At 46.1% G+C, this 128,552-nt stretch overlaps 2 protein-coding genes and 4 long non-coding RNA genes across 10 annotated transcripts; 3 read left to right on the plus strand and 3 right to left on the minus strand.

Annotated features, from left to right (window-relative positions):
- Positions 1 to 2: 2 nt before the first annotated feature.
- On the plus strand, positions 3 to 18,739 carry DIPK1C (divergent protein kinase domain 1C; the record flags this gene model as incomplete). The annotated part of the gene is made up of 4 exons (XM_040479519.1): positions 3 to 134; positions 9,278 to 9,964; positions 14,124 to 14,288; positions 17,336 to 18,739. Coding segments are annotated over 4 exons (1,203 nt in total), but the record flags the coding sequence as incomplete, so codon positions are not given.
- Positions 18,740 to 47,287: 28,548 nt separating this feature from the next.
- LOC121032795 (uncharacterized) lies at positions 47,288 to 56,586 on the minus strand. Of its 2 annotated transcripts, none has more exons than XR_005791482.1 (2): positions 54,207 to 56,586; positions 47,288 to 47,842 (listed from the first exon to the last, which is right to left on the minus strand). It is a non-coding gene; the product is annotated as an uncharacterized LOC121032795 (long non-coding RNA). The 2 variants fall into 2 exon arrangements; XR_005791481.1 differs by lacking the exon at positions 54,207 to 56,586 and adding an exon at positions 48,366 to 48,720.
- Positions 56,587 to 56,900: 314 nt separating this feature from the next.
- On the minus strand, positions 56,901 to 79,178 carry LOC121032794 (uncharacterized). Its single transcript, XR_005791480.1, has 7 exons — positions 78,729 to 79,178; positions 74,908 to 77,252; positions 69,541 to 69,644; positions 68,025 to 68,247; positions 66,497 to 67,337; positions 58,533 to 58,723; positions 56,901 to 57,822 (listed from the first exon to the last, which is right to left on the minus strand). It is a non-coding gene; the product is annotated as an uncharacterized LOC121032794 (long non-coding RNA).
- LOC121032796 (uncharacterized) lies at positions 58,743 to 99,491 on the plus strand. Its single transcript, XR_005791484.1, has 2 exons — positions 58,743 to 59,442; positions 99,371 to 99,491. It is a non-coding gene; the product is annotated as an uncharacterized LOC121032796 (long non-coding RNA).
- Positions 86,873 to 115,543, minus strand: CUNH18orf63 (chromosome unknown C18orf63 homolog). 4 transcript variants are annotated; one of them, XM_040478562.1, is made up of 12 exons: positions 115,436 to 115,543; positions 114,184 to 114,352; positions 112,085 to 112,163; positions 110,251 to 110,307; positions 108,036 to 108,147; positions 107,435 to 107,476; positions 105,547 to 105,623; positions 100,282 to 100,391; positions 99,368 to 99,464; positions 97,795 to 97,848; positions 87,665 to 88,690; positions 86,873 to 87,476 (listed from the first exon to the last, which is right to left on the minus strand). In XM_040478562.1, exons 2-12 carry the CDS (start codon positions 114,315 to 114,317, stop codon positions 87,420 to 87,422), a joined length of 1,845 nt encoding a protein of 614 aa, XP_040334496.1. In that variant the 5' UTR covers positions 114,318 to 114,352; positions 115,436 to 115,543; the 3' UTR covers positions 86,873 to 87,419. The 4 variants fall into 4 exon arrangements, with proteins under 4 accessions (XP_040334496.1, XP_040334499.1, XP_040334498.1 ...); XM_040478565.1 differs by lacking the exon at positions 115,436 to 115,543 and adding an exon at positions 99,152 to 99,255 and having other exon boundaries at positions 97,795 to 97,978; positions 114,184 to 114,849; XM_040478564.1 differs by lacking the exons at positions 86,873 to 87,476; positions 87,665 to 88,690 and having other exon boundaries at positions 97,157 to 97,848.
- A 155-nt stretch (positions 115,544 to 115,698) lies between these two features.
- On the plus strand, positions 115,699 to 117,826 carry LOC121032610 (uncharacterized). Its single transcript, XR_005791385.1, has 2 exons — positions 115,699 to 115,981; positions 117,285 to 117,826. It is a non-coding gene; the product is annotated as an uncharacterized LOC121032610 (long non-coding RNA).
- Positions 117,827 to 128,552: the final 10,726 nt, after the last annotated feature.

Consider the following 128,552-nt stretch of genomic DNA (forward strand, 5'->3'; position numbering starts at 1 on the left):
GGGGCGCGCTGCTGGCCTGCGCTGCGTGGACCGCGGGCTGGGTGCTGGCGGCCGCGCTGCTGCTCCGCGCGCACCCGGGCGTCCTCTCCGAGCGCTGCACCGACGAGAAGAGCCGGCGCATCCTGGCCGCGCTGGTAGGTCCCGCCACCGCACCGAGCCCGCGCCGCGCTCCCCGGGGGCACGGGGCGGGACACCCTCCGGGGGGCCACGGGAGCCGGGCGCGGCCGCGGCACCCACGGTGTGTGTGGGGGGGGGGGTGGAGGGAGTGCCCGATGCATGTGGACAACCCGGTCTCTCCGTTCCGGAGTCCTCTGCGGGCGCGCGGAGGTGTCTCTCCCTTGTCGCCAAAATTGGTCCTTTGTCCCGAGAGTCTTCCTGCCCAGCTGCTGCCCTGCCGCCCCCGAGCCCGCGCTCGGAAAGTTTGCGGGTCGGCTCTGAGTCTCCGGCCGCGCCTCGCCGCCCGCGTCCGCTGTGGTGCGGCCGGGCTCGGGGCGCTGGCGAGGGCGCGGGCCGGCGGCGGGGCTTGGCGGCGGGGACCACGCCTCTGCCTCTCGGGTCTGCTTGCCTCGCCCAGCGGCTGTTCTGGGATTCCAACCTGGGGGTCCCTCCCGAGCCCAGTGCAGGCGGCTGGTAGGGCCCCTGTCTCCCGGCGCCCCAAAGCCGCGGCTCTCCCCTGCGCGGCTTGTGGGACCCCCGGCGGAGCGCGCTCAGGCCAGGGGACCCCGGCAGACCGGGGTCCCGGGGGTCGAGACCGCAGTCTCCTCCAAGAGGGGTGGGCCTGAGGGGTCCTAGGCGGGCCGGGCGGTCAGAGACACAGCGTCGGCTTGCAGGCTGCCTGGCGCACTGGGTCCCAGATGCTCTTTTCGCTGAGTCCAAACGTTGGGTGCTGCTCAGTCTCGGTTTGGTGGGGAAGATGATGCGCATTGGGCGACTTGAGGAAAGGTAGGAATCCCCGCAAGGAAAGCCAAAAAGGCCAAGACACTGGCAACTACTTTTCCGTTGGTTTTTTAAGCGGTTGTCCGCTTCCTAAAACAGTGACCATAGAAGCATTTGCTGTGAAAAATTATTTTCTAAGAAATCCCGAAGGGGAAGAAAAAAAAAGAAACCGCATGGGAAGTTTACAGACCGATTGCTGACATATGAGTGGGTGTTTTGAGAGTGTAGGTTTTCAAAACTTCAGAGCCTAAAGGTTTAAAAAATTCTTAAGTGAGATTGGAAAAATTAAAGTGAGTGAAACATACAAATGAACAGAAATCGTATTCCCTAATGGAGTCTGACGTGTCATCATGAACTCATAATAATGCAAGTAAGACCCTCACCACGGGTTCCCTGCATCCTGTGTATCAATCATCCATCCATTACCAGGCATGTATGGACCCTGACACTGAAGTTCTATCAAGTTTTCTGTAACTTGGTAACAACTCATTGAGTTTCTCAGTGACCTATATAAAAACTCCTTTCACTTATAAAGGCTTCTCACCAACCCCCCCCCCCGGCCCCGCCGCTGTTTTTAGGGTGACTGACTACTTTTTTTTAATGAACAAAAATAGTGTAGCCACGATGGAATAGCTATTCACAAAAATAATACAGTAATCTTTTACGTTAAAATAAAAATGCTATTTTCAGGTAGTTGTCTTTGGTTAAGTGGGAAAGGGACTAATGGAAATTATATGGCCTAATATAATTGAGCTAATCATAACTTTCCCAGCATTCCCGCCCGTAAATTAAAACCGATTCTGGCTAGAGGCTCTACCGCTCTGTCTCCAATGGCAGCCATCTGGGCTCACTTTTAGTCAACACGAAGCTGGGGAGATAGATCCTGCTCCCGAAGCCTCTCAATCCTGCCTGTTGCCGAAGGAATGAATCGAAATGCCGCCTCTGTCTGTCTCCCTGAAGTTCGTCTGACCTTGTCTCAATGAACTGAGTTTTTGGGGAGCGTCCCCTGGCCGCCCTGCTCAAAGCCACTATTTCTTACACGCGCTCCGGGCTTGGCCTTCTCTGCCTCTCTCCCTGCCTCCTCGCCTTCTACCCTCTCCGTTCTGGGTGTGCTCATGTCAGCCCCCCTTGGCACGCTGGTTCCCAGCTCCCCAGGACACTCTGAACGAGAGCAGGGTTGGAACAGCACGGCGGGGCCCGCACCGCAGACTCGGCTGGGCCCTGGCTGCCGGGCAGAGGCCGGCACTGTGGCCTCCCAGGACTCCAGCTGAATCGGCCCTCTGTCTCCCGGCTCCCAGGCACTTTCAATGCATCCTGCCTGGCTTTTGTCCTTCATAAGAAAACTGGCTGTTATTTTTCTGACTGATCTCCAGGCCCTCATTAGCTTTCCCTCTGAATACCAAGCTCAGGGGGAGCCACAGGGAGCCCCCTCCCTCCCTGGCAGAGATGGTGAGTGCCTGCTGGTGTCCCAGGCCTCGGGCATGACAGGTGCCATTGCCGGCCTGCGGGGGAGTCTGGAGACAAAGGTGCAGAGCTCCAGTGGCTGGGAGTCGGGCCTGCTGGCACCCCCGAGAGGTACCCCGCCTGCTGAGGGAGCCCAGTGCGCTCCATGGCCCTGGACGAGGGGAGGGCTGGAAGAGCCCGCTGGCATTTCTCCAAGGAGTGGAGCCCTGCGTCTCCTAGCTTTGCATTTTTTGAGTCAGACTGCTGCGCTCCTCTGCGCCGTGGCTTTCCAGCACATCTCATAATCAAGACATCCGTAAGCCCCCTTCCACTTCTCCGTGAGGTTTCTAGAGCCCTTCTTTTCCGGCGAGCTGTGACAGGGGCCACCCCAGGCTGGCGAGCCTTATGCTGTGTCTGATTATTTACAACCCCGGCTCCCCCGTTCTGCTCGCAGAGCGCTTCACAAGGCCCAGAGAGATGTTGCAGGTGCCCGCTGGGCTGACTCCGGGAAGGCCCTGTGCAAAGTAGTTTTCCCTGTATTATTTCATTCTGTCCCCCTCCACAACCCCTGGGGGGTATGGGCTTTTACTGTCCTCATTTCAGAGATGGGAAACGGCGCCCCACAGAGGTAGAGTATCCTGATGGCGCACTGCGTCACAGAGCCCGTGTGTAACCCTGTGCGCTTTGGTAGTGGAAACTCCAGCCCAAGAGGTGGTTCCCCAGTGATGAATTTAGTTGCCTGCAGTAGAGGTTGCTTCTTCATAGGGCAGGCTTATCTTTCTTTGCTGCGGTAGAAACCCCATGACCCCAGTGGGACTACAGCATCCGGAAAGATTTTACAGGAGGGAAGGACTCTATTTTTCTGAGTGCTTTGGCCATGTTTGTGATATGTATCTTCTAAGGCATATCCAGGGGCCAAGAAGGGCTGGAGGGTGAACTGGCTCAGTGTTCTGAGATTTTGCAATGCACAGATAACTGCTCAGGTGAGGAATTCTATAGTGGGATATGTTGCTAACCACATCGAGACTTAATGCTCCTCGAAAACAAGAACGGATACACAAAAGAAAACCCAGCCCTTAGGCATGACCTCCGGGACCTGTCAGCAGTTTCCCAGACTAGAGTGGACAGGTTTTGTTTTTGCCTGAGAACCATGATACACGCTGGAGAGATCCTAACCGACAGCCTCTGAGACGCTTCCTACCAGACCTGAGTATTCTGGCAGTGTGCGTTTGTATGCACGCATGTAGGCTAGAAATGCCAACCCACTGTGAGCTCAGATAATCACAAAATGCCAGTCAACTACAAGGAGGGTTTATTAATTTTTTTTTTCAGTATGATACCTGTGGATTTTATACGTGCACTCATTTGGGCACAGGGTTGTACCTGTCTCCACGCTGGCAACACCCCTTCATATGCAGAGAAAAGTGATTTTAAAAATTAAGTTGAGGGGCGCCTGGGTGGCGCAGTCGGTTAAGCGTCCGACTTCAGCCAGGTCACGATCTCGCGGTCCGTGAGTTCGAGCCCCGCGTCGGGCTCTGGGCTGATGGCTCGGAGCCTGGAGCCTGTTTCCGATTCTGTGTCTCCCTCTCTCTCTGCCCCTCCCCCGTTCACGCTCTGTCTCTCTCTGTCCCAAAAAAATAAATAAACGTTGAAAAAAAAAAATTAAGTTGAAGTGAATAAACTGCTTTTTTGAGCTCAAAACTAGCTACTTCAATAAGACATGTGGCACATAAAGTAATTTCACTATTGTCTCTAACATGATGACAATTTTTAATTAGCTTATAAACTTGTAGTTTGTACTTAAGTTCATTGTTTTTGATTTTTTATTTTTTTAAGTGCTGGTTTATTTTTGAGAGAAAGAGAGAGAGAGAGCAGGGGAGGGGCAGAGAGAGACAGAGAGGAGAGGGAGAATCCCAAGCAGGCTCCACACTGTCAGCCAAGAGCCCGACATGGGGTTCAAACCCCTGAACCCTGATTTCATGACCTGAGCGTAAGCCAAGAGTTGGAAGCTCAACCGACTGAGCCCCCCAGGCGCCCAGCTAAATTCGTTGTTTTTCAAATAGGAGATTAGTTCTTTCTCTGTGTTTAGGAGCCTCAGACATGCAAAAAGATCCTGCAGACCACTCCATCACTGGAACCAGCACAGCCACAGTGGATGAATTTCACACTGTGTATAAGAGAGTGGGAACGGAAGTGGCAAACGTACATCCTCAGACAGGGTGGCCACAAAGAGTGGCTCTGACTAACCACGCTGTGTGTGCCCTGCTGTAAAGCAAATTCTCTCCTACGACGAGCTGGGTGACGGGGGCACCAGAAGTTAGGGCACAGATCTGAGGCCTCACCTACGGCAGCTGGCAGGCCCCCCTGGGATTCGGGGCACCCCGTTCCACTTCCCGGCCTTTGCGATGGCCGACACTGCCTCCCCGCAAGCTGCCAGCCACGCAGGGGGCACACTTACGCCCCAACGTGTTAAGCTTCAGAAAACAGCCCATAGTAATTAATGTTCCCCTCCAAAACAGATGGGCTCTACCCCCAATTCGATGATTATTCCGTTGTTCAAAATGTCTTCGACTCCTGTTTGGAATCGCCGTCCAGATTTGTAGGGGCAACGCCGTAGAGACTTTCATTTGAGTTGAACTCGATTTCATCTGTGCAGGGTAGTTTTGTAGACGACACTGTGCGGTGGGGAGCCGGTGGGGGAGAGGATATCGCAGGTGAGTGTGGTGGATGGAGAGCTGGGGGCAGAGGACAGAGGTGAGGACCCCTAGGGGCAGGGGGGCTGTCTCCCCGGGAAGGTTGATCTGGCACTTGGGGGCCAGAAGCAGTTTTGTCTGGCAGAGACACGGCATTTTTTCATAGGCCAGCCCCCTCGATCACACACAGCTGCTGGCACTAACTTTGCCTCCCACACTGCTGACCCGGATCTGGTTCTCTGAACATACCAGGCCACTTTGCAACTCCGGCTCTTTGCACAGGCTGTTCCCGGCAAAGGAGCTGCCCTCTGTCTCCTCGTCTGCTAGGCGCACCTGCCGTTTGGCTTTCAACACTGAACTCAGGAGCCTCTCTCCAAGAAGAAGCCTCCCCCACCTCTGGCCGTCTAATGACCAGGGCCGGAGAGGGGGGGTCATCACTGAGATGACCAGGTCCTCTGCACCTGTGACCTTGGCTGACCTTCACAGGTCTCCTGTGACACCGTATTAGCTCCCCATGCTACAGACCTGGAAACTAGCCACAGCTGCTGGGGGCGCCGAGCTGAGAGAGAGACAAACCCAGTCCGCCCGGAGCCAAGCCTGGCTGCGCACCTATCCTGCACAGGTCATACTCTGCTGTCGTTTATGAGTTTGGAAGGCAGCCACCGCTGTTCTGGGAACTCCTGAGCCTGGTACCTGTAGTGGATAGTGGCTCAGCTCACGGTCGGCTGCGTTAAGTTGGGAGAGAGAGTGGCATGGCTCATTTGGAGCTGGCTGGGGGTGGCTGAAGCAGCAAGCCCTTCCCGTGGCCGTTGACAGCCTCAGAGGATTGGAGGGGTCTTCTTGGCCCACAAGTGTCTCTCCTGGCCAGGAGTTCTGGATGAAAGTAAAGCCCCGGGCCATCGTAGCTGACGCCCTCCGCACTCCCCACTCACCGTCCAGTGGACTCTGTCCAACTCCTCCCTTCTATCAGCCCAGGACTCCCCTCCTCCCACCAGACAGTTGCCGTCACCTGCTCTTTATGTGTTCTGTACTTCATACAAAAGCACTTTTGATCAAGTTACAAATGTGACAACACTCTAAAAGCGTTCTGGAATTTAATCAAATAACTTTGGAAATCATACTTAAAGAGGAATTTGAGGGCTTTATAAGGAAATCAAAAAAAGTTTTTATTTTCTGATCAGGTTTACTGAAGAAATGTGAAACTCTGTAAATTCCAGAGAGAGTAGGAGAAAAACTACAAGTCAGATGAATGCCCCACGGTATTTCCATCCTTCATAACCTTTCTGCTCCTGGTCGGCTAGACCACTTAACCCTTTCATCCCCACCTCTCCTCCACGAGGCACCTGAAAGGTCCCGGGGGAGCCTGAGTCAGCTTTCTTACCAGGGGTGATATGGAAGCAATTCTAAGCAGACAGTGAGTGACTCAGAGGGTCCAGGTGCTTTCAACACTCAGTTCTTGACCCCAAGCCTTGGAATTAGAAGGATGGCATTTTGCCAACACTGTGTTAACGTTAAATACGTTAAAGGTGACTGCAGCATGGAGTGTGCTTGAAACAGTGGTGCGGGTGTTTGTTAACGCAGCTTCATTATAGGTGTCTGTTTTCCAAAGACAAAAAGGCTGCCCCAGCAACAGGAGGGCATCCCCAGGCTCCGGGGTCAGATTCACGACCGGCACAGGACTCCGTTGCTTGAATCCTAGCGTTTGGCAAGTGTGACACATCCACCGCCCAGCATGATACACGGAGATGGAAAGGCCACAAAGGCAGAAGGGGCTCCCAGGAGACTCCCAGGGTCAAGTCACATGGCGTGGCCTGGGTCTTCCAAGCTCTTGCCCTGGTACTTCCCGAAACGGTCCCGAAAATCCACTTACTTCTTTTAGGAACTGGGAATATTTCTTTTCTTTTCTTTTAATTTTTTTAATGTTTATTTTTGAGAGAGTGAGAGAGGCAGAGTGTGAGCAGGGGAGGGGCAGAGAGAGAGGGAGATACCGGATCTGAAGCAGGCTCCAGGCTCTGAGCTGTCAGCACAGAGCCCAATGCAGGGCTCAAACTCACAGGCCATGAGATCATGACCTGGGGCGAAGTCAGACGCTTAACAACTGAGCCACTAAGCATCTCAGAATGTTTCTTTTTTTTTTTTAATTTTTAAAAATGTTTTATTTACTTTTGAGAGTGAGAGAGAGAGAGAGAGAGAGAGCAAGCAGGGGAGGGGCACAGAGAGAGGAAGACACAGAATCCGAAGCAGGCTCCAGGCTCTGAGCTGTCAGCACAGAGCTCGACGTGGAGCTCGAACTCACTAACCGTGAGATCATGACCTGAGCCAAAGTTGGACATTTAGCCGACTTGAGCCACCCAGACACCCCGGAATATTTCTTTTTAATAACCATTTTGGTAATGCATGCTTTGAACAATTAAACTAGAGTATTTATGAAGGTCCCCAATCCTTTTTCTCACACTTTGGGGCCAGGCATATGTTTTCAAATTCACACTTTTGGGGGCATTGAAAGGATAATATGGGGCATATACCTTATATTTTGGGTATGAAGCAGAACCAGTAATCAAACAAATTAATAATTCTGCAGCACAATCTATGCAAATTCTCACCAAGTCAAAGACCTGAAGACTAACAGCCTCACAAACTATTTTCAGTTGGGTTTTGATTCCACATGAGGCTCAGAGAGTCATGAAAAGGTCGTCTTTTCAGGGTTTTTTGCATTTTGCAATTGTTCACACACCCAGGCATTGGAAGTACATTGACTTTGAGCCACTTACAGTACAAAGCCGAGAGCGTGGACGACCACAGCCTCTGAAGGGCCTGGAATTAGGTACCCGGCCACCGTTCAAGGGCATCTCGTGATGTCTTGCACTTGAATGAATGAATGGTTTCCACACACTTTTCTCACAGCCTGCCCGAAAACCGACCAAGGGGGGCAGACCGGTGAGATGCAGGGAGGGGAGACGAGGCTCAGGGCGGTGGGGCAGCCGCCAGGGATGCCGTGGCACAGCCGGGCGTGGCTGAGCTGCACCGTGCTGAGCTCCAGCTTGTCACTCTGGGCACCTGGTCGTGCAGGAGACAGAGTGAAGAAGATGACGTGGTGGTCCTGCCCTTGTCTCATCACCTGATGAGGACTGGGGGGCCCCCCTTGCTTAAGGTGCAGCAGCAGGTGAGGCCTGCGTGTGCCCACGTGGAGGGAGGATGCATCTGGAGGGGGTGGGGGAGAGCAGGTGGAGTTAGAACATAGGCTCAGCTCCTAATAAAGTGTCTAGGGCTGTAGGTTTCCTGAAAGACAAAACAAAGAAGGGAACCGAGAAACGGTCCCTTGTTTTCTTCTGTTCCGCACCAGCTCTGTCCTCCCCCTTCTACCTCGTCCCAGCGGGACCACCGGCCAGGGCCCACGGGACCGTCTTCTGAGGGACGTTTGTAAGGTGGTGGTGGGGTCACCGGGTCCCCTCGTGTGGAACCCATCCTAAGAGCTGCTCGAGTTTAGGAGAAACGCCCATCTGAGGGCTCCTGGACCTTCCTCACCACCGCCGGGAGCCAGACACACCCGACACTTCTAGAATGTATCCCAAGCAGCTCCTGTGTCCCCGGTGCCTGTCCTCTCCAGTTGTGCCGACACCATCATCCACGAGGCCCCTTCTGACTCCCGCTTCCTGTGGTGGGTTCTCCTCCGCACCCCTGTAATCCTTCCAGAGCTGCTGGCCCTGCAGGCCACCCTCCTTGGTGTCAGAAACAGCAGGCTGAGGGAACACGCCTGCGGGAGAGGTCCTTCCTGGGGCCGGCCCTGGGTACCAGGTGAGGCTTGCTGGGGACCCACCTTCTGGGCTCTGACTGCCGTTCTCTGATGGCAGAGGAGGTCAGAGTTCCCCGGGGCAGCCCAGATGTGCAGCCAGCGTCTGGCACAGTTCAGGGAAGCGAGAGCCAGCAGGCGAGAGGCTTTTCCCAGTGTCACGGGGCTGGATGGGGGAGGCCTGCTTCTGACGTCCGCTGTCCTGACCCTCGAGGCCTGGGCCTGGTTGAATCGCGTGACAAATGCGAGCGGCTCCTTTAACTCCCTCGCTTCCTTAACTCAGGGACCCAAATAGCCCGCGTGGTCCACACCTGACAGGTTTCTCTCAACAGCTGACTAGGAGCGCCCTGAGCGCAGGGCCGGACCTTGTTGCTCCCCCTGCCCGCCCCGTGACCGGCCGTCCCCTTCCTTCCAGTGCCAGGAGTACCGGGGCGGGGTGCTGGTGGGGGACCTCTGCGAGGACCTGTGCGTGGCGGGGACACTGAGCTACCAGCGCTGTCTGTACTACGAGAGAGGCAAGAAGGTGCTGCAGGCCGACTGGCGCGGCCGGCCCGTCGTCCTCAAGTCCAAGGAGGAGGCCTTCTCCAGCTTCCAGCCGCTCAGCCTGCCGGACGACGCGGCCGAGGACGGCGGCCAGGACTTCCCGGAGGAGGCCGAGCTGCTGCTGGTGGTGGCCGGTGAGGTCAGGAACGCCCTGGGCCTGGAGCTGCCCAACGGCAGCCTGGGGCCGCTGTGGCCCCGGAGGCACGGCCGTCGCTGGCTGGGCCAGCTGGCCACCCTGTGGTCCCTGGTCCAGCAGGAGGAGTTCGTCCTGTTCAGCCTGCTGCAGGACCTGAGCCGGCACGCCCCGCCCGTGCTGGGCTCCTGCGGCCACTTCTACGCGGTGGAGTACCTGGCCGCGGGCAGCCCCCGCCACAGGGCCCTCTTCCCCCTGGACGGGGCCGCAGGCGCCCCCCGGGGCGGCCGGGCCCAGGCCAAGGCCATCAGCGACATGGCGCTCAGCTTCCTGGACATGGTGAGCCATTTCGACGATGACTTCTCCCACCGCCTCCACCTCTGCGACATCAAGCCCGAAAACTTCGCCATCAGGAGTGACTTCACGGTGAGTGGCTCGGGGAGGGTGTGTGTGTCATGTGGAGGACCGACAGTCTAGGGGAGGTTTTGGAAGTCATGGGGGACCCCTGGAAGCTTCTGGAACCTTCTAGCCCGGACAACCCAGACCTGCCACGCCACCTCCTTTTGGGGTGTTAATGAGAGAATTTTAACAACGCGTGCGCCTTGCACCTCCGTCCTCGGGCAACGGGAACTAGAAGGGAAGGCGCCTGGTAGGGGGCCGAGGGCCCGGCAGGGGAAGGTGCGTCCTTCCGAATGGCTGTTCTGCTTCTCCAAAGCAGCTTCGCCACATTGTAGACTAATTTGAAAGCGAGCCCTCGCTGAGTCAGAAAACAGTCTTCGGGAGAGCAGGAGCCACCGAGGATGACAAGGAAAGGTGGCTTTTGGGAGCTTTGGTACAACAGCCAGTGGGGGCTGCTGCTTTCTGCCTGCCCATGCTCTGAGATGACGGGAGACGTTTTCTGGTCCTTTCTTCCTGGAGAGGTCCTAGCTAGTCTCCCTTCCATGGGCAGGGCTTCTAGAGGGACAAGTGGAGTTTTGGCAGCTCCTGTGAGGGAAAATCCTGCCGGGGGGGGGGGGGGGGGGGGGGGAGCATCTGGCTCTGTGCTGCTCTGTCGCAGCAGGTGAAGTCCGTTTCCCGCTCTGGGCAATGCAGGCGTTCATGGAATTAAAGGTGCTGGAGAAGCAGTGGCAGGAGGGACTCGGTGTTTCACGAGAAGATAATCCCCTCCCGCTTCCCCCCAACTAGGCTACACCCGCGTGTCGGGTTGATGCGTCCTTGCCCCGTGCCCGGGCAAGCGCTGGGACCACTTCCGAAGACGTAGGTGTGGTATGGGATGGGTGCTGGGGAGGGGCCGTGTCCCGGGCCCCCTCCTCCACAAGCTGTGGTCAGTTAGCTTGTCCGCTGCCAGTGCTGGTGAGCGAACGGCCAGGCCGACTTCGCGGGAGCTACACCAGAGAGCGGGCCGCTGAGCGTGCCGGCTCATGGCGGAACGGTGCTCTGCATCCTGGTGAAAAACAGAAAGGGAGGCAAAGAGGGTACTCTTACTGCCGGCCAAGGGCTTCCGTGGCAGGTGACATGGGAGTGCCTTCCTACGACAGCCTGAAACCTACGAAACTAATGCAGTCCCTCTGACTGCCCCAGAGGGACTGGTGAGCTGGGAGTGGCTCAAAGTGTGGAAGGGAAGGAGCTGAGAGGTTCCAGAAGGCTCTGGGAGGTTCCTGGAGGGTCCGTCTGCAATACGCTGGGCTCCATGAGACCTCTAGACGTGGTTGTGAGGGGGAGGGACAGCCCAGGACTCTGCCAGGGTATTTTTGGAGTTGAACTCCCAGCCAAGGCTTCCCCAGTTCGTGAGCAGAAGGTTTATGCACTAGACATGTAGGACCGCCGTTCTCTTTCCCAGAGAAATCCTGGGAACGCAGACACCCCAAGGCCCTGGGAAAGGAGGTGTGGGGTGTCCACTCACAACCCCTGGCTTCGGCAGTTATCTCATCTGACACCCGTTTATTCATCCAGTGAGTGTCATGGAGCGCCAGTGAGTGGAACTCAACAGGGGCGGTAACAGTTGAGGGAACTGAGAGGCTGTCTGGGCTAGGTTCCCAGAAAAGGCCGTAGGAAGGAGGCAGGGCTGACGGGTCTTCCCCGGGGGAAAGGGAAGCGTGGCATGTTGCTGGCTTGTGCGCTGCGTCAGAGTTGTGCCTTCCAGTATCTTGTGCACAGTAGGCAGGAGATATTTGTTCGATGAGATGACGGCGACACTTCAAGCCCAGGCGGTGCCCTGTGGACTGTGCTGGGGTGCACAGACCCTCACCTCTGCCTGAGTTCTTGCTCAGGGGAGAAGGAGAAAGGACAGAGGGTCCCGTTTGGCTAAATTATTCACCTCCTTACATGCTGAGTCTCAAGAAGTTAACTTTCCCTGTGATTTTACAACTTTAATGAAACCCAGCCGTATCAGCATCACCAGGGAACTTGCTAGAAATGCGAATTCTCTGCCTCCCCCGGCCAAGACCCGCTGGGTCTGACCCTCTGGGGGTGGGACGTGGCGACCAGCACATACAGTCACTCACTTTCTCTGGGTCCCCCACTTACAGATCCTGAGAATTTATCCACTGGTTGCCAAGGAACAACTGGGAAACACCATGGCTCTGTGCCCCCCGAACCACTGCCCGCAAATGCTCCTTTCGAACAGATCCGTTTCCTGCCCCAGAGCCACACTTTTCAGTGGAGAATGAAATAATCCCCAACCCTTTCTAGTCTGATGCCCGGAGAAAGTTTGATGAGACGCAAGTGAAGTAATTCCGTGAAGGAAGAATGTTATGATTCTCTCGATTCTGGTTGAGAAAACTTACTCAGGTTGCTCTGTTGGCTTGGTTGCTGTTCTTATTCTAGGTGCGTACAGTTATGCTCACAATAGCTATAATCCATTCTCCGTTATGCACTGAAAAGCAAACCTGGCTCTCCCTGGGAGGTGAGAAGGGAGCAATGAGTGATGGGAGAGAGAAGTTGTAAAGAGGTGAGATCGCAGGTAGGGGCCCAGGGGAAGCCAGGGAGAATGTCGGAAAGTATAGAAAGAAGAGAGACCATGTAGTCCCTATAATAAATTACCGAGACGACAGATGTGTGAGCACAGCCTACTATATATTTTCGTGTATTAACTAGGGTACACAGTGAAATAATGAGACAGGAAAAATTGAGTAAAATTATAATTTCTGCTTGCTGTGCCTGAATTAGTAATTAGGCCAAGCTCTTGAGTAGGGAAAAGTTCTGTATTTTTTATTTTCGTTGTTCTCCATATATTTTGAAAGGGCGTATTTTTCCTCTTCTGTTTTACCGAATCATCCCCGAGAAAGTTTACTGTCTCTTGGCATCACTCCAGAGTGAAAAACAAAAACCCAAACTGGGGAGCGTAGCTCCCAACACCACCAAGTTGAGGAGGACACGAACCCCAACCAATGAGTCTTTTGAGATGCTACCAAAGGCCGGAGGAAGGGCTGGTATTTGGAGGGTGACCTGTGAAGGCTTGTGAAATGTCGCAGACTCCATCAAACTCATCAAATCTTCCAAAAGCTCTTTGTTAACACCTTGAAGCTATGAACTGCATGATTTGGGCAGACTCCAGGTTTTATCAAGTTTGAGATCAGCCTTTTTTTTTTTTTTTTTTTTAATACATTCAGGTTGTGGAAGAAAATCCGCATCATGTAGATGTTATTTCTTTTTCTGGTTTTGAAGCCTATTTGGTTTGAAGCCAGGAAGATAAATCTGAAATTCCAGGAGCTCCACCCTGTTCTCGGGCTGACAGTGGCATTTTGTATTTGATGCTGTTGGATGAGGGTCCACGGGCATCAAACCTAATTCAGGAGCTTTCACACTGCCTTTCCCAGACACGTTTCGATCCAGCCAGTCAGGAGGAAACCAGTTGGCATAGGTCACACATACGCCGTAAATAGACAACCTACGTCCTGCCCTCCACATTCACCGGCACCCCCACGGACCTGCCCCTGGAAGGCAGTTTTCTTCTGTAGCTTCTATTCATGGGGATAAGTTATCTGTATTCATGGCTTTCATAATTCTGACCCTGGAAGGTCAGAGACCAAAGTGATAAAGCAATGGAGGGGGAATTCATTTGTTTTTAAGAAACTGCAGACATTCGACTTCTACAGCTGAAAACATGTTTCAAGTTGAAAAGCGATACTTGTAGTCAGAGTTCCGGATGCTAGGCTCTCACGAGTGATGGCAGATGTCCTTTTGGCAGGGAAAGCCTTGCGATGTGGTCCATGCCGGGCCCTTGTGTGAGTGAAGCCTGCGGCCCCCCGCCTGGCCAGGGCCCCTCTTTCTGGCACGCAGCGTTCTGCGATCCCGTAATCTGTAGGAGCCTGCACCTCAGAGAGCAGAGGCACACTGGCTCCCTCTGCGTTGGCCCCCCGGGGGGTCCTCGTGGTGGCCATGAGCTGGGCCCCGAGAGCGCTTGTGATGGCCATGTGCTGGGCCCCCGGCATCCTCGTGACAGCCCCAGGAGTCCTTTTGATGGCCATGCTCTGGGCCCCCAGAGTCCTTGTGACAACCACGTGCTGGGCCCCAAGAGTCCTCGTGATGGCCATGTGCTGGGCCCCGGGAGTCTTTGTGATGGCCATGTGCTGCTTGGTTACAGGTGGTGGCCATCGACGTGGACATGGCCTTTTTTGAACCCAAAATGAGGGAAATTCTCGAGCAGAATTGCACGGGGGATGAGGACTGCAATTTCTTTGACTGTTTTTCAAAGTGTGATCTGCGAGCCCACAAGTGTGGAGCAGAAAGAGTCAACAGCAACCTGCAGGTAAGCAGCCGCCACCGCGCGGGCTGGGGGACATTGTCCTCTCTGGCTGTTGCTGCCCACCGTGCCGTGGCACCCCATTCATATGGCCCAGGTCCCCTCTTCCACGCCACCTGGGCTTGATGTGCTCAGTGGGGACAGGGACGTCAGGAGTTGGGGTGGTCATTTGTCTTGTCTGTCCCATGGGGTTGTTGGCCGAATGACCCTTGGGGGTCTGATGGACAGGGCGGCCAGCGGAGCCCATTATTCAGCTCCCCATTTCCTCCTAACGTATTACTTTTCTAACTTGCGGTTTTGCTCAAAAAATTATCCTGCCCTGATGCACAGAGCAAAAGAATAGAATTTTTTAAAATTTCAGAGATAGACGTGATGACACATGGGCGTTTCATAAGTGGCAAAGGTCGCTCTCAGGCCGGCGGAAGGAAGGCTGGGTTATGCAGCGAATGGTGTCGGTTAGCTGGGTGATGGGGCGTAACAAAGGACCACATTAACTCCTACTTCACTCCTCACCAGACTCCATTCCAGAGGCTCATGTACTTACTCATACAAAATACAATCCTAAGTGTGCCAGAGTAAAACTGGGAGAATTTAAAATATTATGTGAGAGTGAAGAAGGTCTTTCTGAGCTCAGAAGGCCACAGGAAGGAGAAATTTAACTATCTTTAAAAAAATCCATATAGCAAACACGACATAAAACAAAATCCCCCAAGGGGCGCCTGGGTGGCGCAGTCGGTTGGGCGTCCGACTTCAGCCAGGTCACGATCTCGCGGTCGTGGGTTCGAGCCCCGCGTCAGGCTCTGGGCGGATGGCTCGGAGCCTGGAGCCTGTTTCCGATTCTGTGTCTCCCTCTCTCTCTGCCCCTCCCCCGTTCATGCTCTGTCTCTCTCTGTCCCAAAAATAAATAAACGTTGAAAAAAAAAAATTAAAAAAAAAATCCCCCAAAATACAGGCAGATATTTGCAATTGCTCGTACAGACCAGGAGCGTAGAGTACAGAGGGTTCCTTATCCGCCGGCTGCTGCCGAGCCCCAGGGAGCGCCCCCCGGGAACGCGCTTGCCCAGCAGGGTCTTTGCCATGGCCCCTCCACATGCCGGGGGTAGCATCCGGGGATCGGTCAGTGGGAGGGGGGCCGTACGCAAAACCCAGTCCCGGCCTCAGTAAGGAAGAGTTTTCCTCCTCCCTCAGGTCCTTGGACCGTGGTTCTCAGGAATGCGTCTCAGTAAATCCCTGCCTGCTGGTCTCCATCTCCCAGTCTGCTCTCTAGGAAGCCAACCAAAGCAAGGGGATGATGTCCTCAGTGTATAAAGAGTGTCTGCAAATTAACATGGAAAAGGTCAACAATGTGATGGAAGTGTGAGCAAAGGATATCAACTAGGCCATTCACTGGAAAGGAAGTACAATGTCACATCATCACCCTGACTGCGAGGAACAACGCAAATTACACCATTTTCACCCACCAGTTGGCAAAAATGAAAGACAACACACGTGTTGGGGGGGGGGAGCCCAGCGTTCTCATCACACATTGCCATGAGAGTGTATCTCAGCACAACTTTCCACAGGGTCAGTTTGGCAATATCTACCAAAACAAAAAACACACATATCTTTTGGCCCAGAAGTTCCATTTCTAGAAATTCAGTCATAGGTTCAAAATGAAAATGACATACAGGCAAGATATTTACTGCAACTTTGTTCTAATAGCAAAAATTAGTAAACAATCTCATTTCCATCAGTAGGAAACAAGTTAAATAATTTATGATCTATCCACACGTTTGAGGTGCAGTCATTAAAGTAAACAGGAAATCCTTAGAAGGCTCTGCCTGGTATTCTGTTAGATGGGAGTGGAAGGTGTGGAAGAGGGTGTGTAATATACTGCCATTCGTGCAAAGTAGAACAGAAAGGAAAAACATGTATCAGCTTGTGTGTGCATACTCTCTCTAGAAGGAAGGGGTCCCCTCGCGGAGCTGGGAACAGAACATTGGACAATCAGCAGGAGGCACAGCGGTCTGTCCTTGGGAACAGTTAACATTTTTGCACACGTATTCTCAATTTAAAACAGAAATAAGGTGATTTGCTTTTAAAAATATTCCTGGGGCACCTGGGTGGCTCAGTTGGTTAAGCGTCCAATTTAGACTCAGGTCATGATCTCACGGTTTATGGGTTCGAGCCCCATGTGGGGCTCTGTGCTGACAGCACAGAGCCTACTTGGGGTTCTCTCTCTTCCTCTCTCTCTGCCCCTTCCCTGCATGCTCTCTCAAGATAAATAAAATAAAGAAACAATAAAAAAAATTTAAAAAAAAGGTTCCTCAGAAGTTAAAGTTCCGTGTCTTCTATGAAGAGTAGAACTACAACACTGAGGCCTCTGCTCAATGAGTCCCAAACGGTGTGATACAGAAAGATAAAGCACATTAATCCCGCCCCTCTCGGTGGAGCCCTCCCAGCAGGAGGAGCCTGTGAAAGCTCTAGAAACAGGAGCATGTGTAAGTGGAAGGTTGGAGGAGATCTCCGGCATCAGTGAATTTCATACCCTAGGGAATGGTGGCTTGATTTTCATTTCTGCTTCTGAAGTAAAATGATTCAAAGTCCCTTCTAGTACAGCCTTCTCTCCGTGAGTGTATCATGTTTGCTGACTACTTCTCCCCACATGTCACTGGACCCTCGGGACAACCCTGGGTCGTCGCTTGTTACGGTGACCAAATATGCACGAGAAAGCCCAACCTCAGCGATGCGGCCACACAGCCGAGGGGATGCTCCTTACGCAGCACTGGCCGCCCAGGACTTTCTGCTCCCCTTTGTCTTCGGAAGTGTACTCGATGACAGGGACCCTTTCCCGTCTGCGGTCTGCGTTGAGGCTGGGAGGGGGACCTTGTTCCCGGTGCCGAGTGGTTCAAGTTCCAGAAGGGAAGGCACTTTTACTATCAGACCATCTGTGTGGGAAGACGCCTCCCTCGGCAGGTGGGGTTGTATGGGAGGAGCCACGGTCTGTTTGGGCCTGTGGAGCCTCCGTGGTTGGTTCGCAGCCTGCAGTAACCACTCTGTCCCCTGCCCCTCAGGTCGTCTGTGACAAGATATTCCGCCACTGGTTCTCCTCCAGTCTCAGGACCTCGGCCGTCTCCGTCCCGCTTCAGCTACAATTGCGGGACGCGGTCCAGGAATGCGCAGACCCTCGGGGCGCCTCCGGCAGCGCCCCGGGAGCCGCCCCTGATGTGTTCTGGAAGCTTCAGCGCCTCCTTCAAGCCACACAGAGGGAACTGCAGGAGGCAGAGAAGTAGCCACTCCCGTGGCCTTGGGTCCCTTCCCTCTATGTTGGTTCAAGGACGGGACGTTTCCTCTATGCAAACAAGGGCACGCGCAGGTGGCGCTGTGGTCCTTCTGAAATGTGAAATCGCTGATGCCCTTCCCACCGCACGCCAGCTGCCCTCACGTGCGTCCTTCTTTCCCATCCTGGCTTGATTCGCTCCTGATGGCGGCCACCGCGCTGGCCTCTGACCTGCCACCCTTTAAAAGTGACACGAGGGAGGCAGGTACAGCGGTTTCCTCTTGGAGGCCTCTTCGTCGGGAAACAGCACAAATCCCACTCTGAGGATCGTGCTTGTGCTCACCTGAGAGCCAGGGCTTCCAGCTGTCCTGCCTGCACACGTGCCCGCATTTAAAGAAGTGCACGTGCGTGCACACGAGCCCGTGTGCGTGTTCACACGGGAGTGCTCACGTGAGTGTGTGCACGCGTGCGTGAGGACGTGCCTGCCTGAGCGAGCGTGAGCAGGGAGCGCGGGAGGCTCCGGGGCAGGGGAAGGGGTGTCCCCTCTGGGACAAGAGGGCTGCCTTTGTTTTGGAATAAAATACAATCAAAACAGAAGTTGCATCTGTAACGCAAACGTAATCCGTCAGGAGAGGACGTGTCAGGACAGCGTATGGCCGTTTTCCTCCTGAGGGGCCCGTCGATTTTATGGAGCCTGTGTTAGGGAGCACGTTACCGCCCGCCGCGGTGCATCTGCCTTTGGCGCGGGAGATGCAGGCTGGTTGGACTGCGTCGTGTTGTCCCCGAGAACGTGGGGGACAGCGAGTGCCGCGGTCGGCGTCGGGCAGGGTCAGAGGCGGGCGCCTTGCTCTCAAGGGCACGAACGCCGAGGCCCGGGCACCATGCCGCACGCCGGCAGGTGCCTCCAGCAGAGTCCCGGGGAGGCTTTCTTGAGAGAAGAGGGCCGGAGGGAACCACACGTGGTCCCTCGCTGGGCAGGCAGGTGAACCCGTGGGGGGCCAGCCAGGCAGCCACCGGGAGGGAACTCCTTTCTACTGGACACCTGGGACACAGCAGGTGCTCCGCAAGTGACCAGCTGGTGTCCCTAAAGGTAAATCAAGAAAGACGCCGAGAGAGGAAAAGGAAATTCTATTGATGGCTTACAAATCAAAGAGGACGGATTAATCTGAAATTTAAAAAAAATGACAAACTGCACAAATTTCAAGCCCTTTCTCATTTCCTTGCCCGGTGCCTTCCTGGTCCAGACCAAGGCGAATTTCCTGCTTGTGTTCATTTGGATGCGTTTCTCCAGGCTGCACCCCGGGCTCATGGAACGGTGTGAGGGGCGGGGCAGAGACAGGGCAGGCCCCACCGGGTCTGGGTTCCCACCTCTGAGCACTTCTGTCTGGTCGCCATGGTCACCTGCAGTCCTGCCCCCAATCCGTCACCCCTGGCTCAGTTTCCTCAAGGGCCCTCTAATCGTGTGTGTGAACGACTCACTCTGCCTTTGTAGCCTTTGGCAGGAAGGAAAACCCCACGGCTGTCACTTCCGTGGCAGAAATACATTAAAGTTTGATGCGCGGGCCTTGAGCTAGCAGTTTCTAAAGGAAAAGAGAGTTTGTCTACGGAACAGAGGCTCCTGTCTCTCCAGGGCTGCGCTCTGTGCAGTGGCTTCCTGCAGCCGTGAGGGTCTCACTGAAGCGTGCCAACCGGAGGCTCAGGGTCTGTCTCTGAGCGAGGCTTCCGTGAAACTGGGTGTGAGATGAAGGGCGAGGGAGGGGCAGGGGGCTTGCAGGCCGTGCTCCTAAAACAGTTGGCTGCGCACTGTGACAGCAGAGGGGTCTCCCGCGGGTTGACCCTGGCATCACAGCCCTTCATTAGCGTTGGCTCCGAGCCCCCTGGCTGGGCAGCAGAGCTGGCTCGGGAAAGGGAAAATGTTCGTTTTCATTTAGACCAAAATGGAAGCACATGTTTTTGTTTATCATGGAGACTGCGCGACGTGTAATTTCCCAACGCAGTGGGGTTGTCATTGCTGAAAAGGAGCAGTTTCACCCCTTTCCCCTGTGTCTGACCACTGGGTGTCTCTCCCTTCCCCTCCCTCTCTCTCTCTCTCACACTTTGTTTTGGTTTTTGAAAAAAACCTCAAACCCTTGCAAAATAACACTTTTATAGAATACAATGAACAAACACTGTATTTGATATATATTTTTATATTGTAGAGAGAGCCCATGCGAGCGGGGGAGGGGCAGAGGGAGCCGGGGGGGTCGGGGGGGGGGGGAATCTCGAGCAGGCTCCAGGCTCGTGCAGAGCCCGACGCAGGGCTTCATCTCGCAACCCTGAGCCGAAATCACGACTTGAGCCGAAATCTAGAGTTGGCTGTTCAACCGACGGAGCCACCCAGGGCCCCCCAGGATTTGATGTTTTTAATGTGCCAAGTGAGACCGTGTTGCTTATCTGGTTGAGCAACCACCCCCCTTGCAGAGAAGGGGGCTCCGTATGTGGTTTCTGTGTTTGAATAACACTCGGGGGAGAGAAGACTCTGTGAGCTGTGTCCTCACGGAGGAGGACGTTCACCGGGTGTAGGCTGCTCCTTTTTAAGTTTTACCCGAATTAATGCACGTGGTGCACTGCATTCACCTCCGGTCCCTCGTCAGAGGTCAGTCTTCACCATGTATCTTGATAGATTAGGGTTATAATGACACAACTCCAGCTTTGAAGCCATGGTGGGTTACAGCTGCCGTGTCCTAACTGCCCGGAAATTGTGGGGGCTACTGACCTCGTGATACCCAGTGGTCAAGAAGGGGTTGGACGGGCCGCTGACGTCACCCGGCTGCAGACACTTCCAAAGCCACCCGTTCTCATCTCCTCACAGGGAGGGAAGAGCTGGCAGTTCCCAGAGGTGCCACCTCCGGGAAGTCCCCTGGGCCTGCCTCAGCACCACGCTCACCGCCGGCCTGTCCAGCCAGCCAGGAGTGCTCGGGATGGATGCCCAGCATGTTCAATTATTGGGAGGGCCGCTAGTTATTTTAGACTTTGATCTGGAGGCTGTTCTTTGAGCAGCTGGGGGGTGGGGCAGTTTGGCTGTGAGTTTCCGAAACCAAGGACCGCGTGAAAGAGCCATCACCTACACTGCACGGGCATCTGGCTGCGGGAAAACCAGAGCCACCCCGACGGGAACTCACGTAGCTTGCCCCACCTTCCAGATTCTGAAACCCATAGAAGTCTTCGAGCCCGGTGTTGGCCTTCCCTCCCCAACTCGTGTCTTCGCTGGAGCCTACTGCGTTCCACTGCTGAGCGCTGGCACTGGCCTGCAGGAGAGGTTCCCGCGGGCAGATGTGACCCCTGGAGCAGGTGCATTTGCTGGGCGCTCTTTGAGTGTCTTGGAGGGGCAACCGACCCGAGCAGGAGCTCTGGGAGCTTTGCTTCTTGGCTTTAGGAGACGGCTTCAGCTTCCGAACATGCCCAGCCTTCCCTCCGCTTCTTCTCCAGGGGCTCCGGGCCTGCCTGTACCTCTCTCCTCTTGTGCTCCCCTGCTCTAGCGGTCCCAGGCGGGAACTCTGAGATCAGACCATCCGAAGTTTCATCTCAGTAACACCATTTATCAGTGTCGTGACATTGGGCAAGGTATTTCACCTCTCTGTCTCACTTTCCCCATCTGTGAGTGCATTGATGGTTACAATCCCTTGGCTCAGGGCTGCTGTGAGAACCGTGCTGTGCAGGGGTGTGTGGGCACTCCTGGAGAGCACTGTGGTTATTTTCGGCCATTAGAAGCCGCGAGGCTGGCTTGGGGAGGGATATGACGTCTCGTGCTTCTCCTGCCCACCTCCTCCCTGTCTCCTTCTCTGCAGAGGCTCCCCCCCTCTTTGTCTAGCGATCTAACACCGAACTGGGAGGACAGTCCCCAGCCGGGCGCCTCCTGAGACCCGGTCACGGGTTAATCCTAACCTGGGTCTTCTCGGCCTCACCTCATGTCTAGGGGAACCCGAGCTCGGGGCGGCCCAGGTGTGGGTCCTTTCATGAAGTCCACAGCAGGTGCTGATACACACACATCACATGCCTGCAGGCTGGTAGAGAGCTTCTGTGCGCCACTGTTTGGGCCTCCCTGCCCCCCGCCCCTGCCGCCCCCCACACCAGAATTGTTGTGCTGAAACCCAATTCCGCTGGGGTGCCGCTGTTAGGAGGCAGGGCCTTTGGGAGACAGTTAGGTCATGAGGGTGTGGCTCAAGTCAGGGGATTAGTGGCCTTCTAAGAAGAGGCTGCTGAGGGCTAGGGCTCCCTGCCCTGCCCTCCCCTCCTTTCCACCCTCCCCTCTCCTCCTCTCCCCCCCTCCTTCCTGTCCCTCTCTGTCCCTCCCTCTCTCTGCCCTGTGAGGACACAGTGAGAAGGCAGCCATCTCCAAACCGCGAAGAAAGCTCCCTCCAGGAACGGAACTGGCCGGCCCCTTGATTTGGGACGTTTAGCCCCAGAACCGTGACAAGTAGATGTGTGTCGTCCGTGGCATGTCGCTACAGCAGCCCAGGCTGACCAGGGGGGCTCCCCAGCTCTCGGTGCTGCCCCAGCGCCGTGTTCCCAGCAGAGCCCCTGCCCCCACTTGGCCCTGGGCACCCAAGGTGCCTCCTGAGTGGGGGTGGGGGGCAGCAACTTGCTGTCAACGTCATCGGCCACGAGGGAAAGAGCCAGCTGCCCCCGGAAATCGGAGCATGGTGGGGGAGGGGGGCTGCCTGCAGGGACGGCCCCCCCTCACCCCCTGGCCCCTCTCAAAGGCAGCACACGACACCCAGCTAGCACCCGGGCTCTCACCCTGCAGAGGCCGCCATGTACACGCTCCTTCTCCTGGAGGGTCCATCCGCCCTCAGTGCCCTGAGCTTGTTCGTGCCTCCTCGAGGCGTTTCGGCCACGGGCTGTGTGCAGGGGCCAGGGTGGCGCTCAGCCGTGGTGGACAACCCCACAGGGGCACTTGGGCTCGAAGCCCCACCCTGGACGCTCTGTCATTTTTCTGTAAGAGAAACAGGAGAGGGGCAAGATGCCTCCGTAGCCATCAAGCAAGACCCAGGACAAATGAGCCGTTCGGATTCTTAACATCAATTAACATGAAAAGTGTGCAATTATAGCATTTGCAGAGTCCTTTTATGGAAAGAAACACACTTACTGGAAATTACAGCCGCCTTGGCAAGTGCAAGGTGTTTGGTCAGCATAGTTCTGGCTAACAATGAAACAAAACACATTTAGAGAACTTTCTGGAGAAAAGCGCCATGAGAAACACCCCAGTCTTCACCTTTATGTTGTTCCAAAGCAGCTTGTCACGTGGGTAGGTTTTCACAAGAGGGGTGAGCTTTCTCATGGCCGCCTTCAATTCTTTTCTCTCGCTAGTCCCAGCTTCCTTTCATTGCTGTGTGTCAGGACGTGCAGATTGACCTGGCGTGTGAACTGAAGTCAGCTGTGCTCATGGAAGGTTTCTGAACCCCGAGCCAGAGGCTGGGGCTAAGGGTCTGCTTCTCATGTTAACTAGCTGGATCACTGCAGGAGGCAATTACCTCCATTTTCTCTCTTGCAAAATGGGAGATAAATGTCCTCCAGGGAATTGAATGAGCTAAATAGGCTTAAAGAGTCTGGAACTTGGCAAGGGTTAATGCACAGATCAGAAGTTTCCCTCTGAAATGCATGATTTTAATCCACACTAACCATTGAAAGCCGCCCCATCTTGGCGCATGCAGCTGAAGGGGGCTCCTGAAGACGAAGGACAGAGCGGAAAGGGGGGCTGGCGGGGCCCGTTGGGGGGCAGGCTAGGACAGAGCCGAGGGAGGCATTCCACGACGGGTGTAGAAGGCATCTCTGCTCATTGTTATTTTTAACTCCCCAGCGTCAGTTTTCTCTCCCCTTCTCAATGTACAACTGAAGGAACCCTGTCTTTTGTGTCAAGAACAAGGTCCGGCCACAGAACACACAGCGAACAGTTTAGCTGGTCACGATTCAAGATTATGGTTATGATTATACTTCTACACGAGCAGCTTAGGCTGTCACTATGGCTGGGAATTGGCCCTAGGCCCAGTCCTAAGGGAAGGATGCTCCAGTCCGCACAAAGCAGGGTCCTGATAACAACTGCTGGAGCTGGAGGGTCAGACGTTGTAACCTTGGCATCATGGTCTCTGTCTGAACGAGATTGCTTGGTACGGAAAACCGTGGAACGGTGTTTTCCCCGAATTGTCTGAGACGCCTGCCTCAGAATCCTCAAGAAGCATCTTCAGAATGCACATTCCAAAGTCTGGAATCAGGGCCTCTGGGGCCGAGGCTGCCCCCGTCCCCAAGATTTCTGGTGCACCCCAAAAGCTGGAGTATAGCTGCTCCCCACATCTGTCCACATCCTTCATCCTGTGACTATAACCGCGGAGGCTGTCATCAGGTGGCCCGGGAACTCGGGCTGGGCTTCCAGCTATAGCCACTCCTCAAGCATGCTCCCCTGGCCTGAGGGCATTTATTTAGTTTTTGCATGAAAGATCATGTTTAAGTAAGATAATGGCTTGCTGCCCAATCACTTTTGCATAGCAGACATGGAGGTACCGTTTCTGTTCTTACCCCTCTATTCCTGCTATTAATACCAACGGTCACCAGCCCCAGGTTACCAAATTCCCCACTGGCGGTCCCAGGGCATCTCTGCCCGGAGCCTTCAGCTGCCCGTCTTAGCAGAGAAAATGCCATCTTGTCCCCATTTAGTTGGGACATCCCCCCTCTGATAGCCCCTTGCTCCCTCGGTTTCAGAGTCCAACGAGAATGCTGTAAGCTCACGACAAGGACAGAAATGTGCAGTCCCCCCCAGGTGTGTGATTTGGGGAATAAGTCATTTTCTCTCTCCGACTCCACCTTCGGTGTCCGAGCTGGAGGTACCCTGAGAGAACTCTCTGGTCCGGGCAAGTGGAATTCCAGGGCACTTACTACCGGCGGTCACGTTTAAGAACACAACGAAACCGTGTGACCATTTTCAGGAGCTAGAGACAGGTTGTCCCGTGCAGGCTTCTGCCCCTCTTCTTACCAGCATGACCGCGTCTCATCCCTCACCTTTCTGAAGACTGTTGGTGTTTGGATCCGGTTTCTCAGTGATGGCCATGAGACAGACACCCTTGTCTGTGCTTCTGAGCAGGGCACCCCGTGGGCGCTCGGGAGTGTCTCCTGTCTAGAGACGTCCTGGCTGGCCTGGCGGAGATCCGGCCACCACCTCGCCTTCCCTGAAACCAGATCTTCAAGGCAGCCCGATCTTTGGCGAGCTTGGAAGCACAGACGGGCTCTGAGACCTCAGCGGCGTCTCAGATACGCCAGCTCACCGGCTGGAAGGCACAGTATTAATCCCAAACCCTCCATTCTTCAGACGCCCTCAGCACGGCCACCCTGCCTTCTCCGCTACCGTTTTGTGTCTCCTTAACCACTTTTCCTTTTCTCCTCCCCAGCTCCCCCACATGCCTCTGAAGGCGGCGAGTGCAATGAATAAGGGTGGCATCATCCTGAGGAAGCTGCAAAATTCCCCGAATCAGCGCTTTGGGCCAAGGCTTCTGCTCCCTGTACAACCCCTCGCTTAACTTCTTCTCTGGCCACGTTTTTAACTTTGCTGTTTTCTCTGAAAATATTTGGCTGAAACACCTGCACGTTCAGCGATTCTCCAAGCCCCATGTGGATTCCGGCCTCGCTCTGGCTGCGGCCTCTCCCAGGCACGGGGCTCGAGGGCAAACCGGCCCCGTGTGTGTGTGTGTGTGTGTGTGTGTGTGTGTGTGTGTGGCGTGCCCCCCGTGTGCAAGGGGCTGGCAGCCTCCTTCCTCGGGTGGACGGTGAGACCCTCAAGTCCAGAGCGTTTCTCCCGGGCCTGCACTGCCTGCAGCTGAGGGTTTGGATGGGCCCCCCGAGTCTCCCCTTTCCTGGGAGTGTCTTAGTCCGAGTGTGTTAACGCGTAGACTTTCGTTCTAGGAAGGCAAACTATACGCGTCCTTGAAAAGCAATCCCGATGTATCGTGCTTCTTGAGCACTCGTTTTGCAGAACTCTGTGCAGCTGGGACCATGCCCCACACCCACACGGTTTTCTACAAAGGGGCCAATTTCTACAGCAAGGCTTGAGGAAAAAGAGGCAAAGAGCAGAAGACGCGTAGCTTGTACTTGAAGAGTAAAGTCAATGTGATTCATGCTTTTCTCCCCTTGTGGTTCAGTATACACAACATCACATTTACTAGTTTAAGTGTGCAATTCAGCGGCGTGATGCACACTCACCGTGTTGTACAACCATCACCACTACCCACTCCCAGACCTTTTGTGTTATCCCAAACTCAATCTCTGGACCCGCCAAACACGACATGCCCCTTTCCCCTCCCCCAGCCTCTGGCAACCACTACTCCCTGTCTCTGTGGAACAGCCTACGCTCGAGACCTCAAAGAGGTGTTGTCTTTTTCTGTCTGGCTTACTTCACTCAGCGTAACGTCCCAGAGGCTCCTCCATGTCGTAACGTATTGGGATTCTCTTACTTTTTAAGGCAGAATAGTTCTCCCTTGTGCAGACGCACCGTTACCCTGCAGATTTTTGTTGCCAGTCTGGTTGGAATTCACTTCAGTGGGCTCGGGGTCAAAGGTCCATGCCGAAGTCGGACTCCAGCATGGGCCTAGTGCGTGTGAACTACGCAGGTCCCCCAACCTCCCTACCCACCCGGGAAAATAATCCCAGGTCGACGTTGGGCAGCATGGCCTGTTAGCATGTGGGAGAACAACAAATCACACAGGGTTCTCCCCGGTCCCTTCCAGACCCCCAAGCCCGGTGCAGGTGTGCCTTAATTATTGCCCTTGGCAGATAGTGCATTTTTTATTTTTTTTTTACAAATTGAAGGTTTGTGACGGGCCTGCATCGAGCACATCTGTCGGTGCCATTCGTCCAACAGCGTTTGTTCACTCCCTGTCTCTGTGTCACATTTTGGTAATTCTCCCAATAATTCAAAAATTTTAATTATCATTACATTCGTTACAATGACTTGTGACCAGTGATTAGCACCCACTGAAAGCTCAGCTGATGGTTGGGATTTTTTAGCAATAAAGTATTTAAAAAAATTTTTTAACTTTATTTGAGAGAGAGAGAGGGAGAGCCTGACGAGGGGCCCAAACCCACAAACCTTGAGATCATGACTCGAGCCAAAGTCAGACGCTCAACCGACTGAGCCACCCAGGCGCCCCGGCAATCAAGTATTTTTTTAGTTAGGGTATGTACATTGTATTTTTAGACATAACAATACCTCACACTTACTAGGTCACAGAACAGTGTGAACATAACTCTTGTATGCTCTGCAAGACCACAGCGTTCCCTTGACCTGCTTTATTGTGATCCTAGCTCTATTGCCGTGGTCCGGGAGCCCGGCCCGTGAGACCTCTGAGGTGGGCCTCCAGTGCTCCCCCCACTTTCCTCGGCCCTGTGGGTCCTGTGCTCCCCCACTTGCCTCGGCCCTGAGGCGGATCGGGGCGACACGTGGGAAAGCTCTTTTTAAGCTATAATTCCCGCTTCACACAGACACAGGTGCTTCCTCTATGACAACGAGGACGGAGAAGGAACCGACCCTGGGCCCAGGGGCCCGGCAGTGAGGCGGGGGCCGGGGGCTGAAGTCTTTGGGGACCATCGCAGGGTCTGACTGTGCGGACACCCTCCGGGCCGAGTCAGGAAGGAGGCCCCTGAGAGTCCGGGAGGCGGCCTTGCGGGCGCAGGAAGGAGGCTGTCTTGAGCCACACGGAGTGGAGGATGGGTGGGATTTGGTGGCCTGTTCGGTGAGGGCTGGGCTCAGCGTTTGGGGGCCCCACATACAACTGGGTGAGGGTCCTGGGGTTCATGATGAGGGGGCCGGAGACGAGCGGCCGGTGTGGTGGTCCTGGAGGGGCCAGAAGACTTCGGGTTTGATCTTCTGAGCTTGATGGGCTGAGTGTTCCCCGGGCAGAGCGAATCCACACAGAGCGCAAAAGGTAAAGGAAATACAGCGTGAGCTTCCTGCCCCTTGGACGGGCAAGCTGGGGGAGGGGAGGGGACAGAAAATATTCCCCGAGGTTGGTAAGGCTCTTCTCTTTCAGGAGAGAAGCTTCTACTGAGTGAGAGCTCAGCACCATCGTGAGCAACTGGGCATCTGGCAGTAATCGCAGAAGGTACCGGAAGGGCTTTTGACATCCCAGCCACGCGTGCCTGTCAAAAGCAGAGGGCACAGGGCAGCTCAAAGAAAGACCCCATCTGGGGCACCTGGGTGGCTCAGTCGGTTAAGCCTCCGACTTCAGCTCAGGTCACGATCTCACAGTCCATGAGTTCGAGCCCCGCGTCGGGCTCTGTGCTGACGGCTCAGAGCCTGGATCCTGCTTCCGATTCTGTGTCTCCCTCTCTCTCTGCCCCTAACCCACTCGCATTCTGTCACTGTCTCTCTCAAAAATAAATAAACATTAAAAAAAAAAAACAAAGACCCCATCTGTACGCGTGGCCACACACACACGTGTAGGGTGTCGGGATGGCTTCCTGAGAACAGAAAGAGGAACGAAGGAATTTGCCTTGTTTGTCTGCAGTGAAAGAGACTGGATGTTGAGGCCACAAAAGCATCATGAAATTAAGAAGGTAGGGAGGCAAGTATTTTATTCTCTCCACTTCCTAGGTGAGGGGCCCACGAAGTGAAGGAGCTTGTCCCAAGTCTCAAGCTAGTCGCAGCCAGAACTGGGACAAGACCGGGGTGGCCTTCAAAGGCCGCGTAGGTTGAGTCACATAACACACTAGTTAATTTGTACCACGTATTTATTCTATTTCAAACACATATGATGAGTGACTCCGTAAAAGAGGGAACACAAAACGAACACCTGAGTCTTTCCAGGATTCAAGTTGCTTTTGTTTGAGAGATGAGTGACGGTACCACTGAACCAGGGGTGGGGACCCTGGTGGCATGGCAGTGTGGCGATGAGGGGAAGGGCCGTCCCCACATGTCTGTCACTTTTGCCTCCAGTGACACACGCATGAGTTACACGGGTGGGGGGGGCCCTCTTTCCCCATCTGCAGACCGAGGGGCTGCTGCTCTGGGCTGGCAGGGGGTGCCCTGCCCACGAGGGTGACCGCAGTCACGGTGCCCTGACGCTTACCGTCACACAGGAGTGTGCAGCATAGGTGTGGCTTCTTTAATTCGCATCGCACCCCTGGGGCGGGAACTAGCCCATATTGGAAATGAGAAAACGACGTGTCAGGTCCAACCGTGCGTCAGAGCCTGGCTCCCCAGCCTGCTTTGACCTGCGCCTGCACTGGCCCGAGATGAAAAATGCTTCACCAAAATCCACCTACACGTCACGTGTGGGGTCCGCAGTGGCCACGGTTCCAGCGCTCAGAGAGCTCCAGGCGCCTCTGTGCTGCCTGCCCACAAACGTCTCCACAGCAGGCTCCCTCCGCAGGCTCCAGGATGCTGTGGGCACTAAGAGGGGGGTAGGGGCACTGCTGACGAATCCCACATCCTAGGGGGTCCAGGCTGCACTGGGAGGGAGAGGGGGATGATCCAGGTGACCTGATGGCTGATGCGTGTCGTCAGGATGCCGGTGCTCCCCCGAGACGTGTCTGCAGGATGTAGGTGCTCCCTCGAGACGTGTCTGCAGGATGCCGGTGCTCCCCCGGGGCATGTCTGCAGGATGCTGGTGCTCCCGCGGTGCCTTGGCGTGCTTGCTAGGAGCACGAGGGACTTGCTCCCGTTTCGTCCCGTTTGCCCAGCTCACGGTTCTCAGCTGGGGACACAAGGCCAGCGGTACTGACTGAGCACCGAGTTGGGGGGGGGGGGGTCAGGCACTCAGTAAACATGCTGTGTCTTGTGCCATTGAATCCTCCCGACTCCGGCAAGGAGGGCTCGCCCTGAGCAGGTGACCCAAGGCTGCAGTCCGGGGCACCGAAGGGCCCCCCACGAGCCTGAATTCACCCAAGTCGCGCAGGGTGGTGGGGGCCCGGCCGGCTTCGCAGCCATCGGTCTGAGCAGCAGTAGCCACAGGCTGCTCCTGAGGACGTGGGCTCAGCACCCCCCCCCCCCCCCCCCCCAAGGAAACCAAGGACAGGCTCCAAACGTGACTCATTGCATAGTCTGCACCAGGGCCCGGGAGCGCTACCTGGGCAGCACTTGCCCCCCCACTGACAGGAGGAAAGGAGGCAGTGTGGCTAACTGTAGAGACTGCGACAAGTCACTTCCCTTCTGAGTCCCCTCCCTCAGAAGCTGGGTCCTGGGTGTCCCCCCACACTCTCTGGAGGCTGTGAGGTCTCCTGCTGCGGCTGCCCACCGTGCCCGCCCTCGGCCCCTCTCACTGTCCCCCTCCCCCCTAGACCCCCTTCCCCGCCCCCGCTGCCCTCCCCACCCCCCCCCCCACCGTGGCCCTCTCACCTCCCCCAACTGTGGTCCCTCTCACCGTCCCCCACGGCAGCCCCTCTCACCGCCCCCCACCCCAACCCCCCAGGCTCCAGCTGCCCTCGCCCCGTTGCTCTGGTTGGGATGGGAGCACTGGGGACAGGACACAGCATCGCATGGGGATCTGGGCATCAGGCCAGTATGACACGGCTGTGGCCTCAGAGCTCGCAGTGTATGACGAAGCACGTAGCCAGGAGCTGCGGCAGAAGGTTCCAGGGTGAAGCTCAGACCTGCCCTGGGCTCCTTGAGGGACAAAAAGAGGGAGGTGGTATCGGTCGGGGTGCCAGTTTGTCCTGGGACCCTCCAAGCCGGTTTCAAAGGTGTTCCTAGACCAGTGATGGGAACAGGAGAGCTTGGCCGGGAGGGAGTGGTGCGGGGGGAACGCAGGGGTCCGCGCGGGAGGCCCCTTGCCCACCATGGTGGGCCCACCACTCCCCGGGCTCTGTCTGGAAGAGTCTGAGAGACACGGAGGGGGGAGCTCCCAGCGGGGGTGAAGCTCTAATTCTGGAGGAGATACCTTCTGTGCAAGGAAACGTCGATACCCTCCAACCCAGTAGCGAGGGCATCACAGTCATTTAGAGCGCGAGGCTTCAGCGACCAGAAAGCCGGGAAAGGGCAAAGGGCAAAGCCCTGCATGAAAACCCGAGGCATGGTTTACCTGTGTTGTAAGAGATGCCGACACCCCAGAATACGGGAGCACCTTACGAATGCAGCCTCTTCACGAGAACACTTCGTAGCCTGTAAAAAAACAAAACGATTACACCACTTTGCTCCCCACAATAACTTATGCAGCCTCTTGGATGGAAAATGGCCAATTATCTTTAATAGCATAACAAGACACAACTTCACAAGTCATCTGGCCATTTTGGAGTATTTACAATCTGGTTTGCTAAGGGCAAGAGTGTGCACCTTGAGGGGGTTACTTCCACTGGTATCCAGGAGCAGACCTGCTCGCCTGGCCTCCCACCTGGGGGAGGCTTTCTGCCTCATTCAAGGCATGACCACTTCCAGAAGCATCTCTGTTAAGGACATCCTCAGGCCTGTGTCTACAGCAATGACTCTCATCTCCCCACTCCCACCGCTCTGTTCCCCCCAGGGTCAGAGCCCTAGGTGCTCACCCTGCCCTCGATGACATCAGTGTCTTAGACTCCATCACCCTGGAGACATGTCCTTGATAAATCCTTCAATGCAAACAGCAAGCTGCAGGACAAAATGGTCTATTACAACTCAATTCTTTTTCCATTTCTAAAAATTGAATTTTTGGCATGTAACATTGTGTGGGTTTAAGGTACACGGCACGTTAATACATTACATTTCTGTGTTGCATATTTTGCCACATGGCTACCATCACAGCCTTGGCTAACACCCCTGTTGTGTTACATAATTATCATTTCTTTTTTGCGGTGGGAACAATTAAGACCTAGTCTTTTAGCATACAATTCAATTTTTATTGAAGGGGACAAAACCCTTATCTGTCTGTGTGTCTGTGTGTGTGTGTCTGTGTGTGTGCATACACAAATATATATATTTAAAACTCTGACAGTATATACACAAAACTACTGATTGTGATTATCTCAGAGAGAGTGGGGAAGGATAGATATTTACTTCATAAATTATATTCTGCTACGTTGCCTGTTTCTGATGTTCCATAATAGTCATTTTGGCCATTGAAAACGGGTGACAACGTATTTTAAAAGTAGAGGTTTTCAAAGTTTTCCAAGACTCGGTTTTCAGTTTCCCAGGGAAACTTATTTTGAACTGTTGAATTTAATAAGATTATGGGCCAAGGCCTTGGAAAAAAATACGTCTATAAAAATCAAGGTTATTTTTGCCCGAATCCTTAGTGCAGTTCCATGAGTCGGGAAGCAAAGCAGCTCGGCTCTCACGCTCAGAGTGCGTGCTACCTGCCTTCATATGGCACCAGTGGGGCATCGCTATTTGTTTTCATGCGAGAGGTTTGATGTCATGTTTCCCGAAACTGACAGTTATGCTTGTGAATAGGGCCCTTCTGTGGTGGACTGTGCTTCTCCTTTGGGGAGAAAACCGTAGTACCCTTGAACAACCGTGGACCCTTGAACAACACGGGCTCGAACCGCATGGGTCCACTTACACGTGGATGTTTTTCTATAAATACAGACAGTACTGTAAATGTATTTTCTCTTCCTCATGATATATATACACATATATTTAATAGGCTTCACCCCCAGGGCGGAGCCCAATGCGGGGCTTGAACTCTCGACCCTGAGATTAATACCTGAGCTGAGATCAAGAGCTGGAAATTTAATCGACTGAGCCACCCAGGCGCCCCCTTCCTCATGATATTTTTAATAACACTTTCTCTCCTCTAGCTTATTGTAAGGATACAGTATACGACACATACAATGTACAGAATATGTGTTAGCTGTCATCGGGAAGGCTTCTGGTCAACAGTAGGTTATGTTTCAGGGGAGTCAAAAGTTAAACATGGATTTTCAACTGCACAGGACGTTGGAGTCCCTGAGCCCTGCATTGTTCAAGAGTCAACTCTATTTGAACCTACCTTTCATTCTTGAAATGCTTCAAGATTTAAAGCACTGAACTCCAAAACGTGTACTAGATGAAATTTGACTTTACTCTTGATACGGCTTCTTTTTTTGTTTTGTAGTTTTCCGAAGTAGTTAATCTCCTATTTTATTTTTTGTAAGTAAGCTATATACCTAAATATAAATAGAGACAAATTATGTGTTTTTAAAATCCTTTTCTCTCTCCACAAAGATGGGGCAAGTTTCTGGTTGTCATGAGAGCGTAATGGACCAAGGACATTGCAGTTGTGAAGCGTTTTCTTAAGGCTTTCAAGACACAGTTAAAAAAGAAAAACAAAACAGATGAAAGCAGATAAAGAAAGCAGGTTGCTAAAACTTAGGACAGCAATTCGCCAATTTGGCGTCTTCGCTATTTTATTTTGCTTCAGTTTGGTTTTTGGTTTTTCTGCTTGTGGATACTTGAGAAAACATATTAACTCTAGAACCACAAGCAAAGGCTATGGTGATGTATCTGAAATCCTTTCTGGACGGAGGAGAGGTACGACGAAGCCCATGTGTTTGGGCCCAACATTAGCCGGTGTGCGAGAGTCGGCTGGAAATGTTCATACGCACATCTGTGTCTCAGCCATACCTCTGTTCTTGGATCCACCTTCGAGAAGCTATTCTTAAGAGCTCCCTGGGACTGTAACCTCCCCACGGGGGGACCACAATGGGAGGGGCTCACGGGAGGACAGGAAGCACCATATGGTGACTTGGAAAGTTCACGGTAGGGTGGGTGACTCAAGGTCAACGGTGCAACTAATTTTCAGGTCCGTCGGCAAGGACGTCAGAAGACAGCCGTTCTCACTGCTGCCTCCCAGGGTCCATGTGGGCTCATAATAAATTCTGATGTGGGTTTTCCTTGGAACACCTAGGCCTGGGATCTCTGATGAGGTTGTCAGCACAACTCGACTGAGCAGCGGAGTCTGAAGACTAAAATAGAAGGCTCGGTTTTAACTAATAAACTAACAAAACAGAAGCTTTGGGTGTCTGCTGTAAGCAAATAGCTGGAATGTGTTTGGTTTGGGGAAGGATCTGTTCTTAGCTATTCACTTATCCATCCATGGATCCATCTATCATTTATCCCTGTCTGTCCGTAGATCTATCTATCATCTATCTATCTATCTATCTAGATAGTATTTCCTCAAAAAAGAAATAGCTTGCATAGAGGTTGAGAAGACAGTTTCAAGTTCACAGCACTGTTTCTGGAAAATGACGTTCATGGAGGTGCTGCACGTATAAATGACACAGGTTCGCGCGGGAATTGGGGACCATTCCCAGTGGGGTGCCACATTATCACAGCCACACCAGCAGAGCCCATCAGACAAAATTTGCAGAACATTCAGTGCTGGGAGTGAGACAGTCAGGAGTCGGGGGGGGGGCGGTTACGGGCAGACGTGGGGTCCTCCCCAACCCTCTTCCCATCAGGGGAGTTTCCTTTTAAACTGCAGACCTTTTGTGTGGGAGTGAAAGGGGCAAATCACATTCCCCCAGCACCCCCCACCTCCACCCATGAGCTGAGAGGATGTAAGCACCGTTTTAAAGCTTTGCCTGGGTTTTGTGAGGTCAAGACAGCCACCCTTCAGAGGGAGATGCCTTAGAAATGGGTCCGTTTCTTATCCTCGGCAGGTGCCAGGAAGCAGAATCCGGAAGTTTTGCACCGCTCTGCCCATGGTGTGGGGACGCACTCCCAGCTCCCTACACATCATGACCTCGTAAATCGTCCTTGGGGAAAAGTTGGCATCTTTCGTTCGGGTTCGACGGCCGCTCCTCGTTGGGGCTGAGATGGGAGCGTGTGTGTGCGTGTGCGTGCGTGAATCGCACCAGTTTCGGGCAGCTCCATGTTTGGGAGAAAAGGTTGGGGAGGCACTGAGGGGGCCGCTGAGGGGAGCCCACGCCGGCCTCGCCTGGCCTGCCAACACCCTCAGGATGGATTCTGAAGGCCAGCTCCAGCAGGGGGGACACGTCCCGGCCACTGGGCTCACAAGCCAGCCTGCTGCTGGGCAGGTAGCTTTGTGAGGATCTCAGCATCTTGTGGCGCCCTCTTCCCCTTGGACCTTCGCAGTGGCGCCACCTTGCCCCGTTGACAAATGTCCCTCACTGCCTGGTAATTCCCTTTCGTTGTTGTTCTAAAACCTTGGGGGGCTCTTGGGGGCGCCTGGGTGGCGCAGTCGGTTAAGCGTCCGACTTCAGCCAGGTCACGATCTCGCGGTCCGTGAGTTCGAGCCCCGCGTCAGGCTTTGGGCTGATGGCTCGGAGCCTGGAGCCTGTTTCCGATTCTGTGTCTCCCTCTCTCTCTGCCCCTCCCCCGTTCATGCTCTGTCTCTCTCTGTCCCCCCAAAAAATAAATAAACGTTGAAAAAAAATTTTAAAAACCTTGGGGGGCTCTTTCATCAGGTGGCCGTGTGGAGAATGGAGGGCTGGGGCAGGCCTGGGAGAGGGGTGCCTGGTGTCCCCACGGCTGGGACTGGGGTTTTGGGGGGCAATCCTGATGTGGGGGGCCCAACAGAGGAGTGGCTGCAGGGGCACCGGGGCAGCCCCTGGAGGGATAACTGAAGAGTGGAATTCATTCCCCATTCTTCATTCACAAGAAGAAAACCTTTCAGTCAAGTAGGAAGGGACCCCAACAGTCAATTAGCGCTCGTAAATAACATATAATGCTGGATAAATTGCTGGAGGCCAGAAAAACCAACCACTTGAAACCGTGGAGAGAAGAATGGGCGTTCCGTTTTCCATAGGTGGCAGGAAGAGTCACTCAAGGGATTCTCGCAAAAGGGACCTAGTTTCAGGCGATGTGATAATAAGCCCAGTGGCTAATGGGGATGCAGTAAACTGGAGTATCTCTCTGCTTCTTTTGGGCGTTTGTGGCTTCTCCATAAAACCCGTCTCAGAGAAAACCAGCTAGTTTTATAGCCACATGTTGTAGTCCCACTGGCTTCTATTTTTTTCCCCAGTGAAATCATACACCAAGTAATTATTAATAGCTCGATGTCAAGACAGGAGGAAGTATTGATCTGAAGAGAGCACTTATCTCAATTGCTACCAGCTTTGGAAATTGAAATTGACGGTGAGCCTTCTGATTCCTTGCAAGAAATACATGGGAGTCAATAAAAGAAGGCTCGTCGGGACCTAAACAAAGAAACAGGCCGGGAAAGGAAAGTGAAAACAGCAAATGGAAACGGTGTCTATGGATGTGTGAGTGGACAAGAGTCAAGGAGAGAGACGCACAGCATACGAGACCCTGTCTGGGTGCCTAATGCGCGGCTGGAGCCTACTGGTCATTCATAAGGGAAGGCAAACTATCTGCCCCCGGAGAGGCTGTGTTCTGTGCAGTCTGCCCAGAAGGCCTCTGGGTAGAGCTCCCTGCCTCCTGGCGGGGTGGGGGGGTCACCGGCGGACTGCTGAGCTGCTCCCCCCTCCAAGCCCAGAAGGGCGGTGCCTGGAACCTGTCTCGGCAAAACTCAGTGGCAAGAGGAGGTGGACTGATGCTTTCCGCAGGTCTGTGAAGGAATTTGCTGGTCCTGCACTTTCTGAAGGTAGATGATTTGGGAGCAGTGAGGCCGGAGTGGCTGCTGTCTCCACACAGTCCTAACGGGTCCCACAATTCCATGCTGGCTCAATGAACCCCCACCCAGCCGTCTTCCCAACACCCACCAAAGATCTCACCAGCTTTCTACTTTAAAATCCCCTTTGTCAGGAGCCTGTGGGGCTCAGTCTGTTGAGCGTCAGACTTGATTTTGGCTCAGGTCACGATCTCATGGTTCGTGAGATCAAGCCCTGTGTTGGGCTTTGCACTGACAGCACAGAGCCTGCTTGGGATCCTCTCTCTCCCCCCCCCCCCACCCCGCCTTTCCTCCATTCACTCTCTCTCTCTGTCTCTCTGTCTCTCTCTAAAATAAAAAATAAAATAAAATCCCCATTGTCTATACAAGTTTGTGTGAGATTTTAGAGTTAGTCTGTGTTGAATTGAATCCTCTTAGCTCTGCACCAAGCCATGTTATTAAAAAATAAAAGAAAGACTATTTTGGGGGGCACGTCAGGGGCTCAGTCAGTTGAGCATCAGACTCTTGATTTCAACTCAGGTCATGATCCCAGGGTCGTGGGATGAAGCCGCAGGTTGGGCTCCAAGCTGAGTGTGGAGCCTGCTTGGGATTTTCTCTCTCTCTCTCCCTCTGACTCTCTCTCTGTCTCTAAAAATAAAAAATAAAATAAAATAAAATAAAAATATTTAAGAAAAGACTATTTTTTAGGAGTAGTTTTAGGTTCACAGCAAAACTGAAAGTCCAGAGTTTCCAAGACTCCCTGCCCCACACATGTACAGCCCCACTGCTATCAACACCCCCACCAGCTGCTATATTAGGGTCCACTCTGCGGGTCTGGACAGATATATAATGACATGCACCCACCTAGTAGTTTCGCTGCCCCAGAAATCGTCCGTGTGCCGCCTGGTCCAGTAGGAAGAGGGCAGCTCGCAGGGAAGGCAGAGAAGGGCCAAAGGCTGACGAGCGGGTCAGGGTCAGAGGTGGGCTAGAAATGACTGGAGAAGATAGGGTGGGTTCTATTTCCCCAACCCTGAGAGGACAAATCCGATACACAGTGGTCGGCACCTTTCGGGAGCCTTTCAGATTGGTGGGTGACAGGATGGGATGGCCAAATGTAGATTCAAAGGCCAGGGCTTTTTATCTGCTTAGTTCTCTTTCATATTCCAGTGCCTGGCACACAGTAGGTGCTCAATAAACATGTCAGATGATGAGCCAGACTTAACCTAAAGAACAGGGACTTTAAGTTGAGGGTGATGAAGGCTTTCTCAGCCGGGATTGTTACCAGCCTCTGGAACTGATCACGAAATCCTACCTCTGGAGGGAATCAAGTCTCTGGAGCTGGGCCCAATGTAACACAGATTTCATCAGGGCTATAAATGCAGGGTGTTTGGAAGTAAACAAATGGTTTCTTATATTATCCAATCTAGGAAAGCAGCAGATACACAGTTAGCTTTAAACACAGAGGGAGCAGGGTGGTCAGAAGTGAGTAACCACGGAAGCGTGTGCAGCTGAGCTTCCCCAGGCTGGCTCAGCGTGAGACTTCCCCGGAGAGCAAGTGCACAGGCCCCGAACCTTCCAAATCAGATCCCTAGGGGTGACTCCGGAATCTGCTAAAAAAAAAAAACCCACAAAAACTTCCCCACATGATTCTGACGATCAGCTGGTTGGTTTGCCAAATGCTGGTACAGGAAGATAATCAAGTAGGACGTCTTAAAAACGGACTAATGCTAATCAGTGTGAAGTGACGTTTGTGTAAGTCAGCCGATGCGGGGTCTGCTGGGCGTGGGTGAGGGGCCCCTCACGAATCTGCCTTGCATTCTACCGCACCCCGCAACGTGCAGATTAATTCCCAGTCCCAAGGACTGGCCTCCGGAGAAGTAAACACTCGTTTCAGGGGGCTCACACATCATGTCATCCTGCTTTAGTCTCCTGTGGCCGCTGTAACAGGTGCCAAACCAGCCTCACTGGGCTGGAGTCAAGGTGTTGGCTGGTTCCTCCTGAGGTTCCCGGGGGGAGCCCCTTCCTCACCCCCTCCAGCTTCTGGTGGCTGTTGGGTCCCTTGGCTTGTGGCCTCTCCACACCTGCCTCTGTCCCCCTGGTCACAGCACCTCCTTCTCTTCCACAGGCTGACCTGCCTCCCTTATAAGGAAGGACACCTGTGATGCTCTACAGGCCACCGAACCTCCAGGGTCACCTCCCCATCTCAGGGTCTGGTCACACCTGCAAAGCCCTTCCCGTCATATAAGGAAGCGTTCACAGCTTCTGTGAGTTAAGACTCGGACATCCGAGGGGGTCACCAGCCAGCCCAGCATAACGCCAGTCTAAATGCAGGCATTTAACAAATTCACTAACCTCCTAAATGTGACTAAAATCAGCTGCACAGAGTGGTGGCCATTCTGTTTGACGAGCAAGTGAACTTTGGAGCGGAGGATAGGACTGGGTATGCAAGCGAGGGCCACCGGTGTGAGAAAGCAAAGCCCAGGGAGGGCAGTGGGGGGGGGGGGGGTGGGGGACAAGGGCAGGAAAGCTCCAGGGAGAAGCGTCACCTGCTTCTGCAGGGATGTGTCTGAGGGAGAGGCGAGTGCGCCATGAGTGACTGCGAGGCTGACGGGCACGGACGGTGGCGAGCGCTGGGGGCACAGGGATGTGCAGCCCCACGCCAGCTGTCATCATTGCTTCAATCTGTCCACAGAAGTTGGCTCTCTGCGGAGCTCGCGAGTTCCCAAAAGGGAATCCTCGATTTTCACTTGGTCCATGTTGTCCTTTTCACCTAAAGCCCCACTGCCCTGAGAAACTGCATTCTTCTGCGAAGCCAGATTTCACGAAGGTGAACGGGCAGGGAGGGATCCGAAGCGAGACTAGCAGATGGCAAATCACAGCAAGAGGCTTTCCGCAAGGTCTCGTTGGTGAGGTTGAAAGAAGGGCGGTATCTTTTAAAAGTACCTCAAGATTATGAACAGCAAGTCATTGACCTTAAATAACTGAAAAAAGAGAAACATTTTTTTTTCCTTAAAGCAAGAAGTGAATAATGTTTTTGTCTCTGAGACCAAATAAAGTCACTTGAGCTGGAAAGTTCCTCTGAACAGCTAATGCTTGGAACCGGCTTAAAAATGGGTGTCTGTAGCCCCTACTCTGAGTGTGTGGGAACGTGTTCCTTCTCCGCGAGCTTTGCAAAGCTGTGGGACCGGCATGAAGCCAAGAGGAGACCCCTAGGGAGGTTATCGCCATCAGGGCCTCTGGAGACGGCGCAGACTCTCAAGGAGCCGTCTGTGTTTGTGTCGGAACGGAAAATGCAGGAAGGATGACGTGGGTCCCTGGGCCCCTGGAGCAGCCCCTAGTCCTCGCTAACACAATCCCAGTTCCTCCGGCTGCTCTCAGCTGGAGACGATTCACCCTACATTGCACGGAGTACTTAAGGAGCCTGCCGGCTCGGGGTCCGGACCACGCACTGGTGTCCACATGAGAGGCCCACGGAGCAGATCAGGACACCCAGACCACTGTTGCCTAGGTGGTTTCCCTTGAACCAAACAGAGATGGGATCTAGTGCTCCCAGACTTCACTGGGGCCTGAAGGCAACAAAGCACGTGCTGAAATACACAGGTAGATTCAGATCGCGTCACCACTCATGCATGCGAGCCCCAGTCTCTCCGTCTGGCTACAGATGCTGTCCCCACGAGAGGCACTCAGCTCAAAGCCCGTCACGCAGCCAGGGCCCCCAGAGCTTGTGGCCGTCTACACCTCAGGACGACACAGAGCCTGGCACGGATGGAGGTGGGACTCGAATGAATGCTGAGTGGCTTTGGAGAACAGCGTTTTCCAGACTGGAGCCCCCGTGAGCAGAGAGACAGTGTTGATGTGAGGCCCGCAGTTCGGGTAGCTCCTAGCATCCCAGGACTTGACCTTGCCATTTGGGAATGGCCTCTCCAACTTGTTTCCTGCCTGCATTGATGGTTATTGTCTTTATCCAACATGGCAACGTGAAGGCCATCATTTCAATCTGGCCATCGTGTAGGACACTCTCCCAGCCGATCCCAGCTCTGAAACTGGGGAAGTGGGCCGGGGGCCCCTTCCTCTAGTTGCCGGCTCCTGTCTGCAGAGCTCCTGCAAGGGGACCCTGGCCAGAGGAAAAGCTGCTGTGGCCCCACAGCTGACGTCGCCCAGATTCTTGTGTCCGTGTGAAATGACTCCATCTGGAACCTTCCACGTCCTGGCTCCGTGCTCCGGAGGTTTTATCTAGAGAGTGGCCCTGTGGCTGGACACCAATGACAACAGTGGAGAGACGCTCTGGGGTCTGGTCCTCATCCAAGTCAAACGGCAGAAATCAGGGGAAAGTACAGGCCAGGCTGTGGGGTCAAAGAGAGGCAAGTCTGCGGGGCCAGCAGAATCTGACTGAGAAAACACGTGAGAACAGATGATCCCGTCTGTGTCGTTACTGAGGCGTCTTCCTCAATCCAAGCTGCCAGGCGGCCTGGAGAGCTTTGGGGGAGGCCCCGCCTTGGGTTACAAACGGGTTTCACCCACGAAAATGCAAGGCTTTGCTCAGTGCGTGTGGCGAGCAGTTCACAATACCGTGCCTGGAAGACATAGGTGTGTACTTGGCAAGGGAACAGGTGTGTAACATGCTAGGGGTTCCACCCGGCCCCCGGCCCCAGAGCGTGAGCGTGAGCCCGACACCATCTGCCAGGAGCTCAGCGGGCACATCAACACAGGAAACCCGCACCCTTGGGGCCCCCAGCGGCCTGGCACGGCTCACAGGGTTTACGTCCTACAAATTTCAAACCCGGGCCAGCTCTCCTAACACACAGATTGGCCGGACAACACGTGGGGGCCCCTGGGCGCCCACCGTGCCAGCCCTGGCGGCAAAGACCAAGAGGACCTTGACCCTGACCTTGGGGGCCTCCCGGGGGACCTAGGGCGACCTGCGTCTTTTTCTCTAGGAAACCCTGCAGCCCAGACGTGATTTCTGCCGAGACGATGTTGGCTCAGGTACAGGGTAGAAGGGGGGCGGGCGTGCTCCATGTTGGCACCGTGTGTCCCCTGCTTCCTCCTGTTTAGTCTGGGCCGGTGCTGAGATCGGATGCCACAGAGAAGCTGGGTTTTGTGCAGGGACCTTGCGCTCAGTGAGCAGCAGGAAATATTTAGGGGTTTGTGGACGGCCTCGGGCTACCGCAGACCTGGAGATGAGCACCCAAGAAATTCGGCCAGGGCTCCACACCTGTCTGCGTCCACTTGGGCTGCAGCACAGAACGCCTCGCGCTGGGGGTCTGCAAACGACGCTCATTTCCCACAGTTCTGGAGGCTGGCAGCCCACGATCTGGCAGATTCCGTGTGGGGAGGACCCACTTCCTGGCTCATGGTGGCCGTCTGGCCGTCTTCTCGCCGCGTCCTCGCGTGGTGGGAGGGGCGAGGCGGCGCTGTGGGGCCTCCTGCAAAGGCACTGATCCGTTCATGGGGCTCCACCCTCACAGCCTCATCCCTTCCCAAGGCACCGGCTGCTAATGCCATCAGCTTGGGGGTTAGGCTTCAAGTTATGAATTCTGAGGGGACAGCCCATGGGTGGCTCAGTTGGCTGGGTGTCCGACTTCGGCTCAGGTCGTGATCTCATCGTTCGTCAGTTCGAGCCCGCATCGGGCTCTGTGCTGACAGCTCAGAGCCTGGGGCCTGCTTCAGATTCTGTGTCTCCCTCTCTCTCGACCCCTCCCCTGCTCGTGCTCTGTCTGTCTGTCTCTCTGTCTCTCTCTAAAGAATAAATAAACATTAAAAAAAAAAAAAAAGAAATTGTTAACATGATAATCCTCAATGGACACTGGGCACCTGGGTGGCTCAGTCGGTTAAGTGTCCAACCTGATTTCAGCTCAGGTCATAACCTTGGGATTGTGGGATCGAGGCCTACATCAGGCACCACGCTGAGTATGGAGCCTGCTTGGGATTATCTCTCTCCCTTTCCCTCTGCCCCTCCCCCCATAAAATAAAATAAAATAAAATAAAATAAAATAAAATAAAAATGCTAACGTGAACATTCAGACCGTAGTGATATCCTCCCTAAAACGCTAACGCTCAAAGCTTCCATCCTGTGCAGGCCCCTCCCTAAGACAGAAACAGCGGCACCATTTACAGCCTTCCCCCCTCCGCAGCAGGTGCACCGTCCTGTATGAACACCCGTCTGCCCTGGGAGGCTGGGTGTTTAGCAGGACTGCTCCTGGGGTCACCCCAGGCCTCTCAGGTGCAGGCTTCCCAGTCGTCTTCTAGGGTGAACTGTGCATGGGGGGGGGGGGCATGATAGTGAAAACAACAGCCCCAGGAGGGATTTAGTAATAATTCCTGATCTGTCCTCTTCCTTTATGGATAACCAGCAGAAGAGGCCCTTTTGGTGCTGTCACCTGTTGGTGGTGGCTGTTACTTTTTTCTTGTTCTTCACCCACAGCCCTCTGGGGGCGGGTCAGGGTGCCCATGTCTTGGGGTTACCAAGCTGGGGGTTCTGAGAGGGCAGAAGAAGTGCTTTCCCAGAGTTGAGGCCCCTTGGTGGCTGGGGGAGGGACAGAGCCCAGGGCCCTTGGGAAGGCAGGGCTGTGGAGGTGAAGGCAACAGCCCGCACAGGACAACGGGCCTGGTGGGGGACTGGTTCCCACCAGGGCCCTGGCCGTTGGGCTCAGCCACAGGCTCGCGCACGATGTGGACGCGGGAGCAGAAATCTCTGGAAGTCTGAAAGGGGCTGCTGGAGCTGATGTAGCGACCCTACTCACTGATGATCCCCGCGGACATTCACACTCGTGGCTTCGCCCCCACTCACCCTGGTGACTCACGTCCTGCTTCGTGGACCCCAGAGCAGGGAGCTAATCAGTCTCCTTGGATTGGGGACCGAGTGGGCATCAATCCTGTCACCTGAGCCCCTGAGTCAACACAGGCATATGGAGCTCCCCTCTGCAGTGGTGGAGGCAGAAGGTAATCAAAATCAATTGCTGGGAAACAGTTCAAAAAGCTCTGTCTCTCCCTCCTTCCTGGGCCCCCGCACCCTCTACCCCACCCCTCTGTCCTTTCTTCTCTTTCCTCCTCCCCTTCTCAGTTCTGCTCCCCTTTCCTCCCTAGCGAGGCCGTGAGACTGTCACGTGGGGACCGGCTGGGGGCCCACCCGGAGAGATCGCCTTTATCCTGATCGCGGTGCCCACGGTGGAGAGAAAACACACCCAGTGTACGAGGCTTTGGGAACTGGATACCCCCCCCCCCCCCACCGTGATAGGCCACCCGCCGAGAGCCGCTTCAAGCTATTTGGGCCATCAATTAGATCAAAGGAGGCATTATAGTCCGGTGAATGGCAGGCTCCGAATAGATGTGAAAATAGCTTTTGCTAGAGTCCCAGAGTTCCAGAGTCCAGGGTCGGAAGGACCTAAAGCCATCTGTCTAATCGCTCAGATCAGCTACTTGTTGCAATTCTGTCTGCAGGACCCCTGCCAGGTTGCCCCAACCACCTGAGCTTTCCTGGTGCCCGGAACTCAATACCGTCCAAGCAGGCCCGTAAGGGTGTTCTCAGTGGTATAAAAATTTCTCACGAGTCAAAATCCGTTTGCCCTTAGCTTCTGCCCATGAATCTTATTTTTACCCCTGAAGCCACGCAGACTAATTCTCCTGCTTCCACACTCGTTTGCCCAGCAAACACTCGGAAGGCCCCAGAGTGCCTTCCGTCGTGGCCGAGAACGTGGACTTTGGACCTGGATGGACCTCAGACAGAATTCCCAGCTTTGCCATTTTCTAGCGAATGACCTGGGCAAGTGACTTTTTTTACTCTGCATTTCTAAGTGGGGTTTAAAGACATGCCTCCTTGCAGAAGCTCTGAGAATCTTGGGAGGCGTCTGTGAGGCACCTGCAGGAAGCAGCTGCCCATCGGTTGAGCCCCCGGGGGGCCTGGTGCAGTGTTGGATCCTGGGGTTCAAAGGAGGCACAGAGGCTGATTTCCTTCCCAGCCAGGGGGGCACAGCTGGCTCCAGGCTTGACGAGTAGGCTGCTGGCACTCAGAGAGCATCTTTGGGTTTTTGTTTTTCGAGCTGGACTTGGTTGTTTTATTAACTGAAGATTCCAACTCTGCCCCATGATCTCAGACTTCTGGTCGACATGACATGCGGGTAGAGCTGATATGAGAGACCCCCTCTCCCCTCACATGGTGGCCCCTCTCCAAACACAGAAAAATGCTTGATAACATAACAACACAGTTGGAAATGCAGATCCAAGCGGAAAATTCTCCAGGGCCAAAGACAGGGGAACTCGAAGATACAGCTGAGAAGCAGGATGGCAACTTAGAGGCCTGACGGGCTCTCTGAATCTGCCTCACCTGCAGGAAGGAAGGAGATGAGACCGCAGGTGCCCTCTCTCTGCTGCCCCATCCGCCAAGTACAGCACCGCGTTGGAATTTGACATTCCTGGGGAGCCAGGGAAGGCTGTCCCATCTGTGAGCAGGAGTTAAGAAAATTCTGCCCATCTGCCTGGGGATGTGGCTCAGAAGCATGCCGCTCACTCTGGGCCACGGGTGGTAAAAGAGCAGAGTTCTGGGCCACTTGCAGGTAGGGTTCGAATCATACCACCTGTGAGGGGCAGAAATCAACATGTGAGCCTGGTCCGGAAATAGTGAAACCCGGGGAGCCCCAAAGAGTACCCCCACATCCTGGGACGGGTGCAGGACTGCATGTGGAGACAGCTCACACTGAACTGACCTCATAGCCAAGTGGTATGCAGCACGCAAAGAGACAAGGTGCCGCGTGAGAGCAAACAGATGCAGCGGCGAAGACAGAGAACCTCCCCGGGAGCACCAGTGACAGAAAAATCCAGAAGAGACGTCAGTGTACGGGTGCTCAATGTCTCACAACACAGGAGGCGCTGAAACACGCACAGGAAGACCTAGCAAGAAATGAGAAGAAACTCTAGGAATGGGACGGATGGTTATTCTAATGAAGACTCACCAGATGGCAGCACAATGAGCTAGATGCCACGGAAGAGAGCATTGGTGAATGGAAGAGTGAGCTGGGGAAGTCCCCTGCCGGCACAGAGAGCCAAAGAGAGGGAAAATGTGAGGGAAATGGAGCATCCCACAAGGCAAAACGAAGACTTTCAACGCACGCCTACGGGGTGTGTCAACTGGCCGGCAAGTGAGGATCCCTTCCTTCAGAAGAAAGGCGTGCAGAGTATGGGGAAGGTGAATTACTTGAAGAAATGAAGCCTGAGCATTTTTAGAATTTAAGGAAGATAAGTCTTGAGGTTGAAGAAGTACACAATGTCCCAAATAGGAAAAATAAATACAACTCCACTTTCAGATTCATCACAATGAAACTGTGAATATTAAAGATAAAGACAAACTTTAGAGAGAGGTAACATCCCCTTACAAAGGGATGACAATTTGACTAAAAACAGATTTTTCAGGGGCGCCTGGGTGGCTCAGTTGGTTAAGCGTCTGACTTTGGCTCAGGTTATGACCTCACGGTTCAGGAGTTCGAGCCCCACGTCGGGCTCTGTGCTGACAGCTTGGAGCCTGGGGCCTGCTTCGGATTCTGTGTCTCCCTTTCTCTCTGCCACTCCCCTGCTCGTGCTCTGTCTCTCTCTCTCTCTTTCTCAAAAATAAATGAACATTTAAAAAAACTAAAAAAACCCAGATTTTTCATCGGTAATAATAAATGCCAATCAACCATGTTGAAAGAAAGTAATTGTCAGCCTCAGCTGACCTTCTCTGTCAAGAACAACCATGAAATAACACCTCTCCCTATGGCATTTATCAGGCCAATCCCTTTCTGAAAAAAGTACTAAAGGGTGTGTCCGATGAGAAGGGAATGGACCCCCTGAAGGACGATGGGACCATTTGTTAAAAGGACAAATTTGGGGAAACTTAAAAACAAGGTGGGATTAAAATAAATTAAAAACAATGTGGAAAATGAGAAGGAATGGGGAATGAAGACATTCAGAGGGAGTGATTTTGTTCCAGAAAAGAATAGGAATTTGAACTAAATTTAATTTTGAATGTGAAGAAGGAATTGCAGGGAGATTTCATGGAAAACCCTATTGTGTTAGGAGAGGGGGGCAGAGAGAGAGAGAAAGAGAGAGAGAGAAGGAGATGTCGAGGAGGATGGAGGGAGGAGGGCTAGAAGGGAGGGGAGTAAGGGGGAGGTTTGGGAGAAAGGAGGGAGGGGGAGGGGGGAGGAGGGAGGGGGAGAGAGTGGCATTTACTTTAGCTACTGAAATTTATAGGACTTAAATCACGAAGTTCAAGTCAACCAGACTTTCTGGGGAGAAAAGCCAAGCTTCACCCTGTTATGAAAATTAGAATTCCAGTCTTCTGTTTGGGCAATAACATTCAAGTGGATGTTGGCCACCTGGAGGCAACTGGAGGGAAATGTGAGTTGTGTTGGTTTAGCTCAGCTAGGAAGGCTGCAGCATCAGTGTTCACACTCGCCAGGATTTTCATGGAAGCCGGGGGGGGGGTGGGGAATGGAATGTGTCACAGACTTTTTGGTGGAGTTTTGCAGTGGCTAACCAGAGGCCAATCCCTTCACTCTCCTGGGGAAGATGGGTCCACTGAGAGAGGGAGGGGCAGCTTCCAGAACCACCTGGCAAGCCTTAGATCCCCAGTCAGGGGGGATCCTGTCTCATTTGCTGTCTGTGGGGTCACTGTGTGGAAAGCTCCCTGAAACCAGAATTCCCTGGATTGGAAGAGGCTGAAGCTACCCATGACGAGCTGCAGTTCAGAATGGCTTGATCCAGAGCCGTCCAAGCAGAGTATTGTGGGGCGCTGGGCCTGCCCAGGGGGGCAGATAAATTGTGAATTCACACTCTGAGCTTTTATAAGAACCTGTTTTTTAAGAATGCATAATAAATTGGAATAGAAATACTAACTGTAACTTCCCAACCAGGAGAGAGAAGACAGGGGACTGAAGAGAATTTGATAAATCCAACGGAAAATAGAAATGCAGGAAAAGGGAACCAAATAAAACAGCAGGCTAACGGGGAATAGGACGCCAGGCCAGAAGGAGTCCCCGCCGAACTGCATGGAAGTGAGAGACAATACCACCATGTAAGAGGGACAAATAAAAAATGGTAAAAATGGGAAGCAAGTAATAAAACAGTCATTATTTTTTAGTAATATGATCACATATGTAGAAAACTGGAAAGAATTTAGGATTTAGAAAACCAAGAGGATTAAAGAATAAAAAAGAATCAAGAATTAATTATAATTAATATAAAATTTAGCCATTTTGCAAGAAGCAACAAATGATTAGAAAATGTAATTGATAGAAATGGTGTTTATAATAGCAAACTAGCAACAAAATACTTAGCAATAAATTTAGTAAGAGACGTGTATATCCTTTATGAAGAAAATACCATTTTAGGGGCATAAAGAAGACTTTGGTGTAAACACCAGAAAGACTGTGTATTCAAAGACATTATAAATACGTCAATTTCCCCTCATAGTTGCTACCGGTGTGTTAGAAACTCCTTGAACTTGATGGCATAAAAAGCAGCCACTGCCTCCTCCCCCACACCCTGCTGCCCACTCACAGATCCTGGGCATTACCATCTGGAAAGCCCACCTTCTGTGAGGCAGGAAGACCCACTTCCTAGCTGGCCCCATCGCTCAGGGTCTGGTCCTGGTCTCAGTGTGGCCCTGGGCACCTGCACGTGGTCTTGTCGTGGTTTGGCCTTCTCCTAGCTGCACTGTGTTCTGAGCAGGAGCCTGCAGGTGGCATTTCATCCCAAGGTAGAAAGTTCTTGGTCTTCCTGGTGCAAGAACTTTCTTCTTACTGATATCCCTTCCATAGTGTTCAAAGAAAAACGAAGCGGTCCTAGGTAGCAAAAGCGAATGTCCTATTAATAACACACACGTGTGCACTGCGACGAGGCAGTTGGTCACCCACGCTCAGGTACCACCTGCAATCTCTCCATTGTTCGAGAGATGAGCATGAGTGGATGTGTGTGTGTTGTAAACCTAAGTAGCCTGTTTATCTTCTTGATTTGTTCAATTATTATTTAAGGTAAAATTGCATATTTATTCCCTGCCTTGGAAAACAGAGAACAGGCATGGCATGAAGCCACCGGAGAGAAAATGCCAGTGGCATTTCTAGAATGGCAGAGACGACTTCCGTGCATGCTAATTACAGGTTTATAGACTACAAATTTATAGATCTGCTGATTGCTCTCTTGCAGGGGAAGGTACTACACAGGACAAGGCTGGAAAACACACGATAAAAGAAAGCCTTTCTGCTCCTTTCCTGGAAATTGAGAAAATGTGTAGTCAACTGTTCGGGTAATAAAATGTCCAGGATTTTTACAAAATTGGCTACTGCTCAGTGGAAGGCATTCTCTTACCTTTCCTTCATGGTTCCAATAAATACGTATCTGCTTTGAGAAAAAGTCCTCAACATGAAAGGACTTAACTTCTTGTCTTTTAGAAAAAAAATAGTGAAAAGAAACAGTGGCACAAATTAAATTAATTTTCTCTCAAATGACCTTTAAATGTGATGAAACAGCAGCTTTTCAAAATTGCTGAGAAGCACAGGAGAAGTTGTGGAACATCTTCTGGCCGTGAGGAAACGCAAGTCAAAACCACAGTGAGGGGCAGCCACCTGGCTTAGTCAGTGGAGCACACGACTCTGAAGCTCAGGGTCTCAAGCCCCACGTTACGTGTGGAGCCTACTTAAGAAAAAAACAAACCACCACAGCGAGATACACTTTACACCAACACAATGGAAAATAACAAATGCTGGCAAGGATGTGGAAAACCTGGCCCCCTCATAACACTGCTGGGGGGACTGCAAATGGGCAGCTTCTGTGTAAAATGGTTTGGCAGCTCGTCACAAAATGAAACAAGAGTTAACATATGCTCCAGACATTCCACTCTTAGGTATGTACTGAAAAGAATTGGAAACAGGTGTTCAAACAAACACTTGCACACAGATGTTCTTAGCAGCTCTATGAACAATCTCCCGGAGGCAGAAACAACCAAAATGTCCATTAGCGGGTGGGTAGGTAAACCCAGTGTGGTCTCTCCAAAAGCGGAATATCACTCAGCCATGAAAAGGGAATGAGACACTGACATACGCTACCATGTGGATGAACCTCAAAGCCACTCTGCCACATGAAAGAAGCCAGATCCCACCAGATCCCAATGGCCACATGCTGTAATGATTCCTCTTTTGGGATATGTCCAGAGCCAGCAGATCCGGGGAGACAGAGAACACACCAGTAGCTGCAGTTGGGGGTGGGGAGGGGTGCGACAGGGAGAAGGGGAGTGACTGCTGAATGGGTAGGGGTTTTGTTGTGGGGTGAAGATGTTCTGGAACTGGGTAGTGAGTGCCCTGAATACCACCGAATTATACACTTTAAGTGGTTCAGAGGGTACATTTTATGTAGTGTGTATTTTGCTACAATAAAATAACTGCAGATCAGAAAGCAGAGATGCAGTATTTTTCCATTAGGCAACTCAGGGTAGACAAAGTTCCCTGGGCAGGCTTCCCCTGGAGACGGCTGCCCTCTGGCTGGGCATGGGACACTGGACTACTTGGTGGTAGGGTCCCCTTCCTAAGGAAAGAAAAAAAGAAACTTCAAGGTAACTTGGCTATATGTGTATGAGACAACATCCCTCACAACCTTGTAACACAAGATCACTTAATCAGACTACATGTTTGTGTGTTACCCTATATGGGAGACACAGAAGTTAAAAACATATAAAAAAACTATGCCACGTGGCATTCGGGGCTCAGTTCTTTGGGTACAAAACCAACTGAGCAATGCCAACATGAATAAAGTTGCTTCCTATAAAGAAAAGTCTCAAGGTCACAACTCTGTGTGTGAGAATCCTGCTACATTACTTGGGGGCTCGTCCGGGATTCAGAGACAGTGCATTTACACCTACTTTGCCACCAGGGATTCAAACTGCAGGGCCCTGGGAGAGGTGGACCGCTTGACCTGCAAGAGATTAACCCTTCAGGCACTTGGGGGCGAGGACCTGTGTGGCCCAGGAATCAGCTCAGGTCGCTGCCATCAGACTGGTAAGAACCCGGTTCATTTTGGCAGACCTGCCCATGAGAGGCAGAAGGGGAGCCTGATCACCTCCCAGGGTTGCCGTAATAATTCCACAAGGGATGAGGAATGAAGCTGCATCTCTAAAGCGTTGGGCACTGGGCGGCAGGTTGGAGTCGCCATGTGACTGTGTGGGGACTTGTCTCTCCTTCATTTCCTGGGTCAATGACTATGATAATTAGAGCCACTGTCTCTGGTTACTCTATTTCAGAACGGGGACTATAAGGAGCATTCCCAAGCAGGTGCCAAAACTCCTTTTGTTTCGGGGAAATTCCCTGTCTTCTCCAGACTGACATGCACTGCCTAATTGCACCGGTGGAGAACAAAACAAAGGAAACCTGGAGTCTGCTCCTTTGTCTGAGCTGACAAGATTTAAAACTGGGAATTCTCTTTCTCTGCCTTCTGCTGGTACCTCGTCTCTTCTGCCTTTCCTTCCCTCCCTCCTGTTTCTGCACCACCTGGGGGGCGGCCTGCAGAACCGGCTCCTCCTTCCCCCCTAGATGTTGAGGAGTGAAGTCCCCCAAAGTCAGATTTCCCCACCAATGTTCCAGGTAAAAATTAATCATGGGGAACAAACTGTCTTAGGTGGACTCAAGTAAAATGTATTTAAGCTAATTTAAGTTTGCTGATTTGAGATAGACAATGTTTATCAACATTGAAAAAAAAACCCTTTTATTCTACCTAGATTTGCTGAAGGTCAAATGAGCTCAAGTTACCTCCGTTTCAATTTGTTAACGAAAGGATGACTTAAAGTGATGGCTAATTGTGTCTGTCTCAAAGTCATGGATAATTGTTCAGATAGCTTTCAAAGTCCTTGGTAACCTAAAAGGTTAAAGTTTTGCCTGCATGATAAATTGAGATTAAATTCATTGGGTATCTAATGAGATAAGAGGCTAAAGCACTAATTACTAGATGTGGGTCTGTGCTTTTGATTTGTTGCAAAAAACTAAGGATATTTCGAACTGTTGAAAAACATGCTTTGTGCTTAATGGATTCATAAGTTTGCCATTTAAAAAATTCTAAAGTAACATAGAGTTCACAATTGGTTACTACTTAGTTTTCACAGGAGACTAAGGCTTCTAAGAGTTAAAATTCTGCTAACTATAGTTAAAACTGATAAAAATAAGAAAAATAACTCTGTGTGTAAAAAAGTAGGATATATGAACGTATAAGAACTGGAGATGTATTTTTGGTTGAAGGTAAAAGAAAGTAATTTTGTCCTAAATGAGACTAGTTATTTGGAGAGAAATGGCTTGGGACCAAATCTAAATGCAAAGAAAAGCTGTGGAAGGTTCGTGAAGGAAAATCTTTAAAAAGACATTTTATGTGTAGTCAGGGCGGACTAAGGTTAAAATAAATGGATTTTAAAAATACACGGGGTTAAGATTAAAATTCCTCACCCTTTGGTCAAAAGGCTGGGAAAAGTGATGGCAGTACCCTTGGTGCTGGCCTCCAAATCCTTGACTTTTGTGTTGTTCCTGTTCAGCAGAGGACTGGATGCCTCTGCCGTAGGAGGGATAGACAATATATAAAGAGCTTTTACTAAGATACCTGGGAGCCATTTTACTAAACTTAGCCCACTGTATGCCAAAAATGGATACCCACATAGATGAAACTTATTTCTGTGGGCATTGTTGAGAAAGGCAGGGGAAGAGAATAGACCTCGACTCTGGCTCTTTAACCCCCTCCCTCCCTCAACGGCCAATGATCAATATGTAAGTTTCTGTTGGACCAAAATAAAATTAGTGCATCCTACGACAGCCAGGAAAATCTTGCTTGGTCACAGTCCATACCCCCGAGGTCCTACTGGCCAGAAGGGAAGGGGTAAGAAGAAAAAACAGGAAAGACCAGGCCAGCTCTCAGAGGTAGGGTGAAGCCTGGGTAAGAATGACTACTCCCAGCACCTCATGAGCCTGACAGGGCTTCTGGCTGCCAGTCACATAGCCAGCCAAAATGAAGGGCTAGGAGATGAGGCTTCTCCTGGCCAGCTATAGGAAACTGAGATAAGGGACAATTTCTTCCTTTTTCCTAGAGATGCGCAATTCCCCAGCCAAGGCCATTACTCCTTTGGAATGCATTATAATTCATTTGCTTTTGCCCAAAGGCTTGGCCCCAGTACAAATTGGAAGAGGGAACCTGACTGCCAGAGGAAATTATCAACGACAATACCATCCTACAATTGGACGTGTTTTGCAAATGTGAAGGGAAATGGGGGAGAATTCCCCTCTGTTCGTTGTGTTGGGGCCTTAAGAAAAAAAAGCGAGATACATGTAAGCAGTGTAAGGTGGATCCCAATTTAATGGCAACCCTTTCTAAAGTCCAGGAATCAGGAGGGGATGAAATTAAGGGCCCCATACCTGTACCCAAAACCGACCTAGAAAAGGAGGAAAGGAAGTCTCCCACCTCAACCTCCTCCTCCTCGGGTCCTCAATCTATATATTTAAAAAAAAAAAAAAAATTAAGGAAATATAAGATTTAGCCCTTAAATTATGCCAAATTAGCCACTATTTTACAAACACAAAATGAAAGCCCAATGGCCTTGCTGGAGAGGTTGAGGGAGGTTCTCATTAAATACATGGCTACTACCCTGGCACCCCTACGGCTGAGATGATTTTAAAGGACAAATTTGTCAATCAGCCCTAGACACTAAGAGAAAATGCAAAACTTGGCTGTTGGCCTTGAAGGGACCCTGGAGGAGCGCTTTCGAGCTGCCAGTTGGGTATATTACAAACAAAACAGAAAAGGAAGCTTAAAAAAAAATCTGAGGCCTCAGCTGTGGCCTTATATATATACCATGTCAGATGGGACTTCCCGAGGTCCTGGCACCAAGTGCCATTTATATGGCCATTCGGAGCACTAAAATGAGAACTTCCTCAAAGGGGACAACCAAAATGAAAACCGCGTAAACCCTGCCCCTTTTGTGGAGACAATTGCTGGAGATCTGAATGCCCTCGGGGACCTCTATCTGCCACGGCTCAGATAACCAATGTCCCTGGAAGGGACTAACCGGGGCCTGGGGCTCTTCATGGTTAAACCACCCCTAAACCAACTGTATATCAAACCCAGAGCCTCGGGTAACTCTAAATATAGAAGGAAAACTGGTTGATTTCCTTAACACCAGAGCTACCTTTTCTGTCACCCTTTCCACTCCAGGCCAACTATCCAAATCCAGCATGATGATTAGAGACATCTTCGAAAAACTTCTAACTAAATTTTTCTCTCAGCCCTTGGGATGTATATGGAGAAACCTAATTTTTTCTCGTTCTTTCCTGATAATGCCAGAGAGCCTTACGCCCTTGCTAGAAAGCAACAGTATAATGAAATGAGGACTATGGTGCTACTAATTCCAGGACAGATAAACAATTATATGAGTTTTTGAAAATTACTGGACATTGTAGGCTATAGGTACCTGGGCTCAGGAAAATAGTTGCTGCTATATCAATTATTGAAGGAGACTCAATCCCACCTACTCTCTCCCCCCAAATAAACTGGGGTCTGACTTCTAGACACTGTCTCCAGCCCCTGGAATGGTTACAAACAGAGCAGGGCAATTACCATTACCAAGCTCACAGAGCTAAAAGATTGTTAAAACACAGCATCAGGCCTTTCATTTAGGGAGGGACAAAATTTATCAAATGGCCCAAAGGATGTTTACTAAAAAAATTCGTCAAGGACAGTTCTGCACGTAGTAATCAGGCTGTGAAGTATGTCTTAGAAATAATCCTTCCAACCACAAACTTGCTCTCCCAGACAATCAAGAAACTGGAGACTATCCAGGAAAGACTAACGATTAGGTCTCACTCAGATGCCAAGGTAAAAAAACAAAACCGAAACAAAACATTCCAACATCTGTATGGGTTAATGCTTTTTACTAATTGGGTAAAGGCCTTCCTCTACAAGACAGAAAAGGCACAAAACGTAACACAAATTCCGCTTTGTAAAATAATACCCAGGTTTGGCTTGCTAAAAATTTACCTAAAAGTTTTATACATCAAAATAAAGCAGACTGTCTGCTTATACTCAACAAAACTCTAAATAACACCTCACAAACATCAGATGCTTAAAAAATTTTTTTTTAATTAAGTTAGGGCCAAACTCTCAGAAATAGGGCCACCATTGATTACTTACTGCTCGCCTGCTTCTCCATCACCTGGGTTAACGAGAGAGTCCTTGACCTACGTTGTTTGCGAAGTCAGGGTCTCTCCTAGGTTGTCTGACAGGTTTGCAAACTGTAGACATTATCTTAAGATGCCATCTTGTTGGTCCGTATAATCTTCACTTTGCGTTTTTCCCTTTGTGTCTGCTGATGGTGATGCCGCCTCATGCCCGCCAGCCTTCCTGTGAAACCACACGGGGGACCACTCGACCGACCCTTGGGTAGACTCTAACTGCTGTACCCTTACACCGTCCCTTATCAGCTTGAAGAAGCCAGGACAGTCATCGTCCCTGTTCCCTCACAGCAGACACAGGCCCTGTTCCAGGGGAGCAATGAATAGGGAAAGGGTGAACATTAGGCAGGGAGAGAGAAGGGGCCTTCAGGGAGGCAGACGGCAGCTGCAGGCGGGAGGCTAAAGGAGCAGACGGGTTCTCCCCTTATGAGATCCTTTATGGGCACCCTCCCCCCATTATCAAGGGCATAAGGGGGGGGGGACCTAAATGAGACAGGCAATCTAACCCTAAGACAACAGATGTGAGCCCTTGCCTCTACCCTAACCACCTTACACCGCTGGGTCAGGGAGCGATTACCTGTGAGTCTGACCACAGACACTCACCCCTTTAAACCAGGAGATGCTGTATGGGTGAAGGAGTGGAGTGTCCAACCCCTTAAACCCCTCTGGAGAGGACCGTTCACTGTCATTTTGTCCACCCCTACACAGGAAAGTAGCCGAAGCGGGTCCCTGGGTTCACTACGGCAGAGTGAAGCCGGCATCTCGAAACTGGGAGTGCCTTCCTGATCCATCCACGCCGTGCAAGCTGACCACACGGAAGGTTCTGCAACTCCAGAGGCCCCGGGAGACCACAGTCCTGCTTCAGTCCCTCCGGAAGCTGACTGATCTACGCACGGCAGAAGCTTGAGGAACCAACCGACGGTCCAATGAAACAAAAGACGGTCCGTATTTTTATAGGCTTCCTTGCTGTGAGGCACTGTCACGCCTTGTTGCCCACTATTATTGTGATTCTTGCTCTACTCTTTGTCATAGGATTGGCTGAGGCCGCCTTGGCTGTTAACACTCACCCTCCTTTTGTGGACAGGATGCTTCGTTGGTACCAACACGGGGAAACAGTGGCGATAAGAGACTAGAAAATTAGATTCCCACAAACCTTATACTAAAGCAAAATACCCCAGTTCTACTACCGGGGTTTGGCTTCTCAAAAACTCAATTATTGGGAAAAACCGTCTTGCCTTGTGGGGAAAAAGTTCATCGTCGCCTTTGTTAAAAACTTTAACATGCCTAGGCCAAAGATTTTATAACTCGACTGCCCAGAAAACCCAATGGTGGGGGACCCCCAGATCACCTTGAACCAGATCCCCACTCCTCTTCTGACTTCTATCATCTCCGAGAGGCCTGAGACAATGTCAATGCAGCCATCAAATGGTGGGTCCCAGGTGAACTATGCTCGGTATATGAAAGGACAGCCTATGCGGTACTTTCCTCAGTCTGGTCAGGGTCATATGTGTTGGGAACTCTTCGTCCATCTTTCTTCCTGCTCCCACTTGCCAGAGGGAAACATTTGGGAGTCCAAATGTATGGGCACGGGGAGACTCAAAGAAAGCAGCGTGCCTTAAAAATTAACAGTTAAAACGATAATAGATGGCCTCCCGAGCATATAATCCAGTATTATGGGCCTGCCACCTCGGCAGAGGATGGCCGCACCCCATTTACGTGCTAAACTGCATACTCAGACTGCAAGCAGTTAATAGAAATTATAACCAATGAAACTGCCAGAAGCCTTAACTTACCAGCCAAGCAGCAAACCCAAATGTTCAACGCCATCTATCGAGATTACTTGGCCTTAGATTACCTGATTGCTTCTGAGAGAGGTGTTTGTGGAAACCTTAACCTGAGCACCTGTTGCCCACAGAGAGATGATGACGGGAGAGTCCTAGAGGAGATCACAGATCAAAGAAAAAAGGTTGCTCACGTCCCCGTCCGGACCTGGACCGGTTGGAACCCCGCCAAGTTATCTGGAGGATGTTTTTCAACTCTCTGGGGATCCAAAACCCTCATGGAAGTCAATGCTCCTCCTCATTTAGGAGGGTGCTTAATCTCACCCTCCTTTGGTCCACTGGTGGTACGGTCAGCCTCCAGTCTCACTGAGCCATAATTTAAAAAAAGAGGGCCACTCGTGTAATGATGTTATAAAAATATAAACCTCTAAACCAAGATCATGCTCTTGGACCCTAAATAGAGGGGTCCGAGCATTAAAGGGGGGAACGTGGTAGGATCCCCTCCTTAAGAAAAAAAAAACAAACTTCAAGGCAACCTGGCTATATGCCCACGTGACAACATCCCTCATGACCTTGTAACATGAGACCACTTAATCAGACTCCATGTTTGCGTGCTACCAGATATGGGAGACAAAGAAGTAAAAAATATATTGAAAAACTACGCCAGGTGGCATTCGGGGCTCAGCTCTTTGGGTACGAACCCATCTGGGCATTACCGGCAGGAATAAAGTCGCTTCCCGGAAAGAAAAGCCTCATGTCACGACTCCCTGTGCGAGAATCCGGCTACAACTTCTGGACCAGAGCGCAGAGACCCTGCTGCTGTGCCTCATGCCAAACAAAACCAAACAAAAAATACAACCCCCACCACCCCAAAACAGAAACCAAAGCTTTATTTCATACACGTAGAGCCTAATTTTCCAAGTGAGAGCTCTTGGGTAGCCGAGGGTATGTGGGTTCCACTGAGCAGGTTGGTTCGAATCCTTGATCACTTGGGGCGGAATTTCCAGAAGTGTCTGGGAGAGAAAAATGGGAGTTGGCCCCTCTTCAGAAGGAGAGGCAGCAGTGATGGAGGTGGGGAGAGGATGGGAGGGCAGCACGCGCCCTGGCCCCTGCAGAGCTGGACGGAGAAAGCTGTGGTCGCTTCTGAGGGCGCTGGGGCAGGGGCCGGTGGTGCACGAGTCTCCCCTCCCGGAAATGTGCCGGGAGGAAGAGGACAGAGGTGGAGTCAGAGCCGGAGGGATGCCAGTCTGAACAGTGGGGGCGTCCCGTTTTCCCTGCCGCAGTGCCACCCCCCTCTTGCCCGCACACTCTTGTTCATGCCTCAAGACTCAATTCCAATGGGAGCCCCTGGGGAACCCCTCGGCGCTTGCCCAGCCAGAATCCAGCCCACTTACCTCTATGGCTCATGGACCTTTCTGTATCTCCTCACGGCAGCTTTGTCACATTAGGAACTCACAGAGATTCTTGCTTTTCACTCCACTCCCGATCTCGGGCCAGAGTAAGTGTGTGAGAGACCGCTCTGCTGGTGTGCAATGGCCATTCTCTTCTTCCTTAATAATAGAATCCGAATTTTATTGAAAAGAACTGGTACACTTTTTTGGCCCTTCGCACCTTCCAGGTTCCAGCTGCCTGGAAGCCGGATGTGATGAACGGAGTTCCAGCAGCTATTTTGGATAACAAAGTGTTCTTGAGTATGGAAGCCACCTCTTGAAAAATGGAGCAGAAGATTGCAAGGTCCTTGGATCTTATCATCATGGACCATCATGGACCAGCCTTGGACAGCTTACGGACTTCCTTTACATGAGAGAAGAATACATGTGTATTTCATTTAAGCCACTATTATCTTGGGTATTTCCATTCTGCGCTGCCCAAATGAGTGTTAGGCGGTTAACCTGCACATCTATGCACCTCAAAATTCTCCCACAAATTCCAGAAGGATGGATGAGTGATGTTCATTTTACCGAATGCCGGAGAAGGATGTTATATTGCAAATCACATGAATTCCTAAAATCCCCTTTAAAACATTTCTGTTCGGGGCGCCTGGGTGGCGCAGTCGGTCAAGCGTCCGACTTCAGCCAGGTCACGATCTCGTGGTCCGTGGGTTCGAGCCCCGCGTCGGGCTCTGGGCTCTGGGCTCATGGCTCAGAGCCTGGAGCCTGTTTCCGATTCTGTGTCTCCCTCTCTCTCTGCCCCTCCCCCGTTCATGCTCTGTCTCTCTCTGTCCCAAAAATAAATAAGCGTTGAAAAAAAAAATTTTCTGTTCCTTCTTCAAGATTCTTTTCCCTACAGCTGCTGTTTCATCCCTATTTATTCTCTCACTCCCTCCAAATCCTTTAAGCTTAATCAGCCCCTCTCTTCCCCAGCCCACCCTCAAAGTTTCGTCAACCTAAACACTCTAGCTTAGCCATCTGCTGAGTATGACAAGACCACCAATTGTGCACCAAGTGTGTCCCGTGGGGCCTCAAGTCATTCTTCCACATTCGAGATTGTAACTAATTACTTACATCTCTGCAGCTGCTCCACTTGCGACCCCCTTCTCACTTGGTGGGGGTCTGCGGTGTGCAGGACGGCCGCGTGCACCCGCGGGTCCCCACTGCTCAGCACGGCACTTGGCACCCTGGGGCACAAACGATGGGCAGAGCTCCGTCCGGTACCACCTGGCCATCTTTCTTGTGGCCACACCTGCCATCAAAGCCTGCAGAGTAAACGAAGTCTGCTCTGTCTTTGCCACATAAAGAACCTGCTGTACAGACTACACCCTGAGCCACCTCTTGACTTGCACTTGGGGGGCTGTATATTACCTCCTTTTTGGTTTCTTTCTAAATAGGGTGCAGGACAGGAAGACCAACTTCAATTGGTCTGTAAGCTACACATTTTGAAGTTAATGTACATCTAGGCTTTGTGTGTTTCTTGTGGGCTTTGCTCTGTGCTTTCTTTGGCTTTATCCCAAGCCTCTTGGGCAATTATTTTTGGCTCCTGCAGTGAATGGCTTTAAATCAACTTTTTCTGTTCCAAATGCTTAATATAGGGCTTGTCCACATGTATTTTTCGTAGTATTATTGGAAAGTGTCTCTTGTGAGTAAATCTTTCTGTCTCTAATCAGTTGCTGCCATGTGGGTGCAGCATAAACACTACGTGCCTAGCCCGACGGAGAATTCTAAGTGGGTTCTCCACCGGAGGAGCTGATTCTCACGCCTATTTCCACAGAAGGGGAAGGTACTGAAAAATACTCTAGTAGGATTTCCACAATATTCAATCTCTCCAGACTAGCATAAGGCCTTTTGAGTCTCTTAAGATTTGTGGTCAACAATGGAGGTGAAGGGGCCAACCACATGTTTTTGGAGTGAAGAAAACCCTTGGGCAGGGCGCTCCCACCGCAAGTGGGAACAGAGGTCAGTGACCACCCTGCGACAGGTAAGGAGAGACTATTATTTCTAGGCCCTGATCAGGTTGTGACTATGGGAGCACTCAGGCTGGTGCCCTGGTCGGGGGCTGGGTGGGGGGGACTCAGGCTGGGGCACATACTGTCTCTAATTTCTTCTCCTTCTGTATAATTTCCTACTGCTGCTGTAGCAAATAACCACACTGTAGTGGCTTAAGACAACCTAGATTAATTGTCCTACAGTTGTGGAGAAGTCTGATATGGGCCCAGTGGGCTAAAATCAAGATGTCGACAGGATCGTGTTCCAGCCAAGAGCTCTAGGGGGGAATTCATTTCCTTGCTTTTTCCAGCATCTAGAGGCCCTTCAGTTCCTTGGCTGATGGCTTCTTCCTCTTTCTTGAGCCAGAAATGTACCATCTCCAAATCTCTCTTTCTCTTCCCTCTGCCTGATCATCACGTCTTCTCTCACACTCCTTCCTCCCTCTTTCCCTTAGAAGGACCCTTGTGATTACATTGGACCCACCCAAATATTCCAAGATGGTGTCCACACCTAAGATCCTTAACTTAATCACATCTGCAAAGTGCTTTATGCCACATAAAGCAACATGTCACAGATTCTGGAAAGTAGGGCGGGCGGGCCAGCGTTGTATCTACCATCCCCCCTTGTGCACTGTGAGATCCTGGAGGCGAGTCCCATGCTGCTTCCTCTAATTTCACATCCCAACCCCACACAGGAACTACATCCAGTGGCCACATGACTGGTCAGGTGTTGGTTGCCTAAGTCCAATAAAAAACTTCTCTTGGCCGTTGATTTTCCGCTTCTGGAATGATGGCTGCACTATCTGCAGAAAGCCCACATCCTTCCCCCCACCTTCTTTGGTTTTTATCTTGGTTTCTCTATTATCAACCTTCTGCCTCACTTTTACGTTTTTTTGGTTGCGTGAGAAACCTGCAGTGTTGGCAGAGGAAACAGACGGGAAGGGCTACTTGCCGAGGAGCACGGTTCCTTCTGGTTCTGTTCCCCAACTGCAGCTGTGGGCAGGCAGTGAGGACGTAGTTCTGTGGCAAGTGGGGCAGTCTGGAAGTGGATTATTTTAAGCGCAGAAATGCGCTAGAACTTCAAATTATTGCTACCTCTGCTGGCTTCTTCCTCTTTTAGCCTGGCTTCTTTAATTGTCCTGTGCTCTTCTCTTGAAAAATAATAGCCTTTACATAACTCTGTGGCTGGAAAGAAAATAAGCCCACTGGTTGTTTAAGAAATGTGAATTTTAAGATTAGGATGCAAAAAAAAAAAAAAAACACATGTTGCTTGGGTAGCTGGAGATTCTCAATAGGAATATATGGGCACTATTCTGTCTTAAAGGTGACAGTTTCAAAGCCTAGGAAATTTTCTTTAAAAACAAAATCCGGGGCGCCTGGGTGACTCAGTCGGTTAGGCATCCGACTTCGGCTAAGGTCATGATCTCGCGGTCTGTGGGTTCGAGCCCTGCGTCGGGCTCTGTGCTGACAGCTCGGAGCCTGGAGCCTGTGTTGGATTCTGTGTCTCCCTCTCTGTGACCCTCCCCCGTTCATGCTCTGTCTCTCTCTGTCTCAAAAACAGATAAACTTTAAAAAAACAATTTAAAAACAAAATCCAAAGCGGTTCATAGGCTCTCTCTCTCTGTTTTTTTTTTTTTTTTTTTACCCTTCAAAGCTTTTCTTTCTCCCAAATGATTCTGCTTAGACACTTTAAATACAGCGAATTGAAATATGGGGGTGGGGGTGGGAATTGCCACACACACCATGGATCAAACCCCGCACTTGACAACAGCGGTTAAGGACGGAAGTCAGGCTTTAGATGCTTCTACACCTGCTTGAGGTTACCTGGGAAAGGTGCTGTCCGCCCCGAGGCTCTGAGCGCCCTGGTCCCTGCACCCACCGTGCAGTGTCACCTGGGACCTGGAGAGAGATGCCGGTCGGGACCCCAACTGACACTCAGGGAATCTGGTCTGCAGAAGCCAGTGTCACCTTCAGGGCCACCTTCCACACCTCAGTTGGGAGATTCAACAGCAGGATCCTTCTTCTTGCCTTCCCCAACCATGTGGACACATCAAGTTCCACAATCAGCAATGGGTTCCTTTTATATTAAGCATTACCTCCTCTTTTCAAAATAGAAGAGATTGAGAAACACCATCACATATGCTGTGGTCTTTTGGGGACCTGCCAGGGCATCCCTCACACCAGCAGCTACTTTGAAGAGAAAGGGTCACAGGCGCTTTCCGGGTGCCTGGGGGCTCAGTTGGTTAAGTGTCCAAATTTTGATTTGGGCTCAGGTCATGATCTCTGTTTTGTGAGTTCGAGCCCCACATCAGGATTCTCTCTGTCCCTCTCTCTGCACCTCCCTCCCTCCCTCTCTCTCTCTCTCTCTCAAAAAAAAAAAAAAAAGTTTAAAAAATAAATAAAAGGATATGGGTTTCTACACAATACTATTTAAATGTTACGAATGAGATGTAGAAGTATGAAGAAGACAGGATTTACATGTCAGAGGAAAATAATACAAGTATTTTGCACGTTCTGTCTGGAAAGTCCACTGGGGTGAAGGGTTTCCTCTTTTGTTGCTAATTGGGTGGATGGCTGCAGTCACCACCTGATACTGGGTTATACACAGTTTTGTGCTGAGGAAGTGCTCCCCAAGTTTCACACACACAGACAAACCAGAAGACCGCGAAAGTTCTGATCTCCCTCACATAGTCCATGGGGTTTGTGGGAATCACATAGCTTAGCTTGCCTGGGGCAGAACCAACTTCTCACTGAGAGGTGCTGAAGAACAAATATCTTAAAAGCACTTAAAATTGGTTTTTGCAAGTGCAGGGCACTCTAACTCACAAATGCTTGCTAATCATTATTTTCCCCAGGCTCTTAATTTCTCCAGGTGCCAGAGAAATGCAAGATTAAATTAAACATTAGCAAATACCTTGAGTGCTGCATTTTCCACGTTGATACATTAACCGTGGTATTTTGAGCTGGGAAACACGAGACCATAATATATAAATTGGAATCCTAAGTACTCAACCACGCTCTCCCTGGGAGCTCTTCTAATAGATGTAAGTAGTGATGTTTCTTGAGAATATGCCCAGAGATCTGGAGCTGGGCAAATGTTCTCCAAGTCTAACAAGAGAATATGGTTTGCATTAGAAGTTTGAAGCATTTTTCTTTCCTTCATTTTTTCATGGTGTTGGGATCTCTCCCTCATTCTTTCCCAGGGGGTTTGGAGCCCCAGGTTGGTCTAGAGGTGAGTGCGTAGTGCCCTGAGACTTAACTGCACCTGAGCACCCAATTCTGGCCTACTGTGATGTGTTTAGGTCAGGGTTTAATATTTATGTTACTATGACTAAAGAATATTCATAGATGAGCCATGAGCAATTTGCTGTACAAAGTTTTGTTTTCCCTGAACTTTGTAATTATCTTTTTTCATTTGTTTGGTTTTCACGTTTTCATTATGAATTCACCCTCAAACTGTTCTCCATTTGTCCAAATCTCCTCTCAAGACATGTGGGAGCCCTGATTTCATTTTTCTGAGCCTGTCTGAGATCCCTCTACTCAGCCCGGGCCTGTGGTCACCTCCGGGCTCGAACCGGGGACCACCCTTTGCTGGTGCACGGCAGACTGTCATCTCCTTTCTGTCCGGGGTGTCTTACTTCCTGTAGCCCACATCTTCTGCTTTCTCATCTGGGGGGGGGGGGGGAGGGACACATTTTCCGGTAGCTTTCCAAGAAAGGGAGCACGGGAGTTAGTCTATGTCCCCCTTGCATGTCTGAAATGTCTTGATCTCTCTGAAGCCTGGTTGACAGTTTGGCTTCACACAGACGTCTAAATTGGAAATTTAATTTTCCTTCAGAACACTGGAGAATTGACTTCATTGCCTTTTAGCTTCTGCTGTTGAGTTATGAAGCTTTTCTGATTCCCGCTTATGTGAATGTTACCTATTTTTTCTCTCTGGACATTTGTAGGATTTTTTTCCCCCTTTTTTTTTTTTTTTGCCTCCAATATTGTGAAATGTCAGTCATCATGTTGGGTCCTTCTCAGTTGGGTCCATCAGTGGGTCCTTCTCATCAGGAAACTCATATCTTGTATTTCCAGGAAATTTTCTTGAATTATTTCTTTGATGATTTTCTCTCTTAAACACATTGTTTGCATTTTCTTTTCAGATATTAGTCTTCTGAACTTATTCTCTCTTTTCTTACCTTTTCTCTCCTTTTTCCCATATTTCTCTTTTTGCTCGATTTCCTGACTTTTACTTCCTAATACTTCTACTGAGTTTTCCATCTTGCTAGGGCATTTTAATATCAAGGGTTCTTTTTTTGTTGTTGTTCTCTCAGTTTTCCTTTTTTTGCAAAATGGTATCTTGTTCACAGTTAAAGTATGTTCCCTTGTCTCCCTGAGAATACCAAAGATAGTATTTCTGAAGTTTTCTTCTTCCTTGGTTGTCTCCTGTGTTGGTCTCTCTTTCCTGTCAGAGGGCAGATGTCTGGTATCTTCAGATTTAAGGGTTGGGGCTAAGAAGCTGGTGGTGAGCTCTGAGGATCTGGGTGGCTTTTGAGGGTGTAGGGTTCGCCGTGGGGAGACCTGCTAAGCTCTGTAACTGGGGGAGTCAGTGACGCCAGTATTCGTGTTTAGGAACTTCCTCTTGAGCTGGTCAGCTTCCCCAGAAATGTGCTTTTCAATCTCTTTCCCGGGAACTTAGTTCTACGAACAAGGTGGAGGAGAAGAGCTGAGGATCTCTGTGCCCATCAGGGTTCTCCAGGGAAGCAGTAACCAGTAGGATTAACCTATAAATGTTCAGAGATTTATTCCAAGGAATTGGCTTCTGTGGTTGTGGGGCTGGCAGTCCACAGGTCTGAAGTCCACAGGGCAGGCTGGCAGGCTGCACACTCAGGCAGCTTGAAGCAGGATTTCTTTTTTTTCCTAGAAACCTCAGTTTTGCTCTTAAGGCCTCCAGCTGACTGGGTGTGGCCCATCCACATTCTAATCTGCTTTACTGAACGTCAACTGCTTGTAGGTGTTATAACCACATCTACACAGCATGTTCACAGCAACACAGTGTTTGACCAGGGACTGTGGCTTAGCCACGCTGACCCATAACCATCAGTCTTCTTATCTGATAAAGTTATAATTAATTCATCAGTAAATAATAATTAATTCAATAAATATTTGTTGAGTCGCCAGTCTATTGTCTTGGCCTTTAATCTTCTCTTCGGTATGAAGGAGAATCTGCTCTCAGCTGTGCGTGGTGCCCCGCAGGACAGCTGCTTGCACCCTGCAGAGCACAGGAGGTCAGACTCACTGGGGAGTGGAGAGTCAGGACCTCTGGAAGGCAGAATCGGAAAGGAAGTGGGTTTGCTGGTAGACAAACCTCTTTTTTATTGCCTCACTTTGCCCCCACTCCATCCTAGGCATGCGAAGTCATATGTCACCTGCCCAGATGCTTTCCAGATTTTTAAAATCACATTACTACTGGAGTAGATCAGTAAATCAGTAAATGTTCCTCCATTCTGCAAACGCGCCTGTGCTGGCTGCATAGCTAACGGTACAAGACCGTCTGGCCGGTCATACAGCCAGTGGAATTAACACAAACAGTGCATGATATATCTAAACATAATGGTTACAAGATTTCTGAAGCTCTTTTAATATGTCCTCAGGTGCTGGGGGCAAAAACAATCTATTAAGAGCAGGGCCAGCCCTCCAGGAGCTGATGGCCTGGGAGGGACAGTGTATCCTGTTCCAGGGAAGTGAGCGGACATGTGGGAGGGAAAGAGGGGGTGCAGGGGCTGGGTTTTAGTGGTGCCACATAGAGACACACACTTCTGACCAAAGAGATAGATTCTCAAAGGTACAGGAGTGAAGAGGCAGGTATATATGACATCTAGTTACATAACTATATGTGTATTATACTATATGCAATATACATCAGATATGATCACATATGTAATACCTGCCCTGAGGTCCTAGTTCCTAAAGGCAGGGACAATGGGGCTAGAGAAAGCTCCAGGCTTCCCTGACCCCGCTGCACCAGGCACCAGAGGGGCTGATGGTGTAAGGCTGCAGGGTTTCACCAGGCTTTGCTGGACACACAGGGTGGCTGGCCAGTAGCTGGCGCATCAGCTCTCCCGAGGGGCGGCACCTGCAGGTAGGTCCGCCAAGGTGGGTGGGGTGCTAGCCTTCCAGCCCCGCGTGAGGACCCGGCCTTGTGGCTTTGTCCCGTTCCCTCTTTGTCCCTGACCCTGTCTCAGAGAGTAAGCCACGAAGGAGCAATGGGGGGAAGAGCAGAAGCTGCCCCCACTTTCCTCCTCACCCTTGCCCACCACACAAAGCATGCACACCTACACACATGCATGTGCACACATGCACACACATGCAAGCACACACACGCGCACATGCATCCGCACGTGTACACACATGCATCTATCTGCACGCACGCACACACACTCAAGCACACACACAGCCATGCACACGCAATCACACACATACATGCGTCCGCACGCACGCGCACACGCATGCGCACGAGCACACGCTCACCACACTCACGCATGCACACGCGCACACGTACACGCGCCCGTGCACACGCACGCACCCCGCAACCCCGCTCGGGCCACGAATCTGGCCTGCACTGTGGGCGAGTAGGGCCGCGGGTCAACCGTGAGACTGACGTCTCCAAACAGTCAGGGCTGCATCTTAAAGGACCCGAAAGAAACTTGCCCGCACGAGTGCAGGCCTGAAAGCCCGGCAGGCAGTGGACTAGGCGGCAGGAAGGAGCCTCCCGAGCGGCGCCCAGCGGAGCTGACCGCACGGTGGGCGGCAGATTTGAGGCGCATTTGTGAAGAAAGCAACAATTCGAACATGGCTCCAGAAGTGGAGGGAGAAGCTGGTGTGTCCCATCACCAGCGCTCCCAGGCGGCACGGCTGCGGGGCTGGGGGGGGGGGGGGGGGGGCCCCCCCCCCCCCCCCCGGCCCGCGCCCCCGCCCCCCGCTGCCCGACCAGCGGGACCTGCCTCGCCTCACCCCTGGCCCCAGCGGATGATGCGTGGCGGAGTTTGCACCTCCTCTTACAGAGTCCCTGGAAGCCGGGCCGCGGCTGCACCTGCAGTTAGCTGCATGAGTCCTGGGGCGACGTTTCTTCCCTCCTCCTTGTTCCCTGGGTTTGGTCCCCCGCAAATAAGGAAGGCGCCGCTCCTCGGTTTGTACGGTGACCTCACACCAGCAGCCGGTCCTTGCGTGGGCGCCGTGGACGTGGCCATGTGCGTCCTTTGCGCCTCCGTCGGGAGCGCGATCCGCTCGGCTCGGATTTTCCCGCGGCACGGCAGCCTGCACCGACCAGTGGGCGCGCGACCCGAGGCTGGACTCGGGGTTCGGGGTTACTCGCATCCAGGGTCTGATGCGCCAACAGCTCCGGCCTGTGCTGCGTCTGTGGTCTGCAAGCTCGCAAGGAGCCGGTGGCGCGGCCTAGCGACAACGTCCCAGTAACAACCCCCTGGGGCCGGGGCTTGGCTCCCAAGCTCGGCCCCCACGGGCCCACCGGGCGCACGGCTCGCCTGTGTTCTCCAGCCACAGGCAGGGACGCCAGACTCACCTGCTCTTGTGGCGGCTCCGGGAGCTCCCCCAAGCCACAAGTGTCTTTGTTGTCAGGTTTCTCGAGGTCCCGGATTGCAGGTCAGGTTCGTTTCACCTGGCACCAGAGATTTGATTCCCTAAGGAACTAGCGTTGGAAGCCCCTGGAACACGGTAGACCCCCAGTCAGTATTTGTTGGAGGATGGAAGGCGGGGTTCTGGGGACAGCAGTCCCCCGCTGGCAGCTCCCACTGTGGAAAACATCTTTATTTTCCTGCACTGCGGTCTCTTGCCGGGAGAGTGAGAAAGTCTACTTTTCGGTGTCTACAGGGAAAGCAGCAGCCTGTGAAATAGAAGCGGTAGGGGCCACATGACTGGGGTGGAGGGGAAGTTGAGACCCACGTCTTCCTTCTTCCTTTTGCCCTTGACTTTACAAAGTTACCAGGTACCCATAAAGTCCGGAGCCCCTTCAGGGCCCCCCTATTTGGACCCCAGCCCGCCTTTACACCCTCTGCCCTGCAGCGTCTCCTCACCACCCCCACTCGGGTCAGCGACCGGATACACCTGTAACCTTCCGGCATCCTGTCCGTTTCCGGAGGCTTCCCTCGATCCCCTCAACCACCCCAGGGGGAACGCCTGCACTGGTCCAGCACTGCTGGCTGGGCCACTCACTAGGCTTCACTGGGTGTGCTAAGAGTTCAAGCCTTTTCCCGTGTGAACACACCCTGTGAAAGAGGCCCCGGGCTCTTGTGACTCTGGGTTACAGAAAGCACAGGTCTTGCAGCGCCGTCACCGCCCGGAGCCCATGGTCAGGAAGCCCCCCGTAGCTTGGCTGGCTCGGGGTCTCCCAGCCTCCACACTGTCCACATTTGGGGCGACGACTCTGCTCTCAAGGGCTGAGGAAGCGGCCTCCGGGGCCGGCCCCGTGGATGCCAGTTCCTCTGCAGTAATTTCCACCACTCTTTCCCAAAAACACATTGTCTTTTCTGGATTTCTTCCAGAATAAACAGTCCAGGCTCCCGCGTCTTACCTTGCGCCGATCAAACTACCAGATCCACCTGGAGTACAGACGAGGCTTGCTCAACATTAAGGCACCGGCACAGACTAAAGAACTTGCACGGTGAGGGGGTAGACAGTGACATTTAGAGAACGATCTTACTGCCGAAGTCCTCCGTGATGATGGCTGGGGCCCTGGCAACCGTTAGCAGCTGGTGGCTCCTGGGTGGTGATGTGACAGGAGCAGGGCCGGTGGCCTAAGGACAGGGACAGATAGTCACTTGCAGAGAAGCTGACTTGTTGCCCTGGCTTGGGAGCCTCATGGGATGTGGGGGTTCCCACATTGCCACTCGAGAATGTATGACATCTTCTCTCATTAGGCTGTGGTTAAGGCAGGGCTTGTGGAATTCAAAACCGGAGACTGATGGGGGAACTAAAATGAAACGCGAGGGTTAGCACAGCACTCAAGATGCCCACAGAGGCACACGTGATCTTCTCAGATGTGGGACAGATGTGGCTAGAAGTTTCCAGTTAAGGAGTGTGGGTGGACATCATGGTTTTTAAGTCCCCCAAGAAGAAATAACCCTCCACAGAGAATAAAAAGTGCCCTCAAGCTGGTCTCAATTAAAGTTGCTTCAGGCTACCACACAACTTCTTAACCCTCTGTTTAGACCCTGTTCTATTCCACGCCCTCTTTCAAAGTGCAATGCTCTGAATGACAAGACAATCCTCCTTGCTTTCTTCCCTTTATATACTACTAAATTCCCTAGAATTCGTGACTTTAAGGAATTTGAGGAATTCAAACTACCAACTCCAGAATTTCCTCACTTATTTTATCAGTTGCTTCTTTGTACAGGGCTTCCTGAGGATGGCTTTGATCCCATTAAAGAGGATTCCATCTCTGTAATGAGAGAAATGACCAGTGTCTCGAAACTTAGCAGGACTACAGTGCTGTGAGAAAGAAGTTGAACAACCACTTTCCAGACGCTATTCTGGTTAGAGAAGGGCAAAAGGTAGAGGGGTTAGGAGATGGCTTTAGATATCAATAAGAACCCACGTGGATTCAGAGGCTGTGCTTATGTTCTAGCTACTCACGGCAGACAAGGCAGAACCCACAATTCCCAGCTCATGTTCCCAGCTCGATACGTGATTCTCTTCCTCACTGAACAATAGTAATAAAGGGTGATGCCCTGGGTGAGACCTGGTAGATACCGAGTTATATGTGCTTATCCTTAAAGAAGAGAGAATGGCAATTGTAATCCTCAAGCTCCTGCAATGTCTTAACAGATGGGAGGTTGAATTGGTCTTTGAAGCTGAATGTTTTTTTCTTCTGGGAAGCCACCCCAGTGGGAAGAGACCCTCTTCCAGGAAGGAGATGTTTGAAACCATGTGGCTCTGGCTCCAGGGAGGCTAAACTTCCTCTGCATAATAATGTAAAGGCTGTAATTATTGTGGCCAACGTCTTATTTCTGCAGATTGTGATTCTTTAGAGTAATTTTCTTTCCCAAATATAGATTTGCACTACAACGTGCCAATATTTTATTGCTTACTTTTGTGGAGTTTGTGCATAATTCCTCACAGGCAGTGTCGAGAAAAAAAATCCGCAGACGGCAGGAAATGCGTGCAGGCCTGACCTTCTCTTCACTCCTATGCACTGAAGGATTGAAAAAGAAAAAGGCAAAGAATAAGTCATGTAAGGCAAGGTAAAGTCAGATAAAAAAGGGAAGGGAATCAACTGGGTTTGGGGCCCAGTACACAGACCATATACTAGGCTACAAAACAAGTCTTGGTAAATACATTTAAAATGAATGACGACAGTAGCATTGAATTAGAAAACAATGACAGAAAGAGACCTGCCAAAGCCACAAATATTTGAAAATTAGGGAGCAAGCTTCTAAATAGAATTTGAAAGTATTTTAAGCTGAATGAAGATAAAAACACAACATGTGAAAATTGTGGGATGCAGCTAAAGCAGTGCTTAGAGGGACAGGAATAGCACTGAATGCTTATATTAGAAAAGAGAAAGATTGGATGCTGTGATCTAAGCTTCCATTATATCAGTTAACCACTAAGTCCTGGCAGCTGTACTTCCTGGATGTCTCTTAACCAGTGTATTTCTCTGCATCATGCCACTGAGTCCCTACATGATCCCCCGCCTCCAGTCTTGTGTTCCTCCCACCTAAATCCCCAGTCCCTCCTGCCCAGCTGCTCTCACTGCTCCTCCTGCCTTGCATTCCAGGTCTGCCAACCTTCTCTGGCTCCTTGGGGTTCTCCTGCCTTCCTCTGGGTCTTCACACACACACACACACACACACACACACACACACACACACACCCACACACAGTTCCTCTGCCCACACACCTCCAGTTCACACCACTAATTCTCACCCATAGAAACATCCTAGCTTAAACTTCCCTTCTTTCTGGAAGCCATGCCCCTGCTATTGCTTCCATGAAAGTTCATTGTGCTTCCTTTGCGGTAGCATTTGACGCATTCTCACAGCGTGTCGAATTTGTGAATCTTCTCCACTGGACGGGGAAGCAGCAACTGTGGCTTTTACACGTGATATTGTGTATCAGGCCCCTAGCGTAGCTCCTGCACATGGTAGGTGCTGAATAAATATGTGGCAAATGAATGAACTCCTATTTTAGTGGAAATATACCACTACATTTGTGGTTCCATGTTGATGAGGTCAGGATTTTTGGATTATGGCTTGTGGTCAACATCAGTTGTTTCCTGGTATCCACTTGCGCTTCCAACTTGACAACAGCTCTGAATTCTATTTGGGAATCTGCGTGGTTCCTGGGAAGCATATACTTAGCCTGGCTCCAGCAGTTACTGAAATATTCTCCATTGGGAAAACTGATCTGCTCTTGTGGCTTCAACTGCTCGAAGCTGCAATTTCTCGATTAAATGAGTTACTGGGGTTTCCTCAAAGGCTCCGGGGCCCTCCTATTTCTCCATCTTCATATCACTAACGTGCTGGGCGACTTCACTGGCAATATCCCTGTTATGTTTCCTGGCAGGACTATTTAGAAGTATCTGGGCAATCGCCCAGTGCTCTAGAAAGAGCATAGGCAACAACTTGGCACATGTCAGAGTGAAACATGCCTAACACCATGAGGAGATGCAACAGATAAGAGTAAAAAAGGAAAACCAACGTAGAATTAACCTAAATTTGAACAGTATCAGTCCTGTGATATTTTTGCACATTTCAAGCAAAAGGAAATGGCTGTCTGGCCAAAAGAGAAAATGCTGTGAGTTGCTACATCAAAATACTAACATGATTTGTCTTTTTCCTAAAAATACCAGTAATTCATGTTCATTATAAACACTGGGGACATTTTAAAAAGGTATATGAAAGAGAAAGATCACCCAAAACAGTACGCAAAGTAGCCACTGGTCATGTTCCGATGCATTTTCCTTTCAGAAGTTTTCACACATGTAATACCGATGTGTATTTTCCCTTTCAAAATTCGAATGTATGTTTCTGTAGATCACTTGTGTGCACACAGGACCCCCAAGAGCGATTTGCGTAACCTTCCATTTTGCAGATCTGCTATAACTTCTAGGAAACTCTTCTCCTACTGCTGGACATGTTGGTTTCTAAGTATTTACTGTTATAAGTTTTTTGGTGGTGAGCACCCTGAATATTAATCTTCACGAGCCCCTCTGCTCAAATCACAGGTCAGCTTCTCCTCTTGTGTTTGGAGCCCCTCTCACTTTCTCAAGGACACTCCTGCTACCTCAGAGGTCCCCACTGGAGAACCCATGCCATCAAGGTGCAGACACTCTCTAGTACCCTCCATCTTGCACAAAGAAAAGCCCTTCTCACCCCATACCCTCCCCAGCTGTCCTCTCTGTACCCGTTGCTGACCGACTCCCCTTTATCTGGTCCTATATTTGGCCTCCACTTCCTTATCTCGTTTTTACTTGCATCTGCTCTGGGAGGGTGTGACCCCACCCCTCAGGGAAAAGGGATTTTTGAAGGTGACCACATGTCTGCGCGTCTGTGCATTTCTCTGTCCTCAATTGTACTTCACCTTTTGGCACCATTCAGTCGAGCATACCTTCCTTCGAGAAACAGTCCCATCTCTTGGGTCCCACAATACCAACTTTTTGGTTCCCTTACTTCCACATTCTTTGGTGGCTCTTCTCCTTCAGTTTGTGCAAGAATGTTGGGGGTACCCTAGGGCCAGAACTCGGACCTCTTCCCTTCAACACCTTGTGTGGGTAATCTTATTTTCTACCAGGATTTTAACTACCAGCGATAATGCTGGTGACTGCAGACATACCTCCCTAGGCCAGACCTTTCTCCAGATTCACAGATGAACTGCCTACCTGATACTTTCCCCCAGATGTCTTTTAGGCATCTCTAGCCTAATGCTGCTAAAACAAAAATATTTATTTTCTCCATGTCTTGAAAATACGTCTGTCCTTCCTCTGGCCTTCTGCATCTCAGTAAATCCCATGAGTTGCTGCTTTTTTAAGGAAAAAATGTAGGACTCAAGCTGACTTCTCTATTTCTCACCTTCACATCCAACCTACTAAGAAGTTCATGTGTCTATGTCCAAAATATTTCTGAGTTCAGTCTGTCTCTCCATCTCCACTCCTTTTCTTATCTAAGCCTTCGCCAGGTCTCACTTGGGTGACCTAGATGACATCAGAATGACCTGATGTCTTGTCCATATATGACCCACCCATTCTCCACACATCACCCTGAGTGGCCTGTTTGCCAGCCTCCCACACATCTACCTTGCCATGGTGTCTAAACCATGTGGCTTCTGCTCTCTCTTAGATCTCATCTCCTACCGCTCACCCATGGCTCTCATACTCCCGCCACCTGGGCCGTCTTGCCCTTCCTCTACTACTCCACGATCTCTCACCCTAGAGCCTTTGTGTTTGTTGTTTCTCCCCCTCAGGACATTCTGCTCCCAAGCTTCACATGACTGCCTCCTTCCCACCACCCGAGACTCAACTCAAATGTCATTTTCCAATTTAAAGTTGGCTCTCCTTTCACGTGTCAACTCCAGAGCCTGAGAAACTTGCACATATACAAATCATACACAAAACAAATTAAAAAAAAAACAACAAAGAAAAATGCCAACTGGAAAGAATCCAAAGTCCATCAATGGTGGAATGGATAGACTGTGGTATATTCATGCAATGGGATAGTACAGCAAAAGGAAAAGGAATAGACAAGAACAGGGCATCAGCTTGGTTGGACCTCAAATCATAATGATGAATGTGAGAAAGAAGTCACAGAGGATGCACTTGGTGTTGAATCAACCCACACAACCTACAAATATATTGTATGGGGATATAGCCACATATGTGGTAAAACTATAAAGAAAAACTATAAATAAAAGATTAACAAAGTATTGAGGGGGGTGGTTACTTCCCTTCCTGGAGTACAAGTGAGGCTGTGTCTCTGAACTTGGACGGTAGGATAAGGTCTTTGCTTTATTTTTAATCTTTAAGTTGCATGTGTATATAAATGCTTTTGAGTTCAGGGTATTTCTTTATGAAAAAAGTTTTTTTAAGTTTAAGTTTTTTAAGTTTTTTTAAGATGGAGAGGCGCCTGAGTGGCTCGGTTGGGCATCCAACTCTTGATTTCAACTCAGGTCATGATCTCATGGTTGTGAGACTGAATGCCACGTGGGACTCCACAATGAGCATGGAGCCTGCTTAGGATTCTCTCTCTGTCCTGCATGCGTGCTCTTTCTTGAAAAAAAAAAAAAAAAAAAAGAGCAAGATGGGACTGTAAAGCAACAGCATTATTTTTTCTTTATAATTATAATAATAATGTGAACTATGCTCACTCTGTGTATCTTGGTTCCCTCAGTGTTGAGTGAAGGGAATGGACTGGACCTCCTTCTGTTCTTACATTCTATCATTCAGCAAAGAGCAGGCTGATTTGAAGGGACCTTGAAAGGACATCTGGTCTATCTCCATACTTTCCAGAAAATTGCCAGTTAATTAAAACCAGTCCAGGCAAAAGTGAACCAGTTTGATTTGGAAATCCCACTCTCCCTCTCCCCAGGAAGAAATTACACAGCCTTGTTATATAATTAAATATCTGAAAATTCTTCCTTCTGACCTATACAGATGGTTTACACTCTGGGGCCTCTTTTCAAACAATGATACAATACATTCAAAGTTGAAAAGTCTGGGGATGCTAAGTCTAAATGGAGCTGCCTATCAGAAATGTCATGGTTCCCAATACCCAGATGGAACCCTATACCCCTTCCTAGAGCACAACAGTGCAGAGATGTGGCAGGTAGTACGCGTGTGTGGAGAGGGACACGGGGCTAATGCTCTCTTTGGCCAAATAAAATCTCTATCAAGTTGCTGCTGCAAATACAACGTTCAGCAGTCTCTCAAAGGAGAACCTGTCTGATGCACGTCAATGTTCTTATATGGAAGGGACACACGGACTCATGTGTTTCAATATAACTATTTTCTGATAATGTGGAAGAAGCATTGTTTCTCATAGCCCCCAGGATTGAACTGCACTTGAAATCAGGTTAACTAGAGCTAAATTTAATCATTGTGTGACCCGACTGGGTACATGCAACCTGGCGTATTGAATATCCTACTTTATGTTGTTTTTATTCTCAATTTCATCTGGTTATTTCCTTAGGGACCACAGAGCAATAGTAGGCAGCAAAGTAATGAAATGTGGTAAATGTGGTTAAAGAGAAATAGGGCTAAAAATACTTTCCTTTGTTTCATCTTAGCAGCCCCATATATAGTGTGGCTTACTTTATTTTACAAAGTCCTAACGCCAGTTCTGAGGAGGAAAAAGGCAAGCTGAATTTATTGCTATGGGAAACCACGGAGCTTCCTCAATTTTATAACATAGGAGCTCTTTGTTTTATAGACATGCCATGAAAGTCTGGGTCATAATCATTACCTGCCATTTATACTGGGGCCCAAAGCAAGCTCGCTCAAGTTCACAGGGACCTCTGGAGCTGGTAGATCGTGTGGGCCGCAGTCACTCTGCCAGGCCTGTGACATCTTCATCATCCACAAGGCATTCGCACGGCCTGGGTGAGGTTAGCACGGAAATGTGGGAACACCAGATGGACTCATGATCTCTGAGGACACAGGCCTTTCTGCTTCTGAGAGAAGCCTACACTGGTTTCTCAAATAGTTCTCAGTGCTGTAAGCTGGGAGGACTTGGGGGTGCCGGTGTCACCCGACTAAGAGTGATTCTCAAGGGAAACAGAAGGGAGGGGAAGGATTCCTCTCCTACACCCCTCGGCTCTTGAGGGGCCTTTTCAAATGTCAAAGCTCCAGGCACCACCGCCAAACTCTCCCTCCATCTAGAGACTCACTGTGGGGAGTCACACGTGTTCTAAAGGGAGCGAGTTAACACGGGGGCGGTGAGGCAGAGGACAGAGTGAGAACTACTAATTGAAGAAAGGTTTTGAAACACTGCATGTGTTTGCAGATCGCTGATACTCATGAAAAGGATCACATCAGCATGTCTTCTAAAACCTTCTTTTATATCGCGTGTTAAGAAAATCTTGCACATCGTGAAGCAACGAGGTTCAGCAGAGAGATCGCTGCCCTGAGTGCTCTGATCATCCAGGCCAGTGGATCTGGTCCCTTTGCCTCACCCGCCCCCCACGTGGCTCCAAGGTACAGGCAGGGAATGTCAGTACCCCCCCTCCCCTGCAGACGGCCAGGGAGGGGAGTCAAAGGGCCATCACAGCACTGAAAAGTCCCGGGGTGCCTGGGAGGGCTGCCCACCCTGGCTTAGGGGGTCCACAGGCTTCCCCGGAGGGACTGGTGTTGGAAATACTGGTGGGCGATCACCAAGGACAAGGACCTGGTGGTCTGCCCCCGCTGCCCCCCCCCCCCCCCGCCCCCAGCACAGTTAGATTGGTGTTTCCCACTGCGCAGCAGAGCGTGAGAAAAACACGTGTCCCAACGTGCTGGGCCATCTGACTCCAGGCCTCGCAGCTCTGCGTCAATGAAATGTCCTCCTCTTGCACACATGGGGAGCACTGCAGTGAGAGCCCAGTGGCTCTGCATGGATGTTTGCTTACATCTGTCATGTTCATGTTCTCGGTGCTTGCCTGGCAGTTTTGCTTGTGAGCCCTGTTCTTTGTCCTCATTTCCAAACTGGCCTGCTCTATGGGTCACCTCTTGCTGTGTGACATGCTAACCCTGAAACCCAGTGGCTTAAAACCACCGTTAATCTCTCTCGTGATGTGTGGGTGTCTGGGCTTCCAGACTGGCTTGGCTGTGGGAAGAGATCCCAGGGGCCACGAGTAGCAGAAGGAGAGACTCCCTGGGAGCGAGGTTCCTAATAATGCTCCTGAAATGCTGAATGAAGTCTATTTCCCACGGACTCTCCCCCTCCAACTTGTACTACTGACAGTAACTGTGAATTCTGTTCCCCCATACCCCATTCTCAAACAACGTAGCTTTTTGGTAACTATGTATTTCCTGTTTCTCTGGGTCTTCTTTGGGGGGGAGGGCAGAGGTGGGGGCATTTCCTCTCCCTTTGAAGTTCACGCGATATGCTAGGACATGGCTATTTCTTAATAACGCTTCCTACCGCACAGTATTGTTACTTATACTTGCTTTCCACGTTAATAAAGGAATAGCTTTCTCGTGCACCGTTGTTCTTTATACTTAACCCTGAAGCAAATCCATGAATAAAAATAAGAATGCCTTAGGCTCCTATTGGTCACGCACAGCTGTCACGGAACTTCCCTCCTTGCTTTTTTCCTCGGGACGACCTCTCAGCATCCTCATTACGTGGATGTGTGTTGAATAGAACTAAGTCGGAAGCAGAGATTCTAAACGAGTTTCTAATTTCAGAACTCACACGAATCGACTTTAAAACTGAGGCCCACAAGGTAAAAACCATGCAATAAGACCATTGTAGACTGAAGCTCGATTCACGGCTCATTTCACTAGCCATGCCTAATTGGAACTTTGGAAAGTGTCTGACCTGATTCCACCACTTGGTTCCATGCTATCCTGCTGCGTTTCGGGTGCCCTCTGCCCTTACCGCATCCCACACACCTCAGTGAAGCAGCTCACTCTGCCATCAAGCCGCAGTTACACTGAGAGTCTTGGACATCCACCATCCTTCCGAGAACCGTCAGAAAGCAATCCTTACGACCCACAGCTCCGTATTACCGTCTTATGGTCCCAGACAAAAGCCCCTTCAGTCCTCTGCACTGGGTGAAGGTTGTTTTTATTGTTTCCATTTTATTTTTCTCTTTAAAGAACAAAACCCTGTGTAATATAACACACACACTGAAAAGTACATAAACATATAGGTACTGTTTAATGAGCAATAATGAAGTCAATGCCTGTGTAACTACCACCCAGGACAAGAAATAAAACAGATGTTATCAGTATTTCAGAAGGACTGCCCTACCATCCACCTGCCCCCACTACTCTCTCTCACAATGCACCATTATGCTGAATTTTTAAGTACTAATTCCCTTGCTTTTCTTCATAACTGTTCTACTTTTCTTGATCTGACTTGGGTTCACTGCTCTAACAGATGATGGGTTCATTTACTACACATTAAAGTTTGGCAGGAAAACCATTTTTTAAAACTATTATTAAATTGTTGTCGATAAACCCCTTTTTCTTTTTTCCCCAAAGAGGCATTTGTAGGCTGCAGAAACCTTTATCTTGTTTATGTGATTTCTTAAAGGATTATATGGTTGTCTGCAGAGAATTAGCACTTATATTATCAAAGATTTCTTTGTCTAATATATTTCAGCCTTTAAGAAGCATTGAAAGGAAGAATAAGGGGCGCCTGGGTGGCGCAGTCGGTTAAGCGTCCGACTTCAGCCAGGTCACGATCTCGCGGTCTGTGAGTTCGAGCGCCGCGTCAGGCTCTGGGCTGATGGCTCAGAGCCTGGAGCCTGTTTCCGATTCTGTGTCTCCCTCTCTCTCTGCCCCTCCCCCGTTCATGCTCTGTCTCTCTCTGTCCCCAAAAAAATAAATAAACGTTGAAAAAAAAAATTTAGAAAGGAAGAATAAAATATTAATTATAGCAAAAAAAAAATCCTTAAACAATATGGTTGGATTTTTCCTGTTTTTGAACTTCATATGAATGGAAGCTCATTCCCATCTCACTTCTTACCATGTTAGTAAGATTCATAAAGGCCATTTGTGGCACGTGGGCCATTATGAACAGTAATTGTATGAAATCTTATTTATTTACGGTCTATTTTTGGGCTCTTTTTGCTTCAGTGGTTTTGTCAACCTGAATACCAATACCATATTGTTTTAGTTATTCTAGCTTTGTAGAAATCTTGCTATCTGGAGAGCAAGTTCTCTCTCTTCTTGTTTTTCTAGAAGAGTCTTTGTTTATTCTTGACTTCTGCATGCCCATAACAATTTTAGAATAAGCCAATCGAGTTCTAGAAATAAACATGTTGAAGTTTGGCTCAAAATCACAACTGAATCTTTCCATTATCGAGTTTCCAATCTATGAACATAAGCACAGGGCTCCATTTACTTTGATATGCTTTAATGCCATGCAAATGCCATTTAGTTTTCTCCCTAAAGTTTTTGGTATTTCTGGCACTTTTATATTTCTGATATTATTTTAAATTAAATTCGTGGTTTGGGTTCTCTTGGATCATCTTGGTGAATTTGGGCAGAGACAACGGGCATGAGTTCCCCTTATTCTTCTCACACTACAGCAGTGCACCCCCACAGTCTCCTGGGGGTGGTGACTGATTGGCTCACCTTAACCTTGGGCACCGTCTTCAGGGTCCCAGGAAACACGTCCACTGCTGAGTGAGGTGGGCATCTCCGTTAGGCTCCTGGGCTTTGGCAGGCACTCGTGTTTTACATTTCTGTTCCCCTTACTCCTCCACATTATCAAAACACAGCTCCATTTCCATCTGGGTTGTCAAATATCTTAAGAACAAAAGTGATTTTGAATTCTCTGTTTACCTTTCTCGTCTTCTCCTAGTATTTATCCTGGTAATTCTTCATGTCATTTTGGTTCTTGAATGTTTCTATGGACTCAAAAAAATTTATCCAGCATTATTGGTTGGTTTCCGTAACAGGTTTGGTTTAAGTAACCATTTTTGAAAACAGGAACTCCAACAAGGAAGCTAGTTGTCAAATTCTGACTTAGACCAGAACAAGTTCACTGAGTCCAGAACTGAAGGAGAAAGAGGGTAGGGGAGGCTGTCTGCTTCATAAAAGTGCCATCTTTATTTATCTCACTATGGCAGCACTGGTATGGAGCAAAATTCGAAATAGATTTGAAAAAAAAAGCACACTTTAAATAAAACTTTTAATAGTTTAAACAGTATGTTTATAAAATTCTATTATACTATTCACTTTAGTTAAATGATTATGTTGATGTATGTTCCTTCTTTTTAAAAATTTTTAATGTTTATTTATTTTTGAGAGAGACAAACAGACACAGAGTGTGACAGGGACAGGGGCAGAGAGAAAAAGGGAGACACAGAATCGGAATCAGGCTCCAGGCTCCGAGCTGTTAGTACAGAGCCCGATAAGGGCCTCGAACTCAAGAACCGTGAAATCATGACCTGAGCCGAGGTCAGACGCTTTACTGACTGAGCCACCCGGGCACCCTGACATATGTTCCTTCTAAGTGTAGACCCAAGATTTTATTTTAAGGCAACTTAACTCATGTTTTTCAGATATTTAAATGTTTTATTCCTAAATTATTTTAGTGGTGAGATAAGTAGATATATAATAAACCATAGAACCAATTATGTTTTCCCAAGTTTCTCCTTGATTACAACTGCAGATTTCTATTTTTATGTAGGAATATAAGCTAGCAACTAGAAATAATTCCCATTGGTACTCTGGAAAAAAGCTAGTGGAACAAAGTTAAAAAATATTATGCACAGGGGAGCCTGGGTGGCGCAGTCGGTTAAGCGTCCGACTTCAGCCAGGTCACGATCTCGCGGTCCGTGGGTTCGAGCCCCACGTCGGGCTCTGGGCTGATGGCTCAGAGCCTGGAGCCTGTTTCCGATTCTGTGTCTCCCTCTCTCTCTGCCCCTCCCCCATTCATGCTCTCTCTCTGTCCCAAAAATAAATAAAAAATGTTGAAAAAAAATATTATGCACATATTATATGTAATTTCTTTTATGGCTGAATGTCAATCGCAAAACATTCTTTGAATATTTAAATTCAGAAATTTAATAATATAATGACTATATGGTAGCAGCCAAGATGATCTTTGTAGAATACAATAAAATATTGATGAATTTTATTTTTTTGTGGGAACTAGGAACATTTTCTCTGGCAGAAAACAGAATGAAAGGTACATGCAATATTAAGAAAATCATTAATGAACATTCCTTTTAAAAACAAAAGCTAATAAGCTAAGATGATCAACTATTTATGATTTTTTCTGTTAATATTTAGGGGCTATAGGTTCCAGGATTTCAAAAAAATTATAGAGGAAAAGCTTAAGATGGAAAAATCCTATCACTTTGATATAATCTCACCAGCTATTTGTTCCTGGTTGTATTGAAGAGTTTTATCCTTTTGTTTCAGTGCACAAATGTCCCTTTCTTCTTGCCATCCCTCCAAGCCATCAGACACATGGTGCAGGTGTCCTTTCTGCAGAGGACCCCAGCACTTGTTTCCTCTGCACCTGGCCATGCCCTCTGGGTCACCTTGGAACTGTAGCAGACACTGGGGACCTGGGAGACCAGAGCCCGCTGTGTCTCAGGTCTCCTCCTGGACAGGCAGGGCTGCTGACCTTGTCATGCCCACACTCCCCTTTCCTTGGCTCTGGGGCCACTCCCCTTTCTGACCTTCTCCCTTCCCCCATTCCTTACACATGCTCTTCTCTTCACTTCCTACACTCTCACACAAACCTTCAGCTGATAGTTCTGTGTGGATGATACCCCAACTACATTTCTTTGAGCTTTAATATAGTTGTCTGTTGGCTGTGGCTGTCTTTACCTGGAGCTTCTACTAACGCCGCCAGCTCAGTTCATGATGGACTGAACCCACCATCTTCCTGTTACATTTTCCCCACCACTCTTCCACTTTCCATATTTTTAAAAGGTGACATTCTTCTTGTAGTGATTCAGGATTGAAAATCCAGCTTCACCTCTGACCCTACCTCCAGCATTTGTCATCGACAGCCAGTTTCCCTGGTGGCCACTTGTAGGTCTGTCAGTAGTGTCTTATTTTTTATTCTCTGCTGCCCGGATTAGGCTTCTGGAACAGCCTCCAGATGATTTCACTGCCTGCCCTAAAACTCTCCTTTTTCTCCCTAGCCTGGTCTGCACTCATTCTGGTCCCTGTATAAAGCACATGCTAACCACACCAGAACCAGTATTCACTGTTCCTAAACACGTGTACCTCTTCGTGCCTTTTCTCATTTGGTTTCTCTTTGGAATGCCCTTCTTCCCATTCCTTCTGTGTCCCAAATGTGTCTGGCATAACCACTGTTCATCCTTCCAGGTCCTTGGGTACTCAATGCCCATCAGTAAGAGAAACAGAAAGTTTGTGTTCAGAGATGTAAGATTATAGAGGCTGTGGGAGAATACTCTTTCAAGAAGGGGATAATCAAAGGACAGTATTGTTAAAGGTAAAAGAAAATAAGGATTCTGAGAAGTCCACTGATGACACTTGAAAGAGCCATCTACACTCATGATTTCCAATTCTCCCTCCTCTCTTCTCCCTTAAACCCAGTCAGGCTTTTGTCTCTGACACTCCATGGAGTTGCTCATCATCAAGGGCCTCCACATTGTGAAATGTGATGGTCAATCCCCAGTCTTCCTCCTACTCCAAAGCCTGCTCCTTTTCATCTCAAGTTAGATGTGACCAAGGCAAACACGTGAGGCATCCTCAGCACCCCTCTTTCTCTCAAACCCTAATCCAGTGGATGGTAGCTTTCACAACACACCCAGAATTAGCCACTCCTCATCTCCCCCCTGGCTGTCATGTGGCACACCGCTTCCATCTTTGCCTGGATGACGTCAACAGCGTCTGGGCTGGTCCCCCTATTTCTTCTCTTGCGCTTCCCTCTGGCCTCAGTCTCTTCTAAATGCAGCAGTCAGAATGAGCCTGCTAAAACCCAGGTCAGGCCTTGTTCCCCTCTGGTCCCAACCCTATCTCAGTTAGTGTGAAAGTAACTATCCTTGCCAATACCATCAGATCTTATCTTCTGGTCTCCCCCATCTGGCTCTTTTTACTCTAGCCACTCTGGGCTCCCTGATGTCTCTTGAACATAACAGCCTGGAGAGTTCACCTCCTTCACACCTTTGCTCAAGGAAGCCTACCTTAACCATCTCCTTTACTTTTCTCTATTTTTCATATACTTGTCACTTTCTAATACATTACATTATTTATTTGTCATGTTTATCATCTATCTCTCTCAGTGGTCACTGATATATCCCAAGGTCAGTGTTCATGGATATATCCCAAGCATCTACAATAGTGCTTGGCACATAGCAGATACTAAATAAATATCTATTGAATGAAATGATGAAGAACTTTTGAGAATGAAACTTCTGCGAAGTGATGATGACCTAACTAGTTTACATGGATGTGGTAGCAAATACATGTGAAGAAAGGAAACCATAAATGTAAAATAGTTTGGAATTTATCCAAGTCTTTCCATTCCTATATGCAGTCACTCCAACACATGGAAAATAGGCCTATTTGAATACCTCTATTTTCTTATTTTAACTAAGACACTACGTAGGATACAACAACAATGGACATTTTAAGCACCAATAAATGACCACGACATCTTTAAACATTTATAAATACTAACCATTCCTAAGTATCAATAACTATCAATATATTGTCAGTTCTGTCATAACACCTGATGGTGTGCAATTTGAAAACGAGAGCAAAACTGGTTCGTGAACTGGTTAATAATCATTGACAAACCCATATTTTTTACCTGTTTGCTATGGTAAGCAAATACAAATAAAATGATATATAATGTATAATTTCAGAAATATATAATAAAAATATAAACAAAAAATTCAAATATAGTAAGCAAAAAATACTGTGAAATTTAAACTATAAATCGTTCAAGAAAGGATGTTTACATTTCTATGAAGATGATTCTTTAGCATTAGTTTGGCATATTGCCACAGGTTTTTAAATTTTTTTTTTTTCAACGCTTATTTATTTTTGGGACAGAGAGAGACAGAGCATGAACGGGGGAGGGGCAGAGAGAGAGGGAGACACAGAATCGGAAACAGGCTCCACGCTCCCGGACCGCGAGATCGTGACCTGGCTGAAGTCGGACGCTTAACCGACTGCGCCACCCAGGCGCCCCTGCCACAGGTTTTTAAATGAAATGGCTAATCTTTTAAGTTTCTGTATATAGGCAAACACAAAATTATTTAAAATTGTAATGGTTCTAAAACTCACAACTGGAATATGAAGAATGATTTGAGGGCAGGGTGGGGGTGGTGACCATGATGCATATAAACCAAAATTTAAACAAGGAAGTACAATTTAGTTTTCCCTAATTAGATTTGGAATTATCCTGGCTTTCAAAATTATAATCTTTAAAATGAAACAAAATCTTCATTAATTTCTTCAGGGAGTCTGAGCCAGTAATTCTCCCTGGGACCTCTTCTCTGAACATGAAATAGTAAATAATCAATCAATCTGTTCAAGTATCTCTATAGTAAATCATATAGTAAATACTTGATGAATAAATCATCAAGTATATAGTAAATCATCTATAGTAAATCAGTATAGTTATATACATATATATCATATATATTTTTGTGTTAAGTTTTCATTAGGATAAATATTGTAAGAGCAAAAATAAACCTACTTTACACCAGAAAACAGGCTGATCCTAACACAAGCAGGCTTTGTCATGTAGGTTAAATTTATCTAAATGAAATAGTATCCTATAAATTAGTTTTAGACACTAATGGAGTGCAGGAGGAGCTAGCAAGATTATTTATATAAAGAACTGGAAGATACTACACACTAAGCAGTGGATTTATCTTTTTAATTATTCCACTTAGTCTTAGAATAAAACAAGTCTTTATTACCTCAGGCATGAAGACTGGACAGCAGCAGGAGAGCGGCAGGAAGGCAGCGGGGAATGTGTGGAGCAGAGGGAAAGACTGGTTTTAAGAAAGTACGTTCTGTGGATGACTGAGTGACCGAATATATATCCTTATTCATAGTATTTTCATTAACAGGTATTTTCAGCACAGCCTCACAAACACAATGATATACTATTTTTTACTGCAGTCTACTCGTTGTCTACCATACCAGTTCTAGAATGAGCAAGGCACACTCAAAATGGGCTTTAAACCAGGTGTGTTTCCCTATGAAAATGGTAAAATAATATTATAAAATAGACTCTGGAAAAAAGACATGCTTATGGTAAAAGACACACAATAAATGAATTAGCCAGGCACAATTCCAAGAGCAAGAACTATATTTACAGTCTTCAAGTAGAGCTCATATTCGCTTTTGCCTTTAATTGTAACGTTTAGCGAAGGAGCAAAAATAGTGAATCTCATTTTAAAAAATCAAAGTTCAACTTATACTTGGTTCTCTGCTTATTTTTTTAAATTTAATGAAGAATTATTTCAGTGCAATATTAGTGAGGGTTTTTATTTCTTTTAAATATCTTACCACAACTATTGTATCACATTTTGTAAATTGAACATCTAAAATGTTTGAAAGCCAGAAAAATACTAATTCGGTGAGAAGCTCTATTTCTGTTCCTCATTTTTTATACGCTCCATAATTTTTGTAACGTGGACCAAAACGTCACTGTTGCATTTGCTTCCTTACTCTCAGGCTCCTACATCTTTGCCAGGAGCCCAGAGTGGGTTGGTTGGGGACTAGACTACACAGCCATCGGCAGTTCTGTGATTTCAGGGACACGGTGCTCAGCCCACTGCCTGGCACAGAGCACACACATACAGCTGAACAAATAAATCTTCATGCCAGTATTTTGGTTGTTTGACTGAAGGCTCTAGTTCTTCTGTGAAATAGATCGTATGTTTACTGAGGACTTCCTGTCAGTTTGCATGTTAGACTAAAGTAAAATTTAGTGAGTCAGTGAAGACACTGTAGACGGTTCACAGTACGTACACATATTTTTTTCTTTATGCTATCCCTCGTCGGGTAGAGAGCTGTATCAAGGTGTTTATGGGTGAACTTTATGCCGTACTGAATCTGTTTTAAAATAGTACAGTAAAGAGACACCTGGGTGGCTCACTCAGGTAGGCATCCGACTCTTGATTTCAGCTCAGGTCAAGATCTCATGGTTTGTGAGACTGATTCCTGTGTTGGGTTCTGCGCTGACAGTGCGGAGCCTGCTTAGGATTCACTCTTTCCCTCTCTCTCCCTGTCCCTCCCTTGCTCTCTCTCTCTCAAAATAAATAAATAAACATAAAAAATAATTCAGTAAGAAAAGTGAATCTGCGAGAAATAGGTGAAATATAGTGGCAAAATATTAATAATTATTGAAGCTGGGTGATAACTACTTTTTACACTATTTTTTAAAACTTATTTATTTTATTTATTTATTTAGAGAGCACGTGAGTGGGAGAGAAGGACAGAGGGAGCGAGAGACAATCTTAAGCAGGTTCCCCACTCAGTGCAAAGCCCAACGCAGGGCTTTGATCCCACGACCCTAGGATCATGACCTGAGCCAAAATCAAGAGTCGGACACTCAACTGACCCAGTCACCCAGGTGCCCCAGAGGCTCTTTACACTATTACCTATACTTTGTATAGCTTGAAATCTTCAATGATAAAAATAATAAATTCAAAGAAATTTCAACAAAAATGGTTAAGGGCAAAATAAAGACATTTTCAACTAACAAAAACATTTCTATACTTGTCCATCTTTTACAACACGGTTTATACAATATTGTAACCACAGTGAAAAGTTGGAAACAACTTAAATGTCAGTCAGTTGGGACAGTTAATGTAGTAACACCCCCATGCTACAGAATGAATCCTATGTGCCCATGAGAATAATGAGTGTCAGGTGATAAAGGAGGTTCCACAGCAGTGCACAGAACCTGATTTCATGTTCATAGGAGTGTGTGAATGTCCATCCACATTCAGAGGGTTATGTCTGCAAAGAGAAATTACAGATTATTTTTTAACTTTTCTCTTGAAACTGTTTTGTATTATTCAAATTTTTACAAGGTATACATTAACTTTATATTGGGCAGAAATTATTTTCTATAACGATATCCTGTACTTTTTCTCATTATGCTATTATTTCTAGGTGATGGAATGATTTTTTTTTAACTTAAAAATTATCTTAGGTCTTGGGGCGCCTGGGTAGCTCAGTTGGTTAGGCATCCAACTTTGGCTCAGGTCATGATCTCACGGTTTGTGAGTTCGAGCCCCGCGTCGGGCTCTGTGCTGACAGCTCAGAGCCTGGAGCCTGCTTTGGATTCTGTGTCTCCCTCTCTCTCTGCTCCTTGCCCCCTCATGCTCTCTCTCTCTTTCAAAAATAAGTAAACATTAAAAAAAGTTTTAAAAATTATGTTAGTTCTTAAGTAATTCAAAGTGGGGAAGTTCTATACTTGTAAAAAATCATGAAATCTGGAATAGATTTTTAAAATGAAAATGAAAACATTTAAGGCATTTTAACAAACACACTCTTTTTCCTCAACCACCTACTGAGTGTATTAAAATGTAAGATGTCAAAAACTACATGAACTACATGATTTTTTAAAAAAAGAATATAATTATGTACCTTTCAGTTAATTGAAATCAGGCTGAAATTCTATTAATTACAGAAAGAAATAGCATATATAGAAGAAGAAAATGTTTTCTATTTTGTTCATAAGGAATTTGAATTGAAAATATTCCAACAGTTCTGTGCAAAAAAAGTATTTGTGGATATTCTAGTAATACGTTTGTTCTTAGAATAAAACAGATGGCAGAATGGAATAAAATGTAATTTCCAGATGCATGGTTTTCTGAATTCAGTGACTTGGACTCAGCACTATCAGTTAAATCTCAAGTTTGTCTTTAGCCAGCACTGCAATTTTGTGGAGTACATTTTAATGACTAACATTATCTTGGGTAAAAGTCCCAAAGGTACATGTTCCAGTGGTTGTGGAATCTTGGATCTTTGGGCCATCTGCTACTGCTATGACCTCTTAGTCTGCAAAGACCATGGAGCAGAGTGGGAGGCAGCCACAGTGGGACCTCTATCCACCTCATCCCTCTGTGGGGTCATTTACGATTTGCAACAGACCCTGTGTATGGCCCTTATTAACGGACTGCACTGTTCCCAACATTTCCTATTTCCTTGTTGATTATAAAGCTTCAAAGAATTTAAAAGTAGCTCCTTCTTACCAAGAGGTTGGGGATTCCCTAAACATGGCAATTCCAGTTCAGATAATGTAATGAAAAATAAAGGAAAATAGGTCACCTAAGTTACCTGTCCTTCCTTCACATCCATGTTCTAAGTTTTAGGAATGATGAGAGATTTCTGAACTTTTGATTTGTCCACATCATGTATCTGTAATCAGATTGAAGAATCACACTTGGTGAAAATGAACTGTATATACTTGCAGTTGTGTTAGAGCAGATATTCTATTTCTCATTATGTTTCTAGATGATCTTGGGCAAATCACTTAAATCTTTATTTAGGGATTTTAGGGGCCCACCATATGGCAAATAACCCAGATTAAAAAAATTTTTTTTTACCTTGCTCCTAGGAAAACTGGACTGTCCATAATGGATAGTATTGGAATGAGGTCTCTTTGAAGCTTTTGAAGATTCTTGACACAATCTTCTTTTAGACCTCTGGGATGTTTTGCTTATCATCAATTTGTGGTCACTTACATCAGCTTTTATAGTCTGATTTATTGATTGTGGCTGCAGTAGTTGGGGATCTTCTGTTTCTGTGTCTGATTCAAAAATGTATGGTTGTTTTTTCATTTTTAGTGATTCGCGGCCTTTCCCCAAAATTTGTGTTATATATTTCCTTGTTAAATTTTCTTTTCTATTCACTTGGAAGTCAACCGCACTTTTTATTACACCTAAACTGTTATTTGATATATGAGATACTGAACTATTAGAGAGGTGTTTACTTTCATTTAAACTCACAGTTGGTGATTCTCCATTAGAAGGGGGATATTTTGTCATATTTTCACAGGACTCAGTATTTTTTCCTTGCAGAAGTCTGGAAATCTTCTGATTTAAATTTCTAGCATTCATCTGAATGTTATGATTAGATCTTTTTTTAATAGCTGGATCTAAATTCAGCTTGTCATTTTGGATCACACTAGTTTTAAGTGAAAAGAATTTAGATTCTGTAACAACATGCTGTTCCCTTTTCAGGTTGCCAGGTTCTAAGATCTTTTTATTCATCTGCAAGGATCGATTTTTGAAAACTGGTATGAATGTAGGGGCAGTATTATTCTGGGAGCTTAAGTCTGTGCCTTGAACTTGAAGGTTTCCTGTGTTGGGCTTTGGTGCTTCCAAATGTACTTGTGGTGCCTTGTCAGACAGGGATTTCTTTCCGCTCTGAACAGACTGCTGCTGGAGGTGCAGTGCTGAGGACACCCAGGTTTTCTTCAGCTGGCTGCCTGGAATCTCCATCCTGTGGTTCATGGCTCCTGAACCTGGTACAAGACACTGAGCCAGGACAGGTCTGGTGCAAGGGGCCCGAGTCAGAGAGGACCTAAACACTTGTTTAGTGGTCAGATTAGGCGCCTTGACTTTGTTTTCCTAAAAGGATAGAGATTGGGAAAAATTTAAAATGTAAAAATGTTAATGGAAAAGAAATAATATATAAAATATCATCAAAATAAGAATACCGAATAACACTACAATATATAAAATAGAAAAGAAAAACAAAAAAACAAATGAGCCTTCTTGAGGAAACACGTACACTTCTTACGGTCTGCATCCTTTTTTACATGCCAACCTTTCAAGATATTTTAAGATGAAGATAGGCTCTACATTGTATACAAATTGACTATGAAAACTACAATTAGCTGCCTATTGCCCTCCAAGTATGTCCACGCTGTTCTCACTCAGAATGTCTTTCTTTCTTGTGTATACTTTTTTCCTTTTCAACTTCCCATGTTTCTACTATCAGTATTAGGCACACACACACACACACACACACCAGTAAAAGGTGGTGTTCGTAACTTTCAGTGTGCATGTTCCATCACCCTTTGAGGGTAGGAACCATTACTTATTTATTCTTATATACTTTACATTCTTTTATAAAAAAGGTTTTTTTAATGAATAAGAGACAGAGACAGAGCATGAGCGGAGGAGGTGCAGAGTGAGAGAGGGAGACACAGAATCCAAAGCAGGCTCCAAGCTCTGAGCTGTGAGCACGGAGCCCGACTCGGGACTCAAACTCACGAGCTGTGAGATCACGACCTGAGTGAAGTTGGAGCTTAACTAAGCCATGCAGGTGCCCCTATACTTCACATTCTTAAACCCTTCACACAGTTACTACAAAATACTTGTTACAAGAAATTAAATGAATGGAAGAGGTGGCTGCATCTATACCAGGCTTTTAGTAGGATTTTGACTGTAGGGCAGTGGCTGTCTGTGTCTTGATCATTTGTATTTTCATTGTCTAAAAAGTGCTGGTACCTGGTAGCAATTCAACAAGGATCTGTCAGACTGACTTGTCAGACACCCCAAAGAGAGCCAAGTATTTATAGTCTTTTAAAAGAAATTATGGGGGCGCCTGGGTGGCTCAGTCAGTTAAACGTCCGACTTCGGCTCAGGTCATGATCTCACGGTCCGTGAGTTCGAGCCCCGCGTCAGGCTCTGGGCTGATGGCTCGGAGCCTGGAGCCTGTTTCGGATTCTGTGTCTCCCTCTCTCTCTGACCCTCCCCCGTTCATGCTCTGTCTCTCTCTGTCTCAAAAATAAACATTAAAAAAAATTTTAAAGAAATTATGGTAATATAGATAAAACATAAAGTTTACCATTTTAACCATTTTTAAGTATACAATTCAGTGGCCCTAAGTGCATTCTTCATTGAACTTAAGTTGTGTAACCATCACCACTATCTGTTTCCACAACTTTTTCTTCATTCCAAACAGAAACTGTGTGGTCTTCGGCAGCAATTCCTCTTCTCCCTCCTTGCAGCTCCTAGGAACCTCTATTCTCTCTCTCTGTCTATGAATTTGCCCACTCCAGGTATCCTGTGTAAGTGGAATCATACAATATTTGATGACTTTTTTATGTCTGGCTTATTTCACTCTGTATGTTTTCAAGGTTCATCCGTGTTGTAGCAGGTGTCAGAATTTCCTTTCTTTCTATGGCTGAATGATATTCCACTGCATGGAAATCCCACATTTTGTTTATCTAGCCACCTGTTAATGGGAAGTGTTCACAGTGTTTTATTTTTTTAAACATTTTACTTTATTTCTTGAGAAACAGAGAGCACAAGCAGAGGAGGGGCAGAGAGAGAGAGGGAAACACAGAATCCAAAGCAGGCTCCAGGCTCTGAGCTGTCAGCACAGAGCCTGGCATAGGGCTCGAACCCATGAATGTGAGATAATGACCTGAGCCAAAGTTGGAAGCTCAACCAACTGAGCCACCCAGGTGCCCCTATAGTCTTTTAACATATGTATCTATCGAGTCCTAGTGTCTGTAAAAAAGTGACGTGTGACAATAATCTGAAACATGGAATGGGAGTTCTTTTCTCACTCTCTGGCATCAAAAACCCATAAAGTCACAACTTAAAATAAAATTTTAAAAACTGCTAGAAATAATGTGCAAACCCAGTGCAACTGACTTACCTCTCTCCACTACTGGAGATAAGCATTGGAAATAGGCAAAGAAAACGTAAGACAGCAATCCATTTATTGATTAGGCAGAATAAATCACACTAAAACTTAGTGGCTCAAAACAATACTTGTCTTCTCTCTCATGATTCTGGGAGCTGACTTGGCTTAGTTTGGAGTCTCTCACGGAGCTGCAGTGAGATGACCCTGGGGCTGGCGTCACTTCTTCACTTGCGTGTGATGGTGGATCCTGGCTGTAAACTGGATTAACTTCAAGCAGCCCCTCATTTTGCCTGAGATCCCAGAGCAAGTGTCCTGAGAGAGACAGTTTCTACCTGACCTAGCCTCGGAAGCCACACAGCATCACCTCTGCCACAGTCCTGCCCAGACCCAGGAGGAGGGAACATAGACTCCACCCTGCAATAGCCTGAGTGTTGTCATTGGTCATAAGGGCATGTGAATGGACAATCTCATGGCCATGTCAAAAAGCATTCTGTCTCTGGCCAGAACCTGTGTCATCCCTTACCGACTTCAAGCCTCCAATGTCACAGTACCAAAGGACTGGTGCATTTTGCAATGAAGTTGCACAAAAATCTGATGCAGGGTTTAGACAGGCTTAAAGAGGAGATATGGTGGGAGATGAAGGAACCATGGCCCAATTATGTCTCCACACCAACAAGGTGCCATAGGATATCCCCCAAGGGGCTGAGTTGCCATACAGGCCTCACAGAGATGGAAATTCCAAGTGTAAATATGGTGCTTGCTTCACTTCCACCTTTCTCATCACATGTTACCCCATGCCAGGACTACGTAGAGACAGGAATTCAGAAAAATAGACTTCTAGCATACCTAAGTTGACATAACACAAAGTCTACATGGAGAACAATATTCATTCTCCTACCCTGGTTATTCTTGGGAGAAGTGGGAAGACTCTAAGAAAAATTTGGGGTGAGGTTTGAGTTGATGCTAAAAACAGATGAGGAGGGCTCACTTCTTGTTTGTCTGTATATTTCTCAAGTTGGAGGCTTATCCATGTCAGTAGGGCAAGAATACACTTTACTTCTCCATAATTTTCAGAGGGCACCAAAGACCCAGACAGGTTTCATGACCCTGAGTGAAGGGATACAGAGGCTGACCAAGGAATAAGAGCTGGCTTATAACCCCTGCAGATTGCTACCTGGAATGAAAAGGCATGCATCACAAAGGGGTTTGTATTAGTTTGATAGCGATGCTGTCCCTATGGATGGGGATGCCACTACCATGACTGAGTGGCTTAAGCAACAGAAATGTATTGACTCAAAGTTAAGGAGGCTAGAAGTCTGAAATCAAGGTGGTGTTAGGATTGGGGCCATGAAGAAAGTATCTGTTCCAAGCCTCTCCTCTTGACTTGTAGATGGTCATCTTCATGTTCACATGGAGGTCTCCCTGTACATGTGCCTGTCTCCAAATTTCTCTTTTATATAACATTACCAGTCATATTGGATTAGAGGCCCATTCTATTCCAATATGACCTGATCTTAACTAATTATATCTGCAGTGATCCTATTTTGAACAAGATAAAATCCTGAGATACTGGGGTTAGGGCTTCAACACATGAATATGAGGCAAGAAGGACACAATTCAACCCATAACAGGGTGTGATGTGTCCTTCTGAAGGCCCTCTGTACAAGGGAGCTAGGAGAAAACCCTGCACACTATCTTCGTCAAGATACTTCATGAGCAGAGACCACAAACATCAGACCAATCTAGGTCAAGAAGTGAATGCCTCCCTCACCCCTGCATTACCCAGCTGTGACTGTGGGATGGGTATGGTGGACTGAAGTTCATCATCCATCCTATCCTCTGTCTAGTGTTCCTTCCTAAACCGGTGCCTGGAAATCTAAAATGGACATTTTCTCCTCTGCAGCTAGGGTTCAGAATACAATTTAGGATCAACTAATCAGACACAATCATACATTACTTGGAAGAAGTGAGATAAAACCACACTTCTGCAGTTTCTGCTGGAAAGTTCAATTATGAATGCCTTTGCTATTTTAGTTGCAGAGTTAGCAGAAGTTAACTATCCACGCATCATTTTTGTAGGTGTCCAGAAACAGAGCTTAGGGCATTCATTCTCATGGACCATATGAAGCAAATCCACCAAATGTCCTCAGCCTACACAGCCTTTTCTTGTATAGATGCTACCATAAGGAAAATAAGAATTCTTAAATTTCAATGAAATTCTGCCTCAAGGAGAGCTTTTATCAGAAGTGACTGGATCATCTTAAAATGTTTCAATATGTATATATCTCCATTTGATGAAAAAAGGGTTGAAGAACTAAGCCATTTTTTGACCCTTGGGTTTCATAAACTATAGTAACTTTTAAACAACATACCTACTACTTGAGATTCCAAAAGAAAAACTTGTTCTAAGCAGATTCATATGAGAATAGATTACTTGTATTCTGACATAAAACTTACATAGAATGTGTGTCTGAAATATGCTTATATTCACACCCTGTTTTGTTTTCACCTGTGTTAGGAACATACATCTGATGAAAATAACTTCCAAGGACTTGTTTTGCCCCCTAGCTTGTCAGTGTATTATTTCCTCATTCTTTCAACTTCTAAAATAAATAGCCCAAAGGGTGAAACCTCTAGGTTTATATTCAAAATTTATAAAAAGACTACAAAAAAGTACTATGTAAATAGCAGATGAGATCATAAATAATTCATAGAACTTAAAATACTTAAATGGTCAAAAACCAAAGCTTTATGAGGTCATAGCTAAAAAAAATCATATGCTTTACTACATTATTATCATTATTCTGCCAGGTATCACTGGCAAATGTGGCTGACTTTTAACTTCTAGAACTCTACATACAATTTACATAACTTGATGCATTAACATAAAGTGTAGAGGAAAACCAAAAGCCTTAACCTATATTATTTAGATATGAATAGATGTCATTTAATGGAGTCCTAGAATTAAGGTCATGATTAAATGAAACTTGAGGACTGACCGAAATGACTGATCAAATGTGTTTTATTAAAATCTGGTTCTGTGTAATACACCACCTGAGTGTTTCTTGATTAAAGTTGAACCATAGGAGTGAAGTCATATGATACTTGTCTTTCTCTGACTGACTAATTTTGCTTTAAGAGACAAAACAGATGAACATAAGGAAAGGGAAACAAAAATAATATAAAAACAGGGAGGGGGACAAAACATAAGAGACTCTTAAATATGGAGAACAAACAGAGGGGTTGTGGGAGTGGGGATGGGCTTAAATGGGAAGGGGCATTAAGGAATCTATTCCTGAAATCATTGTTGTACTATAGGTTAACTAATTTGGATGTAAGTTAAAAAAAATTAAAAAAAAAAGTTGAACCAGAATTCAGTTAAGCTTAGATCTAACCACAGGCTTGTAGGAAATATGAGGTTTAGAAGAATATGTTAACTTCAAATGACATGACCTAAGAAAGCAACAGTCAGTTCCAGAATATGGTACATTCTCCAGGGCAAATGGTCCAGTTCTTCCAGCAAATAACTGACATAAATAAAAGGAAAGTGGGGAAGGGGGTTGGAATATTATAGAATAAAAGAGACTTAAGAGACAACAACCAAATGAAATTACGTGGACCTTGATTGGATTATGATTTAAACAAAACCTCTAAAATTAATCTTTGAGATTAATAGGGAATTGTAATATGTGCTGATACTACACGATGCTAAAGAATTATTGGATAATTTTTTAAAAGCTCCTGTCAGATAGAAATGCATACTAAAGTCTTCACAGATGAAACAACATCACATGTTGGGTTTCTTTTTTTTTTTTAAGTTTATTTATTTATTTTGAGAGATAGAGAGAGAGAGAGAGAGACAGAGAGAGAGAGAGAGAAAGTGTGAGTTGGGGAGGGGGAGAGAGTCCCAAGTAGTCTCCACTCCATCAGCATGGAGCCTGATGCAGAGCTTGAACCCACAAACTGTGAGATCATGACCTGAGCTGAAGTCGGATGCTTAGCTGACTGAGTCATCCAGAAGTCCCACATCTTGGGTTTCTTTTAAAATAATACTCCAGTTTACTCCCCACCCAAAAATATATCAAAGAAGAGCTAGATGCTAGACATATGAGAGTTTGTTATAGTAATTTCTTTTACCTATCTTTGAGAATTTCAATCAGTTTATTAAAAAAATCTAGTCTGGTAAAGCACTCCTGTTAATTTAATGTTTTAAAAAGTCAGCTGAGTTTTATCAAATAGTCTGATCAATTTATTTTTTAATTCAAAAAAATTTTTTAGGGGCGCCTGGGTGGCTCAGTCGGTTGAGTGTCCGACTTCAGCTCAGGTCATGATCTCACAGTTCGTGGGTTCGAGCCCCATTGTCAGGCTCTGTGCTGACAGCTCAGAGCCTGGAGCCTGCTTCCGATTCTGTGTCTCCCTGTCTCTCTACCCCTCCCCCGCTCATACTCACTCTCTCTCTCTCTCTCTCTCTCAAAAATAAATAAACATTAAAAAAAATTAAAAAAAATTTTAATGTTTATTCATTTTTGAGAGACAGAGACACAAAGTTGCGGATGTGGGGAGGGGCAGGGAGAGAGGGAGACACAGAATCAAAAGCAGGCTCCAGGCTCTGAGCTGTCAGCAGAGTCCAAGGCAGGGCCTAAACCTATACACTGTGAGATCATGACCTAAGCCAAAGTCGGACACTTAACCGACATGGGGACTGAGCCACCTAGGTACGGCTATTTTCTATTTTTTAAACTTCCGCATTTTAGACTACCCGAATCTTAGAGCTAACATGTGGTGTAGCAATAACAGGAACTAACATTTACTGAGAGCTCACTGAGTACAAGGAACAGTTCTAAGTATTATCTGATCCTAAAGCAAAAAACAAAATACCGCAAAGTACCGTGAAGGACATGGTGACATGTTGCTCAGATCCCCTTCACAGAAGGGCTGCTGCCCCCGCTCCTGGGAGTTGGCCCCTGCATGGGCCAACCTACTTCATCTTAGGACATGCCTATATCCCCATGTGGTGCAAATCCAATGGCAGATGGAGGAGGGGGCACAAAGGTCTGGCTATTTGGATGATAAAAAACCACCATGATGAGCTGTTTAGCCTTAGAGTTCCTCGGAAGCTTGGCCAAGGCTACCTGCTACCTGCTGTGCTTTTGACTTCTCCCTTGACCCCATGTTCTTCCATCCTCACTTTTTGCAAGTGTTCCAGGTTCAGCCCCAGTAGACATCACATGCACTAGACTCCAGAGTCAGCTTCCTAGAGAGCCCAATTTGCAACAAATGTTATTATCACCACCACTACCATGCCTTGTTTTACAAGGCAACTGAGGCACAAGGAGATCAAATAACTTGCCTAAGCTTATGCACATAGTAAGGGTTCCTAGAGCCAGAGCTCTTAACCACAGATGTAAACTTTTCCCGGTTTTGTGACTAAGAATCTGCCTCTGGGGTTTCAGTTCTAATTCTGCAATGTATTTAACTGTGTGGCTTTGGTTAAATTACTTGGATGCTCTGAGCTTCAGGTTCTTCTGCAAAACTTGGAAAACAATTCTTTATTCCAAGACTGTGTTTTTGTGATTAAGATGAAATAATACACATAAAAGCAGCTGGCACACAGAAGGCACTCAATAAAACTGAGAATGATAAAGTCTTACTGTCAAGAGGAATATAAAGACCAGGGTTTCCAATTAAGTGTTGTTTTACATTGAAAAAGCAAATTTGAACAAGTATACTGTCCAGATTCACTATTTCTAAAACAGACATGGACTGGAAATAATTAAGTATTCAATAAATATATCCAATAAAAACGCATTATGTAATGACGTATTTTCTTCTTAATTCCACAGATACGGACTTGGCCAGCAACTAAACTTCTAAAAATGTTATGTCTGGGCAAAACTTAAGATTCATTATCATAAGGATGTCAATTGGAATTTATTCACTCGCATTCTTTTCTTCGAAAATGGCCTTGTCTATTGGCCCTGATATCTAAATGGGCTGCCATGTTTTTACACCATTTACATGAGGTGTCCCTGACTCAAGGATACCAAATCCCCATGCTCACCAGGGACAGAAAGTGCAGCCTGGTCTGAAAAGATAAATGGGGACTATCAGATACTAGCGCTGGCAAATTTTAGTTGAGGATTATAAGAGAATGACAATAGAAACAAAAACTGAAAAAATGCCATGAGCCACAGCAAGTCAATGTCATGTGAAACCTGAAATCATTGGAGCAGTGGAAACTACAATAAACAGAGGACACAGTGAACCAAGAAAAGAGATTAAGCAGACAATACAAATATTCATATAATTCATATTACAATTCAGACTACTCAAATTGTTCAAACTTTCTTCTTTCCCTTTTATGAAAACACAATTATCATTTATAAGAAAGATCATTGTTGAAATTTTTTAAATTAAGTTTCCTTCTATTTGTTTCTCAAAAACTTCCCTTTCAATTTTGTTATCTGTTGACAAAGAAATCATATTCTGGTGAGTGTAAAGATAGCCCAGAATACTTTCTTCATCAGTATTACTTAATCGCTGGTACTTCTTCACAAGATTTCACTTCCCGTATCCTCTCACAATGAAAACGTTATTGAATTAATTCGATTTCTGTAAACAGAATTATACAAAGGCTTTTTTCATCAACCAGACTCAAATGAAGTGGCAATTCAAAGTAAACTTGGATTTTTATGAGGTGAATGTTTCCAAACTATACTATAAGATCATTTATTTATTGAAAAAAAAAAACTTTTAATGAACATCTATTTTGTACCAGGTACTTGGTATAAGAAAATGAATATGATATTTGTCCTCCAGGAGTTCATGCTAAATTAGAATAGACCAGTAAGCAACTATTACTATATTGCTATGTTAAATACAGTAATAACAATAAATGTCAGTGACAAATGATCAAGTACAATCACATCAAATAGCATTAGGAAAACACTGACCTGAGAGAAAAGAATTCTAGCACAATGGGCTAGGTAGTCCCTCAGAGAGAGCAAGAGATCCAAGTAAGACAGGTGCATACTAAGTCCTGGAAAACTCAGTAGGATATGAAATCTCTTACCTGTACATGAGGCTTCATTAGTTCTTGTGTGTAGTAGCATGGTTTCGTTGTCATCTTTATGGGAAAGCCACATATACGAGGCAGTTTAGATTTTAAATCTGAAAGGAAACTTTGCAACACACCTTCCAAATCTACTCTTGGAAAGAACTGTATAGGCTGACTTCTGATGCAGCTGAGAGGGTATCTGAACAATGTTAACGAATAATAGAACAGTTTTTGTGCTTAAGAGAAAGCAATTTCTATGGAATTAAAAAGTAATTACAATAGTAACTGTTAAAAGGCACACATAACTAAATCCTATTTTATACATTTATTTCATATTTTCCAAAGCTAAAAGTATGTTTTATCACAGGGATCTTGATTCCTTCTATTTTAACACTCCAGACTGCTTACTGTGTCCTTATTACAGAGCTGGCAGACTAAGATATTCCAAAAATGATTTATAACAAAGACACTATGACCTTTATAGATTACAAAAATAAGTATTTATAATAAACAATAAACAGGTTGCATCTCCAAATGCTGTAAAAATTCGGTACAGAGAAACAACACATACAGATTGTATTCAAGCTCCAAAAGCAGATCTTTGAGAAAAGTGGTTACTTTTCTAATGAAAAATATTCTGAGGACTTGGAACAATGTCTTTGCATCTAATGAAAGGGAGCAGTTTATCTCTGTCAGCCTCAATTTTACATTAAGATTTGGGTTAGGAAGTGTAGAATGCAGAAAGAGAACATTATGGCTCTTCCTTCTTCCAGTCTGAAACTCTAGCAGGTCGGAATACAGAGACAGGAATGTGACATCAGTATCAATTACAATTGAAGAGTTTCACCTGAACACATGTAATTATTATTAAATTTAAAATAATGTTAAGAAATACATTTTCTTAAATCATTCAGTTGCATTAAGTGCAAGTGAGATCCTCTAAATTTTGCCTGTGAGATGAAATAATCTTCCAAAAAGAAAAATCTCTGTTAAAAGACAAATGCTTTTAATTTCACCCTTTCAGTAATATCCAAAATGCCACTGGAGGGAGCCCCTGACTAAGGAGAATTCTAGGGTTAGTTTCTAGGATTATTTACTGTCTACTAGCAATCATGTAAACATTTTTCTAGGCACTCTGAAGTTCCTTTTGTTGCCTAAAATGTTGCAATGGCGTTTAAGAGAAAAAATATCATTATTAAGCTCATCCTTAATTTTAAAAAACTAAGGAAAACAAGAAACACTCAAGCAGAAGAAAAAGAAGTTAGAGGGGAAAGCAGTTTCATTTAGATGCAGAGAAGATTGAAAAGGATGATGTACATCAGGGCCAGAAGCAAGACTGGACCATGAGGCTGGCAGGGGGCTTCTGTTATACATGATGTGTAAAGGATATGTGAAGATCCTTTCTCCTATCATTTTGAAGTAGATGCTGCAGTATATTTTAATATTTCCACAATCTTCTGGAAGTTTATAGCCATACTGAAAATTAAAAACCAAGCTGAAATTCTCTCAAGAGAAAGCTAAACTTGGGTTAAATCATAAGAAGCAAAATCAAATAGCTTCTAACATAATATACGTTTCTATTCCTTACCAGGTCATCCCAGTGCATCTGGAAATCTTCATATGAATGAAAAGGACAGTCAGGGGGTATGGTGTGAAGAATACTTATTATTTGTCCCCTTTTCATACTATGAAAAATAAGAGTTGATAAAATATTCTTGGATATCATTTTATTTAACTATGTAACTTAATTTAGGAAGTATTCAAAAAGATTTAGCAACTCTCTTTACATAAGTAAAAACTAATCATTTGCTCCTAGTTCCTAACACACACTGTAGTAAATCTCAACAACCAGAATTGTTAGGAAAAAGTGAAATTGAATTGATACAAACAACATGCCAGTTATAAACACAAAATAATGACTAATAAAATGTTGCCGCACAGAAGTATGCCTATAACTGTTAGACATTAGGGAAAAGTCTATTAAGAGTTGAATGAATCAGAGTCAAACCTGTGTTCCCTATCTACCTCTTCCCTGCTTTGATGATTAAATTATCATACATATTCTCTTAGTTAATTAAAGTTCTTTTTCCTAAGCAGGTTAAAATTTCATCCCAATAGTCCTATTTATATAAATAATAAGCCATTTTCCCCTACAGATGGTACAATCTTAAAAAACAGCTCATGTCAAATGATAATGAATTGTTAATTATACGTAAAGTTTATAAGGTTTTACTGATATTATAATAGTTGTAATTTCATGAGCTATCTAGAAATTTTACTTTTGTAAAAATTATATTTAACAAAAATTTAAGTGTATAATAAAATTATTTTACTAATTTGATAAAGGAAATTGATGACTTCTGTAAGTATGACAACACTTTTCAAGTTACAAGTCAGTTTCAAAAATTCCTTTATACTTTCGTACACATTGATGTCGAAGCAAAATGAGAGAGAACCACTACACCTTGGACCCACCCCAGATGCTACAAATTGAAATCTCACCTTGGCAAAACGTAGCACCAGTTGCTTAAAATTGAATGTCCTTCAATGATGGCATTCTTGTTAGTATCAAAATCCTTTATAACACTCTGAGAAATATCAAATTCTCTTAGCTTTTAATAGAAATAAGATTTAATGCATTAGTCCTCAAAAGATTTTGTGAAACAAAAGGAACATTAAAAAACACATATCTCACACACAAGTGCACACAGTCAATTACAAAGTCGTGTTAAAGGCTTGGTTACATTGGAGGTGCATGGCACCTCACATAATGCAATCAGTTCACCCTGCTTCTCTCTATACAACATATCACGTATTTTATGCTTTCTCTCACTTTCCAACCCCAATGCCTATCTTGTACTTATTTCAAGTGGTTTTCAATGTTTTGATGATGTTAGTTTATAGGAAGTTGAATTCTTTCTAAAGGAAGGTATTTAACATTTTATCAGAATAGCACCTTTACTAATTTTTTCTTTACTTTAAAAAATTTTTTTAACTGGAGAATGAGTCAGAGAGTTGTTCCTCTATTTGGTCTTTGGGAGGGAGAGCCAATACTCAACTCTCCTTCTGTATCCTTTATCTTGAATGCTTTTCCTCTGGTCCTCAGGTGCCCTATCTGCAGGGTATTTAAGCTTATAGTTTGCCAAGAATTCTTCATTTACATTTCCTCACCCTCTGGGACATTTTAATACAGTGAGTCAAAGATAAGGAGGGACTTCGTTGAAGTGAAGAATAAAGTATTAATGTCCTCCTAAGAGGACACTGTATTAGAGTCAGAGAGAATGGCTCATAATTTCATAATCCCTCATCCCCTTTTTAACATATCATCATACAGCTTTTGGAAAATAATGGCCTAACTTCATTCTCTACTGCTTTTCACTAAACTTCAACTAAACAGGCCAATTTTTTTGTTGTTGCCTAGACAGGTCATAACAATACACTTGCTGAAAGCATTGCCCTTACTCTGATTTATCTGAATTCTACCAGTAAAAGCCTTATAGGCCTAGAGCTAGACCCATCTCCTCTATGTTCAGTGATTGATCCTTCTCTGAATTCTGACAGCATTTATTAAGACTAATGGAAATGAGGGAACAGGGCAGAGCAGGAAAACATGAATGTAGAAACAGGAAGATAAGATGTACTGGTTATGTTGTGAGGTAAGAGAGCAAAGACACTAAGAATGAATATTGTCCTGTGCACTGGAGATAAATCTTGCACTGTAACATACTGTGCTTAAGAGATGAGTTGTCCAATCTGTGACAAAAGAAAGGATGGTCAGTATGGGATGGCTATGAACATCAGGAAAGACTGACTACAGGTGAATAAGTAGATTATTTGAGGGAAAACAGAACCTAAAACTGAACCCAGAGAGGATAGATATGTCCAAATGTTCACAGTTTATGGGTTCTCATATACACCCACTTACATTAGCTTGAGTTTATATTCTTCTGCCTATCTCAACACTATTCAGAGACCCAAGAAAATTGCTGCAGAGATCTCCACGGTACCAGCACTTAAGGTCTATATTGGATTTTCTCAACACAGATCTTTCTGAAGACTGGAAAACTACCCAAGTGTTCACCATACACACCCCCCCAAAGACATTTACCCTCTTATATGTATTTACTTAACAAATATTTATAACATGTCCTTATGTGAACAGACCTTCACTAACAAGAAAGTACTCGGTAAATATCACTTCTTCCTTATAACACCAATCTAAAGAATTTGGACTTTATTTTCTCTAAGCAATGTTGAGATACTAGAGATATTTAGGTTGTGGCTGTCTGTTTTAGGAAGAGAACTCTGCCGACACTGTGAAGAATTAGAGAGTAAATAAGAGGAAAGGCTAGAAAAAAGGCCAATATGGAGACCAATTTTAATAGTTTGGGCAAACAAGAGGACCTAAATTAGAGCAATGGAAATGGAGAGAGAGGAAGAGATTTCAGAGATCAAGGGAGGCTTTAATGGCTGACTGGATACAGGAAGCAAGAGCCAAGGATAACTCTGAAGTCTGTAGCTGGGTAACTTATTGGCTGTTGATGCCAGTAACCAAGAATAAGTACAAAGGAAGAACACAGTTGAGGCGAGGGAGGGTGACAATTATAACCAAGACTGCACATCATGAGTACACTCCTGTGACAGTTTCTGAGAGGGCAAGCTGCAACTATACGAGAGTATTAGGGAGGTACCAGTGCACCAGCTCACCACTGAACTAGTTGAACCTGCTAAGGAAAAGACAGGCATGCTGAAAATGGAACCCTAGGAAATAGTAACACTTAAAGTGTGATAAGAGAAAGAAGAACCACGAATGAATGGTACGAAATTCTGGATAAAGCAATTTCAGGGAAATCAAATTTCAGATGATTTCAAGAAGGAAAGGGTAGAAAACACTGTCTAAGTTCCAAAGGTTTCAGATATGAATTCCCTCAAACATCTCCTTTTTCTCTGAACTCTAAAGTCATGTAGTTCCTATGACACTTAGTTTGATACTATATTGTCAAACATGGTTATTTAATTGTTGTATTTTTTTTCAATACATTTTAAGTATCCACTCCTGTCAGGCTCTATTGGACGTACAAATCTGAGTCAAGAAACCTAAGGCTAGGTGAAGGAAGTATGATGCAGTGTAGAAGAATGAACAGAGTCAAAGGAAAAACTGTAAATCCTGAATCTCTTTCTTACTACCCTTCATGACCCAGAGCAAGTTACTTAACCTCTGTCCCAATTCGCTTCCGTAAGGGGAATGAAAGTATAGAAAATAAACTAGAAAGGGGTGAGATGATAAACATCCTCCTCCTCACTTTTATTCCCCTCACCTGACCTATAACCAATACTAGATTTTGATGAAAGGAAAATTCAATGTAATTATCTTTTAGTCTACATGGGGAACAAAGACAAATAAGGCAAAACCAACACTCTCAAAGGGATTACAACTTACTAGGAACACAGACATGTATGAAACCAATTTTTATAAAGGAATGTGAAAAATGCCATATCAAAAATTTAGGTACAGTGAGATTTAGAGGAGCTAATGGTCAGTTATAATTTAGGGAATCAATAGAACAAGTGTGTGTTGAATACATAATGTTGAGTAGAAGACAGAAGTACATCTTCCCCATTTCTGGTGTTTGCTTCCATGTTGAGAAAGCTCTAACACATATTCCTGATATCTCCCTGCCCTTTCATTCATTCCATGGGGTGACTTACCTGGTTGATAAAATTGGGACAATTCCTTCTTCCTCCTCTTGGGAGCTGGCCTGCTGGCAAAGAGTAGTGTACTGCATTCTGTCATATTGGGGTTGGTGCCTGATCTCCCAAGGGAGCTCTGGGTTTCCACTACTCTCATATGTAGGTGGGGAATCTACTTAATTCTAGGGTTCAGATAGGCTACATTCTTTAACAACTGTTTTTTTTTTTCAATAATAAACAGTGTGACCATATATGAATTAAATAAAATGGAGACCAAACTTGAAAATTCCTTAAGCAGACAAAACCAGTTAAGCCATGCAAGTAAAACCTAATTTAGCTCACTGTATAACAAGTGAAATTTAATTTCAATTATTTCTTGTAAATACTCTAAAAATCATAAAACTTAAATTGTTTTCCAAAACAGAGTAAGATAATAACGTTTAACCAGTTACCTGTCATTTTGAAAACTCCATTACTATAACCAATCATTATAAAGATAAAATATTTTCCACATTTTCATTATATAAGCTGTCCTGTCACAACACCCTTCTGAGCTTCATTCCACTGTTGGCTTGAAGACTCCTGGTTCACAAATTATTCTTTTATGTGCAATAAATGCAATAAATACAATAAATACAACTTTAACTGATCTGATTTTACTTTTAACAGACTCCAGTTCATACAGGTTAGGCCAGTATTCCATTAGGTTAGTGCCCCTTTCACTCTCAAAAGTATCCATTTTGGACCATAAATTATATTCTCATCCTAATAATAAAGGTGGTATTCTGATTTCTATATGTCTTATTCTTCTTTGTCAATCTCTAATTGATTCGAAACTCGGGTATATAAAACACAAGTATAATCTATAGAAAATTCAAAGGGCAGTAAAGCATGATATTAGTCCTTAAGAAGCTTATTATAAAGTAAATTGGCAATATGAAAAATGAGTATAATTATAATAAACACACAAATAAGTATGTGAGTATGCTGCATAATAGCATGAAGGTTTAAAAGAGGCTGGAAGGTCACCATGGCTCCAAGCTTTGGGACGTTTCCTCTCAGTACAAGATATTCATGTCATGCTGCCCATTCCATTTATTTTTATGCAGGTCAGTTTCCCTATTTGCTTACACAATTCTTAAGGGCCAGAAACTAGATCTTATTTACTTTTGACTTGCCTAGTGCCTCAATATAACAGGTAATCAAAAAATTAAAGAAATATGAATGGAGTAGCATTGGAGCTGGCTCTTAAAATATGAGTATGATCTATAACTAATCAGAGGGTCACTCTAAGCAAAGGAGGAGTCATCTGTCTCAACTTGGACACTACTGACACTTTGGGCTGGATAACTCTTTGTTAGGGTGGAGTTATAGTGATATCCCACACACTATAGGATTTTTTAGCAGCATCCCTGACCTCAAACCACTAAACGCCAGTAGCAACACAACCTTCCCCCTATGTCATAATCAAATTTTTCTCCAGACATTACCAAATATCTCCTGGGGAGCAAAATCATTCATTTCCTTCTCTACCCCCCCTCTACCGAGAACCACTGAAACAGAAGAAAGAAAATAATATTTATTGAGCTACTATTAATTTGTAAGTGTCTATGTTGGGTGTTATGAGAATTAGTAAAACAAAAGACATATCCTTCTACTAGGAAGGCAAAAACCATTATAAGAAAATAGATGCAAAAAAAAAATGCTACTAGAATGCTAATGAGGGGATATGATATTTAGTATGAACTGAAACAGTGCTTTTAATATTTGGAGGTGAAAACAGAGGCAAGTAGTGAATGCTGAGGCAAGGGAGGGTTGTCTTGAAAGTCATCTAAAGAGATTTTTTGAACAAGAAAATATGATTAAATCTGTGTTAAGCTGACAGTATGTTGTTTTGAGTAAAAGACTTAGAACAATATCAATACATTAAGCATATAATACTATGGATATTGATAATAAAAAGCTCTTATCACTCTTCTTATTAAAAACTAAAATCTACTAGCATGTTGGTAATAATAATAGTACATTAAGTATATAATAAATCTAGTAAATTATAGAAATCAAAATATGTGGTACCTCAGGTGGTGGCAGTCTGATTGTGTAAGCTTCTATACTTAGACAAACTTGAGTTTCAGTTACATTGATGTCTAATACTGAAAATAAAATATTTAACTGTGAATTTTATGGAACTATTACCCCATTTTATCAAGTTAACTATTTTAGTAATGAAAGAAAGGACTTTAACTTAATTTATCCACGTTAGAAACTCAGTTAAGAATATGTATTTTTTCGGGGCGCCTGGGTGGCTCAGTCGGTTAAGCGGCCGACTTCAGCCAGGTCACGATCTCGCGGTCCGTGGGTTCGAGCCCCGCGTCGGGCTCTGGGCTGATGGCTCAGAGCCTGGAGCCTGCTTCCGATTCTGTGTCTCCCTCTCTCTCTGCCCCTCCCCCGTTCATGCTCTGTCTCTGTCTCAAAAATAAATAAAACGTTAAAAAAAAATTAAAAAAAAAATTAAAAAAAAAAAAAGAATATGTATTTTTTCCTCACGTGGTAAAATTTTTAAAAATCACCATATAATATTTGAGAGTCTGCAGATGAGACAGAGGCCTGAAACAACACTGATATATGGGCATGTATGTGTTGAGGGGTCATAGGGCAGGGTTACAATAAAACAGCGAGTCATCCTACAGTTGAGTGAAAAATTCAATAAATACCTTTTACAAGCCTCATGTCTATTATTATATATTATATGTGAAAAATGGACACTGTCTTCTTAAATCAGGAGAGGTACCATGCCGAGCTCCTGACTTCATAGTCTTTTCCTAAAAATGCTTATCAATATACCAGCAGATAAAATACAGATTTCATGGAGACCCAAAGCTTCTACCTTGCTTTCTATAATTAAAATTACTTATGGAAGTCAGAGAGTGGTTATCTTGGGAAGGGGTAGTACCTGGATGAAAGCATGAGGGGATTTCCAGGGAACTGGTTATGTTCTGTTTCTTGATCTGAGAACTGGTTATGAGGATGTGTAGTCTGTGAAAATCCGATGAGCTATATACACTTAACAATTTGTCAGTTTTGCTGTAGAATATTACATTTGGTAAAACTAAAAGAAAAACTGTAATACAAGAGTGAGGGATTTTGTTCTCCTAAACTTTTCTCTTTAATCTCTGGCAGCTATAGTCTCTTGACAGTGGGGATGAAACTGAATTTCTGTAATGAACCCATTTGTCCAGAGCTAGAGCACAGTGACTGCCACTGTCCAACTTAAAAACAAAACCAGTGGAAGGAAGGCAAATAGGCTTCAGCCTGAAAGTTAACTCAAAGCGAATAGTTTTGGATTAGAGGTGCTAGCTCAGGATTTAAGGCAATGAACAAATTGTGATGAAAGCTACCATGATTGATCAATGTCTCCTTGGATTTAGGATTTCCACCTCTCTGCTCTCTCTAGACTACTGTTTAGGAACAGGTCTACCTGCCAAACAGCCATGCTTATCAATAACACATTACACTGTACTGTAAACTGTGTATTTCAGATCATCTTTGTCTCTTTAGACAATCTTTCTTTACTCTTTTAAGGAGAAGAATTGTGTTCTCATAAGCAATAAATCTTTTACTTACAACGATAGTAACAATTTTTAATTATATGATTCTGGAAACTATACATTACAAATGCCTGTAGAATTAAATTCCTTCAGGGTCATAATTTTAACTAAGTAGAGAAATTAAAAATATAGATTTTATTCCAATTAAGAGAAGTTAACTTTTTCTCTTATAGGTAAGAACATATATTTTGACCCAGAGGTGATGTCCTGGGTAAATTGTGATTATATTAACAACTGATTCAATTATGACATAACCTAATCATTGATTGTAAACCCAACAATCGGTAACATTGTTTTATTTAACAACTGTTGACCATATTAATGTTTTATCTATTGACTTCTACATTTTTACTTACCAACAGCACTTTGCTTTCCCATCTGAGAAAGAAATTCTCGTCCTTAAAAAAATTCATAGGACATGCTTTATTATTATAACTTATAAATCATGCTTGATAAATTATCAAAGCTAAGCAAAATATTTTAAAATGCAGTTTTACACAAAGGAATATCCGAAGACAGTTCGGAAAAAAATACAATCACTCAAAAAGTATCCAAGTTCAGAAATTCTTCTTTCTAATATTTATTTCCTGGCATAAAATACTTAGAAAATGGACAGACCTCAACACAAAATCCAGAAGAGCCTTTTGATTCCAACAATGTTGGTAATTTGTGTTCATTTTATCATAATTTTCCATAACTTATAGTTATTCCTTTCCAAACATCAAGTATTATATAATTTTTAAAAATTATTTGAAAAAACATCAGTAGGCCTCTGGATACCATCCTAAGTAAGGAGAGGACATTTATATTGTTGTGGACTTGCCTAAGAAGGCTTAGTTGGGGTGAAACTTTAAAAACTATTCCCTCAAAATGATATATCTTGAAATTTAAAATAGATACCCATAATAGAAATAATCTAGTTCAGAAACCCCTGATGACTGAAAGAGATAAAGTCACCTTGCACCAAGAGATGGCCAGTTTTATTCCAGGCTGGAGCAAGCCTAGCCATGAGTGAGTATGAAAGGCAGTTTTGAAGAATTACAGGGATTACTCTCTGTGGAGCCTCCACCTAAACATATTAAAGAAAAAACATGGGCAAATTCACAGCAATTGGCATGCCCCTGTAAACTCAAAGAAAATGTTTGTTTAGATCACCACCAAACAAATTGGGTTATTTGGGATATGAGTTATAGTCATCACTATAGGTAATCCTACCTTGTTCTAAAGTTAAAGAAGTGTTAAAACATATTTGCTTTGAAACCAGGAAGACTATCATGCTACAATGCCCAAATTCTCCCTCCTTATCCTGGCCCAATAAACCTGAACTTTTGAACTCCTGTGCTAGGCAGGACCTTACACTTTACTTTGTATGTTGCTTTGCACAGAGGAAACCAGCCCAGAACGATACTATAATAATTTTCCTTGTTGTTCACTTTAATTCAACATCAGAAAACAATTAAATACTTACATAGGCACACATGAAACCAGCACCCTGTCTCTACTTGTAGAGAATTTTGAAAAATCACGACTTTTACTTCTGAGTAGTAAGAAGTAATAGGCTCAGATTTATCCTCCCCCTAGAATAACTAAAAAACTGGGCAAGTTATATGAAACAATGGTTCACAAGACACTGGACATCTAGCAATAAAGACGAGCAATCCTTAAGAGACGGGAAACCTACAATTACCTCCTCTGTATTGATTAAGGAGGGTTTCTAGGCTGTGGTGCAGGGAAGGAGAACCCTGGAAGAGCCATGGGTTCCCTTCATTGAGGAGCCAGCTGAGAGTCCAAGAAGCCAAGTGAGCTGGTGTTGAGGGCAAAGCATTAGAGGGAGAGAACTGAACAGAGAGCAAACTCTGAGATCAGCAGAGTCCGTCTTGAGTCATCAGCTAAGTACAGATTAGCACGTGCATGTAAGGGAAATACCCAGGGCTGAGGAAAGAACCAAGGTTGTTTTCTATACAAATATCCTTGCAAATATAGCCTAGAAGAAGATGCTGCCATTGCTTCTCTTAGCAAGACATGCCAAGGAGAATTGTCTCCCAAAGATTATTCACCCCTCATTTTTGTGACCTTTTGGTCTGGTGAATTTTCCCAGAATATAAGTAAAACTAATTTGCTGGCAAGGAAGAAGACCAAATCTGTTCAATTTGTTTCACAGATATTTTAATTAAGAATACTATCAATAGGACTTCAAGCAGCAGGATGAGGCCAACTTGCAACATTAAACTCAAACATGAACCCAGAGAAAGACCATATTTGGGGCCATAAAATAAGCCTCAATAAATTAAAAAAAGGTTCAAGTTATACAAAACACGCTCTCTAACAACAATTAAATTAGAAAACAATAATAGAAGTAGCCTTGGAAAATCCCCAAATATATGGAAACTACATAACACATTTCTAACCCATAGTTCAAAGAAGAAATCAAAGGAGAATTAGAGAAAAAATAAAAACAAAACATATATTTTACAGAAAATCTGTAGCACTAAATGTCTCTATATTAGAAAAGAATGTTCTCAAATCAATGACCTCAGCTTCCACCTGAAGCAACTAAAACATGAAGAGTAAACTAAACCCAAAATAAGCATAAGAAAACAAATAATGAAGACCAAAATGAATATCAATGACATACAAAACAGCAAAACAACTGAGAAAATCTACAAAACCAAAAGCTTGTTTTTTGCAATCAATAAGCTTGCTAAGCCTCTAGGAAGACTGATTAGGGAGGGGGGAAAAAAAGACACATGTTACAGTATCAGGATGAGAGAGGTAACATCACTACAGATTCTACAGCAAAGGAAATTAAGGGAGTATTAGAAGCAACTTTATGTCAGTACAAGTGACAAGTTAGAGGAAATGAACACATTCCTTGAATTAGATAACTTGAATAGTTCTATTATCTATTAATGATATTGAAATTATAGTTAAAAACCTTCCCACAAGGAAAATGCCCGACCCTGATAATTTGATTGATGAATTTTATCAAGAATTTATGGAAGAAATAATAAAAATTCGACACAAACTTCAAAAGCCAAAAAGGCAGGTTCTTTCACATGCATGGCAATAACTTATGAGAAAGATAGTTTAAGTTTTGTTTGATGACAAAAAGAAGTTGAATACAAAATCATTATAAATAGTATTTGGAATTATTATTCTCTTAAGAACTTACTTTAGCTCCGTGTTTTTCAATATAGGCATTAAGTTTTCCAGCTTTATAAAATGGTATCTACAACAACAAAACAACAAAAATCCACATTTATAAAAATTACTTAAATATACTATTAAAGAAAGAAATACAAAAAGAATTTAAACATTATACAGCAGAGGACACATCATCAGGCCATCATCCTAACAGTTCCTATGTGTTGGAGAAGCAAGTGATAATCGTTCTCTCCCTAAAACAGAATCTGTAGGTACATTCTCAAAGTTAAGAAAGCCTTTTTGGGAGTGATACAAACCTAGAAAAGGAAAAGGCTAATACATTTCTATAATATTTAACATCTCTCTTAACACACAGTAAATTTCTAGGCATGAATAAAGAAAATGGACACAACTGTAAGATCAAGAGAAAGTTCAAAAGGCCAAAGTGCTTTAACTAACCAATGAAAGACACAGAAATTCAAAGAAGACACTATTTTTAACAGATCGGCAGATATGTAAAGGCTGCTAATATCTAGTGTTTATGAGGATATGGAAATACAGGTTCTCTCAATATACTCTTTATGAAAATGCCATCCAGCACAAGCTTTTCAGAGAGTAATTTAGCATTATCTAGATTATATTATAAAATGTATAAATATATATAGTATAAAATGCACTGCAATCCCTCTTCTAGGAATTTAACCCATAGAAACTTCCAGACCAATAAAAATGATATAATTTCAATGATGCTTTCTGAAGCACTATAGTAGTACAACTAGAAATTCAGACGTGCATTAGAAAATATTAACTAAATTATTATACACCAATACAATAAAATATTTCACAGCCTCAACCATGAAACAGAATAACATCCAGGAGAGGCTGTTCAGGGGGAAATGGATGGCAAGTTTAAAATTGTATGTGTAATAATTCCATTTTCTACTTTAAATATAAAAAAAATTACGTAATATCTTTGTAAGAAAGCAAAACATATTTTTATATGCCTGCTTTCCTCTTAGTATTCTTGCCAAGATTAGGATATTTGAATTTATGAGAACTCTGAAACAATGTCCTCCTTGTTCCATAAAGATTTTCAGGCAGAAAAGAACACAAATAAGAGTTATTAGTGTTTACTTGTCTACGAACAGCTTATCCTTCTTAAAAATGATATCAAGAATGAAAAGATAAGATGAATATATAACCATATAACATAGAAGAAAAAATAAAGGAACTAGAAGTTTATTGATAGCTTATTAATATTAATAAATGTTCATTTCACTGGATTCTGAGGAAATGAAATCTGAGAGTAAGAGGATCTTTTCTCAAAGATTTTTGACAAAAATCACAGAATAATATAATTTTTATAAAGATTTTTGGCATTTCATTATCATTCCCAGTAACATACAGCACTGGGAAAATTCATTCTAATTTTATTAAGTGTAAAAAAAAAATTTTAAATAGTTTCCAAATTAAAAACACTGTTGATCTAAGTCCTTTAAAAACAATTGGACATATGTTGGAATGGGAAACTTCTTCCTTTACTTTAATGGAATTCTAAGGAAAAAAAATATAAGAAAAATATTAAGCCCATGCTATTTTTAAAAACTTATGCTATATTATTTTACTCATTCATAGTCTTTATCTTAGTATTTATGACAGAAAAAAATATTAAATTAGAACCATGGAAATGAATTTTAAATATCAGGTATATCAAAGTTAAAGTCTATAATTGATTCACTCAAACTATAATACAGGTAATTTGGCTTCATAAACCACATTCAATTTGAGCTATAATTAACTCTCTTATCAATATTGCTCCCAATAATTAGTAATAACACTTCATAAAATTTTAAAATACTAACCGCCATCACTACCCAAATTTGGTTTAATATTCCAGGCACAGGTGATGTAAGAATATCTTGGTGCAAAAACAGCAATTGCCTGTGGAGATGAAATGTATTAATTGTAAAGTGGATTTGCCCACTGTCTGGTTTCACTTTATCAGAACATTTAGAAAGTTGCTTAGTTCTATTCAAAAGTTTACATTTCTTCTAGGGAAGGACTGTGTTATAGACTTCTGTATCTCTCCCCACACTTAACATGGTAACTTGAATATTTAGGTATTCATCCAAGATTTAAGAATGTTAGGTTCCAAATATTGATATTAATATGAAAACATGTCCCTGCATCTGAGTTTCCCAATCTCTTTTATCTGTGAACTTAGATTCCTCATTTAAAACTCCATTTCTGTCCAAGTATAGATTTGAAGATGTCTAAACATTGTTAAGAATCCAGCTCTTTTAACTTCTGTTTCTTCTCTTTTCCTTTTTTTAAGTGGTGATCAGGAGGCATTAGAGACAAGACTGTAAGGATTCATCTATCAGTGATCAAATACTTCACCGTTGCAACTATTGACTGGATGCTTTTCCTTTAAAAAGAAAATTTTTTCCAAGCCAAAATGAAGAAGGTGGTTGTTTCAGTTTAGCATTCAACAGCCAAATGAACTCATAACAACAATCATCACAATTCAAATTACCATCAATTTTGTTTCAAAGATCAAGGAAAAGGTGGATAAAACATGAAAGTGACTAGAAACAGAAATATGAAAAATTTCAAAATTCATCATCAGGAAAACAAACTTTAAAAGACATGGGTGTGTGTGTGGGGAGCGGGGAGGGGTTTCCTCAAAAAGTAAGACGGGCCAACCTGTTTCTCCTCAGAACGCTGGTGCAGAACCAAGTGCAGCAAGCACCTGATTTTTGCAGTGCCTGCCTTTGTCTGACATAGTGAAGTCTCCTCTCAATCTGTCCCAGCCTCTTTGTCAGCTACTGGGACTGAGTCAAGACATCCCACTCTGTGGGCACGGTTTGAGAGTAAACAGCAGAAAATCTCTGGTTTTCCACCTATTTGTTTCCAAAAGGAGTCGCAGGTAAATGTTCAATAGGTTTCAAATTACACCTTAGCAGGAAGGGTACAGGCTCCTGGATGCACTTGAGTGGGAGAATATACAAAGGGAAGAAGGAAAGTTTTGTAATTAAGAACAAAATGGGGAGGACAACTCGAGAGTGTCTTCTTTATTTCTGGCTCCTAGCAATATTCTGTTTGCTCCTCTGCAAGAAAGGCAGCTACACATGTAATCTTGTCATGTATTCTAAGAGTCCTTCTTTGAGCACCTCAAACAATTTAAGGGACTAATACATGCTGGGTCCTCAGCAATCATGGAGTCATACTTTAGGCTTCAACCAAGCTGTTTTTCAGACTACCTTGGGTCAGATATTTCAAGACAGTTCTTGGAGAAACAGTCTTCAGAAGTGATCTTATGCTGACCCGAAAATTAAGAGAAACTGTCATCTGAAGTGTTTACAGTATCTCCTAAAGTGTCCATAAACAGTAGGCACTCAATAAATATTAATTTCTATCTCCAAGTTTTGGGGAGTCTGATCTAATTCATCAATGTCTGTAAAAAATTTAAATTAAAAACATCACACAAGAAGTCACAAATATAAAAACTCAATAGTGTGATATCCCATCTCAAGTGTTTTAAGTCCTTCCCCAAATGTAATCCGATATACCTGGTCAGAAGAAAACTGAATTCCTTTATTTAAAACTATATACACAGATTGAGTAGAAGAGTAGTTTGCTTTAAAGGAGATACTTTTTTTTTTTTTTTGTGGTACTTTAACGTTTATTTATTTTTGAGACAGAGAGAGACACAGCATGAACGGGGGAGGGGCAGAGAGAGAGGGAGACACAGAATCGGAAGCAGGCTCCAGGCTCTGAGCCACCAGCCCAGAACCCAATGCGGGGCTCGAACTCGCAGACCACGAGATCGTGACCTGAGCTGAAGTCGGACACCCAACCGACTGAGCCACCCAGGCGCCCCAAAAGGAGATACTTCTAAAACAGTGCGTATAAGTCTCAAAAAATTTAGAAAGCCTCAGTCATAAAGTGTACTTTTTACCTGCACATCTTCATTTGCGTACTTCTAATCTCAGTATCCGCCACCCCATTACTCAGTATTATCCTGACAGCACAGAGTTTGTGTAAATCTGGAGATGTGATGAAGAACAATGATTGCTGCCTCGAATCATTCATATTTTCCTGTTGACTGAATGTCTCAGCTATCAGGCCTTTAAAGATAAACAACAATAAAGCGGTAATAAATTCTCTTACCAATAGGGATTTACTACCAACCCACTACAGAATATTTGATATTGTGTTGGAATAAGTCAGTAAAAACAAACTAGCGGACTTCAGCATTTAAATATCACTAACATTTTAAGAATTTTTTACCTGCTAGAACTTTTTGGTACAAGTTTTATTAAGATGTAATGCAAATAACCTCCAACTCACCTATTTATATTATACAATTCAATGGTTTTTACTATGTTTGCTGTTAAGCAACCATCACAGTACACATTAGAAAATTTTCATCATTTCAAAAAGATAATCTAGAATTTTAAGCCCGAAGTTTTATATCCTAAATAATTTGAATATAATAATACGAAAACCAGCTATTTAAATGCCTACTCTAATCTAGGTACTAGATCTATTTCTATCACATTGTCTTTATTTAATAAATTTCTCTAATGTTCCTATTTTTTTAACATTTATTTGAGAGAGAGAGAGAGAGAGCATGAACAGGTGAGGGGCAGGGAGAGAGGGAGGCACAGAATCCAAGGCTGGCTCCAGGGCCCGCCCTCGACGGCTCGCAGAGCCCACTGGCAAGCAAGCCTGGCTCCGGGGCCGGGGTCTGAGCAGCCCGCGGCCTGTGGGGCCCCCGCGGGCCAAGGTGCGGCCCGGAGGCTAGAGGACCGCGGTGGAAACATGGCCAAGGTCTTCATTCGGCTGAAATCCAGGGTGTAAGCGCCGACCCTGTGACTAACCCGTCAAAAAGGTGCCCTGAAGACTGGAACCTGGGGCCCGTCCCCGGGCCCGGGCCCCCCCCCCCCCCTGCTCCCTGCTCCCTGCTCCGCCATCACCACTGGCCCACACGGTCGGCTCGCGCTGCTCCGGGCGCTGGCACGGGGTCCCCCCTCCCCCCCCGCCGCCGCGGATCGCTTCCTGGCGGGGAACCACGTCCGGGAGCACGTTTTTAAAACCCGTGGAAGCCACGGCCTCCCGAGGGAGAAGCACGAGCCTTCTCCCTTCTCGCGGGAGGGGAGACGGCAGGGCCTGCAGTGGCCTCCCCGCTCCCTGCCCGGCTCCCTCACCCCTTTGTCCCCCGGTCGGCCCGGGTTCGCCTTCGAGGGCCGTTCGCCTCCCGGCCTCAGGGCCCGCGCTCCTAAGCCGCCTCTCCCGCGCTCCGCTCTCTGCCCTCCCAGCGTGCCCCTCGCACCACACGCTCCCGGCGTGCCCCGAGCGTCCCGGCCTGCCGCGTGTCACGTGCGCAGCCCGCCCCACCTATCGGGTGCTCCCGGCGTGCCCCGGGCGCCCAGCGTTTCCCGCCTACGTTGCTGACGCCGGCGCCCGCCCGGCGTCCGGGACGGGGCGGGGTTGACGTCCGCGGGGCTCAGGCGCGAGGCCCGGCGGCCCCGGAGGAATCGCACAGCCGTGTGGGCAAAGTGCGGCCGCGGGGGAGCCGCAGGCGCCGACGCCGTGAGGGCCGCTTTCCCGGCCCTCACAGAGGCAAGCGAGGCTTTTGTGTCGCCCGCAAGGCCGCGGTGGCCGAATCGGCCCTGGCCGGAACGTTCTGCCGCGGGCCGCGGAGAGGCAGCAGGGCGCAGGCGCCTTAGGCGTGCCTCCCGTCCGTTTGACAGGTATTTATTAAGCGCCTGCTGTGTGCCTGGAGCTTTTCCAGGAGTTAGCGACGGGGCGTTAAGCAAACAGCATTCTGTGGCGTCGTGGACCTCACACGTTGCTTGCGTCTCACAAGATCCTGTTCCTCGAGGGACAGGAAATGGGATAAATGAACAACATACGAGGATGGGAGATGGTGCTAGGCGCATGGGAGAAACATAACGCGGGCCGGGAAGACGGAGTGTGGGGAGAGGCGGTGACAGAGGCCAGGAGGCCTCGTGGAGAAGGCGACACGGGAGTAAGACATGAAGGCGGTTGGAGTGGGTGGCCACTCGGATGTTAGGGGACAAGGTTGTGGGGCAGAGGAGAGCGAGTGCAAGGGCCTGAGGCAGGGGGTGACCAGGGGTGCAGCGGGTCCGGAGAGGTTGAAGCCGAAGCCGGACAGAGGGCATCAGGCCCAAGCTGTGCGTGTTGTAATAGGCGCACCGGGCTGCTGTGCTCAGAGGGGGCTGCTGGGGACACAGGGACAGGGAGGAGAGTGGTCAGGAGGCAATGGCAGTAATCCGGGAGAGAGAGGGGATGTGCTAGGTTCAGGAGAGGGCCGACGAGGTTGGATTGGGCTGTGAAGCTACTTGAAGTTATACCTAATTCTTTTTGGGTTTTTTTAGGTTGATCTGGAGAGACAGAGACAGAATCGGCGGGGGGAGGGGCAGGGACCGAGAGGGAAAGAATGCTGGCAGGATCCAAGCTGTCAGTGCACAGGGCCTGATGCGGGGCTTGAGCGCAACAAACGCTGAGATCATGACCTGCGTGGGAATCAAGGGTCCGACATGTAACCGACTGAGCCATCCAGGCGCCCCAAGATACTTGAAGTTAAATCTAATACATTTTGGACATGGTATGATGTGGGGTCTGAGAGAGAGGAGTCAAGCTTAACTCCAAGGTTTTTGTACTAATGACTTGGGAGGATAGGGCTGCCATCATCTGAGAGGGGGATGACCGTGGGAGGAGCAAGTTTGGGGATGAAGACCAACACGAGTTCCGTTCTGGACATGTTGACCTTGAGAAGTGAAGAGGGGGAGGTCCGGGGAAAGATGTGTGTGTAATAGATGGTATTTAAAACCCCGAGGGCCGCCTGGGGGGCTCCGTCTGTTAAGCCTCCAAATTCGGCTCAGGTCATGATCTCACAGCTCCTGAGTCCAAGCCCCGCGTCGGGCTCTGTGTTGACAGCTCAGAGCCTGGAGCTTGCTTCCGATTCTGTGTCTCTGTCTCTCTCTGCCCCTCCCCTGCTCACGCCCTGTCTCTTTCTCTCTCAAAAATCAGCATTAAAAAAAAAGCTAATCTTAAAGGAATAAAATAAAATAGAGCCACAAGACCAGATCACCGAGAGAGTCTAGGAAGAAAAGAAGCCCTTACACTGAATCCTGGCAGACTCCAATATAAGTTCCTGGAGAAGAGGAGGAACCTCCTGTGTGGAATGCCAGCATATTTTTTATTAAGCAAAGAGCCATTTTTCAACCTCACATCTTAACAGGTTCCAGAAGTTCTATCGTGAAAGGATGAGATTTCGTTTCGTGATTGATGTTTGATCTATTGGAATCATTACTTATTTTGCATTTGCAAAATAAACTTTGGCAAAGAGGAGTCCTTTTAGGTATATTCCTAACTCAGTAAGAAAGTGCTCAATACTTAATTGTTTGGTTACTTATAACCAGCTGGGAGATCATAGTAAGTAATTAATTACCATGAGATTGATGAGCAAAATCAGCCCCCTATGACAAATGTAGTTTGCAACATTAAGTGAACAACATAAAATCTTCTGAAACAAACATTCCAACAAATAAACTTTTTGTCCTAAACTTTTATACTCTGGTTTTATGTCAGCAATCATTGGAATTCTTAAACCGCTGAAGATTACAGAAAAGCTCTTTATCCTACCTGGGATATACACATAGGGAAAAAAACAACTGCATGAAGACAATGTCAAAAATAAATATAGATTCAGCTTACATCTAACAGTAAATGCATATTTCTCCATGGTCTTTCTTATATATTTAAATAAAGATAAACCTAGTGTTCCTCATTCTGAAAAGCACACCTGTCAACACTTCCTGTTCTTAATAGCTCTGCTATTGAACTTACGGCCTCTGACTTCAACAATTTTAACACGGCAGAATTAAAAATACTTGAAATCACATAACACCCAAGTACTAAATATCCAGTTCTATTCCATGAAGATGAAATATTGCTTTTTGTGAAAACATGGACAAATCTTTCAAAATGTGAATAAGTCATAAGTAGACAGTTTTATGGTTTTTTGAAAATGCCCATCCTTGTTTACCCACCAGTCATATCTAAAAATAGAACATTACCTTCATGCATCTCCAACATTCCCCTTCATGCCTTCTCCCAGCCATTTACCCACTTCCTCCAGAAGTAATCACTGTCCCAACTGCGAAAATTGTAAGTTAATCTTGTTAATTTTGAACATTTCTATTAATGGAAGCATACAACATGAATTCTTTTATGTCTAGCTTCGCTCATAAACATGTCCATGAGATCCATATTGTTGAGAGTAGCAGTGTCTTATTTTCATTACTTACATTTCATTTCCATTACATAATGGATAGTGTTCCATTGTGTGTGTATATGCTTCATTTTATCCTTTCTGAGGTTAAATGGGCAATTAGATTGCTGCCAGTTTGGGATTATTATGAAGAATGTTGTGAAGGGAATTCTTATTAAGAAAAAAAGTCTGGGGCGCCTGGGTGGCCCAGTCGGGCGTCTGACTTCGGCTCAGGTCATGATCTCATGGTCTGTGGGTTCGAGCCCCACGTCAGGCTGTGTGCTGACAGCTCAGAACCTGGAGCCTGCTTCGGATTCTGTGTCTCCCTCTCTCTCTCTGCCCCTCCCCTGCTCACGTTCTGCCTGTCTCTCTCTCTCTCAAAAATAAAATAAAACATTAAAAAGAAAAAAGTCCTAGAAGGCTACATACATTGTAATCCCATTTTTGTAAAGCTCAGTAGTTCTCCAAGCAAAGCTAAACAATGGGGGCTCCTGGATGACTCAGTTGGTTAAGTGTCTGACTCCAGGTTTTGGCTTAGGTCATGATCTCATGGTTTCATGAGTTCAAACCCCATGTCGGGCTCTGTGTTGGCAGCACAGAGGAGCCAGGTTGGGATTCTCTTTCTCCCTCTTTCTCTGCCCCTCGCCCACTCATGCTATCTCTGTCTCTCTCAAAATAAATAAACTTAAAGCTGAACAATGAATTATTGGTATATGTGCATAACTATTTTTTTCTATAAGCAAGGAAATGTTAAACACAATTCAGGATAATGATGATTTTTGGATGGCAGAAGGATGGGATATGGGAGGAACCGTAGTCCCCAAGTCAAGTGAAGGGTTCACTGGTGCTCATTTATATTATTAAATTTCAAAACATATATGTACCTCCACTTATACTAAACATTAAATCATAATTTTTAATTAATAAGGCACATAATGTCATAGGACCAACCAGAATTTTTATCCTGGGAAAAACTTTACTGACAGAATACATTTTGATGACAAGCTTGTGGACAGGCTAATTTACCAAGTGTATGAGTTACTTATGTTTCTGTTTGTCACTCACAGGCATTCCAGATGGGAAAGAATCCTCTTAAAGATTCCACCTCCAGCTTGACTGAATGTATCTCTTTTATGATGATTAAGGTTGTCGCATTGTATTAAATCATATTTAAATTTTCTGGACATACAAAAATTAGGCCATTTTTTTGGGTAAGCTAGTACCACATGAAAATAAAGCCATTTATTTTTTAAAAAACAATTTTTTAATGTTTATTTTTGAGAGACAGAGTATGTGAGCAGAGGAGGAGCAGAGAGAGAGGGGGACACAGAATCCAAAGAAGGCACCAGGCTCTGAACTGTCAGCACAGAGCCCAATGCAGGGCTCAAACTCACAAACTGTGAGATCATGACCTGAGCCAAAGTTAGACACCCAACCAACTCAGCCACCCAGGCACCCCAGAAAATGAAGTCATTTCTAAGAAAGATTACGTGAGGAAGAGTCAGGTCTTTAGTCAGGAAGCTGGCATATGATGATAAGCCCCAGGTGGGGGTTGAGGCTGTGTTTACCATGCACCTTTGCCTGGAATTTGAAGAGTTTGGATGTCTAAGATTGTATTTATGGGTAGAGCATAATCAGCTGTCCTCAAATATATGGAGGGAGCCTGGGACTTACTGGGTGTGCACCTCATAATCACTTAAGGAGATTTGAGAATTTGACAAACTTATTGAATTAACACTGCTGCTTCATTTATTAAAGATGAATAGACTATATCAGGCTCTAGGATCATAGTACGTGGTGGTAAATTATTTTTTTGCTTCCTTTAGCAAAGTTCATTTGAATATTCTGGCCCTGCTATAAGAAAGCAAAGAGAGAGCTATTTATCCATATTTCTTCCAGAGTGCCGAGGAAGAGAGTAGGGTGATGGCAGGTGGCAGGGAGTGATGTAGTAATCAGTGATAGAATCAGGAAAAGAAGGATACCTAGAGACTAATATTTACTTCCTTCTAGCATCAACCTTACAGGTCCTAAATGATATTTTTGTTCAGGTAGGTAACTTTCTGATATGGGGATTCCAGCTTGCAAGAACTCCATTGCCCTCTTCATCATTCACATTACTTGTACACTTATGTGGATGCATTGAGCACTTTGGGTAGGTCCTATATGTGCACATTGTTCATTTTAACTGTTATCCTGCTGCTGCAGCAATTAGACTCTCTCTGTTTCCTAGGCTGGGAAAGAAAGAAAACAATTTACCTTTAGTAGATGTCTCAGGAAAAGCTAGAAAACTTGGCTAGTTCTCTTGCTAGTGACAGATAAATAAATTAGTTCACGTTTTTCTGTATGGTTGTAATAAAATTATATTTCCAAGTTCTTACATGCCATCTTCTATATCACATTTGTACCTATGTTAATTAAAAAATGCTTTTGGAGCACATACTAAATGCTAGGCCCTGTGCTGGAGACATAGCTATGACCAAACTGTACCTTCCCTCGAGGAACTCTGGGCCCAGTGAGAAAGACAGACCCGTAGAATGATGACTTAGTGGGTGTGTGATAGAGATGATTAGAGAATCAAGGAATACTGAGAGGGCACTAGTGGGAGGGGAAAGTGTGATCAGCACATGCCTCCTCCATTGGTGACCCCTAGGCTAAATCAGAAAGGGTCCTGAGTCCTAGACCAAGAAAAAGGAGTTGGGAGGAAGGAGTAAGAAGGATACTCTGGTAGAGAAGGGGGCTTGAGCAAGGGTATGGGGGCTTGAGCAAGGGGGCTTGAGCTAAAAATAGCTCACTGTTGCTAGGCTGTAGGCTTGGGATGGAAATGGCAAATGATAAAGCTGGAGAGAGGCAGATTTTGAATGATTTTGGATGCTCTGGTAAGGAATTGGAACTTTAGTTATTGGAAGACATTGGAAAGTCTTAGGCAAGAAGTGATGTGATCAGATTTTAATTTTAGACTCACTGTTCTATGGAATATGGGACTGAGGAATTGGAGACTAGAAGGAAGAAGAACCTGTTGAGATATTGTAAACAGGTAGTAGGCAACTAATCATGAAAGGCAGATCTGGCAAAATGGTACGAGGAATAAAAGAGAAGAGCACTCATTAGATGTTTACGAGGAAAAATCTCTGGGATGCAGTGATAGAATCAATTTTGAGGATGACCTGGATGATTTACAAGCTTCTGACTTGGGAACACCAGCAACTGAATTTCATAGAACCGTCTGGAACCCTAAACCCTTTACAAAGTTAAATAGGATATCTGGAATTTTCCTTATCTATACCATCTTACTCTTGTTCTATTTACTTGTGCTAGAGACAAAAAGAGATTTTTAAAAATAAGTTTAATATTGCAGCCATGTTCTACAATCAAATATTTACTCTCATTATTTGCCTACTCCTAAAGATGTATTTATAAGGAAAATGTGCCTAAGAATGTATTTACAATAAGATAACCTGCATATAATTAACTTGTCATTGTTTGAAGTCAGTGAGGAAAATTGCCCTACCTGTGCAATGAACTTCAGACATTTGTATGAGATTTGTGGTCAGATAATACCCATTGCTCTCTACTTTTCATTTCTGCTGCTGCAGTCCAATTGATCAGAGATTCTCAATTGACATTTGGTATTATAAATATACATGGATAAAAACAACTTCAGTCATAGGTGCTTTATTTGAAAGTGAATAAAAATATACAAAATTTAGAAAATTTTAGATATTATTGTTAATAGATAGGAAATTATTGAGGGATCAACCAAATAGTCTACACATATTAGAGATTTAGATATTTTTAAAGGAAAAAGTTAACGTATGCTAATATAGTACTTAAAAGACCTGGATAGTTTTCCGGACAAACAGAAAGAAAAACTAAAGGAATTTGTGACCACTAAACCAGCCTTACAAGAAATATTAAAGGGGACTCTTTGGGGAAAAAAGGACCAAAAACAACAAAAACTAGAAAGTAACAGAGAACATCACCAGAAATACCAACTTTACACAAGGCACTATATTAATATCTATCAATAATCACTCTGAATGTAAATGGAATAAATGCTCCAATCAAAAGACATAGGGTATCAGAATGGATAACAAAAACAAGACCCATCTATATGCTACCCAGAAGATACATATTTTAGACCTAGAGACACCCACAGATTGAAAGTGAAGGGATGGAGAACCATCTATCATGCTAATGGATGTCAAAAGAAAGCCAGAGTAGCAATACTTATATCAGACAAACTAGATTTTAAACCAAAGACTAACAAGAGATGAAGGGCATTACATCATAATTAAGGGGTCTGTCTATCAAGAAGATCTAACAATTGTAAATATTTATGCCCCTAACTTGATAGAAACCAAATATATAAATCAATTAATCACAAACATAAACTCATTGATAATAAATCAATAATAGTAGGGGACTTTAACACCCTGCTTACAGCAATGGACAGAAATTCAACAAGGAAACAATGGCTTTGAATGACACACTGGACCAGATGCACTTAGGAGGTATATTCAGAGTATTTCATCTTCAAGCAGCAGAATCACATTCTTTTCAAGTGCACATGGAATATTCTCCAGATTATATCACATATTGGTTCATAAATCATCCCTCAACAAGTACAAAAAGATTGAGATCATACCTTGCATACTTTCAGACCGCAATGCTATGAAACTTGAAGTCAACCACAAGAAAAAATTTGTAAAGACCATCAATGTATGGAGGTTAAAGAACATCCTACCAACGAATGAATGGGTTAACCAGGAAGTTAAATAAGGAATTAAAAAGTACACGAAAGCAAATGAAAATGAAAACACAACTGTCCAAAACCTTAGGAGTGAGGCAAAAACAGTCCTAAAAGGGAAGTATAATGCAATATAGGCTTACCTCAAGAAGGAAGAAAAGTCTCAAATACACAACCTAACCTAACACCTAAAGGAGCTAGCAAAGGAACGGCAAATAAAGCCTAAAGCCAGCAGAAGAAGGAAAATAATAAAGATTAGAACAGAAATTAAATGACAATAGAAGCAAAGATAATGGTAGAACAGATCAATGAAACTAAGAGCTGGTTCTTTGAAAGAATTAATAGAATTGATAACCCCCAGCCAGACTTATCAAAAAGAAAAGGGAAAGAACCCAAATGAATAAAGTCATAAATGGAAGAGATTACAACCAACACCATAGAAATACAAACAATTGTAAGGATATTATGAAAAATTATATGCCAACAAATTGGGCAATCTGGAAGAAATGGGCAAATTCCTAGAAATGTACAAACCACCAAAACTGAAACAGGAAGAAATAGATAATTTGAACAAACCCATAACCAGCAAAGAAATTGATTTGGTAATCAAAAATCTCCCATCAAACAGAAGTACAGAGCCAGATGGCTTCCCAGGGTAATTCTACCAGACATTTACAGAAGAGTTAATATCAATTCTTCTCAAACTGTTCCAAAAAAATAGAAATGGAAGGAAAACTTACAAACTCATTCTACGAGTCCAGCATTACCTTGATTCCCAAACCAGACAAAGACCCAACTAAAAGGGAGAATTATAGGCCAATATCCCTGATGAACATGGATGCAAAAAATTTCAACAAGGTATTAGCAAATGGAATGCAATATACATGAAAAGAATTATTCACCATGATCAGTGGGATTTATTCTTGGGCTGCAGGGGTGGTTCAATATTTGCAAATCAACCAGTGTGATACACTACATTAATAAAGGATAAGAACTACATGATCCTCTCAATAGATACAGGAAAAACATTTGACAAAATACAGCATCAATTCTTGATTAAAATCCTCAACAAAGTAGGGATAGATGGAACATACCTCAACATCATAAAAGCCATACACGAAAGACTCACAGCTAATATTCTCCTTGGGGAAAAACTAAGATTTATCTACAGTCAGGAAGAAGATAGGGAAATAAACTCTCACCATTATTATTTAACATAGTACTGGAAGTCTTAGCCTCAGCAATCAGACAACAAAAAGAAATAAAAGGCATCCAAGTGGGCAAGAAAGAAGTCAAACTTTCACTACTTGCAGACAACATGATACTACATAGAAAACCTGAAAGATGCCACCAAAATATTGCTACAAGTAATACACATATTCAGCAAAGTCACAGGATATAAAATAAATGTATGGAAATCTGTTGCATTTCTATATACCAATAATGAAGTAGCAGAAAAATAAATCAAGGAATCAATCCCATTTACAATTGCACCAAAACCCATAAGATACCTAGCAAGAAACCTAACAAAGAGGTAAAAGATCTGTATGCTGAAAACTATAGAACACTTATGAAAGAAACTGAAGATGACACAAGGAAATGGAAAGACATTCCATGCACACGGATTGGAAGAACAAACATTGTTAAAATGTCTATACTATCCAAAGCAATCTGCACATTAATGAAGTCCCGATCAAAATAACACCAGCATTTTTTTCAGAGCTAGAACAAACAATCCTAAAATTTGTATGGAACCATGAAAGACCCTGACTAGCCAAAGCAATCCTGAAAAAGAAAAGCAAAGCAGGAGGCATCAGAATTCTGTACTTCAAGCTACATTACAAAGCTGTTATCGTCAAGACAGTATAGTATTAGCACAAAAAACAGAAACATAGATCAATAGAACAGAATAGAAAACCCAGAAATGGACCCATAACTGTATGGTCAACTAATCTTCAACAAAGCAGAAAAGAATACCCAATGGAAAAAAGACTGTCTCTTCAGCAAGTGGTGCTAGGAAACTGGACTACTTCTTTATCCCATACACAAAAATAAATTCAAAATGGGTGAAAGACCTAAATGTGAGACAGAAAACTATCAAAATTCTAGAGGAGAACAGAGGTGGGCTCTTTGACCTTGGTTGCAGCAACTTCTTACTAGACATGTCACTGGAGGTAAGGGTAACAAAAGCAAAAATGACCTATTGGGACTTCAAGAGAAAAAGCTTCTGCACAGTGAAAGAAACCATCAACAAGACTGAAAGCAGTGTATTGAATGGGATAAGATATTTGTAAATGGCATATCTGATAAAGGATTACTATCCAAAACCTATAAAGAATTTATCAAACTCAACACCCTAAAAACAAATAATCCAGTTAAGAAATGGGAAGAACACGAGTAGACATTTTTCCAAAGAAGACATCTAGATGGCTAACCAGACATATGAAAACAATGTCAACATCACTCATCAGGGAAATACAAATCAAAGTCAAGATGAGATACCACCTCACACCTGTCAGAATGGCTAAAATTAACAACACAAACAAGTGTTGGCAAGGATGCAGAGAAAGAGGAACCCTCTTTGCACTGTTGGTGGGAATGCAAACTGGTGCAGCCACTCTGGAAAACAGTATGGAGGTTCCTCAAAAAGTTAAAAGTAGAACTACCCTATGACCCAGCAATTGCACTACTAGGTATTTACCCAAAAGATACAAAAATACGTATTTGGAGGGGTAACATGTACCCCAATGTTTATAGCAGCATTATCAACAATAGTCAAACTATGGAAAGAGCCCAAATGTCCATGGACTGATGAATGGATAAAGAAGATGTGTATACACAATGGAGTATTGCTCGGCCATCAAAAGGAATGAAATCTTGTCATTTGCAACAAAGTGGATGGAGCTAGAATGTATTATGCTGAGCGAAATAAGTTAGAGAAATACAAATATAGTATGATTTCACTCATATGTGGAATTTAAGAAACAAAACAGATGAACATATGGGAAGGGGGAGAAAAAGAGGGAAACACACCGTAAGAGTCTCTTTACGATAGAGAACCTGAGGGTTGATGAAGGGAAGCAGGTGGGGGGGCGGGGGGAGCGCGAAATGGGTGATGGGCACTAAGGAGGCTACTGGTTGTGATGAGCACTGGGTGTTTTAGGTAAGTGGTGAATCACTAAATCCTACTCCTGAAAACAATATTACACTATATGTTAACTAACTAGAATTTAAATAAAAATTTGAAGAAAAAAAAAGACCTGGAAATAATGCAAATTATCTGTGTAGATACTGTATTTGTATTGGGATTCCATCTTTGCTGAAGTGCCCATTTGTTTGAGGGAACCAGCTCTCTATGGTTATACCTATATAATGACAAATATAATTATCAATGGGTAGGAAAAGGCTGTTCAAGCACATTTTATGCATGAGTGACAGAAAGAATTAGAAAATTAAAAATATAATCAGGATTGCTTATTTTTGCCCTACAGTGGAAGAAGACTGACTGCTTTTTATGGTGTATTTTTACCTGAGGAAATTTAGGAGTGGATTTGGCTTTTGTAAATGTTTACAAAAATGTCTTTGCCAGGGGAAGTCAGGAGGAGTGTGTGAATGTTTGTGTTCCTTCAGTTTCTCAGGTTTGTTTGCAAATTTGCCTAGATTTACTTCACTTTGGAGTACCTGCCAGATAAAATGTTTCCTCATACCTGTGTTTTAGAACAAAGAAGTCTTGTTGAGTAATAATCATAGCACTAGCTAAAATCTATTGATTGATTTCTATATGCCAAACCTTGTGCTAAGCATTTTACAAGCAGTGGCTTAGAACAGTTAACTGACTAGCTCATGGATCAACTGAACAGTTATGTATCTGATAAGTCACTCAACCAGGGGCAGGATCCAGATCACTATAGCTGAAGTTTTGTTTTTAACCACTTCTGGAGTTGGAACTGGGACTGAAATCTGGAACAGTATTGACATTGTATTACAGATGTAGCCATGACCTCAAGAGGCTCATTGCTCTGCTAGAAGTCATGGGGAGAATCAGCAGTTTTGAGAACTGTTAGGGAATCTGTTAGTATAATCTGGTTTACTATTTTTAAAGTGTATAGGAAAGGTATAACACTAAATGTATACATTTGAAAAGAGAAAACATCTCAGATCAATAATTTAAACTCTTGCCCTGGAGCAACTAGAAAAAAAAAAAAAGGGGAAAACAAACACCAAGCAAGCAGAAGGAATAATAAAGAACAGAAATTAATGAAATTGAAAAAAGAAAAATAGAGAAAATCAGAGACAAAAAGCTGGCTCTTTGAAAAGATCAGCAAGACTGACAAACCTCTAGTAAGGCTGACAACAAAAAAATGAGAGAAGTCACAAATTACTAGTATCAGGAATTAAACAGGATATCAATATAAACCCTGCAGACATTAAAAGGATAGTAAGGGACTATTATGAACAACAACACAGATAGATTTGACAATTTAGGTGAAATGGATCAATTCCTCAAAAAGTATAAACTACCACAAGCCACCCAGTCTGAAATAGATCATTTGAATAGTCCTGGAACTGTTATGGAAATTAAATTCATGAATTAAAACCGTCCAAAAAAGAAATTTGCAAGCCCATATGGTTTCGCTGGAGAATTCTACCAAACTTTTAAAGAACAATAAGACCAATTCTACACAATCTCTTCCAGAAAAATGGAAAAAAAGGAATAAGTCATTCTATGAAGCCACTATTACTCTGATACCCAAACCAGACAAATACAATGCATGAAAGAAAACTACACACCAATCTCTCTCATAAACACAGATTCAAAACCTCTTTAACAAAGTATAATTTAGCAATAAACAAGTGGGGTTTATTCCAGAGACGCAAGGATGGTTCAATATATGAAATCCAATGTATTCTGTCATATGTAAAGGCTAAAGAATGTTTGGAATGTTTGGAAAAGTGTTTCCTTCTCCATGGCCATGCATTCCTATGGAGGAGGTAAGCAGGGGGGAAGGGAACTCACATTTATGAGGCTCTAATGTGGAAGAGCTGTGTTGAGTCCCTAGAACCATGACCTGGATGTGTAACTTGTGTAGGTCTTTTTGGAATGAACTATTAATGCTGAAAAGGGCCTTAATAAATGTCGGATTACTTTATCACAGGCTGGGATTTCAAGTCCCCCCCCCCTTTTTTTTTTAATTTTTTTTTCAACGTTTATTTATTTTTGGGACAGAGAGAGACAGAGCATGAACGGGGGAGGGGCAGAGAGAGAGGGAGACACTTT

This window comes from Herpailurus yagouaroundi, unplaced genomic scaffold (genome assembly GCF_014898765.1).
Source record: "Herpailurus yagouaroundi ecotype Mexico unplaced genomic scaffold, PumYag 142, whole genome shotgun sequence".
Taxonomy (NCBI): Eukaryota; Metazoa; Chordata; class Mammalia; order Carnivora; family Felidae; genus Herpailurus; species Herpailurus yagouaroundi.

What these genes read in the sequence shown, in the direction of transcription:
- CUNH18orf63 (XM_040478565.1), bottom strand. Translation starts at nt 114,317, where the DNA reads ATGAATGATTCGAGGCAGCAATCATTGTTCTTCATCACATCTCCAGAT. An exon ending in TGGCCATCTCTTGGTGCAAG is followed by an intron (nt 107,477 to 108,035) that starts GTGACTTTATCT and finishes AATTTTTTTAAG; the next exon opens with GACGAGAATTTCTTTCTCAG. An exon ending in TGGTGCTACGTTTTGCCAAG is followed by an intron (nt 99,465 to 100,281) that starts GTGAGATTTCAA and finishes TATTTTTCATAG; the next exon opens with TATGAAAAGGGGACAAATAA.